This window comes from Vipera berus, assembly GCF_964194415.1.
Source record: "Vipera berus genome assembly, chromosome: 7".
Lineage (NCBI taxonomy): Eukaryota > Metazoa > Chordata > Lepidosauria > Squamata > Viperidae > Vipera > Vipera berus.
This window is the reverse complement of record NC_138209.1, coordinates 35,948,123-36,092,301: the sequence shown is the minus strand read 5'-3', so window position 1 is coordinate 36,092,301 and position 144,179 is coordinate 35,948,123.

Below are 144,179 nucleotides of genomic sequence, written 5' to 3'. Positions count from 1 at the left end.
GAGTCTGACGATCAGGACACAGGCGGTCTTGTCGATGTTATCTGGGAGGAGTTTGATTCTGTAACCCCTGAGGAAGTGGACAGGATTATGGGGAGGCTGAGCTCCACCACATGTTTATTGGACCCGTGCCCTTCTTGGCTGGTTTATGCAGCCCGGGATAGGACACGAGGCTGGTTCCAGGCAGTTATATCTGCTTCCTTGAGTGAGGGTAATTTCCCCGCCATCTTGAAGGAGGCGGTGGTGAGACCTCTCCTCAAGAAGCCTGTTCTGGACCCAGCTGTTTTGAACAACTTTCGTCCGGTCTCCAACCTTCGCTTTTTTGCGAAGGTTGTTGAGAGTGTGGTGGCGCATCAGCTTCCCCTGGTGCTGGATGAAGCGGATTATCTAGACCCGTTCCAATCGGGTTTCAGGCCCGGGTACAGCACGGAGACAAAATTGGTCGCTCTGGTGAATGATCTCTGGAGGGCTCGGGACAGAGGACATTCCTCTGTCCTTGTCCTATTAGACCTCTTGGCGGCTTTCGATACCATCGACCATGGTATCCTGCTGCGGCGTCTCAGGGGATTGGGAGTGGGAGGCACAGTTCTTCAGTGGTTCTCCTCCTATCTCCTGGGACGCTCGCAGTCGGTGTTGGCAGGAGGGCAGAGGTCGACCCCTAGGACTCTCGCTTGTGGAGTTCCTCAGGGGTTGGTCCTCTCACCTCTCCTGTTCAACATCTACATGAAACCGCTGGGTGAGATCATGCGTGGTTTTGGAGTTGGGTATCATCAATATGCCGATGATACCCAACTTTTCATTTCGACCCCAAACCACCCCAGTGATGCCCTCGATGTGATGTCCCATTGCCTGGAGGCGGTTTGGGCCTGGATGGGGAGGAACAGACTTCAACTCAAACCTGACAAGACTGAGTGGCTGTGCATACCGGCATCCCGGGACATTCAAAATATTCCATCTCTTCTTATGGGGGGTGAGTCCTTACCCCACGTGGATAGGGCTCGCAACCTGGGAGTCCTCCTAGATTCACGACTTACTCTGGAAGACCATATAGTGGCCGTGACTAGGGGGGCTTTTGCCCAGGTTTGCCTGGTGCGCCAGTTGCGGCCCTATCTGGACCGGGATGCCCTGTGTACGGTCACTCATGCACTCGTGACCTCTCACCTGGACTACTGCAATGCTCTTCACATGGGGCTTCCCTTGAAGACCACTCGGAGGCTCCAACTGGTACAGAATGCGGCCGTGAGAGTTGTCTTGGGAGTTTCCCGGTACTCCCATGTTACACCTTTGCTCCGCGAGCTACATTGGTTACCAGTTGTCTTCCGGGTGAGGTTCAAGGTTTTGGTTATGATCTTTAAGTCCTTACATGGCATGGGTCCGGGGTACCTCGAGGACCACCTGCTGCCGGCGTCAACTCCCCTCCGCCCTGTGCGTGCCCACAGAGAGGGCCTCCTCAGGGTGCCTCCGGTCAGGGAATGTCAACTGGTGGCCCCCAGGGGGAGGACCTTCTCTGTGGGCGCTCCGGCGTTATGGAACCAACTGCCGGTTGAGCTCCGGATGGCATCGGACCTTCGCTCCTTCCAGCGCGGGCTGAAGACCCACTTATTTGAACTAGCTGGTCTGGCCTGATGGGGTTCATTAGGGTTATTTAATGGGTTTTTTACTGTTTTTATTGTTATCGTAATTTTTAATCGGGCATTTGTTTAATTTCTTTTTAATTTTTGTATTGTTATTTATATATGCCCTGTTAACCGCCCTGAGTCCTTCGGGAGAAGGGCGGTATACAAATTGAATAAACTAAACTAAACTAAACTAAACTACTGGGGAAGAGAAGAGGGCTAGTACTAGTAGCACCAGAAAGAATAAAGTGATTGGGCCAAAGCCGAAAGGATGCTCAGCTGTGAATGTGTCTGGTGGTGAAAGGAAAGTCCGATGTTGTAAAGATTTTTTCTCCATAGGAGCCTGTAATGTAAGATCCATGAATCAAGGAAAGCTGGATGTGGTAAAACAACAGATGACAAGACTGAACATCGACATCTTAGGTATCAGCGAACTAAAATGGACAGGAATGGGTGAATTTAATAAAGATGACCATCAGGTATACTACTGCGGGCAAGAATCCCTCAGAAGAAATGGAGTAGCCTTCATAGTCAATAAAAGAGTAGGAAAAGCAATACTGGCATACAATCCTCAAAATGACAGAATGATCTCAGTTCGAATCCAAGGCAAACCATTCAATATTACAGTAGTCAAAGTCTATGCACCAACCACCAGTGCTGAAGAGGATGAAATTGACCGGTTCTATGAAGCCCTACAGCACCTTATAGAACTAAAACCCAAAAATGATGTCCTTATCATCATGGGGGATTGGAATGCTAAAGTAGGAAGCCAAAAGATAATCGGAATAACAGGCAAGTTTGGCCTTGGAGTACAAAATGAAGCAGGGCACAGGCTGGTAGAATTTTGTCAAGAGAATACAATGCTCTTAGGAAACATTATTTTCCAACAACCCAAGAGACAGCTCTACACATGGACATCACCAGATTGTCAACACAGAAAACAAATTGACTACATGCTCTGCAGCCAAAGATGGAGAAGCTCTATACAGTCAGTAAAAACAAGACCAGGAGCTGACTGTGCCTCAGACCATGAGCTTCTCATTGCAAAGTTTAGGCTTAAACTGAAGAAAGTAGGGAAAAGCACTAGGCCACTCAGGTATGAATTAAATCATATCCCTGTCAAATATACAGTAGAGGTGAGAAATAGATTTAAGGAATTAGATCTGATAGACAGAGTGCCTGAAGAACTATGGACAGAGATTCACAACATTGTACAAGAGGTAGCAACCAAAACCATCCAAAGAAAAAGAAATGCAAGAAAGCAAAATGGCTGTCTGAGGAAGCTTTTCAAATAGCTGAGGAAAGGAGGGAAGCAAAAGACAAGGGAGAAAAAGAAAGATACACCCAACTGAATGCAGAATTCCAGAGAATAGCTAGAAAAGATAAGAATGCCTTCTTAAGTGAACAGTGCAAAGAAATAGAAGAAAACAATAGAATAGGGAGGACCAGAGATCTTTTCAAAAATATTGGAAAGATGAAGGGAACGTTTAATACAAAAATGGGCATGATAAAGGACCAAAATGGCAGGGACCTAAAAGAGGCAGAAGAGATTAAGAAGAGGTGGCAAAATTACACAGAAGAACTATACAAGAATGAGCTTAATGTCCCTGATAATCACAATGAGGTGGTCACTGACCTCAAGCCAGACATCCTAGAATATGAAGTGAAGTGGGCCTTAGAAAAGCTAAGCAACAACAAAGCTAGTAGAGGTGACAGTATTCCAGCTGAGCTATTCAAAATCCTAAAAGACAATGCAGTAAAAGTGCTACACTCAATTTGCCAGCAAATTTGGAAAACTCAACAGTGGCCACAGGATTGGAAAAGATCAGTTTACATTCCAATTCCAAAGAAAGGTAGTGCCAAAGAATGTTCAAACTATCGCACCATTGCACTCATTTCTCATGCTAGTAAAGTCATGCTTAAAATCCTACAAGCTAGACTTCAGCAGTATGTGGATCAAGAACTACCAGAAGTACAGGCAGGATTTTGAAGAGGCAGAGGAACTAGAGATCAAATTGCCAACATACGCTGGATCATGGAGAAAGCTAGAGAGTTCCAGAAAAACATCTACTTCTGCTTCATTGACTATGCTAAAGCCTTTGATTGTGTGGATCATAAGAAACTGTGGCAAGTTCTTAAACAGATGGGAGTACCAGACCATCTTATTTGTTTCTTGAGAAACCTATATGCGGGTCAAGAAGAAACAGTGAGAACTGGACATGGAACCACTGATTGGTTCAAAATTGGGAAAGGAGTCCGGCAAGGCTGTATACTGTTGCCCTGCCTATTTAACTTATATGCAGAGCACATCATGAGAAAGGCAGGGTTAGATGAATCAAAAGTTGGAATTAAGATTGCCGGAAGAAATATTAACAACCTAAGATATGCAGATGATACCACTCTAATGGCAGAAAGTGAAGCAGAACTAAAGAGCCTCTTGTTGCAGGTGAAGAAGGAGAGTGCAAAACCTGGGTTGAAACTTAACATTAAGAAAACCAAGATCATGGCATCTGGCCCTCTCAATTCCTGGCAAATAGATGGGGAAGAAATGGTGATAGTGACAGATTTTATTTTCCTGGGCTCCAGGATCACTGCAGATGGGGACTGTAGCCAAGAAATTAAAAGACGCTTGGTCCTTGGGAGGAAAGCCATGGCAAATCTAGACAGCACACTAAAAAGCAGAGACATCGTCATGTCAACAAAAGTGCGTATAGTCAAGGCTATGGTCTTCCCAGCTGCAATGTATGGCAGTGAAAGCTGGACCATAAAAAAGGCTGAGTGCCAAAGAATTGAGGCCTTTGAACTATGGTGCTGGAGAAGACTCCTGCGAGTCCCTTGGACTGCCAGGCGATCAAACCGGTCAGTCCTAGAGGAGATCAACCCTGACTGCTCTTTAGAAGGCCAGATCCTGAAGCTAAAACTCAAATACTTTGGCCACCTAATGAGAAGGAAGGACTCACTGGAGAAGAGCCTAATGCTGGAAAAGGTTGAGGACAAGAGAAGAAGGGGACGACAGAGAATGAGGTGGCTGGATGGAGTCACTGAAGCAGTAGGCGTGAGCTTAAATGGACTCCAGAAGATGGTAGAGGACAGGAAGGCCTGGAGGAACATTGTCTATAGGGTCGCGATGGGTTGGACACGTCTTCGCAGCTAACAACAACAGAATAAAAAAATGTGTTGACATAATACAAGTTGTGGCATGAGACCTTATATATTAATGTACATTTAATAAATTTGTTTTGATGTTTGTGGATTTGTACAGATTAGTATTTTAATCACTGAACCCAATATCTATTTTAAATCAATAAAATGCATATCTATTTTAAATCAATAAAATTTCATTTACTGAAATTTATTTATGTTATGCAAATCAGTTGCTTTATTATAAAATGAGAGCAATAGATTCCTGACTTATTTGGTGTTTTTGAGTATCTTTCCTCCCACTTAGAAGATTGGAAACAACACAAATTCATATGATAATACCTAAGTTTTTTTGGCTAAATATGCCAAGATTTGTAAAGCATTCAAAATCATGAAACATAGGGAACTTGATTTACTTACACAATCACAAACATGTCATATCTACCCTTTAAATGTATGCATGTTTCACGCAGCCTTCTAAATGGACTTGGTAACTTTAGTAGAAACAAAAGAACTTTTGTTCTTTACTGCAATCTTGGTTCACATAAATTTGATTCCAATTTTCCTTAGCAAATTGTCCTATACAAAAAAATAATCAATAAGATACTATTTCTAAGTAATGCTTCTTATTTAAAAGTATGAAGCATTTTAATTACTTTTTCTTGTGAAAGAAGGTCAAAAAATCTGAATAAATAGATCCGTTGCATATCTACTCATGCTATAATGACAATGTTTTTGTGGTACATTAAATTCACTTAATTTCATGAGGTTTTGTAGATCTCTGACTACCTCATCAAATATATGGATACCATCTGGAAAAAAGCCTATTAAGTAAACATAGTCTATATTATGATTTAGTAGTGGATATGAATTATCTATAGATAAAGAATATTAATAAAGCAATTACCAAGTGTAACATAGATGTTCTTGAATAAATGATTAACTATGCAGTTTGAGTTACATGATCCAGAACATGCATGGGAGACACACTAGATTGTGAAACTACTCTAGGCCATATATGTATTGTTTTGATCTTGTGCTGGAAGGTAGCCAGAATTGCAGGACTGATGGGGATATACTGGAAAATTTAGGAAGACTCACATATTCTTCTAAATAATCCACAAACAGCAGGTTATTTTTTTCTCAGAAAGAAAAACCTCTTATCTAAAACCTTTTTATACAAACATTTCTCCAATAAGTAGAATTTTAGATACTTCCATCTGAAACCAAGGTTTTCAATAAGCATGCTGAGAGATTATATAATATTTGTATAATTATTAGTTCTACAATATTTTAAATACATATTACTCAAATTTTAAAAAGTGACATTATTTTGTGCATTTAATATTCATAAGACACTTTTTGCTTCCCTGTTTAAAGAAATAGACATGATGATGTGCAATGACTGATGAAAGTAATTAATCATTTTCATTATGAGGTTTCATGGTTAAATTAAGGATGTTGTAATTAAAGGCTTTCCTCTTGTATAAGTGGAATTTGATGAAAAAATGACTTCAAAAATAAATGCATAATTCAGACCTCCAGGACACATCTCCTTAGCCATAGACCTTTTCAGCAATGGAACTAAAAATTGATTATGAGCATTGTAAAGATGTTCAAGTTTGCTGGAATAAAATATATAAAATAAAATCAACTTTATTTGAATAAAACATGAATTAGATTCTATGTAAGAGTAATTTAAACATTGCACAAATGATTTGAATTTGCCAGTGTATAAAAACAAGAAGAAATGAGATCAAGATTATTAGTACTATTAATTTGAGTCTATCTGTTCATTCCATCAGATTGTATAGGTAGGCACACTCCAGGTCATTTCCCTGAAATGTTACCATGCCTTTCATTGCAATCCAGAAGGCCCCAGTCTTGTAGCTTTTTGGAAGGCCATCAAGACCTGGCTGGTTGTCCAAACACTGGGATAGAATGATTAGAGAGTATGGAAAGCTGTTGGCACATCCTAGGAGATTACTAGGAGCCAGGTTTTGCAGTTCTTGGTTTTAGTTTTGTTTCTATGATTTATGGTTTTCAGTTTTCTTACTTGTGAACTGCCCAGAGTTCTGTTTTAACATGGACAGTCATACAAATATTTTAAATAAATACATAAAACTCATCTGATGCAACTACAGCACAACTGAAGATCCATAATTTTATGATTCAGGCAATATCGTCCTATAATAATGAAATCTTAACAAAAAAGGGACTAAATTTAAATACTAGCCACAAGTTAAATACCAGCGACTAGTTTTCACTAGTTAATGTCTCTGGACTACACCCAGATCCTTGCATCCCAGATCCTGATGCTGTAAGTTTTAATTTTCATTACCTATTGGTTAAAATTCTTCCGTGACTATTTTCTATGACAAACATATCAGTTAAGCAGCCAAAGATCCCATGGAATCCAATACAAATGGAGTGATATAATTGGTAGGCTTCTAAATTTATAGAAGTCAAAAGTCAAGCTTTTTTTTTAAAGCACACCTATTTTATTTTACATGTGTGTGTAATTGCTTGATTTACAGAAAAGGTTTAATTTCTAGAAGTCTAAGGTTCTTCTAAAAATGCCTAGAATTACAGAAATATAAATTAAGATATAACAGAACAAATTTAAAAAAAATTCTATTATTTCAGGTATGGGACATTAGATCTAGCACTATTCAAATTAATATCAAAAGAAGTAAAATTAGAAATATAATATAGATTATGGCCTTAAAGATGCCCAACCTAGGGTAGTCCAGTGGCTTGTAGACATAGATTTGCAATATTTAAGAGCCAGAGCTAACAAAACCTGCTCCCCTCTGATCTTCAGCCAATCTAATAATTATGGACTGAGGATGGCTTCATACGTCTACACTCTAACTATCCCCAAGTATAGGAGAGTCTTCTCTCTAGCCCGTTTCAATGTCTTGCCCTCAGCACTACTCGACGGGCGATTTAAGAGGCTCCCGATTAGCGAGTGATTATGCCCCTGTGATAGGGCTGAGGTTGAAACTGTGGAGCATGTCTTTTTATACTACCCTATGTATAACGCAGGCAGAACTAATTTAATTTAATTTAATTTAATTTAATAACATTTATATACCGCCCTTCTCCCTGAGGACTCAGGGCGGTTCACAGGGCAGAATAAAATAGCGAATACAAACATTAAAATAAGATTAAACAAATTGCCCTAGTTAAAAACAATATAAATACAACACTAAAAACCCCCAGAAAAGTTAAAAAACGAAAAATAAAATAACCCCAACACTCCCCCTCAGGCTAGGCCGGCTTGTACAAACAGAAATGTCTTGAGATCGCGACGAAAGGAGCGAAGATCGGGCGCCATCCGGAGCTCAACCGGTAGCTGATTCCACAGCTCCGGAGCGCCCACAGAGAAGGATCTCCCCCTGGGGGCCACCAATCGGCATTCTCTGATCGGTGGCACCCTGAGGAGGCCCTCTCTGTGGGAACGCACAGGGCGCAGGGAGCTTGATGCCGGCAGCAGATGTTCCCTGAGGTACTCCGGCCCCATGCCATGGAGTGCTTTAAATACCGTTACCAGTACCTTGAATCTCACCCGGAAGACAACTGGCAACCAATGCAGCTCACGGAGCAGAGGCGTAACGTGGGAGTATCGGGAGGCTCCCAACACCACTCTCGCGGCTGCATTCTGTACCAGTTGGAGCTTCCGAGTAGTCCTCAAGGGCAGCCCCATGTAGAGAGCGTTGCAGTAGTCCAGACGAGAGGACACGAGCGCATGAGTGACCGTGCATAAATCGTCCCGGCTAAGATAGGGCCGCAACTGACGCACCAGGCGAACCTGTGCGAAGGCCCCCCTAGTCACGGCTCCTATATGGTCTTCCAAAGTGAGCCGTGAATCTAGGAGGACCCCCAAGTTGCGAGCCCTATCTACGGGGGGTAATAGTTCACCCCCCATAACTAGAGGTGGAATGTCCGAATAAACCCGGGACGAAGGTATGCAAAGCCACTCAGTCTTGTCGGGGTTGAGCTGGAGTCTGTTCCTCCCCATCCAGACCCGAACCGCCTCCAGGCAACGGGACATCACGTTGAGGGCATCACTGGGGTGGTTTGGGGTCGAAAAGAAAAGTTGGGTATCATCAGCGTACTGATGATACCCAACTCCAAAGCCACGAATGATCTCACCCAGCGGCTTCATGTAGATGTTGAACAGGAGAGGCGAGAGGACCGACCCCTGAGGAACTCCACAAATGAGAGACCTCGCGGTCGACCTCTGCCCCCCTGCCAACACCGACTGCGAACGTCCCAAGAGATAGGAGGAGAACCACTGTAAAACTGTGCCTCCCACTCCCAATCCCCTGAGACGCCGCAGCAAGATACCATGGTCGATGGTATCGAAAGCCGCCGAGAGGTCTAATAGGACTAGGACAGAGGAATGCCCCCTGTCCCGAGCCCTCCAGAGATCATTCACCAGCGCGACCAATGCCGTCTCCGTGCTGTACCCGGGCCTGAAACCCGATTGGTACGGGTCTAGATAATCCGCTTCATCCAGGACCAAAGGGAGCTGATGCGCCACCACACTCTCAACAACCTTCGCAAGAAAGCGAAGGTTGGAGACAGGACGAAAGTTGTTCAATACAGCCGGGTCCAGGACAGGCTTCTTGAGGAGAGGCCTCACCACCGCCTCCTTCAAGACGGCGGGGAAGATACCCTCACTCAAAGAGGCCGATATAACTGCCTGGAACCAGCTGCGTGTCCTCTCCCGGGCTGCATAAACCAGCCAGGAAGGGCACGGGTCCAGTAAACATGTGGTGGCGCTCAGCCTCCCCATGATCCTGTCCACTTCCTCCGGAGTTACAGAATCAAACTCCTCCCAGATGGTATCGACAAGACCACCCGTGTCCTGATCGTCAGACTCTGCCCAGTCAGAGTCCAAACCGGTCCGAATCCGAGCGATTTTGTCCGACAGATGTTGGTTAAACTCCTCGGCACGTCCCTGCAAGGGATCCTCCCTCACCTCCTGATTTAGGAGGGAGCGAGTCACCCTAAACAGGGCGGCCGGGCGATTATCTGCGGACGCAATAAGGGTGGCGAAGTGGTTAGACCTCGCCTCCCTAATTGCAGCGAGATAAGACCTAATATAGGCTCTTAGTCGCAATCGGTCGGGTTCAGATCGGGTGGACCTCCAACCGCTCTCTAGGCCCCGTCTCCGACGCTTCATCTCCCGGAGCTCCGCAGAAAACCATGGAGCCCGACGGGATCTGCACCGGGTCAGGGGCCGCAAGGGTACAACTCGGTCAAGGGCCTCAGTGGCCGTCCTTTCCCAGGCCTCCACTAGGGTCTCGGCCGAGCTGTGAGTGAGGGAGGCAGGTGGGGACCCCAGCGCCGCCTGGAACCTTTGGGGATCCATTAAGCGTCTGGGGCGGTACCATTTGAGTGGTTCCAAACACCCACGGCGGGGGGTGGCAAAACGGAAGACCAGCCGCAGGAGATGATGATCGGTCCATGACAGGGGCATAATAATTGGAGAGCCCCCACCAAGATCATCTAACCACCGTCCAGACAAGAAAACAAGGTCAAGGGTGTGGCCTCCTTCATGAGTCGGTCCCGTAATTACTTGCGTCAGGTCCATGGCCGCCATGGAAGCCATGAACTCCCGAGCTAACTCAGATGATCCTCCCAGCGATGGTAGGTTGAAGTCCCCCAAAACTATAAGTTTCGGGAACTCAACCACCAGCCCCGAGAGGACATCAAGCAGCTCAGGCAGGGCTGCTGCTGCGTGACTAGGCGAAAGGTACACCAGCAGCAAGCCCAACTGCGCACCAGGGCCGCATCTCAAAAAGAGAGACTCACACCCGACTGTCTGGGGAACGGTGGCCTCCCGCGGACACAAGGTCTCCCTCACAACAACAGCCACTCCCCCACCCCTACCCTGAGCCCGAGGCCGGTGCAGCACCCGGAAACCTGGTGGGCAAAGATCAACCAGAGGAACACCGCCCTCTGGGCCCAACCAGGTCTCCGAGATGCAAGCCAGGTCAGCCTGCTCACCCTCGACCAAGTCTCGAACGAGAGGAGCCTTATTAACGACCGACCTGGCATTCAAATACACCAGCCGGAGCTCAGGAGGCTGCACATCCTCACTCCCGGGACCTCGGGGCGGAACCAGAGGGTCGGAGTGCCTCACCGCTTGTAAGCAGCGGAGAGGCCTTCCCTGAGAACTAAATTACTGTCTCTCCTTAAAATAGACCCTTCTGGTCCCAATGCTAGTAATTTGGTCTTATATTGATTAGGGGATGGCTCCTCATATATTACTTCTCAGGTCTCTAATTTTTTTCTAAGAGCTGTAACTATTAGAGGAGAATGTTGTAATTCCCCTCAGCCAAGGCTTCTGGTGTCCAATTGTCTATGATTTTACTTTTTTTGTTTTTCTTTTGTTGTATTTGTACTTTGGTCTGTGACCGCAAACAAATAAATTGAATTGAATTGAAAGAAATATAATATTTTGTTTTTCTGTTAAGAGCTTCCAACAGAGTCAAACATGCAACTGAAATTCTATTTGATATGTATGTTAGTTTTTTTTAAACATGAACACTTTGAAAGGACCAACATACTCACTAGAGCGTGGATTTCATCCATAGTATAATTGTTATAAGGGGCATAATTGCTTACATTCTATTATTTTTGGATCCAAATTATTCTGCCTACTCTATGAGATAAACTAAGATAAATTTCCAATAGCCAGGCTGGTATCAATAGCACAGATGAATGAGAAATATCCAAGATTATTACCAAATGCAGTTATGTTAGAGTTATATACATTATCTGCATTACAAACATAATCAACAAATATAAAATACTGATTCATAACACTTTGAAAAATAATAGTAGTAAAAAGTAATCTTTATTTCCAGCTTCAAACCATATAATTTGAATATGTTAATCCTTACTACTATTTATATATGTTAGTTTTATTCAATTAATGTACATATAAACCAACCAAACAATCCTAAATTGCAATAGAAACTCTCTGTCTCTCACCTCCCTCTCTGTATGTTTAGCTACAATTATGCATCATGCTTTATCAATAAATATAGAAATCTGTACATTTACCATGTATTTGAGCAAACAAGATTATTTACAACAGAGATGCTTATATGTCTCCAATAATTCTTCAAGCCTTTTCTAATTGTGCAATTGAATTTAATTTTTTTACTGTTTTCAGTTCATTATATTTTCTGTTTTCAGAAAATATAATGAACCTACCACAGTTTTTTAAAAAATAAAATTCTACAGCTAGTACCACTGAAATAGAAAATGCCTAGCTGAACTGACAATTTTCAAGTATTGTATTTTTGTAATTTTTGTAATTTTTGTAATTTTCAAGCTTTGTATTTTTATTTACACAGGTTTGTCCATTTATTGTTTTAATGTAATTTTCAGAACTCTTTGGCCACAAAGAGTTTTTTGGATAGATGAGCAGCTAGGTGATTTGGATAAATAAATAAATAATCAGGTTGCTGATTTCTTGCTTTTATCATTTCAGGTTGACTTTATCTTAATTAGCTACTATACATAAAGGCATTGTTTCCAGTAACCGGAAACATGTTTTATTGATAAAATGACATCAAATGACATCAAATGACATCAAATGAACATGATCAGATGAATCAACTAGGTAAAAATGATAAATAAAAATAAAACAAATAAAATCTGAGAGGAACAACATGTAGTTATGCATCTTTTAAACATTTCAATTATCTGAAATCTAAAATTGAGTAGCACAGATCAGGACTGGACTGTAATCATTCAGATGGCTACCAGCAATATATTCATCTCTTCTCATTAAAGCACTCAAAGCTTCTAGAGACACATCTCTTATGTACAATTTGGCTATTATCCCAGGCTATAACTGTGATGGAATATCTAACAGCCTTTGGGAAACCTGAGCAGGAACCAGGACAAAACAAACACCTCAGCCTGGGAGGTGGAAAGCATGACCAGGCTACTGAGGACAACTCTAATTTAATTACACCAAACATAAGTTAAGCAGGAGAATTGATTTAACAGGCTTTCAAGGTTTTCTTATCCTGCTAGCAAAAAAAAATCCTCCAAACCAAGTAGCCATTGTGTCCTGCATTTCTCAGCTGCTCAAGACTTGACAGTAGCACAAGAAAAACAAACAAACAAATAGGACTATATTTTCAAATCTGTGGAAGGAAGGAACTTGACCCCCAAGAAAAGGTACAACTGCCCAAGGAGCTGCTGAATGGCGCTACATGAGTGACTGTGGCAACTCCAAAGCATTTTTTAAATTTGATTTGGAAGCACTGCATAAACCTAGATATTCTGTGATGTTAAGAACTGATGTCTACATTTCCCCCTTGTATTTCTTAATTTCTTTACTTGTGGGCTAGGACTGTCAAGTCTTATATTGATCTGTGAGCTATTCAAGCAGCCCTTTTGAATGAAGTATTGTACTGTAAACTGTTCACAGCCTATAAAAAATTAGCAGCACAGAAGTTAAACAAATATAAAAATAAGGACAGGGTATAAATGCTATAAAGAAAATATATGCAACTGAAATAAATATTTCCTATCTTGGTATCTGTGATGCACTCCTAGATCAGTCAACTTATACAGTAGAAGTGATCATTGGTATGTTAGAGAAATAGAAGTGAAGATTACTATTTTATTTTTATTTAAAACATAGTTTTCTCAATAGAAATGTTGACATCCTGATTTATCATAGCCTAATGTCAAACCAAAAGTGACTATTTTAGTGACACTTGACTAGATGTCTAGTTTAGAATTGATTGATAGTATGACTGTTTTGTTCATATTTCTATATAGGTGATGTGACATCAAAAGGAAAATATAGGTCTCCGCTATAAAGATAGATAGATAGATAGATAGATAGATAGATAGATAGATAGATAGATAGATAGATAGATAGATAGATAGATAGATAGATAGATAGATGATTTCTTGATCCTTCATTTAGTGTTTAATGTTTCTCCTAATCAGAACATTTTGATAAGAGCTAATGGGAGAAAGAAACATTTATTTTGGGGTCATAGAAACATAATACATCTTGTTTTCTTTGGATTATGGTAGAAGATATATTTAATTGTGACAAAACATCAAAAGATAATGGCCACAACCATAGTGCTGAGTTTACACAAATACACATGCCCCTGTAAGCTCTGACATGCAAGATGTCTGTTTTTATTAACATCTTGTTATAACCCTTTCATCTGCTAATTTTCAGTTTGACATACCAGATTATTTGTAACAGATGGTTAGCAAGTAAAAGAATTTCATTCCTTATAATAATAACCTTCCACAAATATGGTTCTTATCATTGTTGAAGACAGTGAAATAACAATAGGGCAAAAAAACCTTTAGCACGGTCATACCTTTATTTGACCTTTTGAACTGGAGAAGAAAAATATGTTCTGTATGCATTCTACACATATTCCTGGGAGACTGAACAGAAATGAGAGAAAGAGCACAGTACATTTTGGCTTTTTAAAATACTTTTTAATGAAATACCATTGCTAACTTGAAATCCAAATATAACAAGCTAAGCAACATTCAACAAACCACATTTCAGTTTATTTTATTCTTTGTTCTGCAGAACTATGACTTAGAAGAATGGTAAAAATAACAATATGATGATGATGAGGAGGAGGAGAATGGCGACTAAAGTTCAATATTAGAGTTGATTTATATATAAAGATTTTCAGGAATAAACTAATGTTTTTATGAAATATAATTTTTTTTTCTCATCCTGTGTTGTCAACATTTCTTCAAGAATGTTCAAGTATTCTTGTGAATTGTTATTTTTCTTCTCCTCCTCCTCTTTCTCCTCCTCCTCCTCTTCCTTCTCCCAAGATGATGTATTTTGCTCTTTTCCAGTTATTATACTTTTACCAAAATGATTGTTATTATTCTGGTTGGCTACAAAGTCAGCCAGAAGTTTAGACTGGATATGGCACTTCTATCCATCTATTAAATCTTTCTCAAGGACTGGAGAAAGGCAGATGTTATTGTTTCATGGTATTAAAGGTATCATTACAGAATATAAGCCAGTTCTGGTAAAGCTGCCTTTTGCAATTGACTGATGTTGATTGTGTCAATGTAGATAGTGTTCAAGTGGTGCTCCAGATGTTTTGAGATTGCACCTATTACATTGCATTTAAGGCACCTATTACTATTGGTACTATTTTTGCTTTGTTTTTGCCATAGTCATTCTATTTGCAGCCTTTTGTGTTATTTTTTTTCCAGTTCTTTCTTTCCCATTCTGCTGTTTTGCAGTACTATACTATATATTATTTTATTCAGTAATTGTATTCTAGCTAAATTGTTAATAATAATCAACCATATACTTTTTCACCCTGTACTTACAGTTTTCAGACATATATTTTTATGGAAGGAAGGAAGGAAGGAAGGAAGGAAGGAAGGAAGGAAGGAAGGAAGGAAGGAAGGAAATATCTACTTAATAAAACCTTGCTCCCAAAATCTGAACTACAGCATAATCTTTTTCATTTGTTATAAAATAATAATGATAATGATAATGATAATGATAATGATAATGATAATGGTAATGATAATAATAATAATAATAATAATAATAATAATAATAATAATAATAATAATAATAATAATAATATAAAAACTAAAAGAATAAACTGCAACAAAACTGTAAACTAAATAATTGAAGGTTTCAAACAGAAATATAATTTCAGACTAGCTGGCAGTCAATAACTTGCATGTTGTTGGCCACACTATATGTGGTATCAGGAAAACTGAGTCAAAATTAAAAGAAAAAGATATAATTGGCCTCTATGGCATGGCAACCCAATGAGTATGGGAGAATAAGGCTTTTGTGGATTCTTCTGTAATATGAGTGGGATATTAAAAATATGCAGGGACGTCAAAGTTTTGGAAAGAAGATTTCTCATACCTTTCATCTCATACAACTGCATAGAGGACATTAAAGGTAAAGGTAAAGGTTCCCCCGCACATGCGTGCTAGTCGTTTCCGACTCTAGGGGCCGGTGCTCATCTCCGTTTCAAAGCCGAAGAGCCAGCGCTTGTCCGAGGACGTCTCCGTGGTCATGTGGCCGGCATGACTAGACGCCAAAGGCGCACGGAACGCTGTTACCTTCCCACCGGAGTGGTCCCTATTTTTCTACTTGCATTTTTACGTGCTTTCGAACTGCTAGGTTGGCAGAAGCTGGGACGAGTAACAGGCGCTCACTCTGTTATGCGGCACTCGGGATTCGACCCGCCAAACTGCCGACCTTCCGATCGACAAGCTCAGCGTCCTAACCCACTGAGCCACCGCGTCCTAACCCACTGAGCCACCGCGAGGACATTACATTGGATCAAACAGAGGCCTTTTTGTAGTTCTAGCAATAAGCAGTGTTACAGAGTAGCATAGGCCTTCAGAGAGAGTTTGGTGATTAAAACATCATGCTAGAGACCCAGAATGAGCATATTAGAAAACTATTATTTGTCACCTCTAATATCTTGGCACGGCTTAGTTTATTTTTCAGTCAATGTTCAGTTGTTTCTCTGACACTAAATGCTGCATAAATACTTTTGTAAGATTCTAAGTGGAAAGAATAGCTTTATCATTACTTTTCAGTTACTTAACTGTTTTGATTGTAAAGTTATAATTTTTATATTTGCAGGCAAATTATTTGGAGAAGACTGTAGTTCCTAGGTTAATAGTGATTAATATTCTGTATAATGGTATAACTAATCAAGTTTTCAAACCCTTGAATGTAGTTCAAGAGGAATTTTGATTGCACAAAACTGTGGAATATCATATATTAAATAAAAACTTCTTTAAATTGTACAGTTTAGTTAAACTGCAATTGTTGTTGTTAGCTGCGAAGTCGTGTCCGACCCATCGCGACCCTATGGACAACATTCCTCCAGGCCTTCCTGTCCTCTACCATCTTCTGGAGTCCATTTAAGCTCACGCCTACTGCTTCAGTGACTCCATCCAGCCACCTCATTCTCTGTCGTCCCCTTCTTCTATTGCCCTCGATCTTTCCCAGCATTAGGCTCTTCTCCAGTGAGTCCTTCCTTCTCATTAGGTGGCCAAAGTACTTGAGTTTTAGCTTCAGGATCTGGCCTTCTAAAGAGCAGTCAGGATTGATCTCCTCTAGGACTGACCGGTTTGATCGCCTTGCGGTCCAAGGGACTCGCAGGAGTCTTCTCCAGCACCACAGTTCAAAGGCCTCAATTCTTTGGCGCTCAGCCTTTCTTATGGTCCAACTTTCACTGCCATACGTTGCAACTGGGAAGACCATAGCCTTGACTATACGCACTTTTGTTGACAGGGTGATGTCTCTGCTTTTTAGTGTGCTGTCTAGATTTGCCATGGCTTTCCTCCCCAGGAGCAAGCGTCTTTTAATTTCTTGGCTACAGTCCCCATCTGCAGTGATCTTGGAGCCCAGGAAAATAAAATCTGTCACTACCTCCATTTCTTCCCCATCTATTTGCCAGGAATTGAGAGGGCCAGATGCCATGATTTTGGTTTTCTTAATGTTAAGTTTCAACCCAAGTTTTGCACTCTCCTTCTTCACCTGCAACAAGAGGCTCTTTAGTTCTTCTTCACTTTCTGCCATTAGAGTGGTATCATCTGCGTATCTTAGGTTGTTGATATTTCTTCCGGCAATCTTAATTCCAACTTTTGATTCATCTAGCCCTGCCTTTCTCATGATGTGCTCTGCATATAAGTTAAATAGGCAGGGCGACAGTATACAGCCTTGCCGGACTCCTTTCCCAATTTTGAACCAATCAGTGGTTCCGTGTCCAGTTCTCACTGTTGCTTCTTGACCCGCATATAGGTTTCTCAAGAGACAAATAAGATGGTCTGGTACTCCCATCTCTTTAAGAACTTGCCACAGTTTGTTATGATCCACACAATCAAAGGCTTTAGCATAGTCAATGAAGCAGAAGTAGATGTTTTTCTGGAACTCCCTAGCTTTCTCCATGATCCAGCGTATGTTGGCAATTTGATCTCTAGTTCCTCTGCCTCTTCGAAATCCTGCCTGCACTTCTGGTAGTTCTCGATCCACATACTGCTGAAGTCTAGCTTGTAGGATTTTAAGCATGACTTTACTAGCATGAGAAATGAGTGCAATGGAGCGATAGTTTGAACATTCTTTGGCACTGCCTTTCTTTGGAATTGGAATGTAAACTGATCTTTTCCAATCCTGTGGCCATTGTTGAGTTTTCCAAATTTGCTGGCAAATTGAGTGTAGCACTTTTACTGCATTGTCTTTTAAGATTTTGAATAGCTCAGCTGGAATACTGTCACTTCCACTAGCTTTGTTGTTGCTCAGCTTTTCTAAGGCCCACTTCACTTCACATTCTAGGATGTCTGGCTCGAGGTCAGTGACCACCTCATTGTGATTATCAGGGACGTTAAGCTCATTCTTGTATAGTTCTTCTGTGTAATTTTGCCACCTTTTCTTAATCTCTTCTGCCTCTGTTAGGTCCCTGCCATTTTGGTCCTTTATCATGCCCATTTTTGCATTAAACGTTCCCTTCATTTCTCCAATTTTCTTGAAAAGATCTCTGGTCCTCCCTATTCTATTATTTTCTTCTATTTCTTTGCACTGTTCATTTAAGAAGGCATTCTTATCTCTTCTAGCTATTCTCTGGAATTCTGCATTCAATTGGGTGTATCTTTCTTTTTCTCCCTTGCCTTTCGCTTCCCTCCTTTCCTCAGCTATTTGCAAAGCTTCCTCAGACAGCCATTTTGCTTTCTTGCATTTCTTTTTCTTTGGGATGGTTTTGGTTGCTACCTGTTGTACAATGTCGCGAACCTCTGTCCATAGTTCTTCAGGCACTCTGTCTATCAGATCTAATTCCTTAAATCTATTTGTCACCTCTACTGTATATTCAACAGGGATATGATTTAATTCATACCTGAGTGGCCTAGTGCTTTTCCCTACTTTCTTCAGTTTAAGCCTAAACTTTGCAAGGAGAAGCTCATGGTCTGAGCCACAGTCAGCTCCTGGTCTTGTTTTTACTGACTGTATAGAGCTTCTCCATCTTTGGCTGCAGAGCATATAGTCAATCTGATTTCTGTGTTGACCATCTGGTGATGTCCATGTGTAGAGCCGTCTCTTGGGTTGTTGGAAAAGAGTGTTTGCTATGACCATTGTATTCTCTTGACAGAATTCTATCAGCCTGTGCCCTGCTTCATTTTGCACTCCAAGGCCAAACTTGCCTGTTATTCCAGTTATCTTTTGGCTTCCTACTTTAGCATTCCAATCCCCCATGATGATAAGAACATCATTTTTTGGTGTTAGTTCTATAAGGTGCTGTAGTGCTTCATAGAACTGGTCAATTTCATCCTCTTCAGCACTGGTGGTTGGGGCATAGACCTGGACTACTGTGATATTGAATGGTTTGCCTTGGATTTGAACTGAGATCATTCTGTCATTTTGAGGATTGTATCCCAGTATTGATTTTCCTACTCTTTTATTGACTATGAAGGCTACTCCATTTCTTCTGAAGGATTCTTGCCCACAGTAGTATACCTGATGGTCATCTGAATTAAATTCACCCATTCCTGTCCATTTTAGTTCGCTGATACCTAAGATGTCAATGTTCAGTCTTGTCATCTCTTGTTTGACCACGTTCAGTTTTCCTTGATTCATGGATCTTACATTCCAGGTTCCTATGGAGAAAAAATCTTTACAGCATCGGACTTTCCTTTCACCACCAGACATATCCACAGCTGAGCGTCCTTTCGGCTTTGGCCCAGTCGCTTCATTCTTTCTGGCGCTACTAGTACTAGCCCTCTGCTCTTCCCCAGTAGCATATTGGACACCTTCCGACCTGAGGGGCTCATCTTCCAGCGTCATATCGTTTTGCCTTTTGGTACTGTCCATAGGGTTTTCATGGCAAAGATACTGGAGTGGTTTGCCATTTCCTTCTCCAGTGGATCACGTTTTGTCAGAACTCTCTGCTATGACCTGTCCGTCTTGGGTGGCCCTGCACGGCATAGCTCATAGCTTCATTGAATTACGCAAGCCCCTTCGCCACGACAAGGCAGTAATCCATGAAGGGGTAAACTGCAATAGCAGGATATAAAAATACTAATTCCAGTCAAATAGAGCTTCTAAGGTGGATATTGATTATTCACATAGAACTTGGAATGGAGAATTGGAATTTAACACAATCTTATCTTGAGGTAAGAGTCAGAAAGTGTTCTTTAATTTAAACTTGTATAAAAAGAACATGATTTTGCAATAATAATAATTACAATGCCACAAAACCTTATTAGCAAAAACCAGTATTCTGAAATACACGCTATTAAAAAACAAGCTCTTTTATTTCAGAAACAATAAACCTTTCAGCCAAATATGTTCAATGAATACCTAATAATGACGCTTAATGCATTATGATGAATCATTATCGCAAATATCTCAGGTGCAGTCTAGTTATATCGAAATACTTCATAGATATGACTGAGAAATACAAAAAAATATTCAATATAATCCATACTTCATTAATATGTATGGAAACTAGAATGATATGTTGAAATCCACTTTCCTAAATATTACAAGGACCTTTGCAACTCAGCATACTATTTTTTTTTATTTATGAAAATTTATATGGTTTCCAAACTCACTCACAGTGATTCCAAGCAGTTTACAAGATTAAAAACCCTATATAAAAAACAATAAAAAGCAACAACACTCCAACACCAACAATCTATCTAGCAATGGGGTCTCTAGGCCCATTTGCAAAACCAGGTCTTCAGTCCCTTGCGAGTGTCAAAGCAGGTAGGAGCCAATCTTATTTCCATGGAAATGATGCTTCATAGGGAGAGAGCCAGCACAGAGAAACTATGCAAAAAATATCAGACATATGCAAATGACAAGCATTACAAAAACATTATATTAGATTAGATAATATTTCTCTATGGCTAGTGAAATAAACCAGACATTTTTTAAAAAAAAATCTGGCAAACAATCAATAATAAGCATCAACAAAATTCTTTTCTCAATTAAGGAGAAGAAGGATTGTGACTTCCGGTGGCGACGTGACGCCGAAGACAGCCGTTTTCGGGCTGCCCGCTCCGCAGCTGTGTTTTTCCATCGTAAACAGCGCCAATCAGCTGTTTAGATGGATTTGAAGCCCCCTCCTCGGGAGAAGAGGAGGGGGTGAGGCCCCAGGTAGGGGTTGAGCTCTCCGGGGCCGCCTGAGCTGAGAGTTTGGGCGGCTGAAGGATTGAGCCCCCCCGAAGCCTGGGTTGCTCCGAGCTGCGCAGCGCCCCTGCTCCGGGATTTATGGAGCAGAGCCAGGCGTTAGCAACCACCCCTGCCAAAAGGAAATACTTTTGATTGTCAAGATGCAGGCAGAGCGGTACAGGAGGTCAAGGTGATATGGACTCTTATCTTTACTCTCTAGCTCAATGGATTTTATAGCTTTAAAGTGAAAGTGCGCAATAAGTGAAAGTGGGGGAAGATGGCGGCTAAAACTTCTAAAGCTCTTCGGAGTGCGGGGTCTTCCCTGGTGCAACAGACCTCATTGCAAGCTTTGCTTCCTCCTGCACATCCTCCGGCATTGACGCTTAAGGATTTACAAGATGCTCTTGGAAAGCATTCACAATTGATGTCTGACATGATGGATGAAAAGTTGAAAAAGCTGGAGGAGAAAATGGAGGAGAAAATGGAGAAATTGGAGAAGAAGATGGAAGAGAAGTTTAGAGCAATGAGGGTGGACATGTTGTCTATGATTGAATCTGTAGCTGAATGTGTGCAACAGCTGGATGTAAAAGTGAAGGATCTCAGTCAAAAGAACTCTATATTAGAAGCAAAGGTATTAGAAAATGAAAATATAAGGGATAAAATGGATGGAGAATTGAGCCTCGCTCAGTATCATCAGATGCAGTATGCTATTAGAATCAGGGGTTTAAAGGAGAATTGTAAAGAAGATTTAAAGCAGCTGATTTCTGAGGCTCTGGAAGGGGTATTGGGCCAGCCAGCATCTGAAATTGAGGGAAATATGGACAAAATTTTTCGTGTAAATTCATGGATTGCAAGACAGAGGAAGTTACCCAGAGATGTGGTGGTCTATTTTACAAAGAGAGTAATTAGAGATGAAGTCATTCAAGCTGCTTATGATACTAAATTGGTAGTGGCTGAGCAAGAAGTCTTGGTTTTAAAAGAGATTCCTCCGAAGATTTTAAGGAGAAGGAAAGATTTTGCATTTCTTGTACAGGAACTTAAGAAATGTGATATTAAGTTTAGATGGGAGATTCCAGTTGGACTGGTGGTGACGCATGAAGGTAAAAGACATCGTCTGGTTACTGTGGCCCAGGCACGTGATTTTTATAGCAATGTGTTAAAAGCAACCCCCCTATCATTTTTGGAAGCTGTAAAGGGATACGGCGAGGGAAAGCTTCAAGATGTTGCAGATAGACAGATAGAGGACAATGGTGTTGGAGGGGATCAAGATACAGTTTCATCGGATGTTGCAGGAGGCCAGAGGATGACGCGTGCCGCCCTAAGAAGAGCGAGACGAGAGCAAGAGCAAGACCAGCAGAAAGTTATGGAATCTCCAAAGTGTACTTATAGTGAAGCTGTGGGAGGGGCGTGGTCCAAAGAAGTTTTGGGGGTCATGACAGACGTGCTCCAAAAGCTTTGGAGCGTTAAGATTGGTGATTAAATTTTTAAATTAGAATGTCAATGGATCAAATTTATCATAGAGGATGTCAATGGAGATAGAGGAGAAAGAAAGTTTTTTTTTTAATATTTAACACAATTTAAGATTGATGTTATTTGCTTGTTAGAAAAGTATATTAGGGTTATGGACTAAAAGTATGTGTTGAACTAAGAATGGGTATGCAAGCTCCTAATTAACAACAAGTTGTCTTACAGACTGCTTAAACCTTTTTTTTACTCTTTTTATTTGAACTCAAGGATGATTTGGAACTGCGAGACATTTGGCGTGATACATGTAAGAATTATTTTTGATCATAGTTTAGTTTGGTTGGAGATTATTAAGGTTAATAGAGATAGGCGCTTTTGACGCGTAACTGAGAATTTGTTTAGAAATTAGAGAAAGGTTGGAGAATGTAAATAGTAGGTGAAAGTTTTTTTTCGTTTTTTTGAAATTAATATGAATAAGGGCTGGGATTAAGAAAATCTATTCTGAGTAAAGCTCTTTTTCTGTTTTCCTCTTTTTCTTTTTTACTTTATTTGTAATATTAATATTGTTTGTATTCATTTTATATGAGCTAGAGGGAGATAGAATTAATAGTTTATTGCTGATAACATAGGGGTGCTTATGTTTGTTTTTTGATTTTATACCCTGTATTTAGCTCTGGGAAGTCGGGGGGGGGGAGGAGGGAATGGGGGAGAGGGATAGGGAGGGTTGGGGGGGTGGGGGAGGGGGGATTAAAGTCAAAATGTATTGTAAAACTTTTTAAATTAAAAAAAAAAGGAGAAGAAGGATTGCCCATCAGTTTGCTCCACACAGAATCTTCCTGCAAAGATATCACAGAGAAAAACATAAGAGGTTTGGGAGCTGGGCTAATAATAATCTTACTTAACTCATGATTCAGTGCCTTTCAAAGGGATACTAGATTTCCCTTCTTCCTCTCCTAACTACTTTAGGAAACAGCTTATTACTAAATTGTGAAACTTCCAAAGGTCAGTTTTTTATTATGTCATGGGGAAAATATCTTTCTACCCTGGATAAAATAAACTCCAATGTGAACTTAAGAATTAAAAAGAAGAGACTTACCTTTTTGAAAAAAAAGCAAAGCAAAAATCCAGTCAAATGTAGATTTTAGAAAGCTAAGGGGCTAGAATATTTCCAATGAAGTTTTTAAAAATGTATAAAAGTATAAACAAAGATTTTAAAATTAATTGTAAGAAAAATACTTAGTTATCCTAAGTAATAACCACAATTTGAAACTTTAATGCAGAAATTAGACACTAGAGGGGACTAAAGATTCCAGGCATAAAAAGAATGAGGAAACAAGAAAACAAAAAAAGAGAAAAGGCCTTGCCTTTTGACAAAATGACAGAAAATAGTATGACATGTGAAATACTTCAGGACATCTTTGAAGAATAAGATCATAAAATAGTAGCTACAATGTCTCTATGTTTCTATGGTAGTTTTCTTCCAAAAGATATTAAAGAAGTCATGACAAATGTGAAACAGAATATCTTGGAAGATCTATGGGATAAGGAACCAAAACAATCCTCACCTAATGCAGAAATATTAAAATATAAACTAATTGTTGAAATACTGTAAAATTTAAAAGATGTGGATTATAAGACAGGGAAATGACATTTGAAAGTACAAATACAAATGACATGGTCAGACGGGGCAGGCTGTAGATCCTGACTCCAAAGTTTCATCTGGTAAGACCTAAGTGTCATGCATTTTGTGGATCCCGGGGAGCATGTGCAAGGTGGTTTCATGAGATTAAGTAATGATTGTTCATTTGCTTTCTTAGGTTTTATCTATTTGCTTACTTGTCTATTATCTACTTACTTTAAATGCTTATTTTGTTTATTTATTATTTTTAGAATTAACTTCTAGGATTGCAGGGGAGAATTCTAGTGTCCATTGGGATTTATTTAGATGTTTAAATAGCAATAGCACTTAGACTTATATACCACTTCCGGTGCTTTACAGCCCTCTATAAGCAGTTTACAGAGTCAGCATATTGCCCTCAAGAATCTGGGTCCTTATTTTAACAATCTTAGGAGGTTGGAAGGCTAAGTCAACCTTGAGCCGATCAGGACTGAACTCCTGGCAGCTAGCAGTGAGATAGCCTACAAACTGCTTTCTAACCACTGCACTATCATGGCTCCAAATTATGTCACCTTCTCCATATTCTTGTCATCATTTAATTGCTCTGAGATGAAGATTGTTTCCAATGTATAACTACTTTCATGCAACAGGCCAGAAATAATCTGGGAAAAATCCATGGTTGCCATCAAGTGAATAAATTGCTGAACTCTATACCAATCACTCCACATGGATTGCTTGGTCCTGAATGATGCTTTCTTAGTGAATGTGACTCCGATAGCATTGTCCTTATCTGAAATTAAACTTTAAAGAGAATATAACTTTTAAACAGTTTATAAGTTTACAAGTAATGCACCTGAACTCAGGCTGAATGGAAGAGCTGGTGGCTAGATTTTTCTGAGCTGAATGTTTAATCTTTAGAGATGTTTAAACCTGTTTATTTTAAAAATGCCCAATTCAATTGCCACAAGCATCCAGAATGAATAAGAAGAATGGCCATCGTAAAAGTAGATTTATTTATTTTGAGAAGCATTATAAATTATATATAGTCAGAGATAGATCAGTATACATCTATCAGTAGATAATAGGTCTTTGCAATGCTGTTAATGAAGATAACTCATGTTCTCTGTAAGAAAGGATTCTTGTTTCAAACATTAACATTAATCAGTAAGAGTTGTACAGGAAAAGTAAAAGAAACAAAAACATCTGTCAAGACATTAAAGAAGAGCCAGACTTAATTTGATGAAGAAAATGCTCAGGGATTCTACCAAAAGAATATATGGAGAGATGAGACAGTGAACCAGACAAAGAGGTCATCTTTACCTTCAGGCTGTGGAAAACTCATTGCATATTTCTATCTTCACTCAAATTATGTTTCTCTTAGTCCAAATTATATTGCTGCAATTCACTCCATGTGAGCAGATTTGCCAAAGAACAGAATCTTAGAAAAGGTGGGGACATTTTTATTTGGACTGAAATAACAAGCGTTAAAAATGGAGAAAGGAACAAAGAAAAATAAAGGAGGAAAAAAGGCCCATTAGTGTGATTGCATAAATACACAAACATAACAAGACATAAAAAACATTGTGTCCAGAATTTCTGTCCTGAAAAATTTATACTGCTAAAGTTTGTAAGGTAATCACATGGAAAGCAGTTCTCTTCTTACCATCTCAGTCAACCTTCTTCAAATGTTGACAAAAAGTACAGAAGCAGGTGGTAGAACTGCTGATGCTGTTGTTTTTTTTTTAATGTGATGATGATAACTTGGGAGCAGCCACAGAAAAAGGGGATTTTGCAACAACTCCCACTCTCCCTTTTTTCTGTCTCTGTAGTCTTTTATTAGTTGTTGTTGTTGTTGTTGTTTTTAAATTGAAGGTATAGAGAGAGGAGCAAGGAAAGAGGATCCTAGGATCTGCTACACCTGTGGGCCCCCACTAGCTGTACTTTGATGTTTATGCAATCACGTTTTAAGTCTTGCAGAGCCCTAAGCAATTTATTCCATCCTTTAAAATCCCTGAAATGACCTCTAAAGTGGATGTAGCTTTGTCCATTTAAGTATAGACCACAACATGCTGTTTAAAAGTTGCTGTTTTCAGCAAGGTGAGGAGTTTAGTACATTTCAGTCCTAGCACCATCATTTTAAAAAGCCAGTCATCCAAAAAGTTTTTTAATAATAATAATAATAATAATAATAATAATAATAACAACAACAACAACAATAACAATAACAATAATAATAATAATAATAATAATAATAATAATAATAATAATAATAATAATAACAATAATAATTCATGTTTCCTTCATTTGGAAACTGAGGAAGATGAATGGTGACATAAGAGAAGATTCCTACTGCATTTCATAAAAATAATGACAAATATGTCTGTGGAGAAATGTCATAATGGTCCTCATTCTCATGAGATTCAAGGTGCTGGTGATGACCTATAAAGCCCTAAATGGCTTGGGTCCGGGATATCTGAGGGAACACCTGCTGCCGGCATCAAGCTCCCTTTGTCCTGTGCACTCCCACAGGGAGGGTCTTCTCAGGGTACCGCCGGTAAGAGATTGCCGGCAGACAATACCCAGGGGGAGGGCCTTCTCTGTGGGTGCGCCTGCCCTTTGGAACCAGCTGCCTGTAGAGCTTAGGACTGCCCCTGACCTTCGCTCATTCCGCCGGGACCTGAAGACCTGGCTCTTTGAGCTTTCTGGCCTGGACTGAGAGTATTAATTGGGGTTTTAATTGTATTTTAATTGGGGTTTTTATTTCAAGGTTAATGTAATCTTTTTAATTGTTTTTTAATTTTTGTAATTTGCTGTATTGTTTTAGAAAACCTTGTGAACCGCCCTGAGTCCTACGGGAGAAGGGCGGTATATAAGTCTAATAATAAAATAAATAATTAAATAAATAAATGTCATTCATGTGCACTGGCACATTTTGAATTTTGCAGAAGTTTTATTCAAAGGACATGAGGAGAATTCCAGGTTCAATCTCTGCAGTGAGGCATGTCAGGGAGAAAGAGGATGAGAAAGGCATGCACCCTTTGTTTGGCAACCACATTTGAGGGGCTGCCACAAAGAGGAGGTCAACCTATTTTACAAAGTGCCAGAAGGCAAGACAAGAAGCAATGGATGGAAACTGAACAATGAGAGAAGCAACTTACAATTAAGGAGAAATTTCATGACAGCCAGTGGAATAGCTTGCCTTCAGAAGTTGTGCGTGCTCCAAAACTAGAGGCTTTTAAGAAAGGACTGGACCAATATTTGTCTAAAATGGTATAGGATCTCCTGTTTAAGTAGGAGCTGGATTAGAAGACCTCCAAGGTTCCTTTCAAGTCTGTTATTCTGTTTCCTAAATTGGAAATAAAATGGTTGCTAAGCAAAAAAGCTTCTAAGGAAACATATGACATGCACACAGAGAGACACACACAGAGAAAGAAACACAGAGAGATTATTTTAACTTTAATTATTATTAAGAATTTTGATTATAATAGTAAATTGTAACACAGGGATGTCAAACTACCAACCCACGGGCTGGATGCATCATGCCGAAACCGTGCCCACCCCAACTCCTGCAATGGGGAAACAGTCACGATACATCAAGACACATCACATGACGTTGTGAGTTTGACACCCCTGTTCTAACACAAGCTAAACCTAAAGAGAAAGGAATAGAAAGAAAGAATAAAGGGTGAAAGGGGAAAAAAGAAGCCCAGAAAAATTGCCCTTCCTGTGGTTGTTAACTTCATTTTAACTGACTCATCTATAGTTCATCATATTTGTAATTGTATGTAATTGTATGTGGGTGTGGGTATTGGGGAATGTGAATAGGGGTAGAGTGACAAATATGAGCACATCAATCTGGAACAGGTGGATCTAAGGATAAAGAAAATGGGAAGGAATGGCAGGAACATTGAAATTGTGATGTTCAGGGATATGTACAATTGGAATATGAGAGTGGGATACAGTCAAGCTTGTTGGGACCTCTATTTGAGAGAAGTCCTAACAGCCAGACTTCAACACTCATTCATTCTATTAGGTTATTTGATCTTTATGCAATGAGCTAAATTTGATGCAAGACCACTATAAAGACTATGCAAGCTGTCTCATAGACAAAGTCTCTCAGATCTGCTCAGATTTTGATTCAAACTGTGGCACAGTCTTTGGAGGTCATCTGAAACAATTTTGAGTCTGTGCTTCCTAATCAGTATGCAAAGTTCTTCAGACAATGAGTTTAAACATCTGCCTTTTAGATCCATGTGCCTCCTGAGTTATTGAAGCTGTCTAGGAGGTGAACTGTGATTGAGTGGTATTGCAGTTTCTTTAGGTGAGGCTCTTGTGTGCCCCCTCCTCAAGAAGCTATTATTCAACCCAATCATTTTGATCAATTTTTACTTAGTTTCCAATTTTGATTTTTTTCAGGAACAATTTGACTGAGAAGGTGGTTGAATAACATTTAGGCTCCATCATGACAAGATCAAGCAATTGTGGACTATTGGACCTCTTGTGTTACTCCTGCCAGGTAAACCAGATGAAAACATGAATAGATGAGCTAATCTTACTTCATTGTAAGGCTATGTTAACAAAATCATACAAATTTCAGGTACAAGTCTCCCGCTGCCACTTTTAACAGCCTAATCAATTAGAGTGGATCCTTCTTAAGTCCTTCCCAATAATAATAATAATAATAATAATAATAATAATAATAATAATAATAATAATAATAATAATAATAATAATAAGAAGAAGAAGAAGAAGAAGAAGAAGAAGAAGAAGAAGAAGAAGAAGAAGAAGAAGAAGAAGAAGAAGAAGAAAAAGAAGAAGAAGAAGAAGTTGTTGTTGGAAGGGACCTTGGAGGTCATCTAGTCCAACCCCCTGCTCCGGCAGGAAACCTTATACCATTTCAGGCTGTCCAGTCTCTCCTTAAAAACCTCCAGTGTTGGAGCATTCACCACCTCTGGAGGCAGGTTGTCCCACTGGTTAATTGTTCTAACTGTCAGGAGGTTTCTTCTTAGTTTCAGGTTGCTTCTCTCCTTGACTAGTTTCCATCCGTTGCTTCTTGTCCTGCTTTCAGGTGCTTTGGAGAATAGCTTGACTCCCTCTTCTTTGTGGTAGCCCCTGAGATATTGGAACACTGCTATCATGTCACCCCTCACTCTTCTCTTCATTAAACTACACATACCCAATTCCAGCAACCGTTCCCTATATTATAGTATTTCATTATAGCAGTAAACTTTATGCGTGTGTGTGTGTGTGTGTGTGTGCATGTAGGTGTGATTGCATTATCAATTTGAAGTCAGGACTCCAAATCCCAGCAAAAAGACAGTTATCCCTTGTCACCCATTGAGTTAGCTATCAGAGTATCAGGATGTCAACATCAAAAAAGGATTCATTCACCTTTCCAGTTTGCCAGCATTTGTACTCATGTTGTCACCTAAAAACAAAAGGAACAATTACTCTTAAAGGAAAGAAGGAACCCAATGCATACCTCTAATTATTACAAAGAGCTGAAAAAGAGCAACAAAACTCTCCTGATTATCTCAAATCTATTAAACAAAGTATAAAAGGCACACATCTTTACAAAAATAGACTTGAGAAATGTTTACAACCTAATCAGAATAAATAAAGACCACAAATATTTAACACCTTTTGATATAAGTTACAGGAAGCTCCCTCCTTGCATGTAGTCCTTGCATGTCAGAAATGTATTGCAAAAGATTATGGGACAACAGACTTTGCTCAGCTAGAAAAAATATACATTTGATCTGACTCAACTTGACTATTTGGGTTCAGAATATTTACAGAAGATACAGAGATAGATCCAGAAAGGAGCAGTTTATTCTACCATGCCACCACCTCACCCAGTCATGTGAAAGATGTGCAGCACTTTTTCTTAACTTCTACTGAAAATATATCCCTAATTTTGCTCACCTTGTATTATTACTATCACAGCTTCTGAAAAAGGTTAGTAATTTTTTTTGGTCAATCCGAAAACAAGCAGTGTTTCAAGAATGAACACAGCTCTGATCCTTTCTTGTCCTGCAGTGGGGTGGATAATCAGATTTTATTGATTGTACATGATTTTGTTGGTATTTAGGGAAGGGAAATAGGAGTGTCCCTTGTTCCCAAATTATAACTGGGTTGTGCAGTTAAAGCCACTAAAGTCCCAATAGGCACTTGCAAGGATGCAGTTACATAAGCTGGTAGGAATTCTGAGTGATCTTTGTTAATTGCAAAGAAATTGTGTGATGCACAACTATTCCTGCTCTTCCCTTCAATAGTTCCTACAATCATTAGGCTTTCTAGAGCTTGGATAAGCAACTTTGACTTCCTTACTGAGTCTGAATCTATGAAATTAGCATAGAAATTCTCCCAGAGTCTACAAGACCAGAAAGTTCCACCTTCTGCCTCAAATCTAAAGTAACAAAAACCGCAATAATGAAGTATGTTTTCTTTTTGTCAGTTGATCTCTCCTCATATGTGGATGACCCTCTGGGAGGATGACTTGTGAAATTTCCCTGGGAACAGAACTTGGAAGCAAGCTGAGATAGCTTCCTGACAATTTCTACATATTATTATTGTGACCTTCAGTGCTGTTTTTACCAGCATGATTTGACAATGTGCCCTGGGGCCCCAGAGTAAAGGCATCGCTTTTACAATTAGTTACGGTGAACCCTTGCTAAGTTTCTACCCCTTCCTCTTATGTTCCCTGGGGGTTCACCCCTGTCTTGTCTGACCAGCTTGGCAGCATCTTTTTGCCTCATCTCACAAAATCACTTCTTCATACCTCTACATCCTGTGCCTTGTCACTTCCCTAATACTAGAAGGGGGAGCACTTTACAATTCAATACTGGTAGTTTGTCTTAGACTTATAGCTCCTGTGTCTACTACACAGCAGGTGGAAATTGTAGGGAAGAATGCCTTTGAACATATTTATATAGTACCCATTCCTGAATCAGAAGGCCTTTCAGATGAACATTCATGTCGCAAATGAACTACAGAGATCTATATGGCTCCCAGCCTGATGATATTCAGAAAGTCATTTAAATATAAATATTTTGGAGGATATTTTTGTTTGTATGTTTTTGTTTCTGAAACAATTGATCCATAACTTTATTATATTTTTTCTTTCATTTGAAGTATAATCTGCCAGGAGTTATTTGTAGTCAGGTGACCTCTAAATTGTATGTATAAATATACAAATAAATACATGGGAATAAGGTTTTATTTAAATCTCTGAGAAAATTTCTACTAACATAAACCAAGTCAGAGTTCTGCCATGGGTGTTAAATTCTTTCAGTGACAGTCATAAGAGACACTAGAGATAAGATTATAACAGCACACAGATAATCCCTGCAAACATTGCAGTTCATCATATCTACAGTTCATTATTATGGTCATATAACCTTTCGAGTAGTTATTGTTCTCCAATGTTTATACAGAATGTATTACAAAAAATGTTACTGAAATAAGAATCAAACATAATAGCAAATCTGCTGCAGAACTCCAAAGTTATTGTTATAGTTATTAAAGAAAAAATTCAGGTATAGGCCAATCTATATCATTTCCTTTAGTTACCATGGTTTGCCTGACAATAATAAAAAGATATAACAGCTTCACAGCCATAAATAAAAGCACATTATGAATAATAATAATAATAATAATAATAATAATAATAATAATAATAAGAAGAAGAAGAAGAAGAAGAAGAAGAAGAAGTTGGAAGGGACCTTGGAGGTCATCTAGTCCAACCCCCTGCTCAGGCAGGAAACCTTATACCATTTCAGGCAAATGACTGTCCAGTCTCTTCTTAAAAACCTCCAGTGTTGGAGCATTCACCACCTCTGGAGGCAGTGAAATTTAAATATATTTGTTGAGATTAAATTAAACTTTCTGCAGAAAATAATTGTAGTCTTGCTGCACATATCCCTGAATATTAGTCCCTTTATTGAAGATGTTGTTTGAAATGTTTGTTTGTTTTACTTAAGTAGTTAAAATATTTTAATTAAAACAAATGCAGACATGCTGCACAAGAGCTGGAACAATATACCTGTAAAGCTTTTTAATAATGAGAGAAGAAATGGAAAAAATAAAGCAAAAGGAAAGAACAAAAACATACATTTTATCCGCAGTTCATTTTCATGTATTTTTAAACTGTATGTGTGTGTGTGTGTACGTGTACGCGTGTGCATACATATGTACATATATATGTACATACATATATACATAAAAGAGAGAGTGGGAAATTTAAAATTTATTCTAAAAATCCCTCTATAACAGTATTAAAGCACACAGACTTTCTAAAGCTAGTAGGGATTTTATAACTCTTTTTGTATAAAGTAAAAAGGTTTCTCATTGTTCTGGAAAAGCAGAAATTCTACCATTGTCCTTTACTATGAATTGCAATGGTTGAGTCCCCTCCAATAAATAATTTAATTTTCTCTTTTAGCAGTAGCACTTAGACATATACTTCTTCATAGTGCTTTACAGCCCTCTCTAAGCAGTTTACAGAGTCAGCATCTGGCCCCCAACAATCTGGGTGCTCATTTTACTGACTTCAGAAAGATGGAAGGCTGAGTCAACCTTGAGTCGTTCAGAATAGAACTCACTGGAGTGAGCAGTGAGTTAGCCTGCTGTACTGCATTCTAACCACCGTGTCACCTTGCTCTTTCAAAATACAGTACAAATGCAGCCTGTATTTCTATAGCAGTTTTTAAAGTCGTTCAGGATGCTACCAAAAATCCCACTGAAGATTAGCACTCTTCTTTCTATTAATAAGAGCTTTACCAAATATCTTATAATCAGTGCTCAAAGCTTTTACTACATTGCATGGTCTACTACTATTTTGTACTACTCCAGATCATCAAAAGGTCTTCTGAAAATATGCAAATGTTTTTAAAGCAGCTAAGGAATAGTACCTACTGAATTACTATAGCTTATTTAGTGAATTTCAGTGCAAAGTGGGTCTGTTTAATCCACTTATCCAAGTGCCTCTAGCAAGTTGATAACAAGATGACTATGGAGTTCTGAAAATAAAGTTACACAGCCAGATAAGTTGAATCCACACTGTCAGTCACACTTTCCTTTCAGTGTCTATAGACAAGCAATTGACAGAACAACAAATAATATTTAAATCACAGTGACATAATATAAAGCAGGCAAAAGAGTTCAGCAATAATATATGCTACTTATGGTCTGATTTACCCTGTATATCTCATCAGTGAGCTTCTTTGTTCCAAACATATCAGCATGCTTTCCTCATCTGGAGAATTCTGCTTGATGAAATAAAGACTTGTGACTTCTAGTGCATAAGATGGATCAAGTAAATCATTAATCAGATAGATATGAAAATTAGAAATAATGACATGAGGTGTTAAAATAATGCAACTCATATGAAACAGGAACTTGATCTCTCAGGAAATTAAAATAGTTTAACAAATAGACAATATTTAACTGAGTGCATGGTAGAATTGAGGATTGAAAACTAACCTATTAATCATGCAAGATGTTGCAATTAAATCATAGTTGCTAATTCAGTAATTAGATAATTTTAAAATAAAAATATTAACTATTTGTGTGAAATGTTTGGTGCTTTTGATGACAGTATAAGAAACAAGGGTGAAATGCATACATTTCACTTTATTCATTCTGGGGTACAGCAGTGTTATATGTCAGCGTCCTTACCAGTACCTGGTCTCCTCAGATGCGTCAGAAGAACAAGGTGACCGGCACACAGGAATGATCCGACAAATGCTTTAATCCACAAATGATTCACAAACAAAGTCAGCCATGGGAGTGATCTGCTCCCAGCACATTAAATACATTCTCTCCCTGCAGCTCCACCCCCCCACACACAGCAAGCCAGCATCCGGTGTTTGTCCTTAAAAGCATCCAGTTCCCCCTGGCCTGCCATCCAATTTCTACCAGTTGGTGCCGCACAGGAGAGCATTGGAGCCATTCTCTGCTGCAGGTAAGACTCCATCTCACTCTCAGGCACCACCACGGTGTTTTCTAGCACTGCTGCTTTTGGCTCATAGCCCTCAGCTGCTCAATGACCTTGCTGGTGCCACACGAGTCTGCCAGCTGCTCAGTGGCTCTGGGTTCAGGTCGATAGGCCTTCCAGCTGTCTGGCAGTGCTGCGTTTGCACTGTGGATGATTGCCAGCAGCATGGATACTGCACTGACCTACCAGTCACTCGGCGGCTTCGGAGGCAGGCCGATAGGCCTCCCAGATGTCTGGCGGTGCTGCTTTTGTGCTGCAGATGGCAGCCAGAGGCATGGAGGTTGCACAGGTCCACCAGCTGATCAGCGGTACCATATTCGGCCAACAGGCATCCCAGCTGTCCGGCGGTGCTGCGTTCGTGCTGTGGATGGCAGCTGGCAGCATGGAGGTTGCACGGGACTGCCAGCTGATTGGCGGTGCTGGATTCAGCCGACAGGCCTCCCGGCTGTTTGGCAATGTTCTGTGTGCCGGCGTTGCTGCTCTCGTTCTCCTGCCCTCTCTTGAATGTTGAGCCTAAAGGGCTTGACATTATGGTGACCACAGAGTAAATCATTGTAAGCCACAGAAATTAAAAGCATCAGATAAGATAATGGAAAACCAAAAAAGCTAAAGTTAGTTTACACTAATACCATTATTTCTTCACACCTTTCTGTTCTTTCTTTATTCTATCTATAAACCAATTCATCAAATTCCTTTTGTGTTTGACCTACATGAACAAATTGAATCAAATTTAATGAGAGTTTGATGTTGGATTCTGTTTTATAAAATTATGGGCTATTATAATATCTGTTCCACAATCTCCAGGTCTCACTCTGTGATGAAAAAGCAGAGGACAAATGGGTATTTGAGAGAAGTCACAAAATATTGTGGCAGAACAAAGAAAAGACCTGAAATATCCATTTTATCCATACTGTCATAGTAAGCCATTGCTGATGGCTTTAGGCACAGTTCCCTGAAGCCCATAATCATAACTGCTATGACTGGAAGCAAAACAAAACTATGGCTATGGCAGTTGTAGCTGTCTAGATTCCCATGAATAAAGAAAAAAAAGCAGAAGTAGTGGTAGAGAAGAGAAGAGAAAGAATATCAAAGCATTAATAGCAATGAAAAAGTGCAAGAAGAAAGATGTTTGTTATATGAGAAGATAGGCACATAGATACTGTAAGTATACAAAATATTGCTATAGAGAGAATTTTATATTATGTTAAAAATATGTCTTGACATAAAGAATGTCTCTCATTACTTACTGTAAATGCACTGTCTAGAGACATCTGGTTTTTTTCCCCCACTCTCATTTATACAGTAAGAAAATAAACCACTAAGATAATTATGAGATTCTTTTTGGGCCACCAATAACTTTATTAGCTAAGAGTAATATAAAGAGACTTTGGATTAACCAGTCTGTAGAACACACTCTTTGGGGGGCTTAATGACTCAGCAGTTAAGACAGTGGGTCAACTGGAAAAGTGACAGCCTGGGTTCAAGACCCAAGCACTGCATGACAGGGTGAGCTCCCTTTACTAGCCCCAGCTCCTGACAACCTAGCAGTTCAACCTAGCAGTTCAAAAGATGCAAATGTGAGTATGTAATAGGTACAGCTTCAGCGAGAAGGTTACTGCATTCCGTATTTTCATACTGACTACATGATGATGGAAACACATCTCAGACAAAACAGGCTCCCCTGAGCATTAACCACTTGAGACAATCACAACTGGATAGGGAAAATTGTTAACATTTAAAACCTCAGAACACACTTTAAATGGCTACTGTGGATATAGCTACTGATGTGGAAAAGAAGAATAGAAGCATATGTGACTGCAGTTCCTTTGAGTGATAATTCTTTTTTGGCACACTGTCATCTATATACTTCTAAAATTCTCATAACTGTTTGATATGTTGTAAACTTCAACTCAGTGAAATTCTGCAACATAGAGCAAAACGTTGTCAACAAAGGTACCTCAAATGGGCTAATTTACAGAATGCCAGAACTCATTCCTCTGTGGGAATGAAATTTGGAGAAAATGTTGCTGCTTTAGCACCCCTGCATTTCTCCCGGTCAGTGATGCTGAATACATTCACAAACAGTCTCAATCACATGATCCTTGTTTTAACATTCTCTGATAGTTTTCCACAAGTTAATGGAGAATTTAGAAGGAACCGATATGATTGCTAATGTTCCTGTGTCCCCTTCCTCTCCTCATTATCAAAATTTTTGATTGTGGGGCATTTGCAGGGAGAAAGTTAATGGAGAAATGGTCCAAACCCTTTGCACCTGCCTTGTATCAGACACTCATGCATAGCTTTGCACTCTTATTAGCAGCCACAAGGCAAAGGCAAAAGGCAAACGGCAAAAGGCAAAAGGCAAAAGGCAAAGGCAAAGGCAAAAGGCAAAAGGCAAAGGCAAAGGCAAAGACAAAGGCAAGGTAATGGGAGAGAAAGCTACTTATTTGCCTGCTGGGAAGGAAAGGGAAAGGGAAAGAAATTTCTGATACTCAGTGCCAGTTTCCCACAAAAAAAAAAAAAAAACTCAATGGGGAAACTGACAGGAAGTTACAAGTTGTTCCCACTCCAATTGATTTTTTTTGCTTTCTGTGCTCATTCTGTTTCTCTATTTAAAAATATTTATGAAACAATGCCCAAACAGGTGCAGGTTATCAAAGCTATATTATATAGCTTACTCTTGACCATACTCAGTTGGATGCCCACCCAATGTACCGGGACCTTGACTTCTAGAGTAAAGAGACGTCAGTGGCCTTGGTAGGATTTATACCTGAGTGACCTTGGTTCCTTGGTTCCTTGTTCCTTGGTTCTCTGAAGAATTCTGAAAGATAAGTCAACAGAAGAAATTTCTAAACTGTGCCTACGAGGATGGCAAATTAGTAATTTTCTGTTTTTGTTTTGCACGCAAATAGCTAACTAATAACTGTTTTTAGTAACCCAGATCCCTTTATAGAAAGAATGCTACAAAGAACATCTGAAGTGCTACAGTGCTATAGTAAATAATATTCTAGATTTCCGATGGATAAAATTCTTCATTTTGTTTGGAGTTGGATTATGGCTGGGCAGGTAACATGTAATTGGCTGAAATCAGGTCTTCTATTATTATGCAGGCAAAATTTGACCCTTAAGTCTTAGGAAATTGATAGGGTCCCCTGAGCTGTTAGCAGTGCAACATGTATGTTAGATCTCCGTCCCTCCTGGCTGTTCAGACAGCCTGAGAATTTACTAATAGCTAAGTTCAAACAATAGTAAATTCATTTTTGAGCGGTAGTTTCCTTTATTTGAAGGAGCTGATTAAATGTTTCTTCCTTAATAAGTGATCTCTGAATCGAACAATATTTCAGCCTTTCTCCTTTCTTCACTATTTGAGGAAGGTTACCAAAAAGGTGTCAGGCCAGTCAGGTAATCATAAGGAAAACATGACCAGATAAGCTATTTCTACTTTATTGCAAAGCTACATTAACAGATCTTGCAAGTCTGAAAGTATAATTGTCCTGCTGTTTCTCTGACGGTCCAAAAAACTAAGAATGGTATTTTCTGACAAATTTTCCCCATTTTGTAGCTGTAGCCTATGCTGGCTTTTATCTGACCATTCCCTAGGCAGCATATCTTTGCCCAGACTGCCAAGGTCTTTCCCACACACCATTATAGAAGGTAGTTAGCCTCTAGCTTCTAAGGGCTGTGAAATAAGTGAATTACCTAGACTCTTTGGGCTTTAAGTCCAGGTATACTATTAAATGTCATTGATAATTGTGGATAATCTCTGTCGAGACAAAATTAGGTGTAACATGACTTTTTTGGTTATCCTTGATCTCTCATTGACTTTTGATACTATCAAGCCTAATATTTTCTGAGAACCTTTCATTGGTTATAGGTGTAGGGCACAATGATATCATTGTTCTCCTTTGTTCTCTGCTTTGGTTCCAGTCAGTGTTGCTAATAGGAGAAAGATAGTTTTGCTTTATAGAACTCAACATTCTCTCCATTCCTTCTGTATTTAACACCTAAATATATAGACATGCTGACTATCTGCTAGCATAAGATAAGGGATCATAAATATACAAACAATGCAGTATTGAAGGCTAATTCTGCTGACTACCAGTAGTTCAATTCTCACCAGCTCAAGGCTGACTCAGCCTTCTATCCTTCTGAGGTTGGTAAAATGAGAACCCAAATTGTTGGGGGCAATATGCTGACTTTGTAAACTGCTTAAAGAGGACTGTAAAACACTGGAAAGCAGAATGTATGTCTAAGTGCTATTGCTAAATCCTGGGCCAAATAGATAATGTCATTGAGATTCAGTTCTGGTGCCTGAAGTCTGTACTATCTTAATGGAAAGTTGTTCAGCCCCATGTTAACAAAATAAAATAAAGTCCTTTCCTTCCATTTCCAGGGATTTTCCAAAATAATTTCCTGATGAGGTTCTGCTTTTCAAGGCAGAATTTGTGTGTAATTTGGGGGTTATCCTAAACCTCTTGGTTTGTACTTGATGAAAAAGTGGCAGCTTTGGACAGGAGGGCTTTTTCATTTTCTGTGCCAGTTACAGCCTTTTCTTATCTCCATAGTCACTCTCAATTAATTACATTTATCTCAAAATGTCACTGATGTTCACTTAATTGGGGGTTATTCTACCTTTCCTTTTGGCTAAATTTCATTTCCCATAACAATAGCCTTATAAAATGATTTAATCTGGAAGTTTCTTGAAGCTAGATGATAGTTTCTATATTACTAGTGTTTAGATAGAGCCACTGTGTTTTCAAATGCAGTGAGACATATCTAAAAACAATTAAATGCCAGTTCCCTGAATGCTAATCCACCTACAAAGATAACATCTATTTTGTTACTATTGGATTTCAATTTATTCTCATTCATACACCTGTTTATTATTACAACTTTGCCCAAATTATATATAAAATGGATATAGAGTTAATTTAATAAATTTCTTAGTGTTAGTTTACATTAAAAAACTGATGAAATAAGTTTGATCAGAAGTTTTAAAAATCAAAAATGCATAACATAATGTAAATGTCAATGTTGCAAACATTGGATATTCCCGCTCTGACAACTGATTGCATCCATTTTCTCTTTCCTTTTAACATGCTTTTTTCTGTATTTAGAAATCAGGTGCAGAAAGGGGGGTTGGAATAAATGCTCAGGCTCAGCTAGCCACAATAATAATGCTGCTTTGTGGGAACCCAAGGACAAATTGATAACGTTTTGGTGGGCTGAGGAGTTGGGGATAAACCCCGAGTTTAAGGCTAATTGGAGAATGTGTTTTATGACAGCTTATTGGGGGTGGGAATTGCACTTTGTTACTTTGTATCTGGGTGAAAGGAATTTAGTTTTGGGGTTTAACTATGTAGTGCCGATACTTTGTTTCCTGAATAAAATGTTCTTTACGGAAGAATTTTGTCTTGAAGTTCTTTTGATGGGTTTTATTTAACAGAAACATAACAGTAAGTTCCATTAGGAAAAAATATTTTGCTTTCTGAAATTGCTTATTTATTTATTTGTCATATATAAAAAACAGTCATGTCACAGCCACCCATATCAGCTAGGATTAAAACAATCCAAAATAGAGACTTTAATCTTACTGAGGTCATTGTAATCAACATAATTGAAAGATATTGACCAGTCCAGGCAAATAATAGTTTTATTCCTCTTGTCCTTTTCCCAACATAAGTCATCATTCCAATTTTGGAAAAGCTATGTCAAAACAAGGCTTAAAACCATGGTATATAATGCAACAATCAACAACAGAAACAGAAATAAATTAAACATGCATAACAGCAACTGAAGTCTGGAACTGCAGCATTATTTAATTAAAAAATAATTAATAATGAGACATTACATATATGAAAATTCTACACTTTAAGCTTATATTATGTTCAATAGTTGTACTGTTGAACTAGAAAAAGAAAGAAGTGGGAAACAGGTTTTACATCATACAAACAAAGAAAATAGGGATGTAAATAAATAAGAGTCACATTTATTTAAAATGTAACCTTACTTTTTATGGGCTTACTGGATAGCATTTATAATTTGTAAAATTATCACTGCTTACACATCAAAATAGAAACTTTATTTTTATTGAACCCATTTCATCTAAGATTTGATACACAGTCATCAACTAGAACACAGGGTGGGGTTAGCATTATGATGATAACTCATCCTATTCAAGTTTAAAATACTATATGTAGTGATAAAATAAACAGAATTTAAAAAAACATCAGTTTTACACTACTTGACATACATATGCAATGAAGGCCTCTAAAGAATTCATAATTCTTAAGTATACATGATTTTATTACCTAAAATTCTGCATAAAATTCTCAGTCTCTCAAAACATATAACTACTATTAGATTGATGATAGTTAAAATTATGACTCCAAATCTTTTCTGTCAACACCAAAGGTCAGAGCAGAGAAGGCAAACTGTGAGTTCATACATTCTTGTCATTATAGATATTGATTCAAACACATGAATTGTTCAGTATAAAACTGATACAAACAAATAACAAGCTGCACATAATCTCATCCTCTCTGGAGCTAACTCTCTTGTTAGTTGAAAAAGATGCTTAAAAAGATTGCAAACAGTATTTTTAATAGGTATTATCTTAGTGGCTAACACTGTGTATCTGTTTTTTATTTGGATCTGAATAAAGCTTTAGTGCTGTTTCTGATCCTGTAAAGCTTTGTTCGTTTCAGCTTTACACATGTCCCTAATCTTATATTAAATTCTTTTTCTTCCAGTGTGCTAAGTATTTATCATTTTCAGACAATAGAAAAGTAGAGAAATATTAATGCTCATTATAATTTGTACATGCTTCAGAAGAAGTTGCTACATATTTTACACTCTTTGGTTCTGGCTTGGAATGGAAAATGAAATTATTTCCTGTTAGGTTGATTAAACATTCACTGATAATACATTATTTATTGAAAGAATTTTGTATTCACACATTTGTAGTTTTAATATCTTTTGAAGTCTGTAAACAAAGATAAAGAAAGAAAGAAAGAAAGAAAGAAAGAGAAAGAAAGAAAGAAAGAGAAAGAAAGAAAGTAAGAAAGAAAGAAAGAAAGAAAGAAAGAAAGAAAGAAAGAAAGAAAGAAAGAAAGAAAGAAAGAAAGAAAGAAAGAATACTATATTGAAATCAACAGGACATGCATTCTGCTTAATATGCTTAGAAGTGAAGTGCAAAGAAAAGGCAAGTCTGATCAGGATTACAATCAGGGTTAGTACTGTGTAAAATTGAATAGTGTGAATGATACAAAATAATGTATTAACGGTTCTCTTTAAAATTATGCATTGAAGAAGAAAGTTGTGAATATGGTATGCTCATATTATTTTAACGCAAAGAAACAAAGGTTAAGCTGAGTATCTATATATCTACAGTATCTATATGTTTCTAACTATCTATCAGTATTATTGCTATGTAACCTTTATTAACTGCTTGCAAATTATACTCTTTAGGCTTTCAGGTTGTATATATGGGACATATCTTGAAGAAGGGTCTGGGACAACTTGCCACAGCCAATTCACCATTGAACAACTTGCTGCAGGACAATTCAATACTGTATTAATCATTTCATTCAGTTACTTTTATTATTAGTAACCATATTTTTTCACCAAAATTATTGTAATTCTTGTATTTCTAGATTGACTTTCTTTATTTTATTATTATTGGCCATGGTTACATTGAAATTAATTTAACTTTTGTATTTGTTGAATTGTCCTGGGGCAAATTGTCCCACGGCAGGTTGGCTGTGGTGAGTTGGGCATGGAAAGTTGTTCCATTCCTCTACATCATTGCAGTAGTGAGCTGAAATCCAGCCTCTGCAAATAGAGCAAATTGGATATACAAGATACAGATATTATCATTAACACATGCAGGTCAGGAGAGAGGAGTATTGCTGTGATGCTTCTCAATGTATCTTTCCTTATATGTGATTATTATACATTTGAACGGGACGCGGTGGCTCCATTGGTTAGGACGCTGAGCTTGTCAATCAGAAGGTTGGCAGTTTGGCGGGTCAAATCCCGACTGCCGCATAACAGAGTGAGCGCCTGTTACTCGTCCCAGCTTCTGCCAACCTAGCAGTTCAAAAGCACATAAAAATGCAAGTAGAAAAATAGGGACCACTGCGGTGGGAAGGTAACAGCGTTCCATGTGCCTTTGGTGCCTAGTCATGCCGGCGACATGACCACGGAAACATCCTCGGATAAGTGCTGGCTCTTCGGCTTTGAAACGGAGATGAGCACCAGCCCCTAGAGTTGGAAACAACTAGCACGCATGTGCGGGGGAACCTTTATCTTTACCTTTATACATTTGAATAGGTTTTGTATAGTGTGTTTGTTTAGGTAAGGTAAGCAGTCTATAAAGGATATGGATTCATAACTTAAACAATTCAATGTTGCAAAAATAAGAAGTAATACAAAGCAAAAAAAAGAGCTCCTAAGAACTATAAATCAAATATATACAGTATGGGATGGGTCACCTATTATATTTTCCCTTTTTATAATCATAAGTACAATATGGAAGTTACATAACACCTAACCAAATAAAGTTTGATACGTATAATTGGTTTTTATGTATGACAAAATACAACTTTTTTCTCACTTTGTTTATATCCATTGATGAACAGTTCTGGAAATTCAAGAGGCTTTTTACTATTTTGTGATCTTTTGAACATTCTGATATAGATATTTTGATATTTGTCCCAGAAGATCAATCTTCTTGATTTTTTTAAAAATTCTCTAGGATTAAGTATCTCCTTGAGGCAATTTGTATTCAGTATCGATATGTCTAAACATTTCCTGAAGAAACCTCTATACATAAGTTCCTGGAGGAATGTTTTACAAGTTACAAAAGTATTGTTATTACACTATTATACATGCTTTGGTTGTTGACCAGTTTGAATAATTCAAATTCAGAAATATTCAAAAATAATTTAACATGACAGAATTTTTCTTTATACCGAGATACTCCCATGAGCACCTGCACGGCCGCATTTTGCACCAGTTGAAGTCTCCGGGTGCTCTTCAAGGGCAGCCCCATGTAAAGAGCATTGCAGTAGTCCAGGCGAGAGGTGACAAGGGCATGAGTAACCGTGCATAGGGCATCTCAGTCCAAACAGGGGTGCAACTGGAGCACTAGGTGAACCTGTGCGAAGGCCCGCCTGGTCACGGCTATTAAATGATCTTCCAAGTTGATCCGTGAATCCAGGAGGACACCCAAGTTGTGAGCCCTTTCTGAGGGGGGCAATACCTCCACCCCATTAGAAGAGAAGGAACTAGTTGGACAGCACAAGATGCCGGTATCCACAGCCACTTGGTCTTGGAGGGGTTGAGCCTGAGCCTGTTCCTTCCCATCCAGACCCGCACCGCCTCCAGGCACTGGGACATCACGTCAAGGGCATCACTGGGTTGGCTCGGGGTAGAGATGAATAACTGGGTATCATCCGCATATTGGTGATACCTCACCCCAAAGCCATGGATGATCTCACCCAGTGGCTTCATATAGATGTTAAACAGGAGGGGGGAGAGAACCAACCCCTGAAGCACTACACAAGTGAGGGGCCTCGGGGTAGATCTTTGTCCCCCTGCCAATACAAACTGTGAGTGGCCCGAGAGGTAGGAGGAGAACCACCGTAAAACAGTGCCTCCTACTCCCAAGCCCTCGAGCCGTCGCAGCAGGATACCATGATCGATGGTATCAAAAGTTGCTGAGAGGTCAAGTAGGACCAGGACAGAGGAACAGCCCCTGTCCCGGGTCTGCCAGAGATCATCTACCAGTGTGATCAATGCCGTTTCCGTGCTGTAACTGGGTCTGAAATGAGACTGGTACAGGTCCAGATAGTCCGCTTCCTCCAGAATTATGGGAACTGATGCGCCACCACACTCTCGACAACCTGTGCTACAAAACGAAGGTTGGAGATGGGATGGTAGTTATTCAACGAGGACGGGCCCTGAGCAGGCTTCTTGAGGAGGGGCCTCACCACCGCCTCTTTCAAGGCAGAGGGGAAGACACCCTCTGTCAAAGAAGCATTGACCACTGCCTGGAGCCAGCCCCCTGTCACTTCCCAGGCGGCCGAAACCAGCCAGGAGGGACATGGGTCCAGTAAACAAGTGGTAGCACTCAGTTTACGCATGATCCTGTCCACATCATCCAGAGTCACAGGGTCAAACTCACCTCAAATGGTATCATCAAGACCTGCCCCCTCCACTCTGCCGGACTCCGCCCAGTCGGAGTCCAAGCTAGTCCGGATCTGAGCGATTTTGTCCTGCAGATACTGTGCAAATTCCTCAGCCCTACCCTGCAATATATCCACATTTCTCCATTTTTTTAATGATCAATCTCTCTTTTGTGAACATAAGTTCTTTCCACATTTGTAAAAGACTGTTTTGGAATGAATCCATTATTTTTCTCCTTCTTTGCTTTAAGCTTGAAGCTGTATTTTAAATTTCTACTTCTTTCAGCCTCAGGTAATAAACTAATTAATTGCTGAAGAATTTTTGACTACTTTATCTTATCGAAATAGCAAACGTCTCTTTCAACTGTAATTCTTTAGTTTCTGTTGTGTTTTGTTTCTTAATTACTTAAATATATTGTAAGATTTACTATCAAGTGATTTTGTCAAATTGGCATTGTGTTGCTATTTAAGATTTAAAATCTTTTTCCCCTACTTTTTCTTGCTTCATTTACCTGTAATCTGTTGTTAAATCATGTTCCATGAAATGATCTGAGTTACATAAATACATTTTTTTTAATTTGCTGTCATTTAATGGCTGTCTGGATTTTTTCATGTGATGATTTTACTGCAAGTACAAGCTTGAACATATTTTTTCTTTAAAATAAATGCTCAATTCCGTTGATGATGGCTTGCTTTTCAGCTCCACACGCGGCTACAAGTGACAGCTGAATTGGAGGAAACCGAAATGGCGGGAAATAACCGAAGACAGGGATTGGGCAGAGACTCGCCGGCTGCTCTATAGAAGGGGGGTTCACACTTGCTTGTCGTTCCTGTGAGGCAATAAACAGCTGTTTGAGCTGAAGTCTGCTGTCCTCGAATCTGTACCAGGAACCCGCCGCAAACACTACACTTGCCAAAAATATTTTGGCAGTTGATTCAGAAAACTCTCCAGAGCACACTGGCTGAGGAATTCTGGGAGTTGAAGACCACAAGTCATAAAAGGGCCAAGTTTGAAGATCCCTGTGTTAGTACAACAATTACTGCTCATAGTAATAGTAATAACCACAATATCAATTTGGTGTTCAATCTTCTTATCCTAAATCTGGTGCCTAAACTAAATGTCTCATCTTTTCTAAAGGCAGTGTTTGTCCTATCTTGACAGAATTAATCCCCCATTCAACAAACAAACAAACAACAACTTGAAAGCCTAAAGCCAATAGGCTTTTGCTATCTCAACTTGGACCAGAGCATAATTATAATGATGACAGCAAACCTGTGAAGCATCTTCTTTTAGAAGATTTAAGTATGAAACTCATACTTTGAGCTAAGGCAGAGAAAACTCTTTCTACCCATTCCTGGTGGTTGTTGTGAAGGTGGCCACATTTGTGGCAGTGGATTTAGAATGGGAGAATCACAGAAAGTTACTCCTTCAGCTGTCATTGTTGATTTATTTATTTTTACTTATTTATTAAATTTATATGCTACCATCTTACTATCCAAAGAAATAACTTTAATAAACTGCTTCAAAGTGAGATTCCAACTTTTTTTTAAGGAACTTTTTGGTTTCACTCGCTTAAAATCAGATTTATTAAAAGTCTACATGAGTTTTGTTTGCTTGTTGTTATATTTTGTTTTGTTTTCACCATAAGATTAAGATCACCATAAGATCACCATTATGATGTGATAAACATGCTAAACTTCATGAAAAGTAATGCATTTTCAGGTTACTCTATATTTTGATCTTGGAAAATGATTTCTAATTCAGAATCCACTAACTACAATCCAACACACCTTGATAGAGCTTTGTTCTGCCAGTGTTTGATATTTCCACTGGCACTGCATAGTGTGCATCTCTAGCCATTAGTAAACCACAGTGGGTCAGATGAAGAAATTCTGAAGAGTCAGGTAAAGGGAAGCAAGATGACAAATATATTGTTTACAATTTCTAAGTTAAAAACTTGGAGCCAATAAATAAATGATTTGTGGACAGATGAAAATAATAGAGTAGCTACATAAAAACTAGCAAATGTTTACAACTAAAAATAAATTATAATTGTGAAAAAATGAAGGAAAGAATATAAAGTAAAATATATTGATAATTCATGAGAATACCTCATTACCCAGAACCACACATTTATACACAAAAGTTACAGTGAAAACAAGTATATACAACTCTTTTTCTAATGCCTGGGCTGTCCAAGAACTAGTATCAGTATGATTTGAGCAGCGATCTGTTGATCTCTACATCCAATTTTCCCTCCTCTCCTACTCTCCCCATCTCAAGGCATTAAGCAACACATAGCACTTATTTCCTAACTTTTTCATGCAGTCCTGCTTCTTCCAGCCCACTGAGATTTTAAATAACACAACACAGGTGGATCAATATCCAAGATATTAGATTGGACATTGAACAAGTTATGCCTCTCTATCCCATTTACTGTTTATTTCCCATTCCATGAATAGCTAGGATCTGTATCAGAGCAAACCTATCGTAATAATAGTTGATCCAAAGAGGAGGTAGAGGTGGCACAAGAGGAGGAGGAGGAAACCTTTAAAATTCTGTTTTTGCAGTACCAGTAACTCTAAAATTAATATAACATTATTTGTATTTAAGACAGCATACAATAATGTTAGGATTCATTTTATTGTTGGGAAGCATTAGAACCATTTTTTTAAAAAAATGGGGTTCCTTGATGACTATTTATTACAGAGGAAGCTGCGTCAACTTATTCATTTTCCTCCTACTATTATTGTCTTGATAAATCTGATATAACTGTTCTTTCTAAAATAATGGATTTTTTTACTTTTACCCATAGGATGAACCTTAGAAAGCGTTTAATCAGAGATTTTATGCTCCAGAGGACCTTCAAAACTCAACTAATTTGGAAAGCGGATATTCTGAAGCCAAAATAGCAACTTAGTTATTAAAGGAAATTATCTGTACAGGAAAGAGGGGAAAAGTCTTCAGATCTTTTCTGTTCAAATTTCAAGTGCTTACTGCATGACTCTGCATGAATCAGAGGGATTTATTTGATTCTACTGGCTGACCTCCACCTGGAAATTTTATTTTTCCTTTTCAAATATATTATTTTTCTATTACTGACCTTTTTCTTTTTTGCCCTGTTTACAATTAGCCACTCTTTTGTTACATCCATCTTACAAAATGCATTAAAAGAATAATGTTTAAACATAATAAAAAATGAGCTCTGTATTTTTTTTAGAAAATTTGTGTTTCAGTTTATATTTGCCATTTGATTTACTCTTTAAAAAACAGGTTTTTTTTCTTTCTGTGAGAGAGATACATACACAGAGAGAAAATACTTAAATAGATTATAATCTTGGGAATTCAGGGGTCTGCAGAAAATGACATCCTAACAGCAAGACCTTTCTGGAAAAAAATATAGTGATAATAGAATTTTACTTTACATGAGCAGGGAAAATGAGGAAAACTGGGGTAGAAGCATAGAAAAATATCTAGTAGGAATTTGAACAATAGTTTATTCAAGGAATATGACAATAAAAGAATCTCATAGAAGCAACCATTATTAGCTAGATAAAAAGCACAACAACTGTGAAATTTTAATTTTCTCCTATTGCTTAAATAGGAAAAGGGATCCTTGTGTCAGTTTACAGTCACAGTCTCTTTAAGTTACAATAAATAAAGAAGAAGTGTGCACCAAATAAATGTCAGTCTCAACTCCTAACCTGGTCAATGAAATCAGGTACAATTTACATTCACTCAGTGAAAATAAAAACTCTAACCAGTGATTTTCATTTCTTTTCATGATTACTGTTTTTTCCCCTGTCTTATCTATATGGCTGTTTAAAAGACTATAGTTTATTTTAACACAAGTAGGCTTAAATTAATTACTAGTAGTTCTTCCTACCCTCAATTATCAACAAAATTTCCCTGCAAAAAGAAAAAAAAATATTTCTTTTTTATTTTGCTCCCAAAATAAAAAAAGATAAAAAATAAAATAGTGCAATATTTTCTATCGTATGAAAACTTTACTGTAATTTCATCATTTCATGACTCAAAAAAGAAAAATTCTGTAAGGTTGTTTTTGATGACTTAAGAATTTAAAGGAACCTAATTCAAAAACTGCTATGCTGATTTTTATCAGACTTGGCATATTTTATGTCTTAGAGCAATCTAGCTTGTCATTGCTTTTCTTCTTGATTTGCTGAAAAATGTTTTAGATAGGCACAAAAACAGATTTAAAATACATGGTGTTCTATGAAATTTTGCTCTTACATAAATATTGATTCTTCCCATTCTATCAGAAAAACAAATATATAAATCCAGTATAACTTATATATGTTTTCTTTTTTAATAATACTTTGGAAAATTCTCACGTGAAACTATTCTTTACTCCTGATTGACACAAAGTCTGTTCAATATCTTTCAGAATTGACTAATAAAATGGATTAGATAATCCTTAACACATTTAAGAGGTAAAAATCTATTTCATCTAGTTTTTGGTGTTACTCTGTTTTTAAATGTAAATTAATATAAAATATATATTCTCTTGACTTTCATATTTTAATTAACTTTCTCTAATGAACTATGGCACATAAAGCTAGTTTAGTAAATTAATGTTATTAGATAATACTTAATTTATAAAAATAACAAATCAATTAATTTCAGTACAGGAAAAAGGGAAAAATATTTTTTGCTATTAGTTTTCCTATCTTGTCAAATTGAAACATTTGGACTGATACTGATTTAGTCTTAGTTATGAGAATATGATGATTAATCTTGTTTTAGTGCCCTCCTTGCTCTGCAATGGATAGTTTTCTAATTATATAGATTTTATTTTGGATGAATAGTATATGTATTCTGTTTTATATAGTATTATGACTGCTTCTTATAAATTATGTAGAATTCCACCAAAATACCATGATTTGAAAAAGAACATGTAAGTTAAAAAAAGTGGTATAAACAACCAATATATTCTGTAAGCTTTTAACCTGCACTGCCAATTTCAAAAGCTTGAAATATCACAAATTGCACAAAAGGTCTAGTATACAGGGACCAGGTATAGCCTGTCTGGTTTCAAGATTTTGGAAAATTAGGATACTTCATACATACTGTATTTTCCGGCGTATAAGACGACTGGGCGTATAAGACGACCCCCCAACTTTTGAGATGATTTTCAAGATTTTTCGTCTTATACGTCGGAAAATCAGAGAGCCCAGGAAGGCATGCCCTCCCCTCTCACTGTGGAGGAAGCAGGGCAGGCTGGCGTCTGGCAGGAGCCAGCAGGGCAGTCCTGCACACGTGTGCGTGCGCAGGACTGCCCTGCTGGCTCCCGCCCGATGCTGTTCCCTCTTGAGGCAGCATCGCTCCCCGGCTCCTAAGGAGTCCTTGGGGATGCTGCCTCAAGAGCCATGGCAGGTGCCTCACGGTCTTCCCTCTTGAAGCAGCATTGGCGGAGCCGTCCGGCGTCGGGCGGGAGCCGGCAGGGCAGTCCTTCCCTCTTGAGGCAGCATCCCCGAGGACTCCTTAGGATCCGGGGAGCGATGCTGCCTCAAGAGGGAAGAGCATCGTGTGGGAGCTGACAGGGCAGTCCTGCACACGCGCACGTGCGCAGGACTGCCCTGCCGGCTCCCGCCATATGCCAGCCTGCCCTGCTTCGTCTACAGTGAGAGGGGAGGGCATGCCTTCCCGGGCTCACTGATTTTCCGGCATATAAGACGACTGGGCGTATAAGACGGACCCCCAACTTTTGAGGTGATTTTCATGGGTTAAAAAGTCATCTTATATGCCAGAAAATACAGTAAATGAATCATCTCTAAAACCTCTTTCTGCATTTTTCTGACCTCAAAATTTGATACTTTCATAGTTCTACTGTATGAAAAGAAACTTCATCCTAGAATAGGATGAAGAATTGCACTCACCAATGGAATTGTATTTACAAATGGTATCATGAATTCCTGATTATAAACTGTTTAAAAACTCAGTTCATAAACTGTTCAAAAACTCGATTTATTTTATTAACAGTTGCAAATTATGCCTGATGATTGTTTTTTAGATAACCTGTTTTGTACCTTTCTCCTTAAGAAATTTTTTAAAAATATTTTTTAAATTCATTTTTTAAAAAATGAAATTGCTAGAAGACATTGAATGAGGGAATATGCATTTAACACTATATGAAATAAATGTGCATAACAATGTATATTGCAATACTTTTGAGGGCTTAACACAAGTACAAAGACTGACTAGCTGTTTTAGAAAGTAACATTAACCATTAATTTAAATTGTTGTTATTTTTTTTTCTTTTTTTAGGTCCCGCTGATGTCAGTGTATTAGAATTGTTTAGGACTAACTAATTGTTTAGGACTAACTCTGTGTCAGATGTGATATAATATGGTGTAAATTGTCTCTTTCCTTATCCTGCCTGCTCTTCAAAACAGGTCTGGCAAATGTGTCTGCTGTTTCATCTCTAATGTCAGCTGGACATTAGTATGCTTTGAAAGCAGGAGAACTTTACAATTTCTGACAACATAAAGTAACCTGGGCTTCATCCCAATTCTGTCCCAGCAGCACATTGAGATTCCACTGTGCCTTAAAGCAGCTAAATATAAGTCCTATTTATTTAGATCAGACATGTCAAACACAAGGCCCGGGGGCCGGATCCGGCCCGCGAAGTGGTTTCATGTGGCCCACGAAGCCATCCTGGAAACAGTGAGGGAAAGGCCCCCACTACCTTGGCCCGGCCCAGAGACCCTCCTTTTGCCAGAGACCCTCAGATCTGTCCCAGTCCTGCCCAGGCCCCCATAGGCACCCTTGATGCAAACAATGTAGAGCTGGCCATGCCCACCCAGTAGGCCACACGCACTCTATCCACGCCCACCCAGTAGGCCACGCCCACCCTGGCTATACCCACCCGGCCCCTTGAGGGCAACCACAATGCTGATGCGGCCCTCAGTGAAATTGAGTTTGACACCCCTGATTTAGATAAATATACATGTAAATCTGGATTTAAATCTGTGGGTGAAGAAATTTGAAGTTTACAAGAAGAATGTAATTTACATTACTATATTTGGTATAATCATTATATACTTGTCAAACCTGCCTCAGCTTGAATATCTAAGTAAGAATGATCCTTATCTTCATTTATCGAGAAAGTATAGTTTACTAGTAGTCAAGTGAATTACAGTAGTGAATAGCCAGAACTGAAAATTACGAGCCAAAATCCCCAAGTCTAATTTTTTCCTCCCTTAATTGCCTCTGATCCCTGGGCCCCCATGTCCAAACAAATTCCAACAAGATGTTTATAGACAACAACTAAGTCATATCTTATTTCAGCAACAGGACCCACTTTTGGGCACATGTTTACTTGTGCTCACCAATGGGATTCCTGATTACCATGACTTCTTGATTTTAAATTGTTTAAAAATTCAGTTTGGAGCAGGGAGGGGTACTTACTTGGGAAAGCAATTTCCCAATTGTCCTTTTTGCTGTACAGAATAAAGCTGATAAACCCAGCATTTTTCTGGGACAATAACTTGGTCTTATACTACTGACATGTCAGTTGTGGATTTTCTTTCTATCAATTTTATTCATTAGAAAAACAGAGAAAATGTATTTCTCATGAAATAAAAAATGAAGCTTTATTAAATTTAGTTATGGAAATTATAAAATACACAGTTAGGTATAAAAGGTAAAGGTTCCCCCGCACATGCGTGCTAGTCATTTCTGACTCTAGGGGCCGGTGCTCATCTCCGTTTCAAAGCCAAAGAGCCAGCGCTTGTCCAAGGACGTCTCCGTGGTCATGTGGCCAGCATGACTGGATGCCAAAGGCACACAGAATGCTGGTACCTTCCCACCGTAATGGTCCCTATTTTTCTACTTGCATTTTTATGTGCTTTCGAACTGCTAGGTTGGCAGAAGCTGGGACGAGTAACAGGCACTCTGTTACGCGGCACTCGGGATTCGACCCACCAAACTGCCGACCTTCTGATCGACAAGCTCAGCGTATATATCTATACAGTTATGTATAGATTTTCATAAATAAAGACATATTTAGAAACTCTGTCCTTTTGAACGTTTTTTTAAAAAATTATTTCTGTCCTTTTTAAAGTTTTATTTTTTAAAAAAACTGAAAGAGCTGAAAGAATTAGATTTGGAGATAATACATAAGATAGGAAAGGGAGGACAGTAAAGTATTCCTTAGGAACTCTAAAAGCCAGAAAAATGGGCATTGAGGTGTTCATATGTCCTACAAATTCCAGGTCACACAGTTTAGGTTTTCTTAAGGAAAAAAAATATATTTTGAGTTTGTATATGCAAAGTTTCAGCTATGCAGGATATACATGCACACACAAACACATATATTCTACAAATATTAAGCCTAGGAATAGTTGCCTGAAATAAAAATCTAAATGAAAAACATAATAAGAAGGAAACAAATAAAAAGAATAGTGTATAAAGGGCTTACTTACTGCTCGTTCCCACAAGCCATTATGAAAACTGATCAGATTGTTTTGCACTAATATTGTAAAAGCACTTTATAGAGAATGCAAAAAATATGCGAGGGAGTTATATTAACAAAACTGAGAGGCATCCCTGTTCTTTGTTTTTTATAAACTGTAGTAAATTCAGTAGTTTTAACATGTATAAGTATGCAATGGATTAAACAATACAAATACATTGCTGGGCTGCTGCTGCATCCACATGATCTTCATTTTCAATGTTCTGTGACAGTTTCCCAGCTAGTCTCACAATCCTTCAGTCCCTCTCACACAGCAGCAGCCACTTATCTGCCTGCTGGGAAGAGAAAGGAAGGGAAATTTCTGATGCTCTCTGCCAGATTTCCACAAGGAAACTCAGTGGGGAAGCTGGAAGGAAGTCAAAAATTGTTCCTGCTCCCACTGCTTTTATGCCCATCCTTGGTTTCTATTTCTCTGTTTAAGTAAGGAAATATTTTTGAAGTGATGGCCCAATGGGGCATGGGTTTTCTAGTATATTTTAAAACTCAGGTTCAGAATACTAGCAAGTTTTTTTTTCAACATTTCTGATTAAAATGTAAAAGTAACTGCATTAATAAAAACAGTCGCAACATTTCAGTAAGATTTAATTCATTTGGCCCATGCAAGATGGTTTAGCTTTGTATTTATCTTGTGGCCCAGCATACCACAGAGCCAATTTGATACTCTGAGTTGAAGCAAAAAGCAGTAAGGCACTTTATATTGCTTTGAAATGTTCCCATAGGCAATAGAAGCTTTTATGCATCACTTCTATTGTTACCATGGCCAGAAAGGGTTCATTTAATTATCAGCAAATACAATTTGTTCAAACACTGTCTCAGTATTAGGGAAAAATAGAGGTATTATACTATTTACATAATTGATGATAGCTTGACAAAGTAAACTCTTCATCCTCTATAAAATAAATGAGCAAATAAAGAATACATTTTCAGAATCTCAAACCACATAAATACAAATATTTTTAAATGCAATCAAAACAAACAGAACAAAATAATAATAATGAAACCTTTTAAAACTTGTACCTGAACCCTGGTGATGAACAAAGGCATCCATACTGATAACAATTTCAACTCAGTTTTTAAAGATTGAGGGAATGACTTTACATTTTTCCCATAAAGAAAACACCAACTTTTTCTAAGTCACTGATCCTGATTGTAAGTGCCTGCAGGGTAAGGACTAACTAAGTTTAAAGGCAGGTATGGAGATTGGAGAAGTAGGTGAAGGAATATAGCAGAGAGTATACAATGATGACAAAGAGAAGCCTGTGACAAAGTGCTTGAAATTCCCTTATCAAGGCTTGTATAAACTTATTGTCCCAGACTCTTCCTGTCTGGTTGGAATCTAGGTTATTTGTCAGGCACTGAATAGAGCTGTTGGAATTGCTTATATAAGGAAAAGAAGGGGCCAGAGTCTTCACAAGTAGGGGTTGCCTGTTTGCTGAGGCTGGGATGTCCATTCCATCTTTTGGTGTGAGGTAGAATCAGAAATTCTTCTTGTCAGACTTAAAGGTAAAGGTAAAGGTTCCCCCGCACATGTGTGCTAGTCGCTTCCGACTCTAGGGGCCGGTGCTCATCTCCGTTTCAAAGCCGAAGAGCCAGCGCTTGTCCGAGGACGTCTCCGTGGTCATGTGGCCGGCATGACTAGACACCAAAGGCACACGGAACGCTGTTACCTTCCCACCGTAGCGGTCCCTATTTTTCTACTTGCATTTTTACGTGCTTTCGAACTGCTAGGTTGGCAGAAGCTGGGACGAGTAACAGGCGCTCACTCTGTTACGCGGCACTCGGGATTCGACCCGCCAAACTGCCGACCTTCTGATCGACAAGCTCAGCGTCCTAACCCACTGAGCCACCACGTCCCTCTATTGTCAGACTTAGGTGTCTTGAAATCTAAGTCTATTCTTGAGCCAACTTCTACATGGTAGTGTTCCCTCTTACTACTACTCCAGATATTTGTCCTTCTGTATCTACACATGTAGAAGCTTCAGAGTTAAGATCACAATGAACAAAAAATATCTGATAATCTTGAAGTTGGTTGCAGTTCAGATCATCTTAGTGTTTAAAGGTTATTTGTTAACTAAAGGTTATTTTGTTAGCAAGAGACCTTTGAAATGGCAGAAAGCTTTGAAGAGCTACTCAAGCTGAAATGATGTTCATATTGCCTGTTTATAATACAGATCCACATGATATCGGAGATTCCCCATTCTCAGATTTGGCCAATTATGAGTACAGAAATGAGGCATTTGCAGTTTATCTACAATATAATAACATGATGAATTAGAATTATGATTATTCTTTTGACTAGTATCTTGCTGAGAAATCAGTTATTATGAAAGTCAACTGTTTATGAAATCAGTTCTGAAATACAATAAAATCTACACTTCTATCAAAAGTCTTTCTAATTCTATATAATGATATGTTAATTCTTTAGGAATTATCCATTCTTTACTGTAACCTATCCCTACTTTCATGCTAGATAATGTGCATATGTGTTTTTGTGTTTTCTACCTAAAGCTTGAATATATCATCTTCCAAAGGATGAATTGTTACCATAAGAACCCTGTGTCAAGCATCAAAGAAACATTATTTTGTTTCAGACATTTTTGTTTCTTAGCTTGCCAACAGACACAGGGGTGAAGGGGGATGTTTGGAGTACTCAGTGCATTTGTAAATAGTCCAGCCTGGGAACCAAAGTCATTGCTAAGCTTGTAAGCCGCCCTGAGTCTTCGGAGAAGGGCGAGATATAAATGGAATAAAAATAAAAATAAAAATAAATAAATAATTGAAGAATTGTTTGGCTAGAAACTGAAGAATTTTCTCAAATCAAATTTCTGACACTTAATTGGGGAATGTGACCTGCACTATCAGAGGGGAAGGGAGGTTCTACATTTAAAATTTACTATTCTAGCGCCATTTTCGCCAGAGCTGATTTTCTATTCATCAGCTAATGTGGTTCCCATCTTCAAAAAAAAGGGGGGGAGGGAAAGAACCAGGAAACTACAGACATATCAGCCTGATATCAATACCTGGGAAGATACCGGAAAAAATAATAAAAAACACAGATCTCTGAATGTCTAGAAACAAAGTTAAAACTAGTGGCCAGCACGGGTTTATTAAAAACAGATCATTATTTGACAAAGTGACTAAAGTAGTAGACCAGTGAAATGCTGTGGACATAGTATATTTAGACTTCAGCAAGGTCCCCTCCAGCTCTATTCTGATTATGAGTGCTGATATGCTGTACTCAATAAAATTTTGCATTAGAGATTGGAATGTCTTACCTGTAATTACTTCGTTGGGATCATTGGTTGGAACCTTATCACCCTGGTGGTGCAATGGTTAGAATGTAGTACTGCAGGCTATTTCTGCTGACCCTTGGCTGCCAGGAGTTTGGCAGTTTAAGTGTCACTGGCTCAAGGTTGAGTCAGGCTTCCATCCTTCTGAGGTCAGTAAAATGAGGACCCAGATTGTTAGGGACAAAATGCTGATTCTGTAAACAGCTTAGAGAAGGCTGTAAAGCATTGTAAAGTGGTATATAAGTCTAAATGCTATTGCTATATAAAGTCTCTTGTAAAGATTAGCAAATCATTCAGTTTCTTGGGAGCAGGAAGATGCAAAGAATTAGGATCAAGACTGTCTTTCCCATGAAAGTTCATGAAGAGAGTTTGGGTTAGCCACTATCTGGCAGGTCAATGTACATCACTGGGTGGTTTTTGTGGATAAAAAAAATGGGAAAAGGGATATATGCCACCCTAACCAGCTTTATGATGCCAAATACATATATATACACATACAAGCTATGTTTATTTCTGCACCATAGATATAGTTGAAGAAATATAGAGGAACTCCATTTGCATGATGAATTTTACATGAATATGAAAAAAGTGTCATGAAAACTTCAAATACAATTAATATACTGTAGCTAATTAGTGCTGAAGCATTTGTATATAACCCCCAATGGTCTTGGCTGTCTTCAGGTTAATGTGAATCTCATTGTGTTATGAATGCTCTTAATGGAGGTTGAACTATTTCTACTGATAATCACAATCGCAATGAAGTCCTCAGAGAAGTCTATAAAAATAGGATCACTGCCTTGATATTTGTCTCTGAAGACTGGCATGCTTCCCCTTCCTTTTCCCCTGTTCATGTGCATAACCACAATTAACTCACACATGAGATATCACATGAGAATATTTTGTTTGACCAATTCAGAAAAAAGGAAGAAATGGCACAAAGTAGAGATGGAAGTAATGGTCACTTACTTGTTTTGTAATACTTGGAATTACTTGGTCGACTGCTTATATGAGATTATGTGTTGTCAGGTAAACATGACTAGATGGACCGCAATAAGGAATCTCTGGGTCATTTATGTAAACAGGATCAGAGATTCAATTATATCATATATTCCTACTGTAATTCCTACAATGGGAAGGTGTGGGAAGGTAACAGAAGCACCTTGGTGTATAGTCATACTGGCCACATGACCATGGAAGTGTCTTTGGATAACAGTGGCTCCTCAGGCTAAGAAACAGAGATCTGCACTGTCCCCTAGAGTCAGACATGACTGGACAGGGGAAGCATTTATCTTTACTTCTATCACTTTCCTAAGAAGTACATCATCAACTTTTTTCCCCAGTAGCTGATAAGAAAGTTCTGCTATTTTTTACTTTATTTTAATCCCATTTATATCCCGCCCTTCTCCGAAGACTCAGGGCAGCTTACAATCTAAGCACAAATCAAAGTGCTTAGCAATAGCCTTCATTCTATGTATATGCTTGCTTATTAGGGCTTTCGGGGGGACCCCAAGCAGCATTATTACAAAGTCAGCTTATTGCCCCCAACAATCTGGGTCCTCATTTTACCTACCTCGGAAGGATGGAAGGCTGAGTCAACCTTGAGCCTGGTGGGATGTGAACCTGCAATAATTGCAGGCAGGTGGTGTTACTTAAGGAGGCATTAGCCCACTGCTCCACCAAGGCTATGATGCATTCCTCTCAGAATCCTTCATTATTCCTATTTGGCACAATTATTACAAAAAAAGAACAAAGATATTTTCTTATTTCAGAAAAAAGATGCAATTATCAGAAAAAATAGGGAAAAATATATATAATCCAGTATGTCCACAATAATTTGAACAAGTTATATAAAATATTGGTGGAAATTTTGAAGAGAATTTTGATTGATTTCATTACTGGACCCAATCATACATCCACTCATCCACTATCATAAACAATGTTCTCCTGCTCAGAGAATTTTCAAAAAATTATGACATTTCCAGCAGCTACCATTGGAACTTTTACTATTTTCATTTTGTATCCTTAGTTTAAATACAATGCATTTTTTGTTTTTTTTGTTTTAAAAAAAAACTATACAGTACTTTAAAAATTAGGTTCATACTATCAACGTGTAATGGAAAGATAGTAATGGAAAGATAGATATTTCAAATATATTCAAAATCAAATCTTAGGAAGCTTGTATTATTCCCATGGAAACATATGAATTACCGTTATGAATTATTTACTGTTTTCTGACATTCTAGTTGTAGCTACAATGAATATACAAATAAGAATGAATATAAAGTCAGCTCTGTACCATCCCCTCTATTACTGTTTCTAGGCCCCTCAATATGTTAAGGAGTTATATTTGCATCAGTAAGCCTTTTCTTTCTATGTTCACTCCCACACAATTTGAATTTTATATATAGAATCCCATAAAATCAGGAAACCATCTTGTCCTTTTCAGGCATTCAGATGAATGTCTGAAATTTTATTAGGTTAAAAATTGGTGTGGCTCACAAAAGCTTATTCCTGTTGTCACTAACTTCCCATCCTTCTGAAGAGGAAAGCATCTTGCATTTTCTGAATAATTTTTCCTATGTAGCTATTTCCATATTCATACAGAATGAAATTATAACATTCAACCATATATTAGTATAATTCTTCTCTAGGTTATATGTAAATCAGAAAAAGGAAGTCTTGTTTGTGTGTGTGTGCACGCATGCGTACTTAGGCACACACACACATTCTGTATATGCTGTTATTTATCCAGTTGGAACCTTTTATGCATCAATTGAATATCTGACCAGTGCTAGAACTATTGTTTATTTTTTTGTTTCTTCTAAACAAATAAAATCCCAAAATTCATAGTTTAAGAATAGTTCTTAAATCAGTACATATAAATAACTAGAAGTATATTTTAATAGTTTAATCCATTTGTATCATCTGAAAACTAAGTTTCATAATAGTGATTCATTAATTTTAAGAGTACGTACCTATGAAAGCTGTCTGAAAAGTAATTTTAGGTTCATTAGTTTGTCTACACAAAATACATTACTCCATGTTGGCTGCTTCACAGTCTTCTCTAAGTGGTTTACAGGGTAAACAATCTGGCTCCTCATTTTACTGACCTTGGAAGGATGGAAGGCTGAGTCAACCTTGAGCCAGTGAGACTCAAATTGCTGGCAATCAGCAGAATTAGCATGCAATACTGCATTCTAACCACTGCACCATCAAAGCAAAGATATTGCTTTGAACTGTGGATAAATTATAAGTCTGTTTTAACTTGACCACTTATGATTACATTGCTGAGAAATTAGCACATTAAAAATTTTGATAGTGTACATTTGTACAATTTTATGTTGTGATTTGGGATGTAAATTATTTTCCCAAATTCAATCAGAAAATGTTATATTACATGTAATTTTCTCCCAAATGAGCTAACATAGTGTCAAATTATTAATATAGTCTTATTCCTTAAAATTGATTTTTTAAAATAATGAATTATTTTTAATGATGCAAATTATGTTACTGTCATTCTGCTTATGAAATAATTTGTGACTTTTGTTTGGTTTTAAGATACATAATATGAATGTCACACATCATTGCCAACTATCAGTTAAAGTAGGGGTTCCCAATCAGGGGTGCTTGCACTCCCTGGGGGTGCAAGATGATATTCTAGGGTGTGCAAAAACTTGGATTTTTCAAAATTACAGTGTATATTCATAATTTGTTGCCATTATTTTGAATTTTTGTAAGGGGTGAGAGAATATATCAGAAGTGTTCTAGGGGTGCAGGGTATAGAAAAGCTTGGGAAGCACTGAGTTAAAGGTTCCTTCAGGAAAAGATATGTAGATACTCATCTATTAAACACAAAATTTAAGAAGTGGCACCGGGATCAGCTGTATTTGCATTGGCTCTCAAAGGTGAAAAGTTTTTGGAGGAGTCTAAGGGATATAGGCCACATGATCAGGAAGGTTTTAATGTGTTTGAGCAATGTGGTGGGACTAAGCTAACATATGACTGACAATCTTTTCTGGTATGGCAAGGTTTTAGCTGTTTCGGAACTGTTGGTGAGACTGTTAAAAGTCATTTGCGCTGTTTGAAATTGTTCTGTCGGCAGCAAGATCTGACTCCTGGCAAAGCGATGGATTCTATTGAATATCAGGGCTGTTTCCAATGGAGGCAGAGGAGGAGAGGGACTTATGGTGCAAAGGAACTGGATGAGGCTATCAGCAACTCCAGAGGAAGAGAGAGAGAGGCTTTTGGAGGAGTTGGAGGTGAGGCAGTGTGCTCCAGGGGTGAAAAGCAGTGAGGCTCCTTTAAGGAAAAGGTAGAAGAGACAGGATCAGAAAAAGAAAAGGAGGCAAAGTTGTTGTGCAGGTATATAAGCTAATTTGAGGGCTAATCCACATGGAGTTCCATTTCCATCTGTCCTGTTTGCCATTGTTCTCTCCCTAGAGACTAAAATGGATGTTTTGAAACTTGAGCTGGCCACAAACAAGGAGTGTATATCGGAGGTGGTGACCCTTTGAGAGCTGTATGCAAGGAAATTTCATTTTGATGTATGCCGATTAGTGTACATTCAAAGTGACAATAAAGTTGTTGTTGTTGTTATTAAACATTTGAACAACTAAACATTCTATAATCTGGGTAAATCAGTAAATTTATCTTTTATCCATATATGATTTTTAAAAATATTTACATGTATAAATTTGTCATTTTTGCAAATTAAATCAAATGAAGTTATACTCTTATTTACAAATATCCTATAACTGAGGTAGAACTACTCAATTCAGAATTTTTACCATATCAAATGCTTTATTTGTCTTAGCACTGATGATTCAGCTAAGTTGTACTGGTTAGATATTCAAGAATATTCATGAATATTTTCTTAAAACATTTTTTTAAAAAACTATTTCTTGCCTTGCATTTCTGATAAGTAGAATTTTATATTACACTTCCGTATCTCACACTATGTTGCATGAATCTGATGATTTTTTTTCCTTTTTACAAACTGTGGTAAATTTAAAAGTGAACTGTCCTTAATGGCTGTGATGATCCACATTGAAGCTATATGATGGCCCAAATTGAAGTTTTTTTTATTATTATTGCTTCTTCATTAAATAATAATCCAGAATTCAGGGTAGTAGCAGTTTGATATAGACAAGTAATTGTTTTTTTCCCAGAAATTCTGAAGGAAAAATCTAGTCTGAAAACTAAGATTTAAAATACAAATTTAAAGTAGCCAATGTTTCTTGAAAAACAACAACAGATGCACTGTGATATAACATAATGTAATAAATGCAACTTAATATTATCTTGTTAAAATACTTCTTAAAAAGGTTTACCTTTATTTCTTATCTTTACTTCAAGATGTTATTTTTAAACATACTTTTCCAGATCTAGTGAATGCACTATGATTTTTTTGCTTATATTGTATTAATATAACAAGAATCTGACAACCTTGCCATAATCTTAGAGAAAAGCCACTTCGCAGGTCCTACCTATAACAGAAAACATACAATACCTGATTAATAGGTGATGACCTATAAAGCCCTAAATGGCATGGGTCCAGATTATTTACGGGAGTACCTTTTGCCGGCGTTAACTTCCCATCGTCCTGTGCACTCCCACAGAGAGGGCCTCCTCAGGGTGCCGTCGGTCAGGGAATGTCGACTGGCGGCCCCCAGGGGGAGAGCATTCTCTGTGGGCATGCCTGCCCTCTGGAATCAGCTCCCTGTTGAGCTCCGGATGGCTCCCGACCTTCGCTCTTTCCGCCACAACCTGAAGACTTGGCTATTTGAACTTGCCGGCCTGGACTGAGGGACTGGGATTTTAGATTTTAAATTTTAAATTTTACATTTTAGAACGTGTTTTATTGTTTAGGGCTACTTGGTTTAATTTATTTTAATTTTTGTATATTATGTGTTGTATATAGTGTTTTAATTGCCTTGTACACCGCCCCGAGTCCCTCGGGAGAGGGGCAGTATATAAGTCCAAATAATAATAATAATAATAATAATAATAATAATAATAATAATAATAATAATAATAATAATAATAATAATAATAATAATAATAATAATAATTCCAATAGATTTTTCTTTGTTTGATTTTTTTTCTTGGTCAGTGCATTCATTTAGCTTTGTGACATTTTTTCACTATCTAAGAAATTCATCATCAAGAATTTGATGCATTTGAACGAAGCACTAGTTTTTGCCTAGATGTGTTTATGTTCTATCCATATGTTCTTCATCCTTGGACTTCTCTGCCATCTTTGAAGTTAATCATGCTAAAAAATTCCATACAGAGAAAATAAATGATATAAATTACTGCCTTTGGGATATGCCTTATTAATGACAAACTAGTAAGCTTTTTTTTTTCTTTTTGTATTGAAATTATAATTATTACCTTAGATGGATATCCCTCTTTTGTATAAGTAATTTGTGCAGTATAAATGAAAGATGATAACTGTTATATAATTTAGGTTTCTATTGCTTACGTTATACTAGTAGTTCTAGTTCCAATATCACCAACGCAGTCCTAAAAAATATTGAAAGCCAGAGACATATTATATTCTATAAACAGGATCAAGTCTAGGTTCATCCTTTCTATTTGATAATTAATATATTTTGTTGTTTCCCTTAAAGTACATTTTCTTGGCAATATCAGTAGGGGTTTAATTATTCATCTTCTGAATAAATGACCATTGCCAGAACTCTGCAGTGCTAGAAAATTGGCCTAAATACTAAAGTAGAAGAAAAATTTATCTGAGAAAAAGTCTATGGTTTTGTAATAAATTATATATTCAGAGTCAACTTCAAGGCTAGTATTTCTAGCAAACAGGTGTGAAATAGGCCTAATTAGATTCAAACATAAGATTTGAAATTTGAAGAGGCAAAGATATGAATTCTAGATTAGTGCTTCAACAAGAACCTGCCTGATTTGAGTCACACTGAGATTCAAGATTCACTTCAAAAAGAGACATACCTACTGTTCTAATAGGAAAATTTCAATATTCCTTGATCAGTTTTGGAAGAATTGGATATAAATTAGATAGACAGTAGATTTTTTAGGCATTTTAACCCAGAAGCTAGATATCCTCAAGAAACTTATCATAGTACGATTTTGAAATATTGTCTTTGTACCGTTTTTAGGACAGACTTAGCAGAGATTATATGTATTATATGTAAGACCGTTAATGTTAATAGTTAAACAGTTGTATTATTCGTGAGGTAAACACCATGACAGCTGAACACGCGGGAGTTTTGACAGCTGTCAAAACCTCCCCAGCGAAGGTGCAGGCGCAGCCAGTTGACAGCTCTCCGCTGTCAACACAAGCACAGAACCACGCACGCGCCCAGCCACGCGGACAAAGGAGCTGTCAAACACAGCCGACTGCAGATTGGCTCCGGAATCCCGGCGGGAGAAGAACGACCGCTGATTGGACTAGCCGGTCGGCTGCCGGCTATAAAAGTACGAACCCCTAACACCTGTTTGTCCGATTCCAAATAAACCAGTTGATGTTAAGCCTGCTGTCTCTGAGTGGTCTGTCAGCCACTTCAAGAAATATGGCAGATTCCCAATTATCTAACAAAAATATATAGAGAAGTTCACTGAATCTATAGAAAACATCCTGCTCCAATTTAAAAATGAAAACTTGTTTTTTGGGGAAAACTGGGTTGTGCTTTGCTGCTTAGCTTTTAGGGGTCTTTGAATCATAACAAAATGATTTGCTCTCACTGAATGAAATATATTTATTCTGTGATCACTGAGATTTTGGTCAACCAGGAAGCTTGATATAGCTAGTTGACAAGCCTAGTTCTTGGAAATGGGCCTCTTAGGCTGGTAGAAATTCATTGGGTCACAATTATAGCTTGCTGGTAACTGTATTGTAGAGGACAGAAAGGCCTTGAGAAACATTGTCCATGGGGTCGCGATGGGTCAGACACAACTTCGCAGCTTGTATAGTTCTTCTGTGTAATTTTGCCACCTCTTCTTAATCTCTTCTGCCTCTGTTAGGTCCCTGCCATTTTGGTCCTTTATCATGCCCATTTTTGCATGAAACGTTCCTTTCATCTCTCCAATTTTCTTGAAAAGATCTCTGGTCCTCCCTGTTCTATTGTTTTCTTCTATTTCTTTGCATTGTTCATTTAAGAAGGCATTCTTATCTCTTCTAGCTATTCTTTGGAATTCTGCATTTAATTGGGCATATCTTTCTTTTTCTCCCTTGCCTTTCGCTTCCCTCCTTTCCTCAGCTATTTGCAAAGCTTCCCCAGACAGCCATTTTGCTTTCTTGCATTTCTTTTTCTTTGGAATGGTTTTGGTTGCTACCTGTTGTACAATGTTGCGAACCTCTGTCCATAGTTCTTCAGGCACTCTGTCTATCAGATCTAATTCCTTAAATCTATTTGTCACCTCTACTGTATATTCAACAGGGATATGATTTAATTCATACCTGACTGGCCTAGTGCTTTTCCCTACTTTCTTTAATTTAAGCCTAAACTTTGCAACAAGAAGCTCATGGTCTGAGCCACAGTCAGCTCCTGGTCTTGTTTTTACTGACTGTATAGAGCTTCTCCATCTTTGGCTGCAGAGCATATAGTCAATCTGATTTCTGTGTTGACCGTCTGGTGATGTCCATGTGTAAAGCCGTCTCTTGGGTTGTTGGAAAAGAGTGTTTGCTATGACCATCGTATTCTCTTGACAAAATTCTATCAGCCTGTGCCCTGCTTCATTTTGTACTCCAAGGCCAAACTTGCCTGTTATTCCAGTTATCTTTTGGCTTCCTACTTTAGCATTCCAATCCCCATGATGATAAGAACATCATTTTTGGGTGTTAGTTCTATAAGGTGCTGTAGGGCTTCATAGAACCGGTCAATTTCATCCTCTTCAGCACCGGTGGTTGGGGCATAGACTTGGACTACTGTGATATTGAATGGTTTGCCTTGGATTCGAACTGAGATCATTCTGTCATTTTGAGGATTGTATCCCAGTATTGCTTTTCCTATTTTTTTATTGACTATGAAGGCTACTCCATTTCTTCTGAGGGATTCTTGCCCACAGTAGTATACCTGTTGGTCATCTGAATTAAATTACCCATTCCTGTCCATTTTAGTTCGCTGATACCTAAGATGTCAATGTTTAGTCTTGTCATCTCTTGTTTGACCACGTCCAACTTTCCTTGATTCATGGATCTTACATTCCAGGTTCCTATGGAGAAAAAATCTTTACAGCATCGGACTTTCCTTTCACCACCAGACATATCCACAGCTGAGCGTCCTTTCGGCTTTGGCCCAGTTGCTTCATTCTTTCTGGCACTAATAGTACTAGCTCTCTGCTCTTCCCCAGTAGCATATTGGACGCCTTCCGACCTGAGGGGCTCATCTTCCAGCATCATATCATTTTGCCTTTTGGTACTGTCCATAGGGTTTTCATAGTAAAGATACTGGAGTGGGTTGCCATTTCCTTCTCCAGTGGATCACGTTTTGTCAGAACTCTCTGCTATGACCTTTCCGTCTTGGGTGGCCCTGCACGGCATAGCTCATAGCTTCATTGAATTACGCAAGCCCCTTCGCCACAACAAGGCAGTAATCCATGAAGGGGACACGAGCAATTACTAGATCACAATTCCATAGTAGTTATGAAGGTGTTTTTACTGCCTGATAAGGATTCAGGAAATAAAATAGAAATAGAAACTGTGCCTTCGTCAATTGTCTGGGAAATAGGCATGTAAACTTCAGAGATGGAACCTTAGAAAGAAGTGACTATCTTAACAAACAAATGTAAATTGGGTTTTATAATCCATGGCTCCAATTTCTATATCTTATTTTTTTTACACTTTGATAAGTCTTATTAAAGATTTGATAAGAATCTTGCTTTCAGCTTTTGGCTTCCAAAAGTCTTCTTCTTGTCCTACACATACTTTCTATAATGCCCTACTGAAATCTGAGCAACTGGTAACTAAAATTTCTTTTCTTACAACTACTAGGATTCCATCCAATAAGCCAGTGAATAAATTAGTAGCATTTTTTTCTTTTTAATTATAGATAGATGATAGATAGATGATAGATAACATAGAGGATAGAGGATAGATGATAGATAACAGAAAATAGATAACATAGATAATAGAAAATAATATAGATAATAGGTATAGATACATAATAGATAATAATTAGATAATACATAGCTAGATAATAGATGATAGATAGATGATAGATAAATCATAGTTGATAGATAAATATATGATAGATAGATAGATAGATAGATAGATAGATAGATAGATAGATAGATGACACATTTTAAAGTAAGTTGAACCTTAAAAGCTTATAAGTAAAGATTCCCCACCAGTTGGGACTTCCGGTGGCTGCGCGGCGACGGAGACAGCCTTCCCGGGCTGCCCGCGGCTCAGCTGAGTGTTTTTTCGCCCGAAACAGCGCCGATCAGCTGTTTGGGCGAATTTGAAGCCCCCTCCTCGGGAGAAGAGGAGGGGGTGAGGCCCCAGGTAGGGGTTGAATTCTCCGGGGCCGCCTGAGCTTGGAGCTTGGGCGGCTGAAGGATTGAACTCCCCCGAAGCCTGGGTTGCTCCCAGGTGGCCAGCGTCTCTGCTCCGGATTTCTTGGAGCAGAGCCAGGCGTCTGCGACCACCCCTGCCTGAAGAAAGGACTATGGATTAAAAGGAGCAGGCAGAGCGGTACAAGAGGAAAAGGTGAAGAGGATTATTTTATTTTACTCTCGAGCTTGATGGACTTTTTAAACTTTAAGTGAAAGTGCGTCATAATTGAAAGTTAAAGATGGCGACTAAACCTCCCCCTAAAACTCTTCGGAGTGGTGGATCTTCTCCGGTGCAACAATCATCATTACAGGCGTTGCATCCTCCTGATGTATTGACACCGAAGGATTTACGGGATGCTCTGGATAAACATGCCCAGGTACTTTTGGAATCAATTAACCAATCAATGGGTGATAAATTTGCACAGATGGAGGAGAAATTGGAGAAACTGGAGGAGAGAATAGAAGAGAGGATGGAACAGAAGTGCAGCGTGATGAAGGTAGACATTTTGTCCAAAGTGCATAAAGTGGCGGAATGTGTGGAAGATTTGGATGAAAAAGTGGATGATTTGATTCAAAAGAATGCCATATTAGAAGTAAAAGTACGGGAGAATGAAGATTTAAGAGATAAAATGGAAAGAGAATAAGTCTTGCTCAATATCACCAGATGCAGTTTGCTGTTAGAATTAGAGGCTTAAAAGAGAATACTAAGGAAGATCTAAAGCAGCTGGTTTCTGAGGCTCTTGAAGTGGTACTGAATCAGCCAGCATCTGAAATAAGAGAAGGTATGGATAAAGTGTTTCGTGTGAACTCATGGATTGCTAGACAGAGAAAGTTGCCTAGAGATGTGGTGGTTTACTTTGCTAAAAGAGAAATTAGAGATGAAGTTATACAAGCTGCCTATGATGCTAAAGTTGTGATTGCTGATCAAGAAGTCTTGGTTTTAAAAGAAATTCCTCCAAAGATTTTAAGGAGAAGGAAGGACTTTACATTTCTTGTGCAAGAGCTCAAGCAACGAGATATAAGGTTCAGATGGGAGATTCCAGAGGGGCTGATGGTGATGCATGAAGGTAAAAGGTATCGGCTGATTACTGTGAAGCAAGCGCGTGACTTCTACAATAACGTTTTAAAAGCAACCCCATTAACACTTCTGGAAGCTGCAAAGGGATCTGGAGAAGGAGAACATCAGGAGGTTGAAATAGAGGAAAACGGTGCTGGAGGAGATCAAGCTATAACTTCTTTGGATGATCCTAGAGAGCAAAGGGTAACGCGTGCTGCTTTAAAACGAGCAAAGAAAATAAAAGAACAAGACCAGCAAAAGTTTTTGGAACTTTCACAACGTACTTACAGCCAAGCAGTGGGAGGAGCACGGCCTAAAGAAGATAGTCCTGTCAAAGCAGTGCTCCAAGAGCTTTGGGAGGATATGCATGGCAACTAAATTTTTAACTTGGAACGTTAATGGACTAAATTCACCACAGAAGAGGAAGAAAGTTTTTCAATATTTAAAACAATTCAAGATAGATGTTATATGTTTGCAAGAAATGCATATTAGAGTTTTGGATCAAAAGTATTTATCGAATTCAAGGTTGGGTACGCAATTTGTCGCTTCTGCAATGAATAAGAAAAATGGAGTGGTTGTTTATGTTAAAAGTGCCTTAACAGCAGACTTAATTGAAGCAGATAAGCTTGGAAGATACGTTACGATAGAGCTGCTGTTAGAAGGTAAAAAGACGCTTTTAGTTGGACTATATGCACCTAATCAACAACAAGCTGACTTTTTTAGTTTGCTTCACACAAAGCTTACCCAGTTGGATTATAAATCTTTTATTTTTATGGGGGATTGGAATGGTGTTTTGGATGTACAGATGGACAAGGCTGGAGCTTTTAAGCGCATTCCAAGTCATGCTAGACTGCCTAAATCTTTTTTTGAAATGAAGGATGACTTGGAATTGCGAGGTATTTGGCGTGAGAGACACTTGCAGGAAAAGGATTACACTTTTTATTCTGATAGACATCAATCTTTTTCGAGGATTGATTTTATTTTGTTGACTAATGATTTTTTTTGAGGACTAAAAAGGTGAAGATTTGCGCAAGAACTATCTCTGATCATAGTCCAGTTTGGTTAGAGATTGATAAGGAGAAAAGGGATAGGCGCTCGTGGCGCGTCAATGAGAATTTGTTTAGAAATCAGAGAAATGTGGAGGAATGCAAACAGCGGATGAAGGATTTTTTTGAAATTAATATGAACAAGGGTACCTCTATGGATATGGTCTGGGATGCTAGCAAGGCCTACATGAGAGGGGTGTTGATATATATGAATAATAAACATAGACGTGCTGTGGAAGCTAGGAGGAAAGAACTGGAGAATGAAATAAAGGAAAAAAGAAAAGGCTTTGATTTTGAACTCAGAGGATGTGAAGACTAAGGAGGCTATTAAACTGTTAAGAGGACAATTTGATAAATTAATGGCTGACCAAGTGGCAACCAATCTGCGGTTTGCCAGGCATAATACTTTTTGTAACGCTAATAAACCAGGTAGATGGTTAGCTTATAGATTGAGGAAAAAACAAAGGGCTTCTAATATAGATAAGATTGAGCATAAAGGAAGGGTTGTGTTTCAACAGGATCTTATCAAGGACGCTTTTGTGGATTTTTATTCTAAATTATATGCTAAGGAGAAAATTAATGAAAAAGACATTGATATATATTTGGAGAATGCTAGCATCCCGGTTCTTACGCAAGTACAAAAAGAGGGGATTAATCAATTGATTACAGAAGAAGAAATTTTTACAGCAATTAAGGAACTGAAGGTGGATAAAGCACCAGGTACGGATGGTTTGACTGCGGCCTATTACAAAAATTTACAATTAGAGATGATAAAACCGTTAAAGGAACTGTTCCAGACAATCCAGAGGGGGGGAAAGGTGCCATCGTCTTGGAGAACAGCTTTTATTTCCTTGATTCCGAAGGAAGACCAAGATGCTACTCAAGTTAAAAATTACAGACCGATATCGCTTTTAAATACAGATTACAAGATATTTGCTAAGGTTTTGGCTAATAGACTGATGAGGGTTCTGCAACAGGTGATTCATGGGGACCAAACAGGATTTATTAGTGGTAGGCAAATGAAAAATAATGTGAGGCATATAGTTGATGTGTTAGAGTTTTTGGAAAGGAACAACCAGATCTCTGCGGCGCTAATTTTTTTAGATGCTGAAAAAGCTTTTGATCAATTGAATTGGCAATTTTTGTTGAAAGTTTTAGATAAAATGGATTTTGGGGAAAATTTTGTGCAACCGATCAGGGCATTATATCAAAAACAAACTGCCCGAATTATAGTTAATAATAGTTTGACAGAAGCATGTAATATTGAGAAGGGCACAAGGCAAGGGTGTCCGTTATCGCCCTTGTTATTTGTGTTAACATTAGAGATATTATTGACTAAAATACGGAATTCGGAAAAAATTAAGGGGATACAAATTAGAGATCAGGATTATAGATTGAGAGCATTCGCAGATGATCTGGTTGTTACAGTGACTCAGCCAGAGAACTCTGTTGTGGACCTGATGGAGATAATAACACAATATGGGAAGGTTTCTGGATTTAAAGTTAATACACAGAAAACCAAAATTTTGGCCAGAAATATGACAGTTTCGCAAAAGGCTCTCTTAGAAGGACTAACTGGATTTGAGATTGTTAAAAGGGTTAAATATTTGGGGGTGCTTTTGTCGCCCTCTAATACAAAGTTATATAAAAATAATTATGAAAAACTATGGGGGAGAATTCAAAAAGAATTGGAGAGTTGGGAAAAATTGCAATTGTCTTTGTTGGGACGGATTGCAGCAGTGAAAATGAATGTCCTGCCTAAATTTTTATTTTTATTTCAAATGATACCGATTCTTAAGAAAGATTCTAATTTGGAGGAATAGCAGCGAGGTATCAATAAATTTGTGTGGGCAGGGAAAAAGCCACGAGTTAAACTTAAGATTATGCAGGATACTCGTGAGAGAGGTGGGCTTAAAATGCACAATTTTAAATTATATTATGAAGCTGCTGCATTAGTAGGAATAAGTGATTGGATTAATTTGACACAAGAGAGATTATTAAATCTTGAGGGCCATGACTTGTTGTTTGGCTGGCATGCATATTTGTTGTATGATAAGAAGGTAGACAATGTGTTTAGAGTGCATATTTTAAGACAGGCATTGCTGAGAGTCTGGAAGAAGTATAGACATAAGTTAGATTGCAAGATACCACTATGGGCAATTCCAAAACACGCAATAGAAAATATACATGCTGGTTTCAAACATGATGTGACTACGTACAAGGAGATCCTAAGTTTGGAAAGAAATGTCTGGTGTTTGAAATCATATAGCCTCTTGCGAGAAGAGAAGGTTGTTCAAAACTGGTTTCAATATACTCAGTTACGGGCCAGGTGGAAAGAAGACCAGAAAAATGGTTTTACAATGACTGATGAAAATTTGATAAAGCAAATTAGAAATCAGGGACCCGCACATATTAAACGGATATATCTTGCGCTGATAGAGATTGATTCGGAAACAGAACTTGTTAAGGATTGTATGATAAAATGGGCCCAAAACATCCAGGAAGTTATCACAATGGACACGTGGGAAAAGATTTGGGTGAGGAACGTAAAATTCACACAAGCTCAAAATCTAAGAGAGAACTTTTACAAAATGTTTTATAGATGGCATCTAGATCCTAAAAAGCTTGCAAGTATGTATCCGAATTATCAGCCTAAATGTTGGAGGTGCGGTGATGAAGACGCAACATATTTTCACATATGGTGGACTTGTAAAAAGGTTAAGGCTTTTTGGATAAAAGTCTGGTGGAACATGCAGAAGATTTTTAAACAGAGGATAAAGTTTTGTCCGCAACTTTTTTTGTTGGGAATAATTACAGATGCTACAGTTGTGGACACTAAGTTGATGTTGAATTTTATTACGGCAGCAAGACTTTTGATAGGTCAGTATTGGAAGAAAGAGGAACTGCCGACCATAGAAGAGTGGACTTTAAAGGTTTCCGACCTGGCAGAAATGGCGAAGATTTCGGCCTATTTGAAAGATCACTCGCAAGAACGCTATATTATGGAATGGAGAAAATGGATTGAGTTTATCCAGAACAAGTATAGGGTTAAGAAGTTTTATGTAGCATTTGAATAAGTCTTCTTTCTTTTTTTTCTTTTTTTCTTTTAGTTTTTTTATATATATTCAATATTACTAAGGTTTGTTTTATCCTATATAAGCTAGAGAGTGATGGATTTTAGAGTTTATAGTTGTTAGTATATGGTTGTTTATGATTGTTTCTTTTTTTATATACCTTGTATTTAGCTCTGGGAAGTCGGGGGGGGAGGGGGGGAGGGGGGAGAGGTAGGGGGGGAGGGAGAAGGGAGGGGGAGGGGGGGTTTTAAAGGAAAATTGTATGTTAAAACTTTTCAATTAAAAAAAAAAGATTCCCCACCAGTTGGGAAAAATATTCCCCTCCATTTATGTGACATATTCCCTGTTAGTCTATAACATCTCCCACCCAAAGGGCTTCTACCCCCCCCTCCACTTTCCATGTTAAATATGTACTATGGTACCAAAAGATTGCTTCAATTAGTCTTGCTTAGTTGTATCATCTTTTGCTAGAAACAAACAATTAAATGCAAAAGCAGTTTAATCTGCAAGTTATAGTAGCTCCATGCTGATATCTCCTGCTTAGAACTTTTATTCAAAATGAAGCAATAATTTACTAGGAATCTTCTGTGCTAATGCCAAATAGAAGGCATGAAAAAGTGCTCAACTGTTGTATTTTCTATAAGAGCTAGGGTGTTAAACACACCCTTCTTAAATCTGAAAATGCTTCAGAACTTTCAACATCTAGCAACATGTTTTCTTCTTTTTTGCTTACCATTGTTACTTCCATTTTATAGGTTTTTCTTTGATTTTTCTGTAAAAAAAACTTGATATAGTTGTAATATGTAAATTGCTACTTGGAAGAAAATTAAAGTTGCTGGATTATTTCCAAAGTACTGATATATTATGTAATGACTTGGAATGGACAAAACTGATATTTTTATCACTGCATGTTTGATTGAATATTATATAAATAATGTGTTCTAAAATACACTATAATTAATTTATGCACAATATATGTAAATCAAGAGTTGCACATACCACAAATAAATACCCTGAAAAAGAATGGTGAAATATTATAGACACATTTTTTAGTAACAATGATTACATCATTTGACCTTCTAATGAGGGCCATGTTTGATGTCTCTGCAAGTGGAAAAAAATGGTCAGGGAGTGAGTTATGGCCAATGGGTGTTTTTTTTCAGAGAAGAAGAGAACAAGAAATTGCCCACTTGTGTTCTGGATAGCTACTACTCATGAGGAGACTTAATGGGCTGAGCAGCTTGGGAGTCAAGGGATTGCAAGTGTACTCAGATTGATATTTGTACAACATTTTGAATACTTCATCCACAAAAGCCTGATTTTCTTAAATACTTTTGGATACAATTAATTTACAAAATAAGATACATCTTCTAACTAGCAGGAATAAATAAAAGCATTCAGTGAGTTGCCTACTTTTTGAAATTAATAAATGATTTTGAAAATCTTAAAGAATTTTGGTTCAAAAGCAAAAAGCTTAAGATTATGATTTATATATAAAAGTGTGTCTTTAAAAAGTACAATTAATTAAACAATTAGACTGGACCTTCATGGGAATGCTGATTGCTTATTATTAAGGAAAATAGATAATGGGAAATTTTACAAAAATATTAAGATAAGAATAATATGAGCCAAACTGTATTACTGTAGCAATGGAAAGCTAACTGGAAGTAAAGTCTTAAAGATAATTTTCTAATTTTACATTTAGGTATTTAAAAAGCAACATGGTGTCTGGGTTAATCAACAATTCGATAACGTACAAAAATCTTTAGTACAATCTCAAATTACAGCATCAAATATTTCCTCTCTTTTTCCCTTAATATCTACTATCTCGTATTTAAGCTAATACAGTTCTTATTATGTCAACTAAGTAAAAACATCATTATTACATTTATCAATATTTTTAGCTTATACATATCTTAATTATTTTTACATTCAATCTTTATAGACAATCAATGTCCTGTTATTGGTTTTCCCCCCAATCTTTAGTTTCCCATCAATATTCAAATTTAACATATATAAATTCCAGGCTTTAGGTAACCAAAGTTTCCCTTAACTTTAAAATACACATCTTATCTTATATAGAAAGTCTTTTCCATCTTCAGTGTTTTCACTCCTTTTTCTAGATTTTCCATTAACGGTATTTGTTGGTCAATTGAGTCCTCTGTCTTAGTAGTTGATTGTTCCACTTCTTCTGTTGTTTTCTGCATTGTTAGTTCTTTGGTTGTAGTCAAAATTTGGATTTGTATATCTAAGCTGACATCTTGTTCTTTTATGTTGCATCTTATTTTGTCACAAGCTGAAAGAATGGTTTCATTTATTGCTTTCAACATGGAAAAAATCTTTTCCTGGTCTTCATCCATATTCTCTTAATAGTGTTAAGTTGAGGACTTTAAAATCAAACATTAAAAATAATTTTATAACTAGGTATGGGACCTCTATTTCACATGTTTATAGGTAGTCTTTATAGTAGAAGTCGTTTGTCAAGTAAGATTTTATAGTCCAAGGTATTTCATCATCTCATATAATAACCAATGTTAGATAAAGAAATAGGAAAGCAATTCCCCACATATAGCTCTGAACGTCAATAAAGCTTTACATTCATAGTTCAAGCAGGCCAGTCATGCCACCCAGAAGTTCTCTTTACAGATGAGTTTCTCACAGGTGGTATCTATCAAGGTCGAAAGAGTTTTATCTGTAGTCTGGGCTTCAAGGCAAGTCACTTTTAGGCAATAACAAGTTGTAATACCACACCTCACCACAGGATGTCACTGATGCTGTTTAAAGTTTTTGAAGTCCAAAATTTTTACAATCCTTTTTCCAGTTTTATTTCTTTTTTGTAGATAAAAACAAAAGTCTCCAGTAAAAATAAGACTTTGGCTGTCTACAGCTTAGTGACGAGCCATATTGCTATGGCTGGTCTTTCCTCCGCTGGTTTGGAGGGCTGCCCTGGATTGAGCAGAAGGGCTGCCACCCTCCCATGATCAAGTGGGGATCCCTTCCTTGCTTGTTACCCCTAAAGGGTGACTTTCGGTCCTTTCCAGGGTCCCCTAGTGGAACGAAACCAAATGCAGAAAATGGAGCTCGCCTTTCAGCAGCTGCAGCAGCCGCAGCAGCCACAATGGCAAACTGGAAGTCTACTTCCATCATCTTAACTGATACATTTTCACTTCTGGACCATAAATATTACAATGGCAATCACAAGAAAAGCAGCAAAAATAAAAGAAGAAAAGAGAGGTTTACTAGAACTAAGAACTCTTAACTCATAATATTTCCTGCCTGTTCTCAGCTTTGCAGCCACGAATAGAAAGTTTAAACAAAGGTTGATTTCACTCTGCTTGTCGGGTAAGAGTGGGGAAAGGGGATATGAAAATGGAGTGAAAGCTGTCCAAAGTCTATACGTAGACTAGATGGTTCTACTTTAGAAAAGCATTTTTTTCTTAATGCATTTCAGAAAGTTTTATATTTATATGAATACACTTGAGTTTAAAAATACAAGTTAAATTATATTTTAATTAACAATGCAGTTTTATATATAGATATATCTAAACCTAGGAATTAATAATCAATTCAGTGGAGCTCAGCAAAGTGTAAATCAAAATAATGTAAATGTGTATGGCATATAAATAAAACTTCACCTGGTGGACATACATTTTTTTTCTGAAATGTAATAAATGGATGGAAGAGGAGGGAGTTATAGGAATATTTTGTTAATTATTATAATTTCTTAACCTATCTCTGTCACACAAATAACCTCCCTTCCCACAGAGAGAGAGAGAGAGAAAGAGAGAGAGAAAGAGAAGCATCATGTTCCTTTGAAGAATTGTTTGCTAATAATGGCAATTAAATATAAATAGGGACATAATTATGGAAAATTATCTATTTCAGGTAATTTTGATTCTGGCAACCTTAAAAGTCCCACTATGCAATACAGTATATTGACTGCTAATATTAAGGTTCTGAATAGTAGTAACTTTATCAATTGAGAAGGTTTCAGCCTGTTAAAATACAATAAGATCCTTTTCAACACAAATGTATAAATTAGGATCTTAAAACACAGACAGACAAAACTGCTGAATCTTCATATTTTGAAGTGGCCATTAAACTTTTATTTCATTATTAATTAAAAGTTACCAATGTCACCTGTGTATCTATTTTAAGATTAAAGTGTTCTGTTAATTAGAATCTGTCTGTGAGTGCATAATTTCTTAAGAAATAATATTTCTTTTAGTAGGTTACTTTTTTCTCTTCTATTAATCTGTCACTGATAATGAATCCTGGTTAAATTTTCCAACATTGTTTCATTAAAAACAACACAAAAGGTGTATACTATAATTGTTTGAAACAGTTCTTTCTACAAAATTCTTTAACTTTATACTCTTTTAAAAACCCAAGACTTAAAGTTTAAAGTCAAAGAAGTCATTATTTATGGATAATTAATATTACCTATACCTCAATATAACATATATTGCACACATATATTCAGTAAACACAATCAATTGCATGGACTATGCTGAAGGCAGATGGACACATAAGGAAGTTGCATATGACTTTACATATGTGTACCTATGTGCCCTCCCAATTTTAATTGTATATTTAGGAAAACAAATACTAAATAGGCTTTACTAATATGGCAAACCAGTTTAGGAATAGGATCATATACAAAGATATTTTGGATCAGTCACATCTACCTTAAGGCATACTAAGCAAATCATTAAGGAGTTGGTGGCCAAAACATCTGGCAGGCACTAATTTAACAAGTTGTTCCTGGTAGTATCTATTCATAACTATTAAGATAAATGTTTTTATATTTTATATTTTATATAAACCCTGATTATTTCTGCTTTATCTAATAAGCAGGCGAGACAGCAAGTTTAACAGTTAACTTCTTTATTCTGAACCAGGCAAAGAACAAGAGAACAAGACATCTATTTATACTTGACAGCTGCCGACGGTTGACCAATCAGGGGTGAGTTCGTTCCCGCGCCGTTGTCTCCGCCAATCGGGGTCGTCCGGTTTTGACAGCTCGGAGCTGTCAGCGGTAGCGCGTGTTGAGCTGTCACTTGCTGGCGCTTGCGCAGTTCCGTCCGGCAGCTTTTGACAGCTGTCAAAAGCTGCCGCGCTTTTACCTCAGCCTTGTTAACTTAATATGTGAATATATATATAACAATAACAATAAGTGAATACACAACACCCCTTACCCCTCCCTCTGATTGCGATGATCTTTCCCCAACTGTTTCTTTTTCGGGTTTCCCCATTCGAAGTCTTTTAGGTAGGTAGGAGGTCTTTTTATTCTTTCGGAGCGCCGGGGGGTTGTCTCGGTTGGTTGCTCCCTTTCTTCAGGGGCTTCTAGGGTTGGCTCCGGGGGCAGGGGGTCTGGCTCTGCAGGTTCCGCGTCACTTGGAGCGGGGAGTTGGAATGGTGTATTCCGATCGGGGGAATTTTGGCGTGCGGGGCTTCGTGGCGGTGCTTCTGATAGTAATTCGTCGTTACCCCTTCCCCCTATGTTTTGAGGACTGCGCCGCCGAAGTTGGTCTATGTGTCTGCGGATATGTGCATCTTGTCCAATGTCTATGATGTATGACAGGGGACCTGTTTGTTCGATGACCACCCCTGGTGTCCATTTGTTGCCCCCCCCCGTAATTCCTTGCCCAGACAGTTTGTCCTGTGTTAAGAGTTCTATGTTGGAGTGGTGGTTCTGGGTCTGGAGGGGATCTGTCTGGGTGTAGACGGTCTAGCTTAGTAGTTAGTCTTTTGCCCCAACGAAGCTCCGCTGGGGACTTTCCAGTGGTTGTGCATGGAGTGGTATGTTGTGATAAGAGAAATTGTGCCAGTCTTCGGTGCCAGTTGCCGGAGATTATTTTCCGCAATGCCTCCTTGGTTGATTTCACCATCACCTCTGCCAAACCGTTCGCCGATGGGTGAAAGGGAGCCGTGGTGGTGTGCCTAATAGAGTTCGCCGTGGTGAAACTCTGGAATTCGCAGGAGGTAAATTGGGGGCCGTTATCAGAAACTATAACATCAGGGAGCCCGTGTGTTGCGAATAATCCCCTTAAAACTTGAATTGTGGCTGATGAAGTTGTGCTAGCTACTGGCGCTACCTCTAGCCATTTTGAATAGCTGTCTACTACAATTAAAAATGATTGTCCTTGGAATGGACCTGCGTAATCTATGTGAATACGAGACCAGGGTGCCTTTGTGGTTTCCCATCTATGTATGGGAGCCTGTGGTTGGGCGGCTCTAACCAGTTGGCATGAATAGCAGCCGGCTACGTGTGTCTCAATCTGTTTGTCTAATCCTGGCCACCAGACATAGCTTCTGGCCAGAGCCTTCATCTTGACGGTACCAGGGTGCCCTTCGTGTAGGCTCTCTAACACCCTGAGTCTGTGTTTGTTGGGTATGATTACCCTGCTGCCCCAAAGTAAACATCCTTGATGGGTGGATAATTCCTTTTGTTTTAAAATATAAGGTTGGAAGTCTGGGTCTGGGGGTGTGCATTGCCAGCCAGTCGTGACATATCCTAAGACTCTGCCTAAAATTTTGTCTGCAGCGGTCGCTGCAGAAATATCTTTAACGGATAATGGGCATTCAGGCAACTCAGAGATAGCCAGTATCCTTCCAGCTGGTGCTGGGTCCGGGTCGACTATTGGTTGTGGTAGTCTGCTTAGGCCATCTGCATGGCCCATAGCTTTCCCTGGCCTGTATTCAAGCTTGTATGAATAGGCTGACAGGAAGGTGGACCATCTCAGGATGCGGGGGGATAATATCTGTGGTGTTAGCTTGTTTACTGTAAAAAGTCCTAACAGGGGCTTATGGTCTGTAAAGATGGTAAAGGGTCGGCCGTATAGATAATCATGAAATTTTTTTACGCTAGCTACTATAGCTAAAGCCTCTTTGTCGATCTGAGCGTAATTGCGCTCAGGTTTTGACAGCGTTCTGGAATAGAACGCTACAGGGGTCTGTATTCCTTCTTTAGTTAGATGGCTTAGGACCGCTCCGATGCCGTAGGGGGAGGCATCGCAAGCTAAACATAAGGGCAGCTGTTCATTAAACAGGGCCACTGTTGTGTTGCTGGAGAGTAAGTTTTTTAATAGATTAAAACTTTTGTCATGCTCAGAGGACCAAGTCCAGGGTTTGCCTTTGTCTAATAGCCTATGTAAGGGTTCAGCAATGGAGGCTTTATGAGGCAGGAAGGTGTGATAAAAGTTAACTAACCCCAGGAAGGCTTGAAGTTCTTGTTTATTTTTAGGGGTTGGTGCTGTTTTAATAGCTTTAATTTTTGTGTCAGTGGGGTGAATTCCCTTAGCGTCTATTTTAAAACCTAAGAACTCTGTTGAGGGCACCCCGATGGAGCATTTGTCTCTTTTTAATTTGAGACCAGCCTTCCTGAACCTTAGGAGCACCTTAGTTAATTCGTCAGCTAGGTCTTTTTCTGATTCCCCTGCAATTAGGACGTCGTCAAAATATGGGCAGACCCCGGGAATCCCTTTAAGTGTCTTCTCCATTATTTCCTGGAAAATCCCCGGGGCTGCAGAGATGCCAAATTGAAGGCGGTTAATTTTGAATGCTCCTTTGTGGGTGACAATTGTTTGAGCCAAAGCGGTGTCAGGGGTGACAGGCAGCTGTAAATACGCCTGCGCCAAATCTAAGTTGGCAAATATGGCGCCTGACTTAATGGCCGCGAGGATGTCTTTGACAGGCGGAACCGGGTAGGCATGTGCATTCAATGCGAGGTTGAGGGTCGCCTTATAGTCGGCACATAATCTTATTTGGCCGTTTGGCTTAACTGGGGTCACTATGGGTGTCTCCCACTCTGCCCCTTCTACCGGTTCGAGGACTCCTAAGTTTGTTAATCTGTCAAGCTCCGCTTCTATTTTTTCCCACAAGGCGAAGGGAACTCTTCTTGCCTTGATTCTGACAGGCATTACATTCGGGTTTAGTTTAAGGGATACAGGCGGTCCCGTGTACTTTCCAAGCGAGCTGTCAAAAACGTCCGCGAATTGAAGGCAGACGGATTCCAAGTTTGACAGCTGAATGGCGTTGACACCTGTCAATGCGATCCCTAGTGCCTCAAACCAGTCTAATCCTAGCAGACTGATTCTGTTTTCTTGGGTCACAAGAATAGGGAGGGATCCTTTAAATTTCTTGAACTCTACGGGGACGGAAGCTTTTCCCCGGAGTTTAATGGGCGTTTTCTGGAAGTCAGCTAGGCGGAGTTTGGTGGGTCGAAGGGCGGGCTGTTCCCTACTTCTGTTACAAATGTCCCTGTACGTTTGCCATGAGATGAGTGAGACGGAGGACCCAGAGTCCACTTCCATCTCACAGGGAATTCCTTGAATCCGAACGTCCACTTTGACTTTGGGCTTAAGCGTACTGTGGACTGTATATTTCTCCGCCCTCCCCCTCACATTAAGCACTAGGGATCCGGGTCTGTGCCTGGCTCTGGGTGTGTGTAGGGTCATACCTTCGGCTGACACCTCCAGATCATGCAGGTTTTCTCGGCTCCGGCTGCGGCACACGGCTTTGAGGTGACCGGTTTTCCCGCACCCGTGGCATTTGGTACTGCGGAACCGGCACGTCGCTCTTGGGTGGTTTCCGCCACAGCTGGCACACTTTGCTCTGTTTGGCGGGGAGTTAGCGCCCCTCTGATTGTTGGCAGCCCCCCCCTGTAGTTGCGTTGCAGCCTGAGTTTTTCGAACCGCCGCTGTACCGCATCTATGTCTGTGGGGCCGTCGTCCTCTTCGGGACCGCTGAACCCGCCGTCCTCCTGGTGCACGGACCCCCTGGGTCCGCTGTCAGGTGCACATCGGTTGTCTCCGTGGCAGTCCTCGTATGCGATGACTTCTCTCGCCACATCGGTCATTGTCATTTCGGGCTTGGCGATCAGCTTCTTCCTCAGCCTTTCGTCTTTGAGCCCTATGACGATCTGGTCCCGGATTCGGTCTTCTAAATCCGGGAACCGGCACCTACGTGCGGCGTGTCTGACCCGGGTTATGAAATCGTTTGCTGGCTCGTCAGGTAGCTGAAGTTTCCGCGCGAAGTTCACTCTCCAGTAGAGTTCTGACTTGATGGGCATGAAGTATTTGCTCAGCCCCTCGGTAAGGTCAGCGTATGAGATAGTGGCAATCGGCTCCGGGGTGAAGATCCCCACAGCGGCATCGTATACGGTGGGGCCGCTGAGCCACAGGAGGGCGGCTGCCTTGGCCCGGTCGTCCGTAATCTTCTTGACTACCAGGTATCCTTCTACCTGGCCCAGATGCGATTCCCAACCTTCTGGGTGGCGGGTATCGAATTCTCTAATGTGGCCATGGTTCGTCATGCTGTCTGTGATTGTGGGTGCCGCTGCTTGCGTTGAATGGAAGTTCAGCTTTCCAGCAAGTGACCAGCTCGGCTAAGGGAAAAAATCTCTTCTCCCCTTAGGTAGTGACTTCAGCTTAGGCAAGCGGGCATCCCACCTTCGTCGCCAGTGCTTTATCTAATAAGCAGGCGAGACAGCAAGTTTAACAGTTAACTTCTTTATTCTGAACCAGGCAAAGAACAAGAGAACAAGACATCTATTTATACTTGACAGCTGCCGACGGTTGACCAATCAGGGGTGAGTTCGTTCCCGCGCCGTTGTCTCCGCCAATCGGGGTCGTCCGGTTTTGACAGCTCGGAGCTGTCAGCGGTAGCGCGTGTTGAGCTGTCACTTGCTGGCGCTTGCGCAGTTCCGTCCGGCAGCTTTTGACAGCTGTCAAAAGCTGCCGCGCTTTTACCTCAGCCTTGTTAACTTAATATGTGAATATATATATAACAATAACAATAAGTGAATACACAACAATTTCATTTATCAGAAATGGTAACAGAAGTCTGAATCATTTTGTTTTCTAAATTCCTGCTTCTTTTGTAACATAAGAATTATTCTATGAAGTAGACAAATCAGGACTAGGGTGTAAATCAGAAAGTATATGTGTATGTGCATATGTACATACCCATCAAGTTATTCACTTTAAGACAACATTGTTATGAAAAACACAGAAAAGAAATAAGCAATAATATGTCAAAAGATATTGAAGACATGAGATAAAAAGCAAAACTGTTGGTAAAATTAGTTTATATCAGACCTTGGCATTTTACGGCCTGCGGGCCACAACTGGCCTGCAGCATTGGCAGCGGAAGGCCATTGGTGAAAATCGGGTGGGATGGTTGGATGGCATCAGCAGAGGGGTGGGGCAGCATTGGCAGGGGGGGAGTTAGTGCAGCAGTGGTACCTTCACCAGGAGTGGAGTGGTGTGGTGGTGGGGTTGGGGAAGCAGTGGATGGGGCAGCGGCAGCTTTCCACAACAGTGCCAGTTTCTCATGTGGCCCCTTGAGAAAATTAATTGCCCACCCCTGGTTTACACCAACACCATTTTCTATATCTGTCCTTATTCTTTCTGTCATTGCAAACCATCTGTATTTCCATTACCATCATAAATCATTTCATTGTCCTTCATCTGTAAACTTCTCATCCATCTCTTTCTGAGGATCTCATCTACTCCATTATAAACATAACTTTTTTGGTATCTACTTCCTCTAACGCCATTCACTTTTCCTTTATGTACTTGCTCTACAGTTAAATTTTCATTTTTTATATACATGACCAAAACACTCCATGTGACATACTGTCAGTCACTTTTGTATTCAGTATTAATTCATTTAGCATTAATTCATTTCTGTTTACATCACTTCTGGTATTACTATAGATTTTCACAGATAATATTCCCACTTTATTCAAATATTTGAAATTATTTTTCTCCTCATACCAAATTCTCAATTCCAAACAACAAAGGATACCATTTTGCTTGTTTAGATAAGCATTTATTCTTTATTATTAGACCGCTTACTAATCACTATTAATTTTACTAATATTTGCTTGTATTATCCATCTATTTTTCTAACTTTGGTAAATTCATCTACTTGCATTTTTGATCATTTACGTACAACTTTAATTCTTAAATGTCAAAAACTATCTCGCTTATTTCTATGTCATATGAACCAATATTGCAAATTATTCAGAATTTCAATCAACAGCAAAGCATTATCAATGTGTGAATGTGTATACATGCATACATACATTCATTTCCTAATCAACATATGTCTAATGTCACATAATTACACTTACTGATCACGAATTGGACCTACTGTTAAATAAGGCCTTCTACTCTCAGTTTTTAAAGTTGCACCAGAATAATACCATGGTTGATTATATTGTATGTCAATCAGTAGTCTAAAAGCTCCAGTCCTCTGAGGAGCAGGGCATTTAATTAAAACCAGATATCTCACAAGATCGTCATCCTACGTCTGATATACAGATTTGCCAGAGCAAAACTTCAACATGACTACTTCCCATCCTTACAGTCTTCCTCTATTAAATCATGACAACAGGCCTGATTTTCCATAGTAGCTATAGAACAAACTATATCAATTCTAAAGAGAACATGTGATTTAGAAAAGGTATTAGTAACTGCTGATGCCCTATGCCTGGAAGGTCAGCCCAGTGCTTCTGGTTGTCATTGTAGTAACATGCTACATATCTTTTACCACACTCTTTCCCCTACATCTCTTTCTTCCCACATTGTCCTCCCTATCTTCACCAAAAAGGTCCCACGCTACTCTTGCAAGTTAGCACTATCTTCTACCACCCTATATAACCAACAAAAAATATATACACTAACCTGCCTATTTTCATAGGTTCCTGTGCTGATTTTTATAGGAACCTCATCGGTTGTGAAGATTTCTCGGGTCTAGTCCTCTAACTCACATTTAACCAACCTGTTTGTAATAGGTTTAGTTATTATACATGACATTGGATTTTGTTCTAAATGTATTACAGTTAGTGCCCAACTTACAACAGTTCATTTAGTGACTGACCATTTTTCACACTTAGTACCATTGTAGCATGCCCATGGTCATGTGATAAAAATTCAGATGTTTGGCAACTGACTTGTATTTATGACATATCTCTGGATCATGTGATCACTTTTTGTGACTTTTTGACAAGCAAAGGCAACGAGGAAACTATTTAACAACCATATTACTAACTTAACAATTGCAATTATTAACTTAACAACTTTGGCAAGAAAGTTCATAAAATGGCCATTCACTTAACAGCTTTCTTGTTTAGCAACAGAAATTTTGGGTTCAATTGTGGTCATAAGTCATGGATTACCTGTATAATAGTGTTAAGTATCTCATATTTATGATGCTTGCAGTCTCTCTGGATCATCAGATCACTTTTTGCCACCTTCTAACAAGCAAAGTCAATGGGAAAGCTAAATTCATTTAACAGCTTTATTACTAACTTAACAACAACTTATTCACTTAAGAACTTTGGCAAGAAAGGTCATAAAATGGGTCAAAATTCACTTAGCAACCATCTCAGCAACATAAATTTTGGGCTCTATTGTGGCCATAAGTCAAGGACTACCTGTATTACACAATTAAAGGGAACAAATATTCACATCTCCATTCCTCCTTTTTTTCTGTCACTACTCAATATTCCATCTTCACATTTTCTCTTTAAAATTGCTCTTGGTTATACCTGTGGGTCTGAAGCCTACATTTTGTAAGTAATGCGTTTCAGCATTGCCATTCCAACACATCAGTTCTGCTTATGGAAACACTTTGTATGAGATTACTTTGGTTCCAGATGTTGAAATTTGTCTTAGATTTATCAAAGTTGAAACTGGCATTTAGTCATTCCACTTGACTTTCCCTCTTACTAGAAATCTTTTCATATTATTTCCCTCCTTTCCTCTTTCTCTATCTCTCTTTGAAAATATGAAAACAGTTAATGATAGTGCCATTTATTGTTTGGCTTGTTGGAAGTTTCACCCTCAGACTTAGGAATTGTCATTTTGATTATAAGGATTCTTAGAATTATAGGACTTGGTGATGTTCTCTAAATAAATGTGTGCTGTAAACTGTCAGTATGCAAATTAGTAATTAATGGCAGGTTTTCAATAAAAACTTCAGATGTTTAAGCCTTTAATCCATTAATCAGTGTTTCATAAGAGTAGAAAGTTGTCTTGAAGTGGTATGCTAACATAGCTGTTATTTACACAGTGTGAATTGATAATACCACCAGCAACATAGGTGCCATATGCAAAACATCTGTTTACTTTCAACATCTGTGAGCAATAAATAATGAAAGAAACAGTTCTAAAGTAACAAGTAATTCAGATCAGCCAATTTAGTATAGAGATTAAATGAGAAACAGATGGGTTTTTTAATCTTACATTGTTGCCAGGATAATATCACTATAGTATACTATAAACAGCTGTTAAATAGACCAGGTGACAGGTGTGAATATAATATATATTTTTGACAGGCAATTTACATGCGCTAATACATTCTTTGTTAATAACCTATTTGTAGACATGGAAAGACCTTGAGCAATAGTTAGACTGGGATGGGAAACAGGGAGAGGAAAAGCTCCCCAATTTCTCCCAGTGTTTGTATAATACAGTGGAGCAAAGATGTGTATCAAATTGAAACTTTCAATTTATATTGCATTTAAAATTCACACACACAAAAGTACTTCTGCTAACAGAATATGCATGGTTATGTTTTCACATAAAATACAAGTGTAATATCATAAATATTGGAGTGACATGTACTGAAATTATGGTCTGTGCTCATTGTATAACATGAACACCAACTTAAAGGATCGTAAGATAATTTTATTGCTGGTCAGTTTAGCTCATCATTCTGCTTGGTTATTTTATTTACTTTGTGCAGTAGCTCATAGCATTGTTCACTTGACTGAACTATTTTAATACTTCTGAAGCTTATACTATTGCCATATATAATATGGTATAACTTTATTTGTCTGGAGACATGTCATATAAAATTATTTTTATGAATCTGATAGGAAAATCTGACTGCTTCTGAGAATTGTGGTTCATGCAGATGTTGGATATTTTTTTTAAAAAAACACACCTTGATTAGCAGCAATATTTGCCCTGCCTGCTTGCCTGCTTGCCTGGAGCAGGCAACACATTGAGAAACTCCAAAGCAGCAGAAAGCAAGACAAGAAATAATGTATGGAAACTAATGAAGGAGAGAAGCAACCTGGAATTAAGGAGAAATTTCCTAACAGTGAAAACAATTAACCAGTGGAACAACTTGCCTTTAGACACACTTCATAACTGGAGGTTTTTAAGAAGAAACTGGACAGCCACTTGTCTGAAATGGTATGGGGTCTCCTGTTTGAGCAGGGGGTTGGACTAGAAGACCTCCAAGGTTCCTTACAGCTTTATTCTGATTGAACTCTCTTCTCCTAGCACAAGATAATCCTATTCAGTTAGCTTGTCAGCTGAACTGTGATATGGTGCTACCTTATGGACCAATAATATATTATACATAACTTGTTGCCTTTGGTTCTTGAATTAAAAATTTGAAGTAAATTATGCTACATATATTGCAATTTGGTTACAAAGCACAATGTCACTTGACTGCATCACTTAGCAACAGCAATCCTGGCAGTGCCCATTGCCACTGCATAGCAAGAATTACACATTAAGTGAGGGCCTCTGTGAAATTTCATGTTGGCTTCCAACAACAAAAGTCAGTGGAGAAGCCAGAAAAAATTTACAAGTCCCTGGCAGTTTGCAAGCAGCCCGGCAGGCAGGTAAGTGGTTTCTGCCAGGTGGGGCAGGGTACATAGGTCATTGTAGTGGCATCTAAGTGTGATTTGGAACACATAGATAGCTGTTGCCAGATGGGGAGGGTGCATGGGCAGTTGCAATGGCATATGTACATTCTTGGGAGTAACTCTTGCCAGGTGAGAGAGACTTACCCATGTGACTTGCAGCCTTCCCTGCTCCAATCCCTCCAATCCTTTCTTCACTGACTCTGCTTGAGTAATTGCAAGCCAGTTGCCAAGGTTATAATCACATGATGTGGGGGCACTTGCAATGGCTGGAACTTTGAGGACCTGTCATAAGTATCACTCATTCAGCATCATCACAATATTGAATACTTGCTGAATTGGTAAGTGAGTGTACTTACAAATCTTCAAAACAGATATCAAACTATCTGTGCATTTGTACTGAATATAAAATAAAATAGGACAGATTGAGTTGGAGATAACATTGTAGAGTCTTAAATTAGTGGAGTAGATGTCACAATGTAGCTATTTTTTTTAAAAAAAATATCAATATTATTATAAGAAATGCCCTACAATTGATTAACAGAGATTAAGAAGCAACAAAAACAATGTTCTTTCCCTTCTGCGCTGTTTTATATCTGCAGTATTATTTTATTGCACAAGTAGAATAAGTACTAACAAGACAATAGCCTATTTTTCAGTATGCATGAGCAATTATTGGAAAAAAAGAAAGAAAAAAGTCAATTGCTTCTCTGAAAATTCCATACATTCTTTCCTGAGAACAGTGAGTCTACTGTTTTATATTTTTATACCAACACGCAACAATAAGGAATTTCAATTAAAGTAGAAATAACCAGAGCAGGCAAAAGATCTTATCTCTCACCTGACAATAGAAAAATATGACTTCTTTCTCACTTTCAAAACTAAAATAGGAAGGTTCACTAAATGCTTACAGGTAGGCATAAATGAATGATTTTTTTCCCCAAAATGAGTTTTGCTTAGCCACATTTATTGAAATACATGAAAGCACATTTGCCAGAATGAACAATAAACAGATAGACAGATCTAGTTTGTCCTCACAAAAACTCAGAACATTTTAATTAATTTATTTTTAAAATTTCTGCACCATCCATCTAACCCAAGTTATTCTGGGCAGTTTACAACAATATAATAAAACAATGTGTAAAACAATCTAGTAAACACATGAGTAAAATTACAAATTAAAAATGGAGTTAAGAACAAGATTAAAATTTACAAGTTATAAATGAAAATCAAAGTAAAAATATATGAACTTTGGATTCCTTTCATGAAGAAATTAAAGTTAATACATATGTCTTTAGAAAACTAATTGATAAGAACATAGAAAAAAATAAAATTTACAAATTAATAGCTGACATTTGTGATTCTGCCAGTGGAGCCTTTTTCATTTATTGTTATTATGGATGCCTTGATGAGAAGGTAAGTTTATAAATGGAAAACATAAGCCTTATCTGTCCTTTTTTGAGGGAAAAAACTATATTATGGCTGCATTTACACCTTGAGTGTAAAAGTATTTCACACCATTATACCATGAGGATGCAGATGAAAATTAACTTCTATCTGAACTGTCAAATTTGTAATAGAAAAAAAAGTAACCATTATGCAAAAAGGTGAATGTAGCAAAGCTACATGTAAACCATATTGAGTCTAAAAATTTCCATCTATTTAGATGCTGCAGAGACCAAGACAAAATGAATGTGGCTTGATCTTGGAACTGGTTAGTGTAGTAGCATCTAGGAATGCTCACAATTTAGGGCTATGTGATAGACTAATATTTTTCTAATGGTATCTGAGGAGGAAATATATTTAAACAAAATTTTAGAAATGACGTAGGATGGGAATTTTATATTCCTGTCATTGGGATTTAAATAGTAATTTATTGACTGAAAAAGGCATTCCTCTGCTTAAATTGTAATAAGAATGTAACAGAAGGGTAAGAATGTATAGTGAACCAAAGAAACATGTTTTATAAATGTTTTACCATTTTGTACCATCATTAATTTCAAATCAATAAACTGAAATCTCACCTCAGCTCAGATCTGAAATGAAAGTTGTAGCTAGTTTTGTAAAACTTATTTCTTTGTCATGGAGAAATTTGAAAGAAGATAATAATGCTTTTTATTTTTCAGTCGTATTATAAATATTGTGCCCTGAATATTTGCCCAATCATATTATAAATATTAATTATATCCTGAAATTAACTTCAGAATTCTGTCTTGTCTTCCATATTTCTTATTTTCTACACAGTGTTTCTCAACCTTGGTGACCTTAAGATCTGTGGACTTCAACTATTCAGCTATTCTCCAAAGCACCTAAAGGCACGACAAGAAGCAATGGATGGAAACTAATTAAAGACAGAAGCAACCTAAAACTAAGGAGACAGTTAGAACAGTTAGACAGTTAGAACAATTAATCAGTGGAACAACTTACCTACAATAGTTGTGAATGCCTAACACTGGAAGTTTTTAAAAAGAGACAGGACAACCAATTGTATGAAATGGTATAGAGTTTCTTGCCTGACCAGTGGGTTGGACTAGAAGATTTCCAAGTTCACTTCCAATTCTATTATTATTATTATTATTATTATTATTATTATTATTATTATTATTATTATTATTATTGTTGTTGTTGTTGTTGTTGTTGTTGTTGTTGTTGTTGTTGTTGTTGTTGCTGTTGCTGTTGTTGTTGTCATCGTCGTCATCTCCAAGAATTCCCCAACTGTTTAATAAATTATGGAGAGTTGCATAGTTGGAACGCTGTGTTATTATCCTAAATACTGACTTCTTGTGAAGCAATTCTTCTTGATTACTAGGTCTTACAGACTCAGAAATATGTTTGGGTTAAGTATTATGTACTGATATATTGTACCTAGTCTAAGTTCTAGAGATAGATTCACTTAAATTAAATAATTCTTTGCCATAATATTATCTGAAACAAAACACAATAGCCATAAATGTAATTCATTTACAATGCACCTAAAATTTTATTCTCTTAATTTTCTCTGACAGCTGAACTGCTGCAGTAGAATTGGCTTAGCTTCACAATTAACAGTAAATGAAATGAGATCAACTTGTTTTTTTAAGGAAATGGTGTCACAGAAGATGGATCTGCTTGCTTTTTAATTGCTTAAGCATCTATAATTCAAAGACACTTCTGAAAATTAATTTCCTGCATAAAATTGGAAATTTGCTCCTTCTTTTCTGCTCTAATTCACTATTTTTTTTAATAGTAAAAATGTAACTTAAGCAGTTTAAACACTGTAGCTAACCATCTTGATTATGTTTATCCACTTAACATACATTCCTGTTGCAATTTTAAGTTGGGCTGTTTTATATAGTAGATTAAATGCAAATAACATATATTTGGTGCTGGGTACATGATAAACATTTTTTTTTCCATTTCACATAAATAACATAAGAGTACTTCCTCAAACTGGCATTTCAGGGGATCCATGAAACATTTCAGTACCAAGTGAGAATAAAACTTACCTAGCATTATTGTTGGACAATATACATGGTAAATTTCAGGATCTAGTTTTGTGATTAATGTTTATCCTTCCAATGCTTCTTCAGTACTTCCTTTGTCTTAAACTGTCACATTTTTAGATGAGAACTTTAATGTCTCAAAATTTGTAGCAACAGAAAGAATTCAGCTTTCCAGTTGTATCATTTGAATATATGAAATAATCCCATTATTCCAGTTTTACATGATTCACATGGTCAAAACTCATTTTCTTAACAATTTAAATTTATCATACTTAAGATGAGGGAAATGTGAATGCCACCTATCAACAATCAGCTGGAATGGCTACAGGTAAAAGTCCTGCTGAGCTTCGTTGGGGAAGGCATTTAATTACTAAACTGGACAGGTTGCATCCAGACAGAGTGGCATCCAAAGCCTCTAGACCAAGGGTCAGCAACCTGAAACAGTGAAAGAGCCACTCGGAACTGGTTCCCTCACAAAATGAAAAACTGGGAGCCGCAAAAAATATGTGACAGGGTTTGACTGAAGAGTGGAGCCAAGGCGAGATATGCACCTACCCTGCATATTTGAATTCATTGGTTGAACTTTTTTAGTCCCACTTTTTTTTTGCTGTACATGGCAGAGGACTGGGAGCCACAGGAGATGGCTGAAAGAGCCGCATGCGGCTCCGGAGCCGTGGGTTGCAGACCTGTGCTCTAGACCAAAACCCCCCGAGGGGGCTGCAAATGGGTGATTGGGTTTGGGCCAGAAACTATGGGCCTGGAAATTTGTGGATTCCTGGTCAGGTGACCAAAGCATCCAGACCCCTATCTTACGAAGTGGGGTTGGAGGGAGGGCGACTGGTCATAAGACACATTGACCAACTTATGAAGAGGTTTCCAGAATGGTCACTAAGTGAGGACTCTGGCATAAGTCCCTCCTGAAGTCCTAAAACTGGCACCCAAGCCAGCCCATACCAGAACCACCAGGGTTTTCCTTTCTCAGCTGAAGTTGATTCCGAGGAAGAACAAGGAAGCTCAGAAGTTCAACATGGGACCCCTGAACCGGCGAACCAGCCAAATCTCAGCAACTGCTGTGCCTACTCTGCAGAACAGACTGACTCTGGGGTGGGCAGACCTGGTGAGGCCAGCCAGAGCGTTTCAATTCCCCTGGACGATGGAGCACAAGGGGACATGGGTCTACTCAGCCCACTGGGTAAGCTGGTAGACCACAAAGTGAGTTGAACTCCAAGGCGTTCCTCCAGGCCACACAAACCCCCGGCATATCTTACAGACTATATTGTAAAATAAAGTGATGCATAATGTTGTGACAATTGTACCACTACTTACAGAAATTGGGGCAATTTTTAACTGCTGGCAAGCATGTTCATTGAAACGTTGTTTCATCTCTTTGTAGTCCTTACTGCATTGACTAGCCCAGGGGTCGGCAACCTAAAAAAGAAAAAGAGCCACTGGGAACCGGTTCCATCACAAATTAAAAAAAGAGGGAGCCGCGTGCGTGTGTCCATGCACGCGCATGCGCAAAAAGGTTTTTTGCGCATGCGCGGACGCACGCGGCTGCCATTTTTTAAAAAATGAGATGGAACCGGTTCCCGGTTGCCCGACGGCGCCGCTCTTTGAGGAAGCTGCCGCGGCCCGTCTGCTAAGCTGCCGCTTTCGGCAGCTTCAGAGACGGGCTGCGGCAGCTTCCTGAAAGAGCGGCACCGCTGCCCCTTCACGCGGAGGTACGCGCGCACCTCCCCAAAGGTTTGGGGAGGTGCGCGCGCAACTCCGGTCGTTCGGAGAGGTGCGCGCGCACCTCTCGGAATGGGCAGGGGCGCCGCTCTTTCAGGAAGCTGCCGCGGCCCGTCTGCTAAGCTGCCGCTTTCGGCAGCTTCAGAGACGGGCCGCGGCAGCTTCCTGAAAGAGCGGCACCGCTGCCCCTTCGCGCGGAGGTACGCGCGCACCTCCCCAAAGGTTTGGGGAGGTGCGCGCGCAACTCCGGTCGTTCGGAGAGGTGCGCGCGCACCTCTCAGAATGGGCAGGGGCGCCGCTCTTTCAGGAAGCTGCCGCGGCCCGTCTGCTAAGCTGCCGCTTTCGGCAGCTTCAGAGACGGGCCGCGGCAGCTTCCTGAAAGAGCGGCACCGCTGCCCCTTCGCGCGGAGGTACGCGCGCACCTCCCCAAAGGTTTGGGGAGGTGCGCATGCACCTCTCCAAACGGGCGGTGCCACTCTCCATTTGGAGAGGTGCGCGCGCACCACTGCCCGTTGGAAGAGGTGCGCGCGCACCAGGCGGCTGGGAGCCGCAAGAGACGGCTCAAAGAGCCGCATGCGGCTCCGGAGCCGCAGGTTGCCGACCTGTGGACTAGCCATTTAGCCGTTGTTTAATCTTATTGTAGTCCATACTACATGGCACGTCTGTAATCGTCACGTAATGTCATTCTAACCACCTTGAATTAACAAGCATTTATTATTATTATTATTATTTTGTTATTATATATTTTGGTTGTTGGAGTGATTCATAAGTCTTGACTATTGTCAAGTCTATTAAGGAGGGAGGACTGGCAGAGGACTGGGAGCCACAGGAGACAACTGAAAGAGCCGCATGCGGCTCCGGAGCCATGGGTTGCAGACCTGTGCTCTAGACCAAAGGGAGGGGTGTTATGTACTGGGCTTTTGGTACCACACCATGTGCATTGCTGGAGAGTTAACGGCTCTCCAGCAACCCAGACAGGATGTCTCCGGTCCTGCAATTGGTCAATCTTGGGCAGCAAGCATGGGTTTAATCTGATTGGTTGCTACCATAGGGTTTGGCTATATATTGTGGTGGGGTGTGCCCCAAGTCCTAGTACAGTTCCAGCTTGAATAAAAGAATGAGTTCCTCTGTACTCAGCTGTGTGTCTTCATTCCTGCTCACCAGAGCCCACGACTTAACAATAACTTTCTCCATTCTGTCAGTAACATGGACAAACTTACCTGCCTGTTTCAGCATCAGGAAAATGTGTTAAAACTCATCCTGCAAACATAAATTTCACCCGTTTCAATTTTGTTTGGTGGTATTTGATTTTTAAATGCAATCACCTATCCAGGGAATATGTCTTTACCAATGACAAAGTTTTAAAATATGTAGCTGTACATGTGACAATTTTCCCTGAACTTAGAGTTAATAATTCTTGGAGTTCTGCAGGGTGGCAATTTTGCAGCAGCTTCTCACTTTCATAGAAAACTAAAATTATGCAGACTTTCAATCAATGGAAATGTGTTCAAATCACCTTTAAATCAAACCATACTCTGACTATCAGGATGTTTGGGAGGAACATGTTAGTGCTTGTGACTGTGCTCAGTTATGTTAGTGACTGATCGTTCGGCAATTTTTCAGTCAAGAATCAAAATATATAATTCTGACCAGACCAGTTCACCACATAATTTTCAGTCTTGCCTATAATTGTCCAAAGGAACATTTCTTCCCAGTTAACCTTGTCACACAAACTATAAGCTCAGGAATGTCAATGATCGAACATGATTTGAATGTTGGTGATTTGGGAAATGTTAGAGTGGGTTCAAACTATTTGTAAACCATTTAATGAATCATGTCGATTACAGCCCAGTATATCTCTTCATTTTAAGGCAGCCAGGTTTTCTGGACAGCTTGGTGCAACCATTATAAAAGTGTCTGTTCAGAATATCTGTTGTGCATGCAGAGGCAACACTTCCACTGGAACTGCTAATGAAACAAAGCAACCGTGAATATGAAAATAACCTGCATACAAAGAATCCTAAGCCACCATTGTAAGGAATAACTGATTTCTTCAAGATAAATCAATATTATACACAGAGGAATACTGAAAAGTACTCAGAAAGGAGGGGGAGCAGACACAAGGGAATATGTTTTTTGAAGAATGAAGAAGACTAGATTTTTTTTCCCCTGAAAGACAGAAAGAAATTTTGTACTTTCTGTTCTTTTATGATTGAAACCACTAGTGCATTTCCAGTCCTCTGCAAGCAAAAAAAAATTAGATACCAAGCTACCTTTTCAAGGATTACTTTGAAAAGTGAATTACCTTTGTTGATATTGTCCATTACTGTCAAGTCACTCTCTCTATTATTGTCCTTAGAAGTTATATTTCTAAGGGAAAAAAATAACCTGAAGTACTGTGCAGGAATTGATAGAAATTTCCCTGGTTTTCTGTTTCTCCCAAGAGAAGTAATGCTATTTTGGGTGTATAAAAATGATAAAAAACAATACATAGCAATTATCCAGACATAATCCATACATTGTTTACTAACAATAAAAATAATAAAAATATTAATTCCTAACAATTTAATCCAAGATAAAATCAGAAATATACATTGGTGTCCACTGAACACTAACTGAGTCTCTAGTGTGAACAAAATAGCAATACTTTTATACATGAAGAAAACATGCACAGCTGTTGTATTAGAGTTGCAATAATCCATATGCTTATTTAATGTTTAGAAAGGTATACATAAAAATATATATAAAATCTGAATGAGATCTGGTGATTCCCCAGGTTTTTGCAGATCACAATTGGTGAACTGTAAAGACAAAGGGTAGAGATATACTTTCAGACTTAGAAGATTGATGTCAGCCATTACAGGTAGTCCAGAGAAAGAGCACCAACCATGAGGTCTAACACAACTTTTACTGAAGGTTACTGTAACGGAATCTTGCAAATCTGATAGTACATCTGTCTGCTTTATAATAAATAAATAATAAACCTTTATTGTCAAAGTACAACATGTGTACATTGAGATTAGCTGAGCCTCCCCCCGTGCTCCCTCCCCCCAACACACAGTGACAACAAACCCTCCATCCTACCACACCATGTGAACCAACTACACCACACACCAGCCTCCCAAGTCAATTCTGCATAAGTTCACAGAGATTATATCCCATTCAAAAGCCTAACCGCCCATGGATAAAAGCTGTTTTTCAGCCTGTTGGTACGGCTGGCTATACTCCTATATCTCCTACCCGATGGTAGGAGAGTAAAGAGATACTGTCCAGGGTGTGAGTCATCCCTGAGAATTTTCCTCACTCTTCCAAGGCAACGAGCCCTGGCAATGTCATCCAGTGGTGTCAGGTGACAGCCCACAATGTCTTGTGCTGTGCTCACTACCCTCTGTGATACTTTCCTGTCCGTGGCTGTCAGACCAGCATACCAAACCACAATACCATACAAGAGGACGCTCTCTATAGTAGACCAGTAAAAGAGGGTCATAAGCCATTGTTCTACCCTGTTCTTCCGCAAGACCCTAAGAAAGTGAAGCCTCTGTTGGGCCTTTGTAGCCACCTGGGTTGTGTTAGCTTTCCAGGTCAGATCTCCACAGAGGCAGACTCCCAGAAATTTAAAAGAGAAAACTCTCTCCACACAGTCCTCCCTGATGTAAAGTGGGGCAAGTTCCTCCTTTTTTCTCCAGAAGTCTAACACCATCTCTTTCATCTTGCCAATGTTTAGGTGCAAGTTGTTGTTACTACACCATATGGATAGTTTTTGTACCTCCGCCCTGTATGCTGTCTCATCCCCACCTGTAATAAGACCCACCACAGTTGTATCATCTGCGAACTTGATTATCACAGTGGATGGGTCAGATGATACACAATCATAAGTGTATAAAGAGTACAGGTAGGGGCTAAGCACACAGCCCTGTGGCGTGCCGGTGCAAAGCTTCAGGGGGGTGGACAAAGCAGAGCCGACCCTCACTGTTTGTAACCGATCCCTAAGAAAGAATGCTCCTGCATTCACATTCCAAGAAACTGGGAATGATCCCTTCTGAGACATTTGCTATGCCTCCAGTTCTTCTGCAAGCTAAGCTGCCTCTTATCTCACCATTGCCTAGTCTGCTGCTGCTGTTCCTCTTCCTCCTATCTCTCAAGGACATTCTCACAGACTATTATGGAAGTCTTCTCCAATGCTGAAATTCAAGACTGTCAATGTTCTTATTATTATGCTTCTTCAAAGACTATTTTTCATTTCCCTAGAGTGTCAATACAATGGAAATACAATGACTTCACAGTTCTGATAATTGCACATTACAGCATTTGAATATCTTAGGACCATTTTTTTCCACTTTGCTTCTTAACATTTATGACTAGACTTTGCTGATTCTTTAGGCTCTTATGGTTACTATCATCAGCATAGTACAGGTTATTCTTGTTTCTTCCTCCAGTTTTAAAACAAAGCTTATTTTCTTCCAGTCCAGCTTCCTTTAATATATATTCAGCATATAGGTTGAATAAATAATGGAGAGTATACAACCTTGTTGACAATCTGGAGTCAGTCTGTTTCACCATATTTTGCCATTATGTGCTTACTGACCTGTATATAAGATTCTTATGAGAACAATGAGATATTTTGGTATTCTCATTTTTCTGACCACACCCCACAGCTTGATGTGATCTACACTATTTTCTATAATTCTTTCTATAATTAATGAAGCATCTATTGACTTCTTGCCATTCTTAATTATCCAGCTACATCAGTAATAATGGCCTATGTTCCTTGGCCTTTTCTAAAGACAGCTTGAATCTTTGTCCATGCTCTAATCTGCATTGGATGATCCTAAACATTATTCTTCCTAATGTGAAATTAAGAATATTGTATGAGAGGTGAACCCTGCTAAATCATCCTTTTTTAAAAAAAAATGCAACATAGGTTGATCATTTCCAATGTGTTGACATCTGTGATATTATCCAGATTCCTGGTATAACCTTTACTTATTCTTTTTTACTTACCATATTTAACAGGTATTCCTTCAGTTCCTGTTGCCTTCCGATTTGTTAATGATGAAAGCGCTAGTCTTTACCTTGTATTTCTAGAGGTTTTGTAAATAAGGAATATCTTTTAAGGTATATCTGTATTATATAAGGTCAGCATACTCCTACCTTCCTCCTTTGATTTCTTTTGAAATCTGTCCATTGGCATCCTTCAGCAGATAAATTTGAGGTTTAAGAATGAATACAGTAAAACTTTGGCAGTCCAAAGGATCTTAATCTGTCCATCATACATAAAACTTAAAATAATAATAAAAAGTGATTAAGATATAACACTTAGTCAAATATAACGTCCAGAAATGATGATTTGCAAGTGTGAGATAGATGTGGTCTGGCTTCCAGCTTCTCTAGTAAAAATGACATTTTGTGTCTATCCAGAATCATATGGTAAATCTCAACGATTTGTCTTTGTTCTGGAAAAATTATGCTTGCTTGCATTGAACATCCAGTCACAATTTCTCTTCTAAAAATTATCTTGCTAGCTAGCAGAATTGGGCAATATGTCAGCTCACCATGGTGCTTACAAGAAATGTCTATCTTTGATGTTATAATTAAGCTTCTCCACATCCTTTTAGCAATAATACAGTGTATGTGTATGTATTTATTATTATAGTTCCTAATGCTCCAATAATTATGGGGAAATATTTGCCAGAGTACTACATAATCGCAGTATTTCAGTTGTTAAGTCCCATTTTTTTACAATCCTTCCCATTAGCTCTTTTTTGAGCTAATATTCTGACATACGGTTTTGTACATTTATAAGAAAAAACTTTCTATTATAACTATTATAAATACTACAACAATTGAAAAGTAAATGAAAGAAGGTCTCTTTTTGTTTATTGTTTACTTGTTAGGATTTCTTTTTTGTCAGTTGGAGAGAATTATACTGGATTTAAGAGGTTCTTTAAAATCAAAAAAAGAGGGACAAAATTAGACCTTTTTCAGACATCCTTTCAAGCTGTAATGACCTCCATATTTACTTCATCAGCAAACAAAATTAAGCCCTCTCATGTTATCATATGCCATGTGTACTATAAAAGTTCAGATTAATAGTACAGAAGATATGATAATTCTTTAATTACTTAAAGAATTTTTATTTTGATATTTGCATACCAGGTATGGTAACCTATTGGACTATTAATATTAAAATTTGTTTTAAAATTATGTTACTGTATTGATATTGTACTGAACACAAGTTATACATCTTTTAACTATGTATCTGGACTTTGTAAGTTCCCAAAATCTGCTGGAGTGGACAGTCATAACAACCATGTTATTTGTTGATTTGCTATAATGATTTTAATAACTGGTAACTGATCAGAGTCACATTTGATATGAGCTGTCTACAAATGGAATAAATAAACAAATATTAGTAAAAAGAATGTAAATGATTTAAAAGAATCCCATGCTTTACAAATTTGGGAAAAGAATCAGAGATTTATAGTACAATCAGAACTGAATTAGATAAAATTCATTTAGCAATATACCAATTTACTAATATATGCTGCAAACCAAAGCACATTTTTTTAAAAAAAAAAATTCACTGTGCTGGTCTCACAAATCTATCTATCCATCTATCTATCTATCTATCATCTATCTATCTATCTATCTATCTATCTATCTATCTATCTATCTCTATCTATCTATCTATCTATCTATCTATCTATCTATCTATCTATCTATCTATCTATCTCTATCTATCTATCTATCTATCTATCTATCTATCTATCTATCTATCTATCTCTATCTATCTATCTATCTATCTATCTATCTATCTATCTATCTATCTATCTATCTATCTATCTATCCATCCATCCATCCATCCATCCATCCATCCATCCATCCCAGCATATGTTTCATACATCTCTGCATTGGATATTCTCAGATATTGCAAGTGACAGCACAAACCTCTCTTGGGAATAAGCTTTTTGCATTCAATTAAATGGCTTCAAAACATGCTGGTATGAAAACAAATACCTGTACCAAACAAACTTCTGATAAAATTCCATTTTAAAGAGTTCTTATTTTTATTTATTTATAAAATAAATTTATATGGTTACCCAACACACAATGACTTTTTCTTTCTTTTTTCCTTCTGCACTATTTTTTTTCTTTTTTTCTAGTTTGCATTAGTCTTTATCCTTTTAATTATATTTTTTAATAAAATTACTATATAAAATCTTATTTCTAAATAACCATATTGCTTTCATTTACAGTGCTTTGTAGATTTGCATCTGTTGCAGTTGATATGGTTTGATCAAATAATTATCCTCTTACAAGTGTAGTTTTAAAAAAGAAATGAATATACTGACTTTAAAAAAGAAGCTTGCAATTACCTCTTGGGAGGTGTATTTAGTGAAGCTTAACACAGCTTGAATATGGGAAAGATAAATCCTTGAAGAGTTAAACTGAATAATGAAAGGCAAACTCAACCCTCAGCACTCTAAAGAAATTCCATGAGATAGAGCATTAATTTCATTATTCTTTCTGCATCCTTATCCACTTAGCTTTATTGATGAAGATAATGCTTAGATTTCTTAGTAGATTAAACAACCTTCATATTTATTTTATTTCTATGGTATGATAACATTTCATATATTATCTCATTGTAATCAGAAAGGCTATTTTACTGTTTTAACTCTATTGTCATTTTTATGTCATCTTGGGTTACAATATCAGATTTAACTGGCATACAAACTATTACCTATAGCAAATATAATTCAGTCTTCTCAATGTAAAAGGTAAAGGTAAAGGTTCCCCCGCACATGCATGCTAGTCATTTCCAACTCTAGGGGCCAGTACTCATCTCCATTTCAAAGCCGAAGAGCCAGTGCTTGTCCAAGGACGTCTCCATGGTCATGTGGCCAGCATGACTGGACACCAAAGGCACACGAACGCTGTTACCTTTCCACCGTAATGGTCCCTATTTCTCTACTTGCATTTTTATGTGCTTTCGAACTGCTAGGTTGGCAGAAGCTGGGACGAGTAACAGGTGCTCACTCTGTTACACGGCACTCGGGATTCGACCCACCAAATTGCCGACCTTCTGATCAACAAGCTCAGCGTCCTAACCCACTGAGCCACCGTGTCCCTTATCTTCTCAATGTACAGATAGATAATATAGATATTGTTAAGCATTAATATGCCTGTCTCATATTCAGGGTTCAATAAAAGACAAAGTCACAGTATGAAATAACTCCAACTTTTATTTACTTACTATAAGGGTAGGATAATGAAACAAAAGAATAGAAATTAGAGCAGATTAAAGTTGCGGCTTAAATAAAGTTAGGAGCCATGAAAATAACTGGTGACAAAACTAAAAATAATATCTATGCAATGTTTGGTTCAGAATCTCTGAATGAAATACTTGTGAAGAAAATTATAAACTCAGAACATATTCAATAAAATGAAATAAAAGTCATAATATGACAAAAAGGTTCTTTTTTCCCCCTCACTATTCTGATCTGGCCATTTTTGGTAACTACTTTTCATACTTCCACATCGAGTTGCAAAGCAATTTATTCCACATTTTCAGTATATTACAGTGTAATTCACAACTCAGAAGATATGTCTAAAGGTATGTTTATTAGTGAAAACATTTACACAACTAATCTATGCATTTTTAAAGATATCTTGCAATTTTATTAATGATTTAATTAATTATTTAATTAATAATCATATAATTTAATTATATTAATTAAACTACAAATTAAAAAAGTGAATTTGATTTTAGTTGTAATTTCTAGTTCCCTCTAGCATCCCACCCTATGGAAAGGATATTTTATAATTAATTCAAACTTCTTATTTCAAATTTATCTGGACCTTTTGTCCATTTGTAACTTTATGAAATTAAAGTTGTAGTCACCTTTTTGCTTTTTATTCCAGTTTTTCACATTCTTAAACTTGTAGTTAAAACTTCTTTCACTAGGGATTGAAGGAAACAGCCAGTGCTGTAAATCATGTGGATCCAGAGGTTCTTAATAGATGAAAGACAGTTAAGCAGCAATTTCAAAAAGTGATTAGAAAAGCAAGTATGCACACTCAGTCCTTTTTTTGTCATAGAGTGCACGGAATGGCGTTCCGGCATGGTGTTGTTTTTTTGTGTTTTTGGTTTGTTTTGAATGGAAGAACCAGCTCCTTCTAAGCTGCCAGCACAAGTAAAGCTCAGACTCGGTGAAAAGAAACTGCCTGGGGAAATCGGGGGCATCGAAGGTCGACCCGGAAACACTTCCACGGCCCTGAAAGCAGACCCTCTTCTCTGCCTTGGTTCATGGGGTTCCCCCCACCACCGCCGCCTGTCCTCACCCCTGTGTTGGCCACTGGGGACAAGGACTGACTCCTGGAGTGACTCTCTTCAAGGGACCAGGTGCGCTCCCAAAGCAGCTGCACTGCCACAGCCTTGGTAGCTCTGGCTCTGGAGGAAGCCTCTGTGTCATCAGAGGTGGAAGAAGACGAGGTGTCAGAAGACATGCCGGCTCCGAACAAGTGCCATCTCAAAAGCTGCAGCAATGGCGTCTGTCAGATGCTGCTGCTCACGTGATCTGCACCTTGGAAGCTCCCTAAAGCGGTCCCCCCCTCTATAAAGGGCTTTTGACTGGAGCTGTGCGTGAATTCTGGCACCTTTTTTTTTTTTACAAAAAAAGCACTGTGCACACTTAATGTCTTTTCAAAGACACCATCTGTGGTTTTAGCAAGATGTTAATGTTCTCATCTCTCATAGCTCTAAACACTCCAGAGACCTCTATCTTGTGGACCCCTCATGATCTGCATGTGCCTGGCGCATATGTGAGTTATCTGACATCCTTTCCTTTTCTAGGGAAGAATTATCAAAGCACCAGACTACTTACCAACTCTTTGTGGAGCCATCTTTGGTTTGATATTTCTTCTCCAGAAGCTCCAAAACTAGTTTATATATATGAACATCAATGTTCATGGATACATAAACATACAAACACCTATAGATGATGAGTCTTCTTATAGTTAAGGTAAAGGTAAAGGTTCCCCCGCACATGCGTGCTAGTCGTTTCCGACTCTAGGGGCCGGTGCTCATCTCCGTTTCCTAGCTGAAGAGCCAGTGTTTGTCCGAGGACATCTCCGTGGTCATGTGGCCGGCATGACTAGACGCCAAAGGCGCACGGAACGCTGTTACCTTCCCACCGTAGTGGTCCCTATTTTTCTACTTGCATTTTTATGTGCTTTCGAACTGCTAGGTGGGCAGAAGCTGGGACGAGTAACAGGCGCTCACTCTGTTACGCAGCACTCGGGATTCGACCCGCCAAACTGCCGACCTTCTGATCGACAAGCTCAGCGTCCTAACCCACTGAGCCACCGTGTCCCTCTTCTTATAGTTAACAAAACAGAAAGTTAAATAAAATTGACAGATTGACTTATCCTTAGCTATGGAGATGCAGCTGGATGCTTCAATTTCCAACCAAAACCAAATGGGGCATGAGGGTACTTAGAAGATTGAAGCTATCTGTTCTGAGTCTTACTTGAAAAAAAACCTCTCCTATATATCAATACTTCATGTGTTAAAAAATCATCATTTTTAAAAGCTAATTTTGGCAACTGTGGTTATCAAATTAATCAAAGTGAATTATCTAAGAGTTGATTGTCATATCATTGAACTTTTCTACAATGCAAAATGTGATATATTTCTTTTAAACTAATTTTGGCATAGAAACCCAAAGTGATTGTTACCTAAGCTTATGTCTTCTGAAAACAGGCAATTGAGTAAGATGTTGCATTGTCAAAACTAAGCAAAGGAATATGAAACTATTGGCTTGATGTAGCTTAAATTTTATATTCTATTTAAGGTGATGAAAGCACATGCAAAGATTTATACATATTCTATACCTATTCCCAAAGAGGTAGGATTAGCAAAAGATGGAGAACATTAAAAGAATCAAAGATAGCAAAAATATTTATTTATACCTGACAAAGTTTAATGGTAATTTGTTGTTAATTAATGTTAAAAGGTATTGGATAAATTGATATACTTCTAAAATCACATGCAGAATACCTTAAATTTTAGATGCTGAGAAACAAAGATATTCAGTGAGTTACTGTATGTGTAATACAAAATGCTAGATTAGATGGGCCATTGACCTAATCTAGTAGGGTTCTTCACATGTCATGCACTTTTAATTTTGAAGGACTGCTTTCTGCTTTGATAAATAGGTGAGTAAACTGATAGTTGTGCTATGACTATGCAGAAAAACAGAAAAGTGGGAAGGAAAAGTAAGTCTAAAGATGGCTTGTTGCACTGAAGAGCTATAATTGAAAGTATAACACAAAGATGCTATTTTATGATAGGGATGATCATTGAAAATGGTAATTATTTGATTCTTTAATCAAATGGTTTTCTCAGAATTTAATTATTTATGGAATCATTACCACTTATGTTTCAGAATGATGATCATATATATTTTTAAGAGGTTAACCGTTATTTATGTATCCTTGATTTAGGCATTATAAAAAAAGCTTTATACGTTGAAAATCTCTCATTCTTATACCACTTCATTGAAGGTAGTTAAACTATGTGAAGAAATATGATCTAAAGTGATTTTGATTGTATTTTACTAAATGAAAGCACAACTGAGATAATAACCCTTATTAATTGCAAATGTTTAATATAAGAGATTAAACAGCAGCTAGCTTATTACTGAAACAGTTATGAAAAAAAATATTCTTATTAGTTTATTAAACACAGAATGGCCTGTTAAAGTAATTGAGTTTTTAAGGAGCTATCTTTAAGTAAATATATTAGGTATTAGTTAATTATGATATACCCGTGTTTAACTAATGACTGCATTTATTTATAAAGGCTATTTTTGGACATAGTTTATTACATACAGTTTATATTCAAGAATATTTTATAAAAAATCATATGAACTGTTTAAGGAAGTTTATTCAGAGTTATATTCAACAGAAATTAATAGTCTATCATTATTTGCAGTGAATTTTTTCTTAGATGAATAAAAAGTGGGATGACAGTAAAATATCAAAATGTTGAGGATGGCTCTGTAGCTCTCAAATTATAGAAACTATTACTACAATCTGAAATCAAACTTTCCAGAATATTGAAATACATAGGAATTTGCTAATTGTATTGTGCTGGATTCATAATTCACAATCATCAATCAGGACATGAGTTTGAGAAATATTATCACTTTGTCATATCATTCTATGACAAAGTAACAACATATTTTCCCTTTAAAAATAAAAATGAATATAAATAAATTTGAATGGTTATGACACAAAATAATTATTTCTATTTTAAAATACTTGACTTATAGGTTTTATAGACATGAACACAAAAAGCATTCATGACTTAATCTATAGTACCTCTCCACAAATGTAATAATGACGTAACTCTTCGATAAAGTTACTTCATTATTCATAATGAAGTAACTCTTTGATAAAGTTAGATGGATATCCATTTTGTTCAGAAATTATGTTTAGATAATCTATTTCCTTTTACTGATGTTCAGGGTGCTGCAATATGTTTGTGCTAATCTGAATAGTGTTCTTACACAGTTTCTCGTGTGGGACGTTGGGTTATTACTTTGGTAGTGGAGCATTTGGTTGGTGTGGGTGTTTTTTGTGTTTTTTTTTTGTTTTGTTTTAGGACTTGTGTTTCTACTTTGCTATTGCAGTCTCTGCTGATGATAGCCAGGAAGGATAGCATGCTGTTTTCTTCTTCCCTTGTGAATTGGATTCCTCCGAAGAAGTTGTTGATGGTTTGGTGGGTGTTCTGTAGTTGGGTCCTTTTTTATTATGATAAAAGTGTCATCAATAAGTACCTAACCATTCAATGGAATAAAGCACAACCAACACAAACTGTGTTCTGTTCCCCCCTCCCGGAATACAAACAAACAGACAAGCAGGCACAACTAGCAAGCGTTAATTCTACAGGCTTTAGTTAATTGCCTTCTGATAAGGCCTTGGCAGCAAAATAGGCTCGTTACCTCAAACGTCAGCTGGAATGAGATAACATCCAAACAAACAGTCCAGAAGCAGATGTATGGAAGCTTTGCCAAGAATTCAGACCATGGTTTCAAACAAGAAGCAGAGTTCCAAAGATGTGACCAGAAGTTGTTTAAACTATTGTTCATCACAAAGTTCTGAGAGCAGCCACACCCCCTTTTAGACCTTATGGGGTGTGGCTCAATGACTCAGCTACTCCCTGGCCTTCCTACTCAACCTACGTTGCTGCAAATGCTTGGCCCTGAGTCATCTTCACTAGACTGTATTTGCTGCAGCTGCTCGAGCTCCCTCCCAGCCTGGCTACTCCCCGGCTGCTCCTCTCAGCCTTCTGATGGAGACGGAGGCCTTGACAGAGAGGAGGGCCCTGGAGAAGGAGGCCTTGCCAGAGGGGAGGGCCTCAGAGAGGGAGGCCTTGCCAGTTCCTCCCCATCATCCTCAGAGTCCTCTTCCTCAGTTAGGACAGGCATGGGGGTCGGGGCCACAACAAACTGTGTGAAGGATTACACTACCAATAATCATTAGCAAACTGATTCCCTTAGCTATGAAATGGAGATGAGCACTGCCCTAGAGGTGGAAATTACTGACAGTGGAAACCTTTAGCTTTACCTCTGGGGTGCGATGGCTCAATGGTTAAAAATGCTGACAGCCTGAGTTTGAGACCCAAGCACCACATGGCAGGTTGAGTTCCCATTCCTTGTCCCAGATCCTGCCCACCTAGCAGTTTGAAAGCATGCAAATGTAAGTAGGTAAATAGATATCACTTTGGTGGGAAGGTAACAGTGTTCCATGAACCTTGGCATGTAGTCTTGCAGACCAGATGACCACAGAAAGGTCTTCAGATAATGGTGGCTCCCTCAGCTAAGATACGGAGATAGGCACTGCCCCCTAGAGTCAGAAACAACCAGAGAGGGAAAACCTTTAGCTTTATTTTACCAACAATCCCAAAGATGCTTTTTCAGGAGGTAACTGGAGTTTTTTGCTTTCTTTGAAGTTGTTTTGCTTCTCATCCAAGAAGCTTCTTCAGCTTTAATTGGATCATGGAGAATGGAAGGATTTATATTCCTTGCAGACAGCTGGGCATTTTCATTCTTTTAGAGCACGGATGTCAAACTTGCCATGTCATGTGATGTGTCGTGATGTATCGTGACACTTTTTGCATTGCTGACAATGGGGTGGGCATGGCTTTGGTATGATGAAATTGTCCTGCTGGCCAGCAGTTTGACACCCCTGTTTTAGAGAGTCATTGAATCCAATTAGAGGTTTACCTGTGTCCTCAGGGTTACCTGATTATTACAAATGTGTGTAGAGCCCTCTTGGCTGCAGAATGTTTTCTGCCCTGTGTCCCTTCACTGTTGAAGATAGGTGCAGACTGTTGGGCATGAGTCTGTGTTGTCTTCATCTCAAAATGAAGTGCAAATGGTTCTTGGATGAGAAGCAAAATGTCTTCAACAAAAATAAGAAGGTCCAGTTGCCTCCTGAAAAAGCACCTTTAGGACAACCATGACCTGGATGACTGAAAACTTCTATAGGCATTTACCAACAATCAAAAAATCTCAGAAACCATCAATAGATTATTACAGCCACATGACACCATTTAACACACAAACTGAGTAAAGCCCTCCAAACTATCCCAAGTAAATTAAAATGCCTAGAAGCAAAAATAGGGGTCATCTATAACATGCAGTGTAAAGACTGGAACAGCCACCAAATAGGACAAATAGGCAGAAGACTAGGAGAAAGCATCCATGAACACCAACTAGCAGTCAGAAGACATGATGAAAATTGTTCAGTTTCACAACACATGGAGACACAGTTTCAACTGGCAAATTGTGACCATCCTAGACTAAGCCAAGTCCAAACAGAGAATTCTCAGAAGCCTAGCACTCTGAAAAATTTACCATCAACATGCATATAGACATCTACATACTGTGTGAAAGAGAATCAACAAACCAAAAAGGGAACAAATAGACCAAACCATTTCTACATCAGCAGTCAACAGCCAGGTGAGCAGAGAAACCAAAAAATTATCAAGACCATTCTATAATAATAATAATAATAATAATAATAATAATAATAATAATAATAATAATAATAATAATAATAATAATAATAATAAGTTGGAAGGGACCTTGGAGGTCATCTAGTCCAACCCCCTGCTAAGGCAGGAAACCCTATACCATTTCAGACAAATGGCTGTCCAGTCTCTTCTTAAAAACTTCCAGTGTTGGAGCATTCACCACTTCTGGAGGCAGGTTGTTCCACTCTCATCAACACTGACACTAAATATAAATTGAAGGCAATCCCATTTCTTACTAGCACTGATGATATTACCTAGTTTGGGTAATGAAACATCTGCAAGAAAACAACCAAGCTCAGAGAGTGATAAATGCTACAGACAGATATATAAATGATTGAGATAAATAGCTGGATAGCTGGATAGCTAGCTAGCTAGCTAGCTAGCTAGCTAGCTAGCCAGACAGACAGACAGACAGACAGACAGACAGACAGACAGACAGACAGACAGACAGACAGACAGACAGACAGACAGACAGACAGAGATGATAGATAGATAGATAGATAGATAGATAGATAGATAGATAGATAGATAGATAGATAGATAGATAGATAGATAGATAGATGATAGATAGATAGTTAGATAGATAGATAGATAGATAGATAGATAGATAGATAGATAGATAGATAGATAGATAGATAGATAGACCTTTAAAACAAGTATTTATGTCTAAATTGACCAGATAAAGAGTAATTGACCAGATAAAGAGGAAAGAAGATTTTTTGAAGGCTAGCCTGTGATTTTCAAAATTGCACCAGGGAAACAATTTTAACAAATAGAATCTGAAAATAAATGACTTCTGAAACTACTTCTCCTTTGTGTGCATTATAATTTTTTCCCCTCTTGTCTGTCTTTTTCTTTCTTAAAAAGTAAATATTATACTGTTAATTACTTTGCACTAGTGCTACCTGGGTGAGATTTTACTATGGCCACATTTTAATTCCCAATCCTGCCATTTGAATTCCATTCTTTATCTTTGAAGGATACTGAGGAACACAGCATGGTGAGAACATTATGAAGTGGAGAAATCACTGGGGAAGAAACTGTTTAAGCATGCTTCCCCATTTCAACCCACCCCATTTTTCTTTGTTTTAAAAATGATATCTTCAGAGCTTCTTTTTATAACATTAAATTAACTATTTGTTGCATTTCTAGATCATGCAGGAATCACAATTCCTTATGGTTATTTTCCTTTGCTAATATAAGATTGTCTTGTATATGTAGCAATTATTTTAGATGTTTTCATTATTAATATTAATTATAGGCTATCATATCACAACAGGTCCACATGTTCAATACTAATGAATTTTCAATTAACTAGACCCTCAGCTCCATAGAAACAAATGGATGTTTACCAGTTTTATAAGTCACTTTCTGAACCAAAAGTTGGATTCATTTATATACCCATGCATATACATATCTGCCTTACTCAAAGTCTACCTGTCCAACTAGATTTGAATTCCAAAGATTTTACACTCAAATATCAACATAGAAAACTTATCCTAAATGGTAGATTTCAATCACTATAGTACATTTGTATGTTTTCCAACAAGGCTTAAGCATTCCATCAAAAGTGGGCCAGATTCACAGCTTTTGAAAACTTTTTTTTACTTTCCACCAGAGAGCATTGCCTCATCCATATTGCATGAAACATCTGTTAGTTTGGGAACCATAACTCACTTTATCTTCTTCAAAGTCTTTATTCTGTACTTTTTCATATTCTATATAAGCTAAAATATTGTGCAAATCTTTGGGCCTTTTCCCTTTCTTTGAGTGAATGTTACATATTCTTATTCATATCTATTCACAGGAATATATGACATATAACACACAGTATCATTATGCCTTGGAATAATATAACGATTGACATTATGTGCTGATTATTATAGTGTATTAATACACTAATATGTTGTTCATTAATTACTGTGGTTAAAGCTATTTAGCATATTGTAATATGGTAACAGTCAGGAAACCATATGTCTAAGCCTGATGCCTAATAGGACTTTTGACATTTATTTCTGAGCATCGGCTTTTCAGAGAAGTTCTTTTGAAATTCAGCTGGGTTGCAAAATTCATTTGTAAAAAGTTATGGGATTGCCTTTTTTTTTTAAAAAAGTTCCCACTTAGTATGCCCAATCCTTGGAGTCCTCCTAAAGTAAATTCTGCAGATAGTCAACATGATATAGCATGCTATAAGGAAGACTGAAATGAAAAAGAAGGACCTGGGCATATGTTCAATGCTATCTGTTACAGGAATTCATAGAGAGTAACATAGATTAGTATGAGATGAATAAGAAAAGATGTTTCAAGAACAGATGGCTGATGAAACAACTGCAGGTAACAAAGGGTAGAGACACTAAAATAAAAACAAAAATGTATCCCAAGAAAGCAATGCTCCATTTGCAAACATTATTCATATCTGTTGCATATATTGCTGCATTTTAGGAGCTGATGAAAGAGTGCAACAGTTCAAACATAGATTTTAAAAGTTTGAAATCTGCATGTGTAATCTGGAAACAATGAAATGTACAATGTATCTGCTTGAAAATCTTCTCCGCCTCCAAAAATCTATTAGAAAAATAACACTAGTTTCACTGTTCTAGCACTATCATTTTCCAGTTTATTGGTTGAAGGGGATAAAAGCTCTTTTCACATCAAGACACTATATTGAATAGCTAGGAGAAAAGCAGAACTGGTGATAGGTTTCCCCTCAATTTTACCTTCATCAACTGTTTGTTACCTTTTTTCCCCATCTGTTTTAATAGATTCACACAAGCAGAAGGAAGCTAGATTCTACCTCTCCCCCTTCCCTTGTAAGGATAGGCTGGAGTTTCAATTAACACTAGAAGATGAAAGAGATAACAGCTCTATTTTTCTTCTCACAAAGAGATTATCATGCTTAAAACAGTGTCAGTATTTTTTAGAAAGGATTTTTTTTAAAAAAAAACAACCCACAATTTTTAAAAATATTTTCTAAACTTTATTTCTAAATATTCCTTTCTAATGAACAGAAAACTTAAACATAGCAAAGAGATATTTGAAAACTTCACAGAGTTAACCACCAAAGCTGGCTTGCCTGCAGAAGCCCACTGGGGGGGGAACGGTTGTTAACAGAATAAGATATTGGTGTAGACACTTACAAATATGCAAGATAACTTAAATATTCCAGACATAATTAAATAGGTCTAGTATGAAGCTTGATTCACCTACAAATCTCATTTGTACAACCTTATAATCTCTTAATTCAGGAAGAGTCAGGATGACTTGATGGAGCTGAGCATTTATTAGCCAGATGCTCTTCCTGATGCTATGTGCAGTTCTCGGGAGCTATGTACAGTTTTCTTTGCACCTTAAGAAAGAAACATCTGCTGCTGCCTAGGATTAAACTCTCAATCTTCCAATTGGGAGGTTTGAATCTTCACCACTACACCACCACAGTGCTGACTCCTACACATCAGTATTTACACTTAAATAAAAAGGCACATCTACAAATTCATGACTTTCAGAAAGTGTTCAAGTGTACATTCAAAAAATGTAAAAAAGCAGCCAATAACAAAAAACAATACAACTCATTAATATAGAGAGACTGAGAATGGAGAGAAAGAAGTTTTGTTGTTTCTAATATAGTTTAACTAATACAGACATATGAGCTTAGCCTATCTTCAATATATATTAATGGACATCCATTGTATTTACAACAAAAGCTAGTTGTATTGAAACATGATGACAGAAAAGCATCATTTCTTGACAGACTTGAATGCTGAACCCTATCTGACAAAATGCATTTCAGTGATGACAAAAGTAAAGTTTTACACTTAGGCAAGAAAAATCAAATGCACAGGTATAGAATAGATGATACTGGGCTCAACAAAAGTAAGTGAGAAGGATTTAGGAATCCTATTGCTCAATTATTTAAACATTTGCCAGTTGCAGTGGCCAAAAAAGGCAATGCAGCCCTAGGCTGCATCAACAGAGAGATAGCATCAAGATCATGTGCAATGTTGTTACCACTTTATACTGCTTTGGAAACACCACACTTAGAATGCTACTTCCAGTTTTGGTTACCAGAACACAAAAAGATATTGAGTCTAGAAAGAATGCAGAGAAGAGCAACAAAGATAATTAGGAGACTGGAGCTAAAACATATGATGACCGGGTTGCAGGAACAGGATATACATCATTTAATGAAGAGAAGGACTAGAGTTGACATGATAGCAATCTTCTAGTATTTGAGCATAGCAGAGGGATCAACCTATTCTTCCAAAGCACTCCAAAGTAACAGATAGAGTTATCAAGGAGAGATCCAATCTAGAATTAAGGAGAAATTTTCTGACAATGAGAACAGTTAACTAGTGGATTGCCTTGCTTACAGAAGTTATGGGTACTCCATCACTGGAGGGTTTTAAGATGAGGTGGACAGCCATTTGTCTGGAATGCTTGAGCAGGGGGCTGGATTAGAAGACCTCAAAGGTCCCTTACATATGAAGATCATTCACCTCATTTCATTTTTACCATGGTCCTAGTGGTTACAAAAAGCTCATATGTGCAAAGAAATGAGACAATTTCCCACAATCCTCAAGGTAGAATGGAGCAGAGGGTATGAGACAGAGGGAAGCAGAAGAGAATGACTGGATAGGGTGAGCATTAGTGTGGTGTGTGGTATACGGTAGAATATCAAAGAGGTTTGGCAGGAACTGAGTGCACAGAGAAAATAGCAGTGAAAATAAGTAGAGAGGAAAAGAGATTGTTGTGATAGGTGGAAATTGTAGTAGGAGAGCAGAGAAGTGCAAACAGAAACAAAGCAGGGAAATGAGATGAGAGAAGCAGTAGAGAGAGAGAGTAAAATAAAGCACAGGAGAAAATTGACAAAAAGGAAAAGTTATAGAACAGAGAATAGAGAAACAAAGGAACTGACAAGGAGGAAAAGAGCAATGCCGTGGGACAAAAAAGGAGGCAAATTTGGGGCAGGCATCATGGGAAGCAAGAAAAGAATGGTAGAAAGCAGTGAAATAAAAGAGATATAGACTTTTATTCGGTGATTGCAATTGGTTTCAGTGAAATGGTTATTAAGAAACATGGTCACTAAGCAAACCACATATTACACATACACATACATACACACACACGAGAGAGAGAGAGAGAGAGAGAGAGAGAGAGAGAGAGAGAGAGAGAGAGAGAGAGAGAGAGAGAGAGAGAGAGAGAGAGAGAGAGAGATTGCATAGTTTGCTGGTTGAATCCAGCTCATTTAAACAACTTTCTCTGTGTCTGACATTTCCTTCCCTTGAGGGAGGGTGGGGAGGGAGGAAAGGAGATGGCAGGGTTTTTTTTTTCCTCTTCACAAGGTGGACTGAACTGCTTTTCTTCATAGCACAACACTTCCCTAAAAAGAGTTAGCTGCAAGATAACAAGCTCAACTCTGTGATCTTAATTAGTTGATTAGAACCTCTGGCTAACTGGCAGCTGCTGCCTGAAACTGACTAGACCTTAATAAGTAGGCTTTTGTTGCTGTAAATACGACATTGGGAAGCAAAAGGAAGATAGCAGGAAATAGCAAGACAGAGTCAGGAGAAAAGAAAAGGGGAGATGAATAGAAAATGCAATGGGATGTAATAGGGAGCAAAGGGACAGATATGACAGGAAAAAAGAATGATAGGATGGGCAGAATTAAAGAAAAAAATCAGGCAAGGAGACAGGGATAATACAAAATGGTTAGCAGGAGAAAGTATTAGGACATAAACAAGATGTCAGGCAGAAAAATGGAAAGCATATTGGGATGATATGAGGCTACATTTCCACTGTTTCTGCTTCAGAATTTGCTGCTGTAATTCTCATAAAATTGGATTACTTTCACAGCTGCATGTTCCCATAATATATTTGTTCTGAAGCTAATGATGATCAATCTTTAGGTCAAGCAAAGAAAAGCAAAATCAACATAAATGCTGTGCTTTCAAGCCCATAAACTCTGTTAGCATGATACAGAAAAGTCAGAGACTGTATGCTATTTGGGAACAAGAATGATTCTCAGTGTGAATTATCACATCTTACCAAGGAAAGAAAGGAAAAGGGAAAGTATCCATATTATATAAAAAGGTGGAAATCCTGGAATGTCTTATAACTCTTTAAAAATCTTTTATCTACTGATCATGGATATTTCTCTTGAATTTCAGTCTCTTTAAAGGGAACTGCCGGGTTTTTTTTGTTTTAGATATATTTTATGACACAATTTGTTTTTCAGCTCCTCATCTCAACTGCCTCCCACAAAATTATACATAGGAAATAAATAATACGTAGATCTGAAATCCCCACATCTAAAACATGATAAGGGTTGTTTTCACGTCAGGAAATCACTTTTTGATCTATTGCTTTTGAATGAATTATAATTATTTTCCTTTGTATATAAATGAATTAATTTGTCATGTGAATTTTGTTTGGGGTTGAGAAGACAAAAAGACACATAGAGATACATTCAGTCACAGAAAAAACATAAGGAACTGGTGCTGATAGTGAGATTACTATTTATTCTCTTAGATTCAACACAGTGTAATTTATCTTCTTCCTCTCTGATACTTAGCAGTGTCACAAAATATTTAATTCTACTTCACCAGCATGTCTTAGTTGACAATACTGTTGTCAGAAAAAAAAAACAACCTCATTTACATGCAATATATCCTATAGAAGCATATATACTACTCAAAAAATAAAGGGAACACAAGATAAGACATCCTACTATTAAATACAGTACATTGTGTTGTTTAAGTGTTCCCTTTATTTTTTTGAGCAGTATATATGCAGACAAATAATTTCCCCAATATGCTTCTGTAGAGATAGAGGTCATATAAAGGTTACATAGAGACCGTGTGCAGCAAACTGCCACAGTCTCAGTACCTGTTTACCTCATATGTCTATGAGCTCACCTAATTAGTAACACCAGGCACCACCAGGAACCATCAAGATATGTGAGACTCTACCCCTGGCTGGGATGTTCTTAAAGATTGACAAGGAGAATACACCAGTAACAATGATGTTGCTATATACTCTTTGCTGCTTGTTAAAACTGTATAAAAAGCAATAAACTTTGCGTAGACAGACAGACATTTTGGATACCCTGCTATGACTGGTTTCTGAATCCATCAGCTTCAATCAACAAGGTATTATATACAATTTGATATGACATGAGTAAAATGAAAACCATTATACTGTTGATGCGTAGAGAGAACAACAATGGGAAAAAGAACATAATGCAGTTTTATATTATACTGATTAAATCTAAGAGGCTTCTGGCTTTGTGGAATTTTCCTTATTTTATTAATTTCTTTTTAATGACTATCAGCATGCATGGACACAGCTTAATGTAGTTCATTAAGGGCATTCTATTTACATAGCTCTAGTGATATGGACCCCTATTTTTCAGGCATATTAAACAGCCAAAACATATTTAAATATTTTGAAAACCAGCCTGTCATGAGAATTATGAGTGCTATTGGAAGATACCAAAGTGAGTGGAATATTTTTTAAAAAACAGCAAGAAGAAGCAAATATCCTTATTTTTCAAATATAATACTGAAATTTTGAAAATAGCCACCACTGATAGAATATTAGAATGTTGTTGTATTTGTTTCAATATATAGTATCATTTATTTCTATTTCCATCCACGCTGAAATGTTTTCTCTAATTTATTTTTTGTTTGTACTTTTCCTTGTTTGTCCTGTATTTCTTTATACAGTTTTTAAGAACCTCTATTGACAATAGATGAGGACAAATTATGTAGCTTTTTTAATAAACATGCTCACATTTTTTGACACTGTTTATGATAATTCTGCTGAAAGCAACTCAAAGAAATTGCAATATGCTTTAACATATCTATGTATACATTGCCTTGGCAAATACTTTGCTTGTGCAAAATTATTTTTCCCCAATATATTTAAAGGCATGATGGATCTATAAAATCCCATTCCAGATCTCCATGGGTTTCTAAATGGATTGGAATTTCTTTTAATGTGTGCTCTGTCAGTAGCAATTTAACTAGCATGAGATAAACGTTGCTGCTATCATTGACAAGGTTATGTGATGAGGAAGGGGGTAATCTGGGTTTTGATCCAGTGGAAACAATTTCTTGAAAAAGGGAACCATGATAATTGAGAAAGGTTTACCCCAATCTCATCCACATGAAAGAAATCTGAAGCATTCCAAAATTATTAACTTTGATACTTAGTATGGCTATGTGAAGTTTTCAAGAATTGATTTGGTTGAGTGAAATTGAGTTGAATCACTGCTTCAAACAAGATCTTCAAATGGATTCAAAGTTCTGAATTGAATTTATGCTTTTAAATCATTTCAGTGTGATTTGAAGGAGGTACAGAAATTTCAGAGCTTTAGAAAAGCTTTCCATAATTGTGCATGGTTCTTCTGCTGTTTATGCAATTTTGTTTTCCTAGAATATTTAGTCTTGCTTGCAAAGTGAAGAGAAAAAAGTAATGATTTGGATTTATTTTGTGTTTTTTTTTCACACAAAAGTTTGTTCTTTCCTGAATGTTCCTCTATTTTTTTGAAATCAATACCTTTTAATTCTTATTCTTCTCTCAATGGTAAGATTGAGCAGCACAGTCTCTTAGTCCTCAGGTGAAGTCTAATTTTTTGCACTTTCAATCCCATCTTTCCTCTTTCATTCTTCTGACTTTCTGCTTCAGCAAATACATTTTCTCTTTTTTGTTACTTATATATCTTGCTTTGCTCTGAGTTTTATTTTATTTTCTGACTCAAAGATAGTATACTTGTTGTTAGAAACTGTGCATCACAGATGTTGCTGAAGATTCTCAGTCATGATGCCATAAAGATTATTTCTTTATATCCAAGTTCTACACACATATCATTTCTACAAGAGGTTAACCTTGCCAGTGGGACATGGCACAAGCTGGCCAGCCCAAAGAAGCAAATGGCAAAGGTTATGAATTTCTTGATGTTTAGCAAGGACAATTTTTTTTTAAAAAAAAATAACTTTTATCTTGAAAACTTCCTGAATTGGTTCATCACAACTTCTATAAGCTCTCTTATAAGCAAGTTGTGGGCTGCTATGACACTATAATGAATCTTTTATTAAATAACTAATGCTTATTTGAGCTGTAACAATCATTGAATTAATAAAATAATACACTTTAAATTATAAAAGCAACATGCAGATTAACAAAATGTGGAAATTTTCATGACTTCATAGTTCTTCAAAGATGTACTGTTAAGTGGAAAAAAAAGAACATTCTTTTCATGTCATCCAGGATTACAAAGAAAGACTAAAGTTCCAGCATATGAGATAGATGTCACAAACATTTAAACAGCTGTCAGACCGGTTCAATCTGTCATTAGCTTTGACCTTAAATTCAGTTTAGCTTTTAAATGTTAGAAGAGAGAAAAAAGAAATGAACAAAGCAAGATAGTGAAATTACACAGCTGCCTGAAATATTAAATGAAAGGAATAAACATCTGTTACCTTGCTCTTCAAACTTTGATGGTTTGGAGAAAGGTTCTGTTGTCTTAGATCTTTAAGAGCATCTGAGACCCATGGTGCACCTGTGAAGATTTTTTTTCAAAACATGGATGCATTTCAAAGCCCAATGCTTTGTTCTTTGCCAACCATATGTTACTGCAGAAGATTAAAAAAATATCTTATTTAGAAAATCTTAGACTTTGGTTGAGTAAATGATAACCAAAGCAGGCATAAAATCATGGTGAATTAACTTTTCCAAGAATATCTTTCTAATAGATTAGAATAGACCAAGAAAAAAAATCTAACATTTTGGATGAATTTTCTATTTACTATTAAATATTTCAAAATGTGTTATGTACATTTTGCTTCTATGCCTATGGCCATAGGAAAGGAAATAAATATAGTGTGCTTAATTTTTTTTATAATTGAACTTTTGAATGCATTTTGTGACCTCAAGATGGGGAAATGTTAGCAAGTAAAAAAAATATTGCATTCTTACAAGTAAAAAAAAATGTAAAGTATGTGTTACACATCATAAAAACAATTTATGAAACAAAACTTTGCAAAGAGATAAGGATATGATTTACTGGAATGTCTTTGCATCTTAGATCTCCTCCACATCAATTCCAAAACCAAAATAGACTTCTGCATAAACACAGCATGTACACAAAATCATTTCAAGGTTTTGGAAAGTGCTGGATAACATTTCATTATATTAACAGCCACATCCTTGTTATCTCAATTAGAAAAAGTTAATCTCATCAAGGCAAAGGCAATCCCCATCATACAGGCCTAAATCACCCTATCTTACAATGGATTTTCTTATAATAACCAGTGAATGTTGCAATGTTTTAATTAAATAAGTGTCATGCATTAATAACTTTCAATGATCACTTCCTACATGGATGTGCAAACTATACATATAAACATACAACACACAAACACATACATAGAAAGGCTTCTGTATTCAGTGAAATAGATGCATTTTGTAAATGACAGGATGAAACTGGCAAAATATTGAGGTTTAGAAAAATGAGAATAGGATAAAGATACATTTAAGGACTAGTGCATTTAAGACATGCCCAAAAGCTAAGTAATGATAGGATATATCTCAAACAAATAAACCCCTATTCCACCTTCCCACCAAAAAGTTTGTCATCCATGATAACATATTTTTAATTTACTTGCTTCTATATTTGAAATATTGCTACATCACAACACTATCATCATTAAACAACTGAATTGGTTTCTTCACTATTATTATACTATTACTATTATTATTGACTATTATTTATTTATATTATGGAGGTAGGTAGATATGAATTCTGTCTTGTCACTAAGTAACTCTTGAAATACATATTAGGACTAAAACAATCACATGAATAATTAAAAAAAAAACCTCTGACCACATCAATATCTTGGGGGATAATCAACTTAAATAACTATATGAATAAAATTTTAATATAAAGAAAAATTAAACATTTAAATTCAATACATGCCTAAGCTATAACCATCATTAAACCCAGAATTACCTGCTTTAAAATTTAACTTATTGGGCATTGCACTCAACTTCTTCCTCCAAATGGTTGGGATATCTTTCACTTGCAAGCCACAAATTCCTTACCTTACATCAACTTGCCAAGTTCAAATGCTGAAGTTTGGTAACTGAATGATGGAATTCATTTGGCACCATTTTTCTATTTCCCAGTTAAGAATGGGATGGGAGATAAACTTCCTGCTCCCTTCTCTATTCACAACTCCCTGACTCTCGGATGATTGCTGGCAAATGAAATTTTGATATCAATGAGGCGTATTCATTCTTCTAGTCCCGTGGTGGTGAACCTGTGGCACACAGAGCCCTCTCTGTGGGCACGCATACTGTCACCCCAGTCCTAGGCCTTCAGCTGGGTTTTATAAAAACTTTTCACTTTAGGACTCTGCCATGTGCAAAAAAAAAGGATCAATCAATCAATCAATTTCAACTTCTCACAGTAAAAAATAAGTTCTCGCAAAGTTGGAATTGATTGATTGAACTTTTTAGTTCCACCCAGTCTACTGTTACCACCGCAGCCACGCCCACCCAATGGGCCATGCCCACCCAGCACCAAACAATACATAAGTGAGTTTTGGGTTGCAGTTTGGGCACTCGATCTCTAAAAGGTTTGCCATCACTGTTCTAGTCCTTCAAAATTTTAAACCATTTTCCAGATACTTTCCTTTCCCCAATTCACCACATGTTACCATATAAATATGGTGGGTTTAAATCAGGCATGTCAAACTCCAGACGTCATGTGATGTCACACGATGTATCGTGACTTTTTCCCCATTGCTGGCAATGGGGTGGGCGCAGTTTCAGTATGATGCATCTGGCCCGCAGGCCGGCATTTTGACATGTCTGGTTTAAATGCTTCCTGAAAGATGTCTTGTGCCCTGAACTCTGAAAGGCTTTCTATTGTTGTTTCTGGGAAGCCCTGGATTCTGAAGCTGGTTCTGTTTCCTGTTCTAGTTATACCAAACCATTAAAAAATTGCTCAAACTATTAAAAGTTGACCAGGTTTTTTTTTACTACCTTTAACTAAACTAAGATTGAATCTAGAATTATGCCTGGATTTCTTGTACTCTTCTTGAGTATAAGAAACAACAATGGATTTCTTAGATAATCATACACATATGGTATATCTAACAAAAAGACAGTGCTCCATATTCAGGCCTTTTTCTAATGTCATTTTTAATTCATTGTACAGCTGTTTGAACAATTCTATAGATTGCCATTTTTATTATAGATAAATTAAACCATAGTTGTGCTCTTAATATTTTTATTGTACATCACCCTACATTTGTAAGACACAATAAATGTGAAATAATAAAAACATGTTTATAATAAATATTTGGTATTTATAAACATAACCTCCCTCTTTCTCTCATTTCCCCAAACGAGCTATTTGCAGCCTAGAAGAGCATGCATATAACATTTTAATATACCCCCAATACTGAGGTAGAGGAATAAACTTTGTCCCATGAATACCCCAAATTGACCAATATACAAAGTAATTTATTATATACATATGTCAAATTTTATGCAAGGTTTTCCATGAACATATGTTATACGTTGCTACTCAAGGCTACAGTATAAAGGAAATATTATTTACTGTCCTTTCCTGGTGCCTATAGATTGTTTGGGTTTCCATGGGAGAAAACAGATTGAAGTTGAACCCTAATAAGTGTGAGGTGTGGATACATTAGTGTTCTCTGTAGCTACAATAATTGTTTCTTAATGGATAAGTACTACTTTTCGGGATGCAGCCTTCTGATTTGGATGTCCTTCTTCTGGAATATCAGTTAGAATATGGCCAAAGGAGCCTACACTTACCTTCATTTGTGAAATCAATTGTGACCTACATAGATCTAGCTATAGTAATTCATGCCCTTATCACCACCTGGCTAGATAAATGAGATGTGAGCTATTTGGTGCTTTCTTAAAAATTGGTTCAAAACCACATGTGGTTCAAAATATAATAGCCTGGATAATTTCTAGCTCCCATCCTTGGGAGCATATAATGCTGACTTTGTTCACTTTTCATTGGCTTCCAATTAGTTTCCAGGTACAATTTAAGCTAGAATTTGTTCTCTAGATATCTACAGGACCACCTGCTTCAATCATTATTGTCCAACCAATTATCTCAAACAGAAATACTGATTCCACTTTTTCAGGAGATCTGGAGGGGTAGCTGAAGTGGGAAGGTGCTGATTTTCTATGAACAATCCTCATATAGAGATCAGATTTCCCCCCTCTTTGGATATTTTGAAAATTAAAGACAGAATTGTTTTGGACCACCTCTCTTGATTTATCTTTGCTTTCTACTTTATAAACAGGAAAAGTTTATGTTGTTTTACTGTTGTTGTTTTTTAATCCTTTGGATGTTTTTATTTGTTTTTTACAATATTTGTCATCAGCCAATAGATTGGATTTTAGCGGGGTGGGAATGTGGTAAGTAAAGTAAATAAATGAATATTGAACAGAGTTATTTAATTTGCCATTCCATTTTATGGAAGTTTAGTAAGATTTTCATGCAACAGCCAACATTCTCGAATCATATTTATTTCTTGTCCCAAAATATTTATTTTTAGCAGCAGTCTGTCAATCAACTGTGTTTAATAATTGAGAAGGACCAAGTTTGGGAATTGTGAGTATAATAGCCATCAATTTCATGCTGTTATTTGCTTATTTACATTAATAAATAATCAGATGTCAATTCAAACACTTCAGGAATTAAAATAGAACGAGGGGGTTGAACCTACAGTGCTCTCTGGTGCAATAACTAAACAGCTCATTTTTTTTAACAAATCTAATTCCAGACAGGCATTCTAAAGAGGTCATTCTGGAAGCTTCTAAAATGATTAGTGATTTTTACATAGCTGGGGGAAATGAACAACAATAAAATGAAATGGGCAAATTTGTAAAAATACATTTATGGGTAGATAAGCATAAAAATAAGCAGCATGTTTATACAATATATCAATAAATTGGAAAGGCAAATATTTGTTCTTCTGAGCTTATGAGATCTTGTGTAAGGAATATACAGATATATGTACAAATATACTTGTCTTGACAATTAGCAAGAAGAAATAAGTTCAGATGGGTTCTTCATTTCCAAACTTTGAATTAATGTTTTCAATATGAATAAATTTGTTCTAAATGGATGTATCATCTGGTTAGCTGAGTTTCCATATCAAAGTAAACATTCATATATTTGTTAGTTTCATGGATTAGGTCTATTTTCATGTGAAATAAAATTCAGCTATTGGCTACTTCTTGCAACAGAACACTAAAATCCTCCAGGTAAAATCCTTTGTCTGTCTATTCACCATAGTTTTGAAATAAGTTAAATAGATGGGTTAAGGAGCTGGTAAGAAACAGAAGGAATCAAAGTGAAAAACAAGAGAAAATGGCTTTCAAGAAAAGAGACCAAAGAAGAAGGAAGAAAAAAAACAACAATGTGTGGTGGGGTTCTATCTAGAGGAAAAAGAGAGTCCAAAGAGACAAAAAAATATTATTATGGTTGTGCTTGCCATGAGAGGTTTCCAACTAGGTTTTAATAAAAGCCCTTGATTAACTTTTGCAGAATTTAGTAGGCACTAGGCTAGCCACTTTATTATATTAGCAGAAGCAACATTACTGATAGCATAGTGATAGTTAATTTCAAAATGATAATGCAATCAGGCCATAAAGCAATTCAGGTGAAAATCAAAAGAGAGATGGGAAGCTGAATGTTTCTTGCAAAAGTTATCTGACAAAAACAATCTGTCACAAAAAAGGAATACCTTTATATCTTGATTATATTACAAATAAGGGACTTCCAGTTTTGCATTGTAGTAACACAGCCAAGGATTGCGGAGCTCCACACCCCACAGCTGATTTTGCCCTGCTGGGATACCCTAAATGGGTCTAAAGTCTCTCTGGAAAGGCAATGAAGAAGCACACCCCCCATCAATCATGGAAAGATGGCATTGATCTGGTTGATCCGGGGGAAGCCCTCCAACCTGACAGGAGAAAGGCTAGCTGGACTCTGGTGACTAGCCCAAGCTACTGGCATCTGAAGTCCAAAAGCACCAACCAATAACAACTGTGAACAGCATGTTTGGAACTGGGTCAGATCTTCTCTTCTCTATTTTGAAACTGATTTCCTCTAAAAGATCCCCAAGAAACAAAAAGTCCTCCAAAATAGAGAAGGAAGGGGATTATAACCCCACCCTTTCATAAACAGAAGTGGAGAAATAATTTTTATGGCAGACAGAAATACATTAAAATGGATTAATGTAAAGCTATAATCTGGATAAAACTGAAAATTATGGAAATTGTTAAGATTTTCCATTTGAAAGAGTATTGATAAAACTATAAGAAAATATTTTTTTCATCTTAAAAGTTGGAAAATAAATAGCTACTGACATCTAGTGGGAGATCAGAAATTGGCAAGCCACCTAGAAACAGAGCACAACTTGTTCCTTTGATCCTCAGTGACTCTTACCTAAATAGAAAACAGCTGGGAATAGAGGAAAGAAAATACACTGGGCTATCTATTGCAGAATGAGAAACACAATTGTTATAAAACTGCTGAACTGTTTGGATTATAAACACTTATTGAACTTTGATAATTAAATTGAAGAATCATTTGCAGAGAAAGAAAAACCTTGACTTTTTGGCTATATTTCTAGGGGGGAAATTGTTTTTAAGTGGTTGACCATTTTGGACTGTTTATAAAGATAAGAACTATATAAGACTGAGGTGTTTGAGTTTTTCCGGATGGCAAGGCGACGCCGGAGGCAGCCATTTCTTGGCTGTCAGCCTCGCGGCTCCATAGAGCCACCGAAAACAGCACCGATCAGCTGTTTGGTGGCTCGGAAGCCCCACCTCAGGAGAAGAGGAGGGGGTGAGCGTCCAGGTAGGGGTAGAGCTCTCCAGGGCTGCCAGAACTTAGAGTTTTGGTGGCGGAAGGATTGAGCCCCCCCGAAGCCTGGGCATGCTCTGGACTGCTAGGCGTCTCTGCTCCGGGTTTTTTTGGAGCAGAACAGGGCGTTCGCAACCATCCCTGCTAGCAAGGAAGAGCTTTTGAGAACGAGGACACAGACAGAGCAATGCAGGAGATTTTGGTGAAGATGATGTTTTGATCTTTAACTCAATGGACTTTGCTGAATCTGCAAGTGAAAGTGCGTAGTTAACAATAGAGGGTGAAAATGGCGGCTATATCTTCTAAAGTTCCTGCCCTGAGGCAGCAGTCTTCGGTGAAAACTTCATTGTCCTCTGCATCTGAATCTGTATCAGCTTTTACAGTAAAAGATTTGCAGAGTTTGCTGCAAGAGACTATGGAAAAGCAAATGCAACAATTTGTTGAGATAATGGAGAAAAAGTTGGAGGAGAAGTTTACAGAGAAATTAGCAGAAATGAGAGCAGACATCACATCTGTAATGTCAAATATGGCTAAAAGCATTGAGATTTTGGATGAAAGAGTGGAAGATCTTGTTCAAAATGATATTAGAATGGAAGCCAAAATGACAGAAACTGAAAATGTGATAGAGAAAATGGATTATGATTTGATTTCGACACAGTATTCTCAGATGGAGTTTGCTTTGAGAATCAGAGGCCTAAAAGAAAATCCTAAGGAAAATTTGACGAAAATGGTTTCTGAGGTTTTGGAAGGGGTGTTGGAGCGACCAGCAGATGAAATAATGGAAGATATAGATAAAATCTTCCGTGTTAATTCGTGGATTGCGAGACAAAGGAAATTACCCAGAGATGTGGTGGTTTATTTTACAAAGAGAAAGATTAGAAATGAAGTTATCCAGGCCTCCTATAATATTGATTTTGTAATGGATGAGCAAAAAGTTTTGATTTTAAAAGAGATTCCTGCAAGAATTTTAAGAAAAAGGAAGGAATTTGCTTTTTTGACACAAGAATTGAGACGACGTGATATTAAGTTTAGATGGCAAATACCAGAGAGTATGGTGGTGACTTATGAAGGTACGAGGCATTGTTTTACTACGGTGATTCAGGCACGTGACTTTTACAGTAATGTTTTAAAAGCAGTCCCCATACCGTCTTTGGAGTCTACAAAGAAAAAAGGTGACAGAGAGCCTCAACGTTCCAGAGAGAATCCACAAGATGTTGAAGGGTTAACGCAGACAGATGTGAAAGCTACAGTAGTGGGTCAAATTTCATCACCACGGGAGAAGGCCAGAAATTGGAAGAGGTGTGCTGCTTCTGGAAGAATGAAGCAAACCTGAGGATTTAGTTGCATAATTGCAAGAGATAATAATGTAATAAGGATGCTAGAAGGATTAAGTATTTGGGGATTCATTTTTCACCCTTATAAAATAATTATATAATATTTTGTGTTGCTTTAGTTTTAAGATGATTATGAAAATTTAATTGGGAAGATTTGTAGTAGTGTTTATTGATATTCTGTAGGTTATGCTTTGTTATTTGGATGGAAAGTTTTAAGCCTGGAAGGTAATGTATGGTATTTTAAGTTGTATAATACATTAGGAGAAGGAAAGGTTGTATAAACTTGGTTTTAGTATGTTAAAGTTTAGTTGGATAGAAGAATAGTTTTATAAAACTGATATAAATTGTTTTATGTGTGATTGAAATTAATTTGTAATACTTTTATGGGCAATATTGGAGTAGGTAATAGAATATAAGAATATAAGAATGATGTGATTATATAAAAAAAAATAAGTTTGGAAGTAATCTATGGTATTTTAATTTGTATAATATATCAAGATAATATGAATTTAAAGCTTAGTTGGGAAGAAGAACAGCTTTAGACAATTGATATAAATTGCTTTATTTGTGATTGTTTTTATTGGGTAGATTGAAAAGTATTATCTTGTTTTTGAATAATTATTGATATGATGTATATATATATATGTTTGGAGTTTATCTATATGAGTTAAAGTTCGATAGTCTATATAGTTCAGGATTGTTTGCGTAAGCTAGATTATGATTGTTTGCATTTTTATACCCTGTATTCTGCTCTGGGAAGTGGGGGAGAGGGGAAAGGGAGGGTGGGGTTGGGGAGGGTTGGGGAGGGTGGGAGGGAAGGGGGCTGGGGGCGGTTTCTTTTTCTTTTTCTTTTTGTTGTTTGTTAAAGATAAAATGTATTCTAAAACTTTTTAATAAAAAAAAGACTGAGGTGTTTGGAACTTAACACTGATTGATTTGATGAAAATGGAGGTTGAATACATAACCAAAAGTGGTAGAAAACACATTCAATATTCTTTTCTAAAATCCCCAGTCTGAAATATCAGAGATCTGCATAAGTCATACTCCAAGACAAGACAAAAGACAGCCGGGGCTGTGTTTACTCCCATGTATGCATGGTAGATGAACACCCAGCCACAGGGCCTTTCCAGCACATTGTAGAGGAAATTCTGGAGCTTGCAATAGAAAGAGTTCCTCTTGGGTGGCTTCCCATTGATGGCCAAGCTGGGCTTGCTGAGGATCAAGCTGTGTTTACCACCACTGCCGCTACCACTCTCGGAGCCAGCGATCAGCAGGGCCCTGTTGTGGGAGGACTCAGGGATGCCGAGTCCAGTCCCACAAAGTCCACCTTCTTCTCACCCAAGCTGCCCAGATACAGGTCCCCATTGCATGACTTCTGCACCATCCTGCAGCTGCAGTGGTGGTGGTGTGGAGGCCAATCGCAAACTTAGAGGGCAGCTGCACAGGGCAGAGGCACTGCCTGAGGCTGGAGCAGGGCAGCAGCATGGCAACAGCAGGGCTAGGTGGGACTACGGTGGCAGCGGCACAGAGGCAGATTGCATGCTGAGAGTGGGCACAAGTGGGGCAGCCGCACAGGGCAGAGGTGCTGCCCAGGCTAGAGAGGGGTAACAGCATGGCAGTGGCAGAGCAGGGCAGGACTGCAGCAGCAATGGCAACAGCTGGGTCACTTTGGCCAAAGCAGCAGCAGTGGCGGGGGCGGCAACACAGAGGAGTCAAGGAGCAATGCCCACAAACTGCCTGGCCTCTCCTTCACCTCCACCTCCCAGGCCCTCCGTGCCTGTCATTTAACATTCCCTCACCACTCGCTGAAGGTGTGGAGAGGGGGCAATGCATGATCAGAGGAGGAGGAGAATCCCTGGGGCTTCAGGTGACCTGCCCCACAGGCACGCACACTACTCATTGGCAACACCTTGGAATGGTGTTTGGTGGTGGTGCTTCTTTTGGGGGGGGCTTGGAGCCGGCATCTCTGGGCTTGTGCAGAGTGCCTGACTTTCACGGGAATAAAAAAAAAAACTTCCTTTCTTTCCTTACCTGACTTCCAGCCCCATGCTGTTTCTCCTTCGCAATACGCCACCACCGCCGCATGCAAGGAAACAAAGGAAGGTTTTTTGGGGGGGAAGGTCAATCAATCAATTCCAACTTTTCAATCTTTCACAAGAAGTTGGAATTAATAGATTTATCTTCCCCCCCCAAAAAAAAACTTCCTTTGTTTCCTTGCACATGGTGGTGGATTGCGAAGGACAAATGGCACAGGGCTGGAAATCAGGTAAGGAAAGAAAGGCAATTTCTGGGGGGGAGGGATTTCTTTCTTTACCTGTCCCACTTGTTCTGAGGACACTTTCCACTCAGATGTGTTGCTCTTGCCAATGGCCCGACCTGTTGTGATTCAGTGTCAGCCTGTGATACCGGCAGCTGAGTCTAATGATTCTGAAGAGGAGGAGAAGGAGGGGTTTGGAGAGCCTTTGGTGTCAGAGGGAGGCTCTGATGCATGCAGGACTCTCAGCCTGCCCCCTCCCATCATATTCCTCATCAGACTCAGCCGTGTGAGCACAAGGTATTGGACATAGATGATTCACAGCTGGATCTATTCAGGGACGCTAGGAGCAGGAGGCAATCCAGCAGAGTAGAACAGAGAAAGGCAATGAGGCAACTCGGTGAGAGGAGGAGAAGGCAATGAGAAGCCATGCCTTGGGACTGCTGATAAAAGGGGAAGGTGTGGGAGGTGCTGGTTGCTGAAGGCAACCGTTTGAAGTTCTGCTAGAGTCCTGGTCTGCTATTCCTGTTTATCTCTTGTTTGAACTTTTGGTTTAACTCTTTTTTGAACTTTTGATTTCTTTGTAAATAAATTTGGTTGGGTTTTTCCAGCCTGTTGACTATAAAAAGGGGTTGTCCCTGACATTCAAACAGGGCCAGTCATAGGCTGGAAGAGAACACGACTGCCCACTTCAGCGCCCTCCCTCCCTGAGCCACTGGTGCCCTACCTGCTGCTTTGGTCAGCTTGCTGGCCCTCACCTCAACACCCCACAGCCATCCAGCATGACTGCCCAGGACTGCAGGGGCTGGCCTGGCATGGGAAGGGCATGTGCCCCACCCTTCTGCCACCATGCAGGTTGAAGTTGCTGCACCTGCCCCCGCCCAGATGCCCTTACCTTTCCCAATAATTTTTTTACTAACCTGCCTTTCAGTTGCATTCGTTTCACCATTTGCTTCTCAGCATTCACTGCATGTTTGTGGGACTATGGGTAAAAAATAAAAGTTCCATCAGACTTTCTAACTTCTTGAGATCTCATTAGAAGTTAGAAAGTCTGATGGAACTTTTTGAGATCTCGCGAGAAGTTAGAAAGTATGATGGAACTTTTTTTTTTACTGATAGTCCCACAAATACGGGGCGAAGGCTGAGAAGTGAACGGAGAAATGGAATGCAGCTGAAAGGCAGGTTAGTAAAAAAAATGCTTGGTCAGGCAGGGGTGGGGGCAGCAACCTTACCCTGTGTGATGCAGGTTGCTCATGGATGGGACTGAAAACCTAGGACTGGGGTGACGGCATGCATGCCTACAGAGAGAGCTCTGCATGCCACCTCTGGCACATGTGCCATAGGTTCACCACCACGGCCCTATAATATTGGAAATGGAAAAGACATTTTATTTCCCAGGACTTCAAAACAAAACTGAGGATAAGAAAGAAGATTTGATAAAATGGATTACAGAGCTGTCAAGAGAATTACTAGAGTTCGGAAGACAAAAGATGAAAAGAAAAATTGAGGGAGAAGGAAAGTGGAAGTTCTTAACAAATATAAATGGTTGAAACTCTCCCTGAAAAGTCCCTCACCCAATTTGTCTTTCTCATTTTTTAACAACATTTATAAAAACACAGGAAGAATCCCCTGGCAAGCTGAACATACTGACTCAGAAAACTGCTTGCCAAAAGAAGAAGGTGAGAGCTAGACTCAAGAGAGATGATTTGATCTACCAGATGGAGTACTACATGACTAAACGCTTGTTTGAATATGGCTAAAAGAATAGTTAAAGTTTGGATATGAATGGGTTCTATAGTAAGAGAGATGTGATTTATAAATAATATACTATTTCTTTATGATATGAGAAATGTGAAAATAATGCGATGATTTAAATGAATGAAATGTTGTGGATATTCAAATGTAATCAGTTTGAAGAAAATTATAATTAACAAGAAATGTTCTGAATACTGAGGGGAAATTAAGCTTAAATAAGAATAGGAGAGAGCCAGACTCGAGAGAGATGATGTGACCTACCAGATGGAACACTATGTGATCAAATACTTGTTTGAATATGGTTAAAGGAATAGTCAAATTTTGGATATGAATGGGTTCTATAATAAGAGAGATGTGACTTATAAGTAGTGTAGTATTTTTTTATGATATGGGAAACATAAAATACTGAGATGATTTAAATGTATGAAATGTTTTGGATATCTAAATGTAATCAATTTTGAGAGAATTATAATTGACAAGAAATGTTTTGATTACTGAGAGGAAATTAAGCTTAAATAAGAATTCTGAAAACAGGACCTTTATACAGTATGTTGGTCTGACAGCCGCGGATAGGAAAGTATTAAAGAGGGTAGTGAGCACAGCACAAGACATTGTGGGCTGTTCCCTGACACTACTGGATGACATCGGCACGGCTCGTTGCCTTGGAAGAGTGAGGAAGATTCTCAGGGATGACTCACACCCTGGACGGTATTTATTTATTTATTTTATTTTAATTCCATTTATATCCCGCCCTTCTCCGAAGACTCCGGGCGGCTTACAAACTTAGCAGTAGCCTTCATTCTATGTATATGCCTGCTTATTAGGGCTTTCACACACACCCCAAGCGGCATTATTACAAAGTCAGCTTATTGCCCCCAACAATCTGGGTCCTCATTTTACCTACCTCGGAAGGATGGAAGGCTGAGTCAACCTTGAGCCTGGTGGGATGTGAACCTGCACTAATTGCAGGCAGCTGGTGTTACTTAAGGAAGCATTAGCCCACTGCTCCACCAAGGTATCTCTTTACTCTCCTACCATCCGGTAGGAGATATAGGAATATAGCCAGCCGTACCAACAGGCTGAAAAATAGCTTTTATCCGTGGGCTGTTAGGCTTTTAAATGGGGCATAATCTTATGCAGAATTGACTTGGGAGGCCGGTGTGTGGTGTAGTTGGTTCACATAGTGTGGTGGGATGGAGGGTTTGTTGTCACTGTGTGTTGGGGGGAGAGAGCAAGGGGGGAGGCTCAGCTAATCTCAATGTACACATGTTGTACTTTGACAATAAAGGTTTATTATTATTATTATTATTATTATTATTATTATTATTATTATTATTATTATTATTATTATTATTATTAAATACTCAAAGTTGGTAAAAGGAGAATATTATTGGAAGAAGAAAGGATCAAAGAAAGGTATTTCTAGTTTGTATGTTGATTATGAAATCATAGAAATTAACTATTATTTTTTGTTAAATATATGAACGCAGACAACACATTGTGTACAAAGTACTAAAGATTGTTATTATAAAAAAATAACTAAAATATATCATAAAAATATTGCAAATAAGAAATAAGTTGAGTTGCGTGCTAGTTTTTGCCTGTTCATTGCTAACCCTAATTCTAACATCCTTATACCATCAATAAAACCTAGCATTATTGTCATCTAATTAGAATTGTCCACTCCGAAAGCCCTACAAAAGGACTTATGATTGTTTATTCAAAGGGAAAAAAGCAAATATTAGTGGCTTAGAAAAACATTTGAACAACAATATAGTTGTAACAATATTTTTCCAATCCCTGGAGTGCCAGAGAAAATAGATGCAGAAATGGAGTGAAACTGACTTAATGAATATTAACTGGGGATTTTCAAATTTTTTCAGACTATGGAATCTGTTAATTAAAGAAAAAAAGAATCCTAGGATCCCTGATAAGGAGATAGAAATTGTCTTTAATTGTCCTCCTTGAAGCGGGGGGGGGGGGCTTTTGCCAAGTCTCATATTTTCTGCTGTACTTAGAAATACTGCTATGGATACCATTAGTTTTTAACTGGGTTTTTTTAATTTTAGGGATAATTTAATCTTTTTTAATTTGTTTTTAACTTTTGTACTGGTTGTTTTAAATACCCTGTAAACCACCCTGAGTCCTTCGGGAAAGGACGGTATATAAATCTAATAAAATAAATAAAAATAAAATAAAATAAATAGTTGTGCTGAGCAAACTTTTTTTCCTCTTTAACTCTAGTCTTTCATGGAGCCGTGGAATGCAGTTTGAAAAAAAGGAAATTGCCCTGGAGGAAAAAGGAGTAATGTCACTTGAATGATTATAAAATGTTAAGTTGCTCACATAAGACAGAAATTAGGAGTTTTTGTTAACAAGAAGGCATAGGAAACCTAAATATATAAGAATGTCTAAAGGAGTGGGTCATCCCAAAAATTCTACCTAGTCTTCTGTCTTATTGAATTGCATTGCTAGTGACATCAATCATCAGCCTGCCAATGAAACAGGCTTCTGGGCAGAAACTTCTTTTGCTTTGTTTTTTAATGTGGTGACATGTAGGTGAGTTTAGTGAGCTCATACTGTCACTGTTGGAGGAAAGCAATGCTTTTGTCCAAGTTAATGGATCAATGTGCAGTAAAGGAAATCCAGAGAGCAGGCTGTAATTACTAGTTGTTCAAGATAACAAAAACAAACATTTTGTTAGAGAGAAAAAAATGGAAGTATGGGGGAAGGAGAAATGATATTGTTTATAACAAGCAAGTGCAAAAGAAATACATGATCATTTTGTCCTTCTTTATCTTCTATTGTGATTTGGAGATCAATACCTATTTTCAATACTTTTTTTTTACTTCAGTATTATGTTAGTTAAAAAAAAAGACATGCTCAACTTCCCCCCCCCCCCCCGAAAACAGAACTCTTTAATAACAATTTTGAAATATTTGGAATCCTTCATTCCACTAAGGGTTCTATGGACTTGTTTCTTTGGATGTACTGCAAAGTAACTAAAGTAATAGTAATTTGATACTTCAATTTTCTCTGTGTGTGTGTGTGTGTGTGTGCGTGTAGGGAAATGAATTAGTATTGCAAATTTTCTGGTTTTCTACATTTCTTTCTTTTCCTAATAGCAGTGAATACAGGTAGTTCTTGTTTTACAAACATTTGATTAATGACTGCTGGAAGTTACAGTGTCAACTGGTTCTTGCACACTTATTTATTGGGAAAATTTATGTTGCTGCCTACTTGCTCAAGGAGACTCAAAGCGGCTTACAAGAAATAAAAACACAGGATAAAAGAAATAAAAATAATAAAAAAATAAAAATAATAGCCCCCCACCCTGGTGACAACACACACTCATACAAGCCATTTAATGGGCTCCATCCAACTCTAATTTCTAGAGGGATGATGTTTCAGAGGGAGGGAGCAACCATGAAGAAGTCCCTTCTTCGGGGTCCCACCAGATGTATCTCCTTAGGGGATGGTATCTGCAACATTCCTTGCCTGTGGATGTGCCCACCCAGAGATGGTCCCTCAGATATCTTGGTCCCAAGCCATGAAGGGCTTTAAAGGTGACGACCAGCACCCATAAGCAAATCAACAACCAGTGCAGGTCCTGCAGGAGAGTTGACACAAGACCACGTGGGCTGCTGCATTTTGCACCAATTGGAGCTACTGGATGCTTTTCAAAGGCAGCCCCATTAAGAGTGTGTTGCAATAGTCAAGAGAGGAGGTAACTAGAGCATGAGTGACCTTGAGTAGGAATTATTGGTCCAGGAAAGAGTGTAACTGCCACACAACCTGCAGTTGCACAAAAGACCTCTGGCCATGACTACCATCTGCTCTTTGAGCAGGAGTCGTGAATCCAGGAGTAGCCCCAGATTATGCAATGGGTCTGTCTGGGGCAGTGCCATCCCATCAATGACCAAAGGTGGCAATTCTCCATGGACCAAAGATCCCCGAACCTAGAGCCACTCAGTCTTTCCAAATTTCAGTTTCAACCCGTTGCTTCCTATCCAGCCCCTAACAGTCTCCAGGCACTATGAAAGGGAGGTCACAGCATTGTTTAAGTCACCACAAGCTGAGATATTACAACTATTGTAGTGCTGCCAGATTCATGTGATCAAAATTCGGGTGCCTGGCCACCAGGATATATTTATGACAGTTGCAGAATTTTGAGAGTATGTATGTCATTTAGAACCTTCCCAGAAGGCTTCCCATAAGCAAAGTCAATGGGTAAAGCCAGACACACTCAACAACAAAGTGGTTTCATTAACTATTGTGGTGAATTGCTTAATGACCATGGCCAAAAAGGGATATAATTCACTGTTGTTAGCAGTGAAGTTGTGTCCGACTTATTGCAACCCCATGGACAATGTCCTCCAGGCCTTCCTGTCCTCTACCATCTTCTGGAGTCCATTTAAGCTCATGCCTACTGCTTCAGTGACTCCATCCAACCACCTCATTCTCTGTCATCCCCTTCTTCTATTGCCCTCAATCTTTCCCAGCATTAGGCTCTTCTCCAGTGAGTCCTTCTGTCTCATTAGGTGGCCAAAATATTTGAGTTTCAACTTCAGGATCTGGCCTTCTAAAGAGCAGTCAGGGTTGATCTCCTCTAGGACTGACCAGTTTGATCGCCTTGCAGTCCAAGGGACTCGCAGGAGTCTTCTCCAGCACCACAGTTCAAAGGCCTCAATTCTTTGGCGCTCAGCCTTTCTTATGGTCCAACTTTCACTGCCATACATTGCAACTGGGAAGATCATAGCCTTGACTATACACACTTTTGTTGACAGGGTGATGACTCTGCTTTTTAGTATGCTGTCTAGATTTCCCATTGCTTTTCTCCCTAGGAGCAAGCATCTTTTAATTTCTTGGCTACAGTCCCCATCTGCAGTGATCTTGGAGCCCAGGAAAATAAAATCTGTCACTACCTCCATTTCTTCCCCATCTATTTGCCAGGCACTCTGTTTATCAGATCCAATTCCTTAAATCTATTTATCACCTCTACTGTATATTCAACAGGGATATGATTTAATTCATACCTGAGTGGCCTAGTGCTTTTCCCTACTTTCTTCAGTTTAAGCCTAAACTTTGCAACAAGAAGCTCATGGTCTGAGCCACAGTCAGCTCCTGGTCTTGTTTTTACTGACTGTATAGAGCTTCTCCATCTTTGGCTGCAGAGCACATAGTCAATCTGATTTCTGTGTTGACCGTCTGGTGATGTCCATGTGCAGAGCCATCTCTTGGGTTGTTGGAAAAGAGTGTTTGCTATGACCATCCTATTCTCTTGACAAAATTCTATCAGCCTGTGCCCTGCTTCATTTTGTACTCCAAGGCCAAACTTGCCTGTTATTCTGGTTATCTTTTGGCTTCCTACTTTAGCATTCCAATCCCCCATGATGATAAGGACATCATTTTTGGGTGTTAGTTCTATAAGGTGCTGTAGAGCTTCATAGAACCGGTCAATTTCATCCTCTTCAGCACTGGTGGTTGGGGCATAGACTTGGACTACTGTGATATTGAATAGTTTGCCTTGGATTCGAACTGAGATCATTCTGTCATTTTGAGGATTGTATCCCAGTATTGCTTTTCCTACTCTTTCATTGACTATGAAGGCTACTCCATTTCTTCTGAGGGATTCTTGCCCGCAGTAGTATACCTGATGGGCATCTGAATTAAATTCACCCATTCCTGTCCATTTTAGTTCACTGATTCCTAAGATGTCGATGTTCAGTCTTGTCATCTCTTTTTTGACCATGTCCAGCTTTCCTTGATTCATGGATCTTACATTCCAGGTTCTTATTTAGAAAAAAATCTTTACAGCATCAGACTTTCCTTTCACCACCAGATACATCCACAGCTGAGCGTCCTTTCGGCTTTGGCCCAGTCGCTTTATTCTTTCTGGTGCTACTAGTACTAGCCCTCAGCTCTTCCCCATGTCATATCATTTTGCCTTTTGGTACCGTCCATAGGGTTTTTATGGCAAAGATACTGGAGTGGGTTGCCATTTCCTTCTCCAGTGGATCACGTTTTGTCAGAACTCTCTGCTATGACCTGTCCGTCTTGGGTGGCCCTGCACGGGATAGCTCATAGCTTCATTGAATTATGCAAGCCCCTTCGCCATGACAAGGCAGTAATTCATGAAGGGGAATCAAGGGCTACTTCTATGCAATTTTGCAATTCTGCTGTTCAGATCCACAGGTTGTCACCTTTAAAGCCCTTCATGGCTTGGGTGCTGGTACACTTCTCTGAAGTAAAATACTTTCATTTTAGAAGTAATTTGATTTACTTTGTCAAGATGAAGAAGCCACCAGATTCACCTTGATAAAACAGTTTGGTTGTCCTTCACTGGTACAGGTCAATATTGCAGAAGAAAATTTTCTTAGTCTTTTCCCGAAGGTGGCTGAGGTCTTCCAAGCCTGTAAGGGTGCTGGGATGTTGTTAGCTCCACCTACTAGTCATCTTTTTAGACAAATCCTGCCACACTTGCCAAAAAAAGATCTTTCAACTGCTCACCTGCTGCTAAGGAAAGGAAGTCAGCAGCATGAAAAGATACATTCTTCTATGTGTTTGCAGCTTTTGAGTGCTCATCAGGGCTTGAGAGAAACCAAATGGCATGAAAGAAGCTTTTCCACTTTACTGCCCTCTCCCATCATAAAGCCAGCGGTGAGGATGAAAGAAGAAAGCAAATAGCATGAAAGGAGCTTTTCTACACTATTGGCCTCTTTTATCCATTAGCTTTCAGGCAAGGGACATGAAAGGACACATACATGTGTATGTGTATGTGTGTAGATGTATGGACATCTACATGTATGTAAGAGGAACAGAAATTGTAAACATATATTGTAAATAAAGAGAAAATAGGACATTTATTTTCATCTCTGATGATACAAATATAATGTGTATATACATCAGAGCAAAAAGTTCCTTTGAAATTCTCTACACAATTTATATGCAGGGGTAATGGTTGGGCAATTTCTCTTAAGTTTTTCAAAGAAAAAAAGATCAACTATTTTATGACCAACACTTCTCATATAGCAGTGATAGTAATGATGCTACTGAAAAAGTACAATGAGACTTTCCTTATAAAATCTTTCTTCAGAATTTAACTGAAATCCAAATGAAACAGCTTGCCATCAGAGGTTGTGGGTGCTTCATCACTGGAGGTTTTTAAGTAGACACTGGACAGTCACTTCTCTAAAATAGTATATGGTATCCTGCTTGAGCAGGAGGTTGCATTAGAAGACCTCAAAGATCCCTTCCAGTTCTCTTCTGATTCTGATTCTGAAATCCAAGGTGGCATTGCAAACCAAAGGAATCCATACCACTGCAGAAAAGATTCTAAAATAAAACACCAGGCCTTCACACAACAGACTGGTGCGTCTTATTATAAAGTAATCCAAGAACATTATATTCATGAATTTGTAAAATACGTTCAGTTGCATCAAATTGAATGGAACATTTTCTACCCCAAATGTTGTATATCTGTGTGAATAAATTAATATATGGGCAATGGAAACTTTTTTTCCTAAAACAGGTAAAATATGCATCCTATGTGTGTTTGTATGCACACACACACACACACACACACACACACACACACACACACACAAATTGAAAATGTATGCAGTGCTTTTAAATAGAGTGGATTCATTGGGGAAACTTCAACATTCATTACTGAACAGAATTAGGGCTTTATTCAATGCAAATACAGCAGTTGTATATCTGCTCTCTGACTGGCCCCAGGAGCTTCCCCAGGCTATGTTCCATTGGTTTCTTTCATCTGTCATTGTGCCTTGTCTTGAAGTGATTACCATTTTTATCACTGACAATATGTAAACGCATTCCTATGTGTGTTTTATGTTCATTACATCTTGTTCTCTGAGGATGACACATTGAGAGTTTTTTCCTCCAAAAATGAGAAAGTCTCTTAAAAGTATTGTGATTATGTATTTTAATTCCTGGCTCACGGCACTCTTTTTGCAATTCAATGGGAAGCCAGTTTAAAATGCATATTTTTCATAAGGAATCTTCCAGCTTCTTGTATGTTAATATAAATGTGTTAAAACCACTGTGTGTGTGTGTGTGTGCGCGCGCGCGTCTCTGTGTGTTTTATGTGTTGCTGTTGTTTTTTTCTTTTTCTTTTTTTCTTTTTTTGCACAATAATTTACTGTCATTTCTACTGATTTTTAGGGCCTAAATGAAGGTAACAGACTTCAAGTAACTGTATTGATTCTCCTAATATATTGTAGATAGTTCTTAATGTGGAATACCAGAACTTGCTATGTTACAGGTGTTAACTTGGAATGATTTCTTCTTTTGTGATGTATGCTACCACAATATGTCATGGCACATATTGATCAGACTTGACCAAAGGTCTTCAGGAAGTCAACTAATGGCAGGAACACTTTTAAAGTGAGTTTCTATGGCAAACAAGGTCTGCTCTAGCAAGTTAAAGAACTGTACACTATAGACCCTGAAGTTCACACTTTGCTACCTGGCCCTACTTTGTTGCAAAAAATACCTGTAGGGTATTGATGTCTTAAATTGTGGCCTGATGATTCCATAGTTTTGAGCTTAAACATAACTTTGAATTCTGATGAATCTGTAGAGATGGCTGAAGCCTCTATTCTGAGGGACAGAAAGGCTATGCAGATTCATCCTCTGAGTCTACAAATTGTGGCAAAAATATTGAGGACACCCTTTGAAATGAAGAACCTGGGATTCCTTAAACTTTATGATTTTTTGAAAGCCATGGCACCTTTTTGATCTTGAGACACACATCAATTTTGAAAAAAAATCAACTTTTTAAAAAAGTAGGGTAGTAAAACAAATCCACCACAGATTTTAATAAGGAAAAAAAATCAGTGTCTCAAATGAAAACATTTGTAGTAGAAATAAATTGTTTGGTGGGAAATTAGAAATTAATTTAATCCTTCTTGAGTTTATACTTTTAAAATATGAAAGACTATGTCTATTCTTGTATTATCCAAATAAAAATATTATCCATGTTTTATTATTTATTTATTTTATTTATTTGGATTTATATACCGCCCCTCTCCCAAGGGACTCGGGGCGGTGTACAGGGCAATTAAATGATGACCCTATGTCATTCACTTACACTTCATTATTTTATATTTTCTGAAAATTTCTTTGTTTTAATACAGTCTCATGTTGAAAGCTTATCTAATTTCTTGCTATTTGTAATAATTAGTATCATGAACTGTTTGACATTAAACCCTGCATTCGATTAACAGATGTCACATTTAAATAACAGAAACATTAGACTCAACTGAATACTTTGAAATAATTGAATTCGCCATCAAATTATGTATGTACAAGTTATCTGACTTAAATATAACTGCAGTTAGCAATCACAATATGCCAAAAATAATGACTAACTTCCTGGGATAATTGTCTTTCTACTAAAACAAAATGACTGGCTACAGTTTGGCAAAGAAGTGAGTGGATATTTATTTTTTTAGTATATTTAACAACATATATTTTCCACTTATTAATTCAATTTGTATTCTGAGTATACTGAGAAAAACTGGATTGCAAAAGAAGAAACAGTTTTAAAGTTGGAGGAAGAAACATAAATAACCTGCACTATGCTGATGACCCTATTTTGATAGCTGAAACTGCAAACATTCTGCAAATTGTAGTAAAGAAAGTAATGGAATACAGTAAAAATGGAACCAAGTCTGAATATTAAGAAAATGGAAATAATGGCAAGTATAGCAAACAGTCTTGAATTGATAATGAAGATAGTCTAATAGTAGATAATTTTATGTATCTCAGGACAAACATTTTAGGACTCCTGGTGCCTCCACTACAGTATGAAAGTTATTCTAATTGTGGGTTTTTTTGCCTTTTTGAATTGCCTATCAACAGTAAAAGAAACAGAAATCAGGAAATATATTATAACTATTATTGTTAGGTATTAATTCAGGCATTAGAAAAGATATTCTGTGACTATCTATACCTGCAAAGATCATGTTGACATGTTTTTTCTTGTGAAACTCTATGGAATTAAAAGTTGGACTTTGAAGAAGCAGTGTAGAAGGTGTATTCATTTTTCAGTACACAAAACTATTATCCAATCTGTCTAGAGATGGATTTAAGACAGTGGATTGCATTGTTGAAAGCTTATGGTCTAGGTTACCAGGAAGGACCAAAGTCTATATTCATCCTGTTATTCTCTGAAAGCAAAGTGCAGAGTGATGTATGTTGGAGCAAGTAATACATCTTCACATGTAACAGGGCTGACTAGAAAATAATCTTGTAGTCATGGAAGATGCTCTAATGGAAATGTCATCTTAGCTGAAAGTTTTAGAACAAAGAGTAGTAAAGTCTGTTCCAGCAATCAATAGGATAATCAAGTTTAAGCATATTTGGAATATAATATGACCCCTTTGGTCAACTCATATCAAATGGATACTGTACCTATGCAAAAGAGGTAACCAAAAGTATTAGATCATTCCTGCAGTTTTTTGTTTGCTTTGAAAGAACATGTGTATGTGATAACATGTGATATGCATATATACAATCTTTCATGGAATGGAAAATATAACTAGAAAAAAAATCCATCTATTAAAATCCTGGCTTATTCACTTAAATTAATTTGGAGAGACTCAGTACCAATGAATAGGAAGTATTTCTTTATACAACATACAAGTATACAGTGGAACATGCTATCATTAGCTATAATGATAAATTAACAGATGATCAGATCATCAGTGGTTGCTATGTATTATCTCCTGAATCGTAATCCTAATAACTGTGCTATACTATGAGAAATAATGGAAGAGGGCCATTATTGTGTTTTGCAGAACAGATTTGTGAGCTTTCAGATGCATTTATTAGGCTATTCTGTGATGCAGAACACTGAATCTGATGAGCTTTTGTCCTAATCCAGCAGGACTGTTTTCCTGTTTCCAGTGAGCTGAAAATCCAAAATGTCAGAGTTCCATGCTTTTTGGTGATCTACATACAGTACATCTTTCCCATTTCTTACAAATGTGAAAATTTAAGCAGCTAAATGACATACATGGACAGACCAAGTACCTCACTTCTCCTTTTCTCAATGACAGAATTGTAACTGTCCACTGCAAAATGATTAACAGTGCATTGTTTAGGGCAGGGGTCCCCAACCCCTGGGCTTCACACGCTTGCACTTGCATTGCAGCTCCATTTGCACAAGTGGCAGGTGTGAAGGGCTGGCACTTGGGCTCATGCAGGAAGCTCCATTTGCCTGAGCAACGGGCATGCACACCTCCACTTGTATAAGTGTGCAAGTGCACGTGCCCACTGCTTGTGCAGAACCATCCCCTCTCCCTCCCCACCGGTTCACAAAGCCGGAAAGATTGTAGACCCCTGGTTTAGAGTACTTTGTACTGGTGTTCTGGTCATAAAAAATAGTTACCTAACTTCTGTTTCCCTTGTAATCCTGAACTAGCAAAATATATGCTACTGAGTGAATCAGATTGTGACTGACGTTGTGTTAGAAGGGAATTTCCAAAACAAGGATTTAAAAATTTAATCTGTATAGGCAGCTGCAGTACCGTATATTTTTTGACAATACCCCATCATTTATAATTAACTATGTTTTGACAGGGAATACTGAACTGAAACAGATATATAATATTTTCTCTTCTTTCTAAGTATCCAGATAAGTTTATTTGCTTATTTTTAATTCAGTTTGATATGCTTGATTCTGTATATGATTGGTTACATTTACTAAATGATTTGCTTATTGAAGCTGGTCACTACTTTTGGTGGATATAAAAGCAATCCATAAAGTAACTGTTTTTATCTACCAACCTAAATTGAAATGGAAGTAAAGTAAAACTAATTTTGGATGGCTTGAGTTTAGCATGTTAATTTTATATTCAGAGTATGTCATTATTGTAAAAGTATTAAAGATATAAATATAAATGATACCTGTGTAGTAATGGAGTAAAAAATGCCAGGAAGAAAGAGGTGCCAGAATGATTATAAATGCATAACTGTGATAAGCACTGTGCACCAGTTGTGCCCCTTCCTGACTAGGAGGCTTTCTGCTCAGTAACTAATGGACTGTTGCAATGTGTTTAACATCAGGCTACCCTTGAAAAGTATCCAGAAGCTTTAGTTGATACATAATGTGGCTGCCTGGTCAATCTTGGGTTGACCAGGCAGAACAGCCTTGTAACAATTTTGCTGCACTGGGTACCAGTTTGTTTGAATTCCAACTCCAGATGCTGGTTATGACTTTTAAAGCCATAAATGCCATGGGGTCAAGTTATCTTCAGAACTATCTTCAGTTCGTTTATAATCAGTTCAGTGGCATAGCGTGAGGGGTGCAGGGGGGGCTGGCCGCACCGGGTACAACATCTGGGGGGGTGCGCTCGCACTCGCAGCTCTCTGCCCCTGCCTGGCTCACTCACTCTCTCTCACTGCAGTGCTGGCTGTGCGAATCCGATCCGAGCCGCCGGGTCGCCGCCCACTGTGGAGGGGGGGTGCAAATTACTTGCCTTGCCCCGGGTGCTGACAACCCACGCTACACCACTGAATCAGTTTATTTTAAGGCAGGGAAGGGATATTAGGGACCCCAGTTGTTAAAAAATTCCATCTGGTAGAATCCAGGAAGAGAACCATCTTGTCATTGCCTCCACCCTGTGAAACATACTCTTCTCCCAGAGGAGAGATGAAACTTCATCTTCCTGGCTTTCCAGAAAGGTATGAAAAACACGAGTCTGCAACCTTGCTTGAGGCACACATAGTTTTTCAACAATGGGACTGATTAGCAACCTGAAAGCCTTCCTACATCTTTTAATAAACTTTCACACTGATTTTTATTTCATCTTTACCTTTTAAATTTTATATACTTTATATTTGTATTACAAAGTGTCTTAGAAAGATCTACACCTACAGCTCACTTTAGACAGCAAAGATAATTTTGCAGAAAATAGAAATAGATTTGAAATATCTTATTTTAATAAATTAATAATTTATGTTTAAAGAAATGTAAATACATTTTATGACCTTAAGATTAGTTCATCCAAATATAATTTTAATGTTTATTAGAATCTTAGCAGATGTTTAAGAAGTTATGCAAGAGAAGAAATGCATTTGAGGAGACACTAATTCTTATGAGTTGGAGTAGCCCAATACTTTTCCTATCTTACTTTAATAATCTCAATATTGTTAATAATTTTTAAGAGGAGAAATTAGGTTTAAACATGTGAATGTAATTTTGTATTTTGGAGGTTGTTTTATATATAACATATATTGTGAATTTATCAATTTACAAACAATTTCAAACTTGTCAAGATCAGGATCTAGCTAAAAAGAGAGTTTTGCATAGTTGGAAAGAAACAATTACTTTTGATATAAAATTCAGGAATGAATAAATGTATCTACTTTCTAATTTTGAAATGGTTTTCTATCAATATAATATGCCATTTATTTTTTTAAAAAAATCTAATTGCAATATTTGCAAATATGTACATTTCCTTTTGCTAGTCTGGTTTGGTTTATTTTATTTTTTTTTTATTTTTTTTAGGTATCTATGTATTAAATATTTTTGTATTTGTTCTACATTTCCTCCTTTTCATATAATATAGTTTTATCAAGAAAACACCTGGCTTTTTACCAGTTTCTTCTCTTCACACAATCATCTAAGAAATTAGACTGAAAGATCTCCTTAATCAAACTAAAAAAAAAGTGTTTGGTTCACAAACATGCTGCCTTTGGGCAATCTGTTTGATATTTGACATGAATAATTCATTCACAAAAAGCTATGATGTTTTCGCATTCAACCAGTTCTGGAAAACAATTATAATGACCATTGGAGAGAATCTGAAGCTAGGGAATTTACAAATTTGAGGTATAATGGGTATTACTTTGAGCAATTCATACCGAATCAATATCCTCTCTGAAGCCCTGAAGCCCAACTCAGCTTACATCACATTTTTAAAATAGAAACCAATTTATGCAAATAAATTTCTTGAGGGAAATGTGCACATAACAGGAACATGATGCAAGTAATCTGGTCAGGTCAATATGTGTTATCACAGCTGCACAAATGCTTATTTAGATTGTACAAAACAGATAATGCAACTTAATTTTATATATTTCTTTTGAAATTTAGCTTCTGAAGTATCCCTTTCATTCCTAGTAATGACTACTACTTCAATCAATACATTCAAAAGCATTGATAGAATTACATATATTTATGAATAAGTACTGTACATTTTGCAAGTAGAAAAATAGGGACCAATACAGTGGGAAGGTAACAGCGTTCCATGCGCCTTTGGCGTCTAGTCATGCTGGTCACATGACCACGGAGACGTCCTCTGACAAGCGCTGGCTCTTTGCTTTTGAAACGGAGATGAGCACAGGCCCCTAGAGTCGGAAACGACTAGCACACATGTGTGGGGGAACCTTTACCTTTACCTTTACCTTTACTGTATATTTAAACTGGATCTATAGTAAGTTTATATATACTAAGTTTATATATAACCAATAGGCATGCAGAAATCTCAGTTGCAACTGATGAAAAGTATAAAGATGTAAGAATGTATTCTGGATATTCAGAATGAATATGTATTTTTCCTTTGAATGCCATCTGATGGATATTCTGAAGTTCCCATAGTGATATTAGTACTTGGATAACATCTATTTAAAAGAATATTATTATTATCATCAGGGCTTGGAGGAGGATAACCAGAAAATACTGCAAATCAGGCATTTGAAAATAGTCTCATTAATATGTAAATTTTTTGCAATCCTTGTAAAATGGCCTGCATCTCAGTCCAGTCCTCAAAATAACTTTCTCCAATGTTTTTATTATTAAAAACTCAATTTTCACTTGTCAATGCATATACCTCTTAGTGTACCTTGTTATCCCATCTACATTTAATTGGTTATGGAAAATTGTCACCTTGTTGTCAGTGTGGATTGTTGAAACAGAAAAAAAATGTGATAGTAAACAACATAAAAGTTTTAAATTATGGATATATGTGTCCCTCATGTTTGAGAGATGAGGACTGAATATGTTCCTTAAAACAGAAAAGAAAAAGTGCCTTATTAAAAACCTCTATTTTCTATAATTATAAAATTATGTTTCATTCCATATTCCTTTCTGAATTTATTTAAAATGAATTCATACAATTGCATTGTTCAAATAGGGGGCATTTTTACAATATACTGATATTTGAAGCTTCTATTATAGGATGTTTTTTTTGCTACAGAAATTTTTAATGCATGAAAGCTTTACTTGTTAATAAGAAGCAGTTTTGCCATTTTGTAGACTGGTGTATAATTTGGTTTTTGAAATCTCTACATAATTAAGTCTTTAATAAGTTACTGTTGCTAAATGTATTTAACAGCTATACTATTTTAGAAGTTTAGATAAAAAAGTACTTTTCCCCCTATTGTATGAATAATCTTGCTAGCCCTTACATAATAATTAAATACATCTATGATAGTCCCAGCTTCTGCCAATCTAGCAGTTTGAAAGCACGTCAAAATGCAAGTAGAAAAATAGGGACCACTATGGTGGGAAGGTAACAGCATTCCGTCTGCCTTTGGCATCTAGTCATGCCGGCCACATGACCACGGAGACGTCCTCGGACAAACGCTGGCTCTTCGGCTTTGAAACGGAGATGAGCACCAGCCCCTAGAGTCAGAAACGACTAGCACGCATGTGCAGGGGAACTTTTACCTTTTATGATAGTCTGATATTCAAGGTGCTGGTGATGACCTATAAAGCCCTAAATGGCTTGGGTCCGGGATATTTAAGGGAACACCTGCTGCCAGCATCAAGTTCCCTTCGTCCAGTGCGCTCGCAGAGGGAGGGTCTTCTCAGGGTGCCGCCGATAAAAGATTGCCGGCGGATAACACCCAGGGGGAGAGCCTTTTCTGTGGGTGCGCCTTCCCTTTGGAACCAGCTGCCCATGGAGCTCAGAACTGCCCCTGACCTACGTTCATTCTGCCGAGACCTGAAGACTTGGCTCTTTGAGCTCTCTGACCCAGGCTGAGAATTTTAACTGGGGTTTTATTTTCAGGGATAATTTAATCTTTTATTTGTCTTTTAACTTGTATTTTGTATTGATATGATTTTAAAATGCCCTGTAAACCGCCCTGAGTCCTCTGGGAAAGGGCGGTATATAAATCTAATAAAATAAATAAAATAAATAAAATAAATTTTCTTTCACAAT